Source organism: Molossus molossus, unplaced genomic scaffold, assembly GCF_014108415.1.
Source record: "Molossus molossus isolate mMolMol1 unplaced genomic scaffold, mMolMol1.p scaffold_m16_p_1, whole genome shotgun sequence".
Taxonomy (NCBI): Eukaryota; Metazoa; Chordata; class Mammalia; order Chiroptera; family Molossidae; genus Molossus; species Molossus molossus.
In genome coordinates this window covers 38,411,523-38,555,701 of record NW_023425344.1, presented here as the reverse complement: position 1 = coordinate 38,555,701, position 144,179 = coordinate 38,411,523, and the positions used below count along the sequence as shown (strand labels likewise).

Sequence of the window (144,179 nt, the reverse complement as noted above, 5' to 3'; positions counted from 1 at the left end):
GGTTGATGTTACTTCTGGCTCAGGGAGGGCTATGGTTGCTGTCTTGCAGAAGGTGTCTTCTGGAGGTGGCTGCTGACACTGGAGCCCATGTTTTATTAAAAGCGACATCAAAACACAGAAAATAGTCCCTTGCAAAAAGGAGCAGAGAGTCGTTTGTGCCACGACACTCGCCGAAAGGCGTATAAAAGCAGTGAAACATTTAAGACTCAGAAGGAAAACAGGAAGGACAAGAAATTCACTTTCAGGGAGAGCGGGGGGACTGGGAGGGACTTCCTCCGTAATCCTATCTTCTCTCCACGTGTTTGTGTAACTAATACCCTCCATCTGCGCAAACACATCAAGGGACATGCATCTTTTGGGGTGTTTCCCTGGGATGCATTTTCTGTCTCCGGGTTGAGGTGGAGAACTTGGGCACTAATTGATTCCACCTTAGAGAGCAGGGTGGATCATTAATGAGCACAGTTTCCTCAGCACATTTGAGAATGAGTCTGCACTAAGTTATGAGAAGAAAAAAAAAAAAGAGTTGAACGTTGGAGGTTTTCTAGTCTATTAACTTTCCAGCGGTTTAATGATTGACCAAATACTTATCAGCAAATTTAAAGCCCCGTGGCACCAGGCAGATAGACACAACTGGGCTTTTGGGTAACTCAGTGGGGTCCAGGAATGTCGGGAACTGATTTGAATATTCCACCTGGGGTGTTGACAGGACTAGAATAGGCATGTGTCACCCCTGGGCTGGGTCCAAAGAAAGGTAAACATAAGATTCTTAAGCTCTCTTCCCCCACTTTCTTATAATGCACTTAATCTTTTACTTGTATGTAATATAAATATTTAATTGTAACTACAATATATGTATATTTGGGCATCTGGGGTAAGGTAACATAGGTATTTGTGTTTCAAGAGCTCAAGTGTGGTTGGGGAATGAGCACACAAAAAACTAACAATACAATAGCATAACTTTTGGAATAATTCAGAGATGTAGAAAGTAATAAGTGCAACCACTTTGAAAGACTGTTTAGCAATGCATGCTCGAGTAAAACATATACATTTACCCTGTGACCTAGCAATTCCCCTTCTGAGTATATACACAACAGAAATGAGTGCGTATGTCCACAAAAAGATATGTAAAAGAATGTTCCCAGAACCTTTACTCATAATAGCCCCTGAATTGAAGCGATTCAAATGTCTATCCACAGAAGAAAAGACAAATTGTGTTACATTCATAGAACAGAATACTACAGAAAAGAGACCATACCGTTTGATTTCATTTATATAAAGTTTAAAAAATTAATCTATTATGATAGCAGTTAAAATAGTTACCTTTGGATGGCAAAGTATTGATTAGGATGGGGTACCAGAAAATTTGCTGAGCTACTGAAATGTTTGATATCTTGATTTGGGTGGTGGTTACAAATGTCCACATATGTAAAAATTAATCAAGCTGTATAGTTAAGATTTTGCCCTTACTGTATACAAGTTATACCTCAGTAAGATAATTTTATACAATGATTATACTAAAAATAAAAGACAGTGATATGGTAACATCGATGAGGAAACCATTATTTTTTCCTGGGGGAATAAGATGCACACACAATGGACATTTCACCTGTGTTGAGGGGGTTCGGGCCTTCTGATCAAGGTTTCAAGGATTCAACATGAGTCAAGAGGCAGTGTTAGTAGCCCAGAGAGAAAGTTGATTGGGGCCAAACGTAGGGCGGTAGGAATGGAAGGAGGCAGAGGTGAGGGCATTTCGGAAATAGAATGAGAAGGGTTCTCAGGCAAATGAAGTGGGGTGTGGGAAGGGTGGGTGGGGAGAGGGTAAAGGAGAGAGTAAAGATGAGAATGGCTCTAAGTACTGTCCTCCTGATGACTGGAGGTCACCTGCAGATGCCGCTGCTAATAGAGAAGTTTGGAGGAGGAACGCACTTGGAATCACCTTAAACCATTTGATCATTTGGCCTAACTTGGCAGCAGTCAGAACCAGCATTTAAAATAATGAACAGTACCTAATATATGACTTGAATTCTGCTCCTTTTTGTTCTACACACATGATCACAAAGCACAGATCCCTTATGCTATGTCTGTATAATGTGAGCTTATGTAGGGACTTCTAGTGCCCTGAAGAGAAGTTTTAAAATGTTGAATTGTGGTGATATTTATACGTTTACATAAATGACCCTCTTCTATTTCTAAACTCAGGTTCTTTCTGGAGTATTGTTAAATTTTGTGAAAAAATGCTAAAGAATTTTTCAGCTGTGGGTACACTACTATGCCCGGTCCAGGAGGCTAGGTATAGCTGTGTGTGCGCCTGTGTGTATGGAACCGTGGGCTAGCTTCTCGTGTTATTTGCTAGGGGGCACTGTAATTCATCTTACTGTTCATGCCCATTTTGAGTTCTTACAGTTGAGTACTATGGTGATTTAAGATGGTGTTCACTCAGAAGAGTTTTGGGCTCAACAAGATTTTTGGAGATGGAAAAGCTTGTCTCTGCTTGTGTATGGTTGCTTGACAAAACTATTATCTCCCTTTTTGTTTAAAACCAACTTAATGTGCCCAGCCCGTGTGGCTCAGTGGATTGAGCACCGTCCCAGGGACTGAGAGGTCCCGGTTTGATTCCCAATCAGGGCACATGCCTGGGTTGCAGGCTTGATCCCCAGCAGGGGGTGTAAAGGAGGCAGCCAATCAATATATCTCTCTCACATCAATGTTTCTATCTCCCTCCCTTTCTATGTCTCTAAAAAATCAATAAAAAAATATATTTTTTTAAAAAGACACAATATGACCAGTTCCCCTACCCTATATTTAAAATAATAATAATAATAATAATAATAATAATAATAAACCTACTTAATGTGTTTTTGGTAGACATCCCTTCTCATTTTCGCAGCTTTAACACTGAGTGGCTGTCATCTGGATGTTAGGGAGAGTTATGTGGGTTGCAGATGCTTTCTGCTACCTACCTGTCCAGGTCTGCAGAGAAACAAACCATTTCATTTCCTGGGACAGGTCAGAGTAACTCTATGGCTCCTCCTGCTGCTTTTCCTGCCCTGTGGCTGACAGAGAGCTTCCTGCTTCCTGTTTGCCGCTAGGAGAGCACAATTCTAAATGCCCCGTTTCTCTGCCTTTGCAAAAGCAATTGTCCTCTGCTCTTAATCAACCCCCCTGGGAAGTCACCTGCGGTTCTTTGGAGGGTCCAGCCTTCTAGAGATAACACTGTTGTTAAAAATTCCTCACTGTGCCGCTTGTTAGAGGAACAAAATGAAATGGTAAACCTGTTGATGACTTACAGCTCTTGTTATAGGAAAAAAGGAAGACTTTCTGAAATTAAAACTTCATTAACTAATTTTTTGAATATTTGCATAGTTTATTTATTTTTAGTATGTAACAAATTGTCTTAAATCTGAAAATCCTTTTAATTTACAAATAAACTTTTGATTTACATTTTTAAAAGTAAGAAAAATGATTTTTCTAGGTCAATCTGATAAAAAAAAATGTGAATTTGAGCAGATTAATTTTATGCCTCATGAACTCAATGAGGATTTTCAGTTAAGTGATTCATTTTGTGAAAAGCATTAAGAATGCCACCAGATTCATATTTGGAGATGGAAATGTACCTGTGATGTGAACCTGTCAGCTGAGATTCCAGGCTCTCTATGATTCCATCTGTGTATTCTCCGTGTTCTTATGAGCTAGAATCCCCTGTCCTTGTGAAATCCATCTAGTCACAGTCCTCTGAACCCGCTTGGCCTTTTTCTCAGCTCTAGGGCAATGACTCTCAAACTGGTTCAGTGTGCATTAGAATCACTCGGAGGGCATGTTACAACATACATTTCTGAGTCATACTAGTGTTTCTGATTCAGTAGGTCTGGGGTGAGGCCTGAGAATTTGCGTTTCTAACCAATTACCAGGTGATGCTGATACTGTGGGTTCAGGGACCACACTTTGAGGACCACTGCGTTAGACCTTTACTTGAAACATCAGTGGTAGAGTAAATAATGGACCTCCAAATATGTCTGCATTTCAATCCCCAGACCCTGTGAATATGTTATTTTACCTGGCAAAGGGACTTTGCAGGTATGATGAAAGACCTTGAGATGGGGCAATTACCCTACATTTCACAATGGTCCTTATAAGAGGGAGGCAAGAGATCAAAGGCAGACAAAGGAGATGTGATGACAGAAGCCGAAGTTCAAGTGATGCACTTTAAAGATGGAGGAAGAGGCCACCAACCAAGAATTTCAGGTGGCCTTTAGAAGATGGAACAGATAAGGAGACATTCTCTCCTGTAGCCTCTAGAAAGAACAACACTCTGCCAATACATTGATTTTAGCCCTGTAACACTCATTTCAGACTTCTGACCTCAGAACCGTAAGACAATACATTGTGTTTTTTTATTTTTATTTTTTGTTAATCCTTACCTGAGGATATTTATCCATTGATTTTTTAAACAGAGTGGAAGGGAGGGAGGGAGGGAGAGAGAGAGAACCATTGATGTGAGAGAGACACATTAATTGTTTGCCTCCTAAATGACCCTGACCATGGCTAGGGATCAAACCTGCAATCCAGATATGTACCCTTGACTGGGAATTGAACCTGAGATCCTCTGGTCCATGGGCTGATGCTCTAATTACTGATCCAAATCAACCAGGGCCATTGTGTTGTTTTAAGCTACTAGGTGTGCACTAATTTATTTAAGCTGCACTTGGGAACTAATACAATATCCTATCCCACATTGCAGGTTACCTAAATCCTATCCACGTTAGCGCAAATGCTAACAGCAGGTACCCCATCCTGCATCTTTATGATGTTTTTACTCAATGATATCAGTTCAAAATTTTCTCTCCTTCTGTGACTTCCTAGAATCTTTACTGTCTTGACCAACTATATAGATTTGTATAATCTCCTTCATTTAACATTTTGCTATGTTGTAGACCTCAAGCTGAGGCTGACAGTGAAAAGCTAGAATTCCTGTTCTTTTTTTTTTTTTTTTTTATCCTCACCTGAGGACATTTTTCCATTTTTTGGACAGATAGAGTGGGAGGGAGAGAGAGGAAAAGAGAGAGAAACATCGATGTGAAAGGGACACATAGAGTGGCTGCCACCCGCATGACCAACCAGGGCCAGGGACAAACCGCAACCGAGGTACGTGCCCTTAGCGGGAACCGAACCCGGGTCTCTCTGGACCACAGGCCGATGCTCTAACCACTGAGCCAAACCAGCCAGGGCTAGAATTCCTGTTCTTAAGGGGCTCCTAATCTATCAGGGGAGGCAGACATAACATGACCACCTTAATCATATATATCAGATACATGATTATGCTACATAACTACATGTGATTTATGTGTGTAGTATATATCATACACATAATGTAACATGCTGCATAGAGTATGACCATTCAGTTACATGTCTTTCTATGTAGAGACTGTATAGTTCTGGTGAAAAGGGACAATTTCCTATACTACTAATTTTCTGAAGACAGCAGTGGGTCTTCTTGTGGGCTATGCTCATTATTTTAAAAAGCCTTTTAGAAAAATTATGCTTTTCTTATATTAGGATTATATGAATTGTCATTTCAGAAATACGTACTTAGTAAAATCTTTCAAAAGTTCGAGTTCGTAGTGGAAGAAGGAGGCGAGATAGATAGGAAGTTCTGTTCTGAACCCACAACTAGCACTTCATCATGGAAAGAGCATTGGATGGGAGTTAAAAAGCCAAAGTTATTGTTTTGGAGCAAATACTTCTGTAAAACGTGTGAGTCTTACTAGATTATTGCTAAGGTTCTTTCAGATCTAACCTCCTGTGGTTCTGTAATATTTTCTCACAGCTACAGCACAATGCTTGTGCTGCTTTGGAAGAATCAGGCTGTTCTGTGTTCCACACATTGCTAAAGTATAAGCTGTCTGTTTGTGGAACAAAATGGGGTTCTCAGACACAAACTAAAATGACAGTTTAGACTTAGGATAAAGTTACTTATATGAAAATGAATTCAAGTAGGCTATTTTGCTGTAACCAGTTAGTATATATGCAACACCTCTTGTTCTCTAATAGCTAAAAAACAAAAATGTCTCAATGTCCTAAGCACCTTGCAACATAAGGAACAGGCTGTTTAAAGAACACGAAGTGAAACAGAGATCTGGCCATCAGTGGGTCAATTTGACAAAGGTAGGTTATGAGAGATTATGATTCACTTTCAAGCAATTTGTCAAAATCATTAGTCACGACAGTTCTGGTAATGCTGAGTTGCAGATGACTTCTTCAACTGACAATGATTAGAAATGGTAGATAAAATTTAAAAATACATATCTTTGAAGGTATCTGAAAGTTACCAAGACACAGAGAGGTTGAGGGGCCAAGATGCTGGAGAGAAGAAAAACACAAAAATGAATACAACTTTCTGTTGCCAATCTCTCTCTTCAGGCATTGGGTGACTCACAGGTGGAGGATGAAACATGAAGAAGCTGAATGGAAAATGTTGGCTTACAGTGATCTGTTCTTGATTGGATTATAGCGATCTATTCTTACTATGAATACCTGCTAAAAGCAAAAATAAATCATCTTCCCAGCCAGAAGGCTCAGTTGGTTGGACCGTCATCCTATACACCAAAAAGGCTGTGAATTTGATTTCCTGGTCAGGGCATATACTTAGGTTGCAGGTTTGATCCCTGGTTGGGGTTTGTATAGGAGACAACTGGTTGATGCTTTCCACCCCCCTCTCTCTCCCTTCCTCCCTCACTAAAATAAATACCTGTGTGTGTGTGTGTACAGCCTTTTTGGTGTATAGGATGACGGTCCAACCAACTGAGCCTTCTGGCTGGGAAGATGATTTACTTTTGCTTTTAGCAGGTATTCATAGTAAGAATAGATCACTATAACACACACACACACACACACACACACACACACACACACGTACATAAATCATCTCACAAAGCTTCAAGTGATCTCTCTAGCTTTTTAACCTCAATGTCTGACATGAAATAAAAAATTTCCAGGCATACTAGCAGACAAAACCAAATGCTCAAAAATCAAGGGGAAAAAAAGACAATAGATGCAGATGGACACAATATCCTGATATTTTTGAAGTAACAGATCAGGCTTCAACACAATATTTTGGAAAGGTTACATGACAGGATGGAAAGTTTCCACAGGGGCCTGGAAACCATGAAAACGAGCCGAACAGGAGTTTTTTTTAAATAGATTTTTAGAGAGAGGGAGGGAGAGAGAGAGAGAGAGAAAGAGATGTGAGAGAGAAACATCAATTGGGTGGTTGCTTCCTGCACGTGCCCCAGCTGGGAATCGAACCCACCACCTTTTGGTATATAGATGATGCTCCAACAAGCTGAACCACACTGGCCAGGGCTAAAGAGTAGTTTCATAACTGAAAATTTCAGTGATTGAAATTAAGAATTTAATAGATGGGTTTAAGAGCATATTAGAAAGAGCAAAGTACAAGTTAAGAACCTGGAAGCTGGATCAGAAGAAGATATCCAAACTGAAGAACTGAGAGAAGACAAAATGAAAACTACAAAATCAAATGTCAGAGGCCCTGGAACATCGTGCAAAGATCTAATGCGTGTGATTGCAGTGCCAGGAGGAGGAGAGAGTAGCGCAGACGCAGTACTTAAATCATGATCAGAGTTCCTGGAAACTGAGGGAAGATATCAAGTCACAGACACAAAATGTGCTCTGGACTTCAAGCAGAATAAATACAAAGAGTCACTCTGGAGCCTGGATGAATCTATGCCCAAACTGCTAGTTTACCCAACTAAAATACTACAATTTTCGGACTGTTGTGCAATGAGGGGGTGGCCACTGAGATGTAGCAGAATTTGTTGATTTGGTTTGTCAGGAAAATTCTTTAAGAAAAACAGACACTGTCATATGCCCTTTGCCCTTGCTCATTCCCCCCTTCCTGCTTCTTAGAATGAAGCATAACAGCTGAGTTTCAGTAGCCTTATCCGTTCATTATACCATTGTAGTGATTAACTTTATGTATCAACTTGTATAGGCCACAGTACCCAGATATTTGGTTAAACACTAGTCTAGATGATGCTTGTGAAAGTATTTTTTAGATAATATCAATATTTAAGTCAGTAGACTGAGTAAAGTAGCTTTCCCTCTATGATGTGGGTGGGCCTCATCCATTCTGTTGAAGGACTTAAGAAAAAAATCTGGCATCCCTCAAAGTAGAGGGAATTCTGCCTGCAGTCTGCCTTTGGACTCAAATTGAAACAATAACTTTTATCCTGGGTCTGCAGCCTGCTGGCCTACCCTACAGATTTTGGACTTGCCAGGCTCCACAATCATATGATTCCTTAAAACTGGCCCCCTCTCCCATAGATTATACATACATCCTGTTACTTCTGTTTCTCTGGAGAACCTACTACAGCCACGAAGGTCATGTGCCAAGGACAACGGAGCAGAACAGTATAAGGAATTGAGTACTCCCACTGCAACTCTAAATCGTCTCCCTGCGGACTTCTTTTGTGTGGAAAACCAGTAAACCTGTACTTGTTTATGTGTTTTTCACAAGTTTTTATTACATATGCATCCCAAAATAGCACTCACTGAGAAAATGGCATTTTAAAAAGTACCTGAATCATGACCAACTTTTCTTTTAACTCATAGAGCAGGTATGCAAGGCCAAAGTCCTAGTGGATTCCATTTTCATCACTTGTGTATTAGTTCCTATTTTAAAATATGTGAAGGGGCCCTGGCCGTGTTGGTTAAGTGTATTCCCTTTCACTGAAAGGTTGCTGGTTCAATTCCCGGTCAGAGCATGAGCCCTGGTTGCAGGCTCGTCCCCCAGTAGGGGGCGTGCAGGAGGCAGCCAATCGATGTTTTGCTCTCACATGAATGTTTTGTTTTCTCTCTCTCTCTCTCTCTCTAAAAATCAATAAAAAAATCTTTAAATAAAAAAATGTGAAGGGACAAGGAAGATGGATTCTCTGCTATGAGTTATTAATAGTGAATAGCCATGAATCAGGCCAACTGAATCTCTCAGGTTTATCTAGTCCTACCACATGAAGATAAATTTCTCTTGATTGATGTTAAATGTTCCACATGTGCAAAAAATCGAATCCAATTTCCATTACATTCATATATGACAAATAAATTAAGGTATTAAAGACACATACTATATAATAGATAGCATGTATGGAATGATTATTTTAAGACAATGACTTAGATATTAATTATTTAACGCCTTTAAAATAGAAAAAACAAACTAGTTGAACATCAAAAAATGAAGCAAAAGTACAATTCAGACCAAACCTAGAACCAAGAAAGATTGATTAATATTATTTGCTTTATTCAGAGGCCAAATTAAGGCTAGAAATTAAACTAGAAATTGTGCACTAGAATTTCTCATCTCTGCAGAGTCAAAATAATGTTACTGAAAATATATTTTCTTCTACCATTTGCCTTGTTTCCTACTGGGGCTGAATTCTTAACTCTATCAGTTATGACAGTGATTTTTTTTTTTCTTGCTTTGAAGGAAATATTTGGTTTTCCTTCAATGATATTTTTTTCCCATGAAGTCTATTGGAAGGAATTTATAGATGCTCTTGTTATGGGTTTTATCTGGATTCTGAGAGAAAATTCTATCACATAAATTTTTATATGAATGAATGCTGCACCATTGGCCTACAAGACATTGTGATAAACTTTAGCAAAGTCACAAATAAAAAAAATGCTTTGTGACTAATGATTAATGCACTATACACTATTTACAATAAGCTTTATCAGATATATCATATCTAAAATTGATGTAGCTGGGAAATAACATAGTTGGTGATTTTTTAAAAAGTCCAATAGTAATATTTTTCCAAGGATGACTATAAAAATTTTGAAACCTTTCTTTGAAAGCCACACATTTTCTGGACCTGAGAGAATATCTTACTTTTGTGTACCATAATCTTGAGACGTAATCAGGATGTTCACATTGCAAAACCACAACACCCAGAAAGTGTGCAGACCCAGAGTAGAAGGCTTTGAAAACCAAACACCAATCTGAAATTAGGTTCTTTATTCTCTCCATTTATTCTATTAATTAAAAATATTTGTTTTCTGTTCTTTTGTCTGTCATAAATATCTCCTGTAGGCCTTGTAGACTCACAGGCCAAATGTAATTAATTGGTTAAGTGATTAATCTTTATTGTCACTGGCTCCATGGTTTATTTTCTCACTTTTATCTACATCCTATTCTATAACTTTCAACTCTTTCCATGTTACAATTAACCAACTGGTCTGCAACCCCCTTCAAAAATTTCTTCTTACTGTGTCTTCTTGTTTATCCGGAAGAAAAGAGTTTTAGTAGTGTAAAACAAAAGGTTAAAACTATACTGTAATACAGTTAACAGAGATTACATTTAATCTGTTTTTGTTAACTTCCTCTGGTATTTTCCTTCAATGCTGTACCTTTTATTTTATTTATTAAAACATGTTTAAACTTCGTATTTTGAGATAACTGTGGACTCACATGTGTTGTAAGAAATAACACGAGCAACGTTGAATATTTTTTACCCAGTTCTTCCTGATGGTAGCACCTTACGAACTCTGGCATAATCAGGATATTGACATTGCTACAGTCAGCATACAGAAGACTTCTAGCACCACAAGGATCTCTCCTGTTGCTCCTTTGTAGCATAACTGCTTCCCTTCTGCTCCATTTCCTGCTTACTCCCTGGCAATCGTTAATCATTCTGCATTTCTATAATTTTGTCACTTCAAGAATGTTATATAAAGGGAAACATAGTGGTAACGTTTTGGATTTGGCTCCCCCTCAACCCACCCAAGGATATGTTTTATTGATTTTAGAGAGTGAGGAAGGGGGAGAGAGTGAGAGAGAGAAAGAGAGAGGGAGGGAGAGAGAGAGAGAGAATCAAATCTGCAACATAGATATGTGCCCTGACTGGGAATTGGACCTGCAACCTGTTGGTGTACAGGACAGTGCTCCAGCCAACTGGACCACCAGGCCAAGTCTGGGTTCGACTTTATTTTTCCACTCAGCATAATTCTCTGGACTTGAACATCTTTTCATTTACTGATTGCCATTTGTATATCGTCTTCAGTAAAGTATCTCTTCATGTGTTTTACCTATTTAATAATTTCCCATTTATCCATTTCTGTTTGTTTTTTAAACTGTTGAGTTTTGACAGTTCTTTATACATTGTAGATACTAGTATTTTTCAGAAATTGTGGTTTGCAAACATTTTTTCCTAGTTTGTGGCTTGTATTTTTATACTTTTGACAAGGGTTTTTACAAAGCAAAGGTTTTAAATTTTAATGAAGTCCTATTTATCAATTTTTCCTCTTTTGGCTCATGCCTTTGGTGTTAAATCTACAAACTCTTTGTATAAGCCCTCTATTCCAAAGATTTCTTCCCACACCTTTATCTAGTTTTTTGTTCTACATTTAAGTGATCAATTTTGAGTTAATTTTCATGTAAGTATGACACTTAGGTTAAGATATTCCTTCCTTTCCTTCCCTTCCTTCCTTTCTTCCTCCCTCCCTCCCTTTCTCTCCTTTCTTCTTCTTTCTTTCTTTCTTTCTTTCTTTCTTTCTTTCTTTCTTTCTTTCTTTCTTTCTTCTCTCTCTCTCTCTCTCTCTCTCTCTCTTCTCTTTCTTTCATTTTCTTTGTCTATAGATGTCCAATTTATCCAGCATCATTTTTTAAAAAACTGTCTTTTCTCCTTCGAATTGTTTTTTACCTTTTGATCAAATACCAATTGGATATGTTAGTGTGGGTCTATTTCTGGGTTCTCTATTCTGGTTTATTAATCTATATGTCTATCTCTCTACCAATACTTCATAATCTTTTTTTGTAACTGTATTGAAATTGGGTAGACTGAACCTCCCACTTTATTCTTTATTTTATTTTATATTTTCCATTACCATTTATCCCTTCCATGCCTCTTTCACCTGCACCTACCCTGGCATCACCACCCTGTTGTCCCTTTCTATGAGCTCGCTCTCTGCTTTTCTTTTTTGCTCAACCCCCCTGCCCTCCCCCGAGCTGTCAGCCTGCTCTCTATCTGTGAGTCTCTCTATTTCACTTGGTAGTTCAGTTTCTTCATTAAATTCCACCTGTGTGTGAAATCATATGGTACTTACTTGTCTTTCTCTGACCGGCTTATTTCACTTAGCATAATGTTCTCCAGGTCCATCCACGCTGTTGCAAAGGGTAAATCCCTCCCCCCCCTTTTTACAGCAGAGTAGTATCCATTGTGTAAATGAATCACATCCCCCCCACTCGTCTACTGATGGATACTGGACTACTGTAAATAATGCTGCAGTGAACATAGGGGTGCATATATTCCTTCAAATTAGTATTTCAGGTTTCTTCAGATAAATTCCCAGAAGTGGAATCCTGGGTCATAAGAGAGTTCCATTTTTAATTTTTTGAGGCCACTCCATACTGCTTTCCACAGTGGCTGAACCAATCTGCATCCCCACCCACAGTGCAGGAGGGTTCCCTTTCTCCACATCCTCACCAACATTTGTTGTTTGTTGACTTATTGATGATAGCCATTCTGACAGGTGTGAGGTGATACCTCATTGTGGTTTTAATTTGCATTTTTCTGATAACTAGTGTCATTAAACATCTTTTCATATGTCTATTGACCATCTGTATGTCCTCTTTGGAGAAGTGTCTATTCAAGTCTTTTGCCCATTTTTAAATTAGATTGCTTGGGGTTTTTTAGTGTTGAGTTTTATCAGTTCTTTATAAATTTTGGATATTAACCCCTTATCAGATGTATCATTGGCAAATATGTTTTCCTATTCAGTGGGTTGTTTTTTAATTTTGTTAATGGTTTCTTTTGCTGTGCAAAAACTTTTTAGTTTGACAGTCCCATTTCTTCATTTTTTCTTTTGTTTCTCTTGCCTGAGGAGATATATCAGAAAAAATATTGCTACAAGAAATGTCCAAGATTTCACTGCCTACGTTTTCTTCTAGGTTTTTAGTGGTTTTGAGTCTAACATTTAAGTCTTTAATCCATTTTGAGTTTATTCTTATATGTGGTATAAGAAGATGGTCTAGTTTCATTTTTTTGCATGTATCTGTCTAATTCTACCAACACCATTAACCACTTTATTCATATTCAAAACGATTTTAGCTATTTTAGTTTCTTTGCCTTTTCATCTAAATGTAAAAATAATCATGTATCTACAAATCAATCTTGCTGGGATTTGCTGGTAATTTTATTAAGCCAGTGTATCAGTTTGGGGACAATTGACTTCTTGACCATGTTGGGTCTTCTGATCCATGAGCATTTTTTTTCATTAGCATTGTGTAGTTTGCATTATACAAGTTTTATTAGACTTTCATGCAAGCATTTCATTTTGTTAGAGTGATTTTAAATGGACTCTATTTTTAATTTTTGTTCATGTGTTCACTACTAGTATACAGAAATATGACTGAGATAAGTTTGCTTATTTTGTATCCTGTGACCTTGCTGAACTGACTTATTAGGTCTGAGATTTTTTTTAATACTTCTTGAGATTTTACTATGTTGACAATTATGTCATTTGAAAATAAGAACAATTTTATTTTTTCCTTTATGACTTTCATTTCCTTTTCATGCATTACTGTCCCGGCTAACACTTCTAACACTATGTTGAATAAGAGTGGTATTAGTGGACATCTTGCTTTGTTCCTTATCTTAGAGGACAAGTGTTTTGTTTCATTATTAAGTACAATGTTAGTTGCAAGTTTTGGTAAATGATTTTTATCAAATTAAGGAAGTTTGTTTCTTCTTTTTTTTTTTTTTTGTCAGTGACTGTTTAACATGAATGTATTGAACATTGTCAGATACTTTTTTGGGGGTATTGATTGATATCATGTGATTTTTCTTTCTCCGCCTATTAATAATAAATTACTAGAATTAACTTGATTTTCAAATACTAAATCATCCTTTATCACTGAAATCCCACTTGGACATACTATATAATTCTTTTTCTATATTGCTAAATTCTATATTTGCTAATATTTTGTGAAGGATTTTTTAATTTATACATGGCAGATATTGGCTTGGGTTTTCTTTTTTTTTTGTCCTCACCTGAGGACACTTTTCCATATTTTGTTCAGATAGAGTGGGAGGGAGAGAGAGAGAGAGAAACATCAACATGAAAGGGACACATCGAGTAGTTGCCACCCGCACGACCCAACCAGGGCCGGGGACAGACTGCAACCGAAGTACATGCCCTTAGCGCGAACCGAACCCGGGTCTCTCTGGACTGCAGGCCGATCCTCTAACCGCTGAGCCAAACCGGCCAGGGCCTGCGGTTTTCTTTTATTGTACTGTCTTTTTCTCATTTTGACATTAGAGTAATGCTAGCTTTAGAAAATGAATTGGGAAGCATTCTTTTCTGTGTGTTGGAAGAGATTATATAGAATTGGTATTAATTCTTTAAATGTTTGCTATAACCCAGAGACATAGAGGTAGGGTACAGACTGACAAACCCCAGAAGAGGGGTGGGGTTGGGGGGAAGAGATAAACCACAGAATTTATATGCATGTATGCATACCCAATGGACATAGACAACAAAGCTGGAGAAGAGGTGCCGGGGATGAGGAGGAGGGTGTCATTGGGGGATAAAGAAGAAACATCTGTAACAAAAACAAATTAATGAAAATAATAAAAAAATAAATATTTGCTATAATTCTTCAGTGAAACCACTTGGGCCTAGAAATTTCTTTGTTCGGAATTTTTAAATTGTGAACTCAATTTTCTTAACAGTTATATGCTATTTAAATGATCTCTTTCATACTGTTTGAGTTGTGGTAGTTTGTGTTTTTCGAAGAATTGGTCCATTTTGTATTTGTTAAACACACGTGCAGAGTTTTTTGTGATATCCCTTTATTTACCTTTTAATGTGTGCAGGCTCTGTAGTGATATCCCTTTCTTATTTCTGATACTTATGTTGGCAATTTGCGTCTTCTGTTTGTTTCCTGTGTCAGTCTTCCTAGACTGACACTTTTATCAGTCTTTTCAAAGTACCAGCTCTTTGTTTTGTTCATTTTCTCTACTGTTTTTTTTTTTTTTTTCATTTTTCAAGTTTATTGATTTCATCTTTTATCTTTATTATTTCCTTTATTCTTCTCTCAGTCTGTCTTCTTCTCTCTACCTTTCAGAGTCTTTTTATTTTTTTTATATATAATTTCTGGGGGTTTAGTTGTAGCTGATGGGAGGTATAGGGAAGAGTACGTCTACTTCATCTTTCCAGTCTGTACATCTTGTTTGTATATGTGGGTAATGTCCTTGCATTTTACTACTGGGGCACAGGTTGAGTTCAACCTTATCTTTTGCTGTGTTAAGGGAAATCTATGGAAATACCGGGTGTATTGAGAAATAACTTTTTATGATTTTTTTCTTTCTTGTGATGGGTGTTCAGTAAGTAATTATTAGAGGTGGACAAGACATACAGCTTAAGACCAGGCACCTAATTCAGTGAATGTTTAAAACTGCTGGACGCCTGCTGCTGACAGGACAGGGCGGCCCCCAGTCACTTGACTTCTTGGTGGACAGCGGAAGGAGCAGCCGGTTCGGAGAGCGAGTTGTCAACCTCCCTCTCCCCTTCTTTGGTTCCCTTTCCCTTGCTTCAAAATGATCTCAAATATGGAAAGGGAAAAGTAATACATTTTCATGATAGAGAGAACCAAAATCATGCTTGGGTTTACAGTATGGATAGATATGCTTCAACAAACAGTTCGATTATATTCATTTAAGGTTTCATATTAATTGTGCAGTTTTGTACCGCAACGGTTCCCACATTTTCGTTACCCTTTATCATTCTGATGTGAAACTCATGTTGCAGGGGAAATTATTTTTGCATGTAATGAGTATAACTTGCATCCTAGGGGCCTTGAAATGCAGTTTACTAAACTAAATACACAAAAACAACAGTCTAAACATAGATTTCTTCATAGTCAAGCTCTTCCTGTGAAGGCTTAAAAAAAAAATCTGGGGAATTGTCACACTTCCCATTGTTTTTCACAGGCTTGTTTGGAAATCTGATGGAGGCAGCTGCCAGAGACCTGACATGTCAGCAGCGAGGAGCAGGGCAAGAGCTGAGAGTCTCTGGATCTAAATAGCACTCTGAGGCAGGCACCCTTGGGCTTTCTTTTTTTTCTTTTTTTATCCTCACCCGAGGACATTTTTCCATTTTTTGCTCAGGTAGAGTGGGAGGGAGAGAGAGGAACAGAGAGAGAGAGAAACATCGACGTGAAGGGACACATCGAGTGGCTGCCACCCGCACGACCAACCAGGGCCGGGGACAAACTGCAACCGAGGTACGTGCCCTTAGCGGGAACCGAACCCGGGTCTCTCCGGACCGCAGGCCAACACTCTAACCGCTGAGCCAAACTGGCCAGGGCACCGTTGGGCTTTCTTAAACGATGGTAATGGTTGTAGAATTTGAATAGAGGATTCCTGTAGTCAAACCAATACAATCAGCAAACAACCTGTATGAACACTGCAGAATGCGGAATTACAGTACAGTACCACCAAATCCTATAAGTTGTTTTAAACTCTGCTTCTTCAGTGGCTTGCCATCCAAGTACACAGATAATTATTAAGAAATGACCATGTGTTAGGCACTATAATAGGGGCTGTTGGGGATACAAAGATGAATAATTTAAGGAATAAACAAACAATCTAAAGGAGAAATAAACATGCATACAAATAACTGCTGTACAACGTTCCTGAAATGAGGCTTCACGAAGCAGCGACCATTTGAACTGAATTTTGATGAATTGTTTCGTGGCTTCAAGCAGCAGAGATGGACTCTGGCTAATTGAATGGGGGGCAGGGGAAAGAACAGAGGAAACCGATACAGAATTGTGGGTATAGGTCTTGAACTGAAATAAAAACTGAACCTTGGTCTAAGGGAACAAGCTGTGTGGTTTGATGTAGCAGGACTGGTGGCAGATTTTTCTTCAGAGCATGGTCTACAGGATGGGTCAACTCTAACACAACTGGGTTGGGTCACTCCTCTCACTACATTTCAAGGTGAGAGGGCGTGGCAGGCAAGACCTGGATCACGTGTCCACCTCTTGGCCAATGCAATGCCGGGGCAGTCATTCCTGAAAGGAAGAGCACAAGCTCTGAACAGAATCCAGTGGCTCTGGTGTTGTGCAGCACAAAGTACAGACAGACAGGTGGAGGGAATAGTTGAGTAAAGACAGAGAAATAAGGAAATAAGGAAAATGTCTGAGCATAGCGAAGAATCTAGCCTGGCTGGCGCACAAGGGGAAGGAGGGGCTGAGTTGGGAGAGATGAGGAGGAAGAGGCAGATTGGAAGTGGGCAGTGGAAGACCTTGGCCACCATGTTTGGAATTGGTTTTGGAATCAGTGGCTGGGAATGGGAGGAGCAAGACTGGCAGGTCTATGCTGTAGGAACAGTTCTCTGGAAACAGCCTTGGGTTGTAAACAACAGAAAGTCTGTGGCAGGAAGGTTAAAGAGAGGGTTGCTTAGGGGAAGACAGGGAGAAAAGGCATATAATAATGTTATATTTTATCTAGCATTAAATAGCAGCAATAAACACTGTTACATGCTTTATTTTCACCCAGTAAAAAGGACAGGGCTTGTATTTCTTACCTCTTTTAACAGGTATAGTACCAGGAGCTTGAGAAACTAAGGACTTGCTTTAGATCCCATGATGGGTAAGTAGGAGCCAGGACTCCCCCTGAGGTTACCTGGGTGGGGCTCTTTCTGACACGTGAGACCTTGCAGCCAGATCTAGGTGACTTTGCTTCACGGCACCACAGGTTGTGTCCCATTTTTCACCACTAGGATAATAGGGTTGTGCCTTTGAGTCAATAACTCCAGTATATCTGAATCTTGGCTTGTGCTTGACTTGCTTACATGTCTGAATGGGGTTTTTCTTTCTCCCCTGTGAGAGAGGATTCTCTGAAAGGAATTTCAAAAATAGTCTGTGGTCATATTGAACCTGTGCTCAGCAGGTAAGTGTAAGGATGATGATAAGGTAGGAGCAAATAGAACAGTGAAACAGTTAAGAACATTAGGCTGTGGAGAGTCAGGTTGCCTAGTTAAAAATCCCTGCTCTGCCTCTTACTAGTGTGACCTTGGTCAAGATACTTGACTTTCTAAAGGTCAGTTTCTTCATCTGTAAAATGGAGAGAGTAAAGGATCTACCCTAAAGAGTTGTTGTGAAGTTAGATGAGATAATGCTTGTAGAGCGCTTGGGAGAGTACTTGGCACACTGTTTATAATGCTGTTATTATGGTTATTGTTATTATATTTATTTATCTTTTATCCTCACCCAAGGACATTTTTCCATTTTTTGTTCAGATAGAGTGGGAGGGAGAGAGAGAGAGAGAAACATCTATGTGAAAGGGACACATGGAGTGGTTGCCACCCGCACGACCCAACCAGGGCCAGGGACAAACTGCAACCGAGGCACATGCCCTTAGCAGAAACTGAACCTAGGTCTTTCTGGACCACAGGCCGACACTCCAACCGCTGAGCCAAACCGGCCAGGGTTGCTATTATTTTCTTAACAATAATCAAAATAATATGGCGGAGAAGTGCTCCAAATGGTTTTGTGACATTTGAGCTTCGGTGCCATCTAGTGGCCAGGACATTTCCGAATGTGCTTTCAGTCCAGGTATTGTATCCACAGGTGATGGACCCAAGGGCCTGTTATTCTATAGCTGAATGAATTGCTGCTAACTCATTTCAAAGGTGAGTCTTGGGCGTGCAGGCCAAGACCAGGAATGTTGTGTGACCTCATTACTGGCCCGAGTTGCATAACTTTGTTGCTATAGACAGAAAAGGAAGTGGAGCATCTAGTGCCTCCTTCCCTTGGACTGGCCACACAACGGAAATCTCTGTGTTTCCAATGGGTGTAGCAACCTCTTGGAGCGATGCAGACTATAGACTGAGTTATCAGTGTAGTGGTTAGGAAAGTGAGCGTGGTGGCCCTGAGATTTATGACTCATCAGCATAATTACTTCGGTAAATTACTTAAGCTCTTTAAGCCTCTGGAGGCATGAACAGTAATAATACCTGCCTCACAAGGCTTTCAGGGGAATGTACATATATGCTTAGCATAAGGCCTGATGCACAGAAGGTGCTCAGTTAACAGCCATATTTATTTTTCACTTTTGCAGTAGATTCTTGTGTTAAAGGAGGACCTTTTATTGATTCATTCATTCATCCAATCAATCACTCAACTGATAGCTGTTGAGAACATATTGAGCTAGATGGCAAAGCATAAAACAGATACTGCTCCTCCTGGTTGGGTGATGGGCGTCAAACAAACAATTCCCAGGGACGCTGAGTGTCATTGAGCTTGATTTGTAGATTGGACCAAGGCCCTTCTGTGGAGCATCATTCACATCATAGACATTGTAGACTTGGACAATTTTACATGACACTGCTCAGTTTCTTGTTCTTAAAAACAAAATCAGTATATTACAATGATTTTTTCAGAAGATGAAAATAAAGTGCCTTCAAGAATGGATTCCTTTTCCTAATTTGCCTAAAAGCACTGTGTGAGCTGGTGGTGGACCAGGTGATTGCATTAAATGATATTTGGATTCATGTAGTGTTACTGTTCTGGTGGCTCAGGTGGCCACTTTCCCTTGGTTGAGGTTTAAAGACCACAGTATTTTTTACTTGTCTATATAATCAATCTAATCCTCTTCCTCCTCCAATTTTTCTCCATATTAGCCTTACGTTCCTGTATATTTTCTTTTTTAAATTTATTTTTATTTTATTATTATTCTAATCCTCACCCAAGGATATTTTTTCTATAGATTGTTTCTTAGAGAGAATGGAAGGGAGGGACGGGAGGGAGGGAGAGCGAAAAAGAGAGAGAAAAACATCAACGTGAGAAACACACATTGATTGGATGCCTCCTACACGACCCCAACCAGGGCTGGGGACTGAACCTGCAAACCAGGCACATGCCCCTGACAAGGAATCGAACCCATGACCCTTTGGTCCACGGGCCGATTTTCTAACCACTGAACCAAATTGGCCAGGGCCTGAATGTTTTCTTACTTCAGTGCACAAGAATTCAGCAGGTTCCCGAAGTTCCACTTCTTTAGAAAACCACCCTGCAATTTATATCAGAGATGAAATAATTCTCCTAGGCTAAGTTCTAAAGCAGTGATTTTTATGAAGGGCTTGGTGAGGGATTAGGGAGAGGAGAAAGTAGTTTGTGTATGTTTGGGGAAAACATATCAATGTGATAATATATAAAGCAATATCATACAATGTATATGAAATATTCTGTATTATACTGAACCATAAAAAAGATGTACTCTTTTGTTAATATAATAAGCAAAAGGTAAAGCTCAATAAATTCTTCCTGGCTGGTGAATCAACACAGGAGATAAACTCTTTAGGGATTCTTATGGTTATTCCCATACTAAAATCTAACTGAGACACTGGCGTGAGAATCCCCACCCCCCCACCCCCCATTTTTCAAAATGGAACATGGCTTAAAACAAAATTGGCCAAGAAATCTGAAGGCTGGGAATGTTTGGTTTTGAATATCTCCTAAATGAACTTTGCTTGGGAATTCCCAAACAACAGCAATAACCATGATGGTGACGGCCCTGAGTTCATGCCAGGCTGTGTGCTAGGTCCATGTCACATGGCACCTCATTGACTCTTCACCACACTGAGGAGCTAGGTGGGTAAGACGAGTTTTGGTGGCGAGGCCGCTGCTGTTGCACCACTGATTTCCTGTGGTCCGTCCACTGCTCTCTGGGCCCTGCGTCCCTGTTTCCGTGCTGTTTGCTCCCTGACCAGCAAGCACCTTCCTGGATCCGACTTGGCAGTCTCTTCCATGAATTAGTTTCCCTTCATTTAGGTGCTTTCTGCAGCCCATAGGGAATAATTTTTAAAAGTCAACTTTATAATAGTTAATATCAGTGCAGATCTCCAGGGTCAGGATCTTTTACCCATATCCCATCTTTTACATTTCCTTTCACCCTCCATTGTGGAGAGGTTCCGCAAAACACTTCTGTTTACACTCCACTGGCAGAGAGAGAGTCTTTCCTGCATACCTGCTTTTTCACTTTAAAAATGTCACTTAAAAATGTGTTTTTGCCTCATGAAAGCAGGATCTTCTTTTCCATGTTGTTCTGTAGGAGTGGTGTATCGCTACAGATCGGGTTTTGCCCGAGTTACTATAATTGAATGTGTTTCCAGTTGATCCTAGGCTGAGATGGCATACCTCTCCGAATTCCCTTTCAGGCAGTTCAGTTAGGGAAGAAATATCCACGCGATTAGAAGGAAGCTGTTTAAGTGTTGGCCCTTAGCTCGTGTTCTCCGAAGCATTACAGTTGTCTGATGTCCTGCTCCCGTTTATGCTCTAAGTGGACACCATCATTGTATCAGATGCCATGTCCATCTATCTTGAACTGTAACTCTTGTTTCTTGATATTGTACTATGTCACCTCTGTTCTGTGAAGGCTGGAGTTTTAAAGGACTGTACTTGAATCTATTTTTTGGTGGTGGTGCTGGTGGTTCCTACCTCCCCTTATGACTTACACAGGAAACTTAAGGTGCAATCAGACTCTAAAATCCCAACCAGAGAGGAGGCCGTAATTTCAGCTGCAGACTAAGCAGATAACAGACGTCGGCTAGTCACTAGTCAGAAAGATAAGGGAATGAGTTTGATTCCTCATTACAAGCTTCATGGTTTAAGTCTTTAAAAAAAAAAAAAAAAGCTTCGAGTCTTGGCTTATTAAGTTACATAAACAAGGTGAAGTGCCATGGGGGAGAATGGAAACTCTTGGTGTGACCTATAATTAGAAAATTTCCACACAGAGAATAAAAACAGAGACCGTATGCCACTTCCTGACCCCAGTAACCCATAGAGGCTCAGCCATCAGTGGGAGACAGATAAGAAAACACCCAGGAAAGGAAACCTGAGTAGTCAGTCTGCCTGTTTGCTCTGATGGGACTCAGCCTGAGAGCCGTACGTGGAAGGTGCCCTTATAGGTTAAATCACCTACAAGGCAACAGTAAGAAAGAAAGGCTCCCAGTGCCCAGCTCTACGCTAGGGAAGAACAGCCTGTGGTGTGATTCCTGGGAGTAAGGCAGAGTCAGAATCCTGCTTTCCCACTTAATTGTTATGTGACTTTGGGAAAATATTTCACTTTTCAGAGCCTCCATTTCTTCCTATGGATATACAGTAAGTCCTCACTTAATGCCGTTGACAGGTTCTGCAACTTGAAACAAAATGACGTATACGGAAACCAGTTCTACCATCGGCTAATCGATATAAACAAGAGTTAAGTTCCTATGGCATCTCATCAATATTATTACGAAAGGTCATTGAACAAAATGACATTAATTGAGAACCTGCTGTATTTTCCGCCTATGTATCCCCATACACCCTAAAAGGAGATACGAATATTGACTCTTGTGGTTTGTTGGTAGGTTCCGTGAGTCAATAGATTTTAACTGTTTGAGGACAGGGGTTGCCTCCCAAGCACATAGCACAGTGATTGGCATGTAGTAGAGGCTCAATTAATATTAAATGGATAAAAATGTTTTTAAAATCCTAACATGGTGACTGGCACATAGCTGCTCCTCAGAACTGTGCTTCCCTCGCGCACTGCTCGTGGAAAGCAGACTGGTGCAGCCACTGTGGAAAACAGTATGGAGGCTCCTCAAAAAATTAAAAATGGAACTGCCAGCGACTCCTCTTCTGGGTATATATCTAAAGAAACCCAAAACACTAATTTGAAAGAATATATGCACTCCTGTGTTCATTGCAGCATTATTTACAATAGCCAAGATATGGAAGCAACCCAGGTGCCCATCAATAGACGAGGTGGTTACTTAAAATATAGATGAGATGACTTTGTAAAGTATATGACTGTCTAACCGATATGCTATACACCGCAAACTAATACAAAATAACTTTGAATATAAACTGTAATTTTAAAAATTAAAAAAAAATAATTGTGGTTCCATTTCCCCAATTCTTTTTCTTAAAAAAGATATCACTGATTAACTGAGTGACCTTAAAAATTCCCTTTACCTCTCTAGGCCTAGTTCTTCATCCATAAAAGAAGTTAGTTAGTCCCTCAAGTCTGTTCTATCTGATAAATATTTGCTCTTTTCAAAAATCTATCCTGCCTTACCCCCCGTGGAGGCCAGTCTGTCTCTAATGAATAAACTGTATCTTTGGAGCTTGGTTTAAAAGCAGTTGGTATAAACAAGAAGAGACTTAACATTTTAACTGACTTCAATTTTCACCTGAAAAACTCTGTTACGCCTTGAACTGTCCTGGTTTCTCCATATCCCATCCAGTTAGTGTACTTTCCACTTTGAGAAGGGTCAGGGTGGGAAGATAAGTGATGTGGTCAGCGGATATGAACGCGGAGGACTGCCGCCTGGCCCGGGAGCACTGCAGCTCCCGCTGGAAAGCAGGGATCTTTGATGTTGTATTTTACAACCTTTTATAATACTTTACATTACAAACTGCTGTGTTTTTAAATTATCATGGCTTTTTAAAAGAATAAATGAGCCCAGCCAGTGTGGCTCAGTGGTTGAGTGTCATCCCATGCACCAAGAGGTCGCTGGTTCGATTCCCAGTCAGGGCACATGCCCAGGTTGTGGGCCTGATCCTCAGTGGGGGCACGCAGGAGGCAGCCAATCGATGTTCTCGCTCATCGATGTTTCTCTCTCTCTCTCTCTCTCTCTCTCCCCCTCTCCCTTCCTCTCTCTAAAATCAGTAAAGACAAATAAATGAATGAGAAAACATTGTGATGAGAGAATGTGAGGAAGGGAATGTAAGGAAGAGAATTTGAACAGCAGTACTCAAAAGAAAAAGGTCAGTCGCCTTTGGAAGTAATGAGTTCCCCTTCTCTGGAGATATCCAAGGTTGGAGAATGACTGGTCATTGCCGTCAGGAGATATTAAGGTTTGATGGAGTATTGAGTTAGTGATCTGTGACCCCTGCAATTATACTACATTTTGAGATTCAATGAGATTAAACCATTCTATGGTTGTACTTATAGCCATAATCCTGGGCCAAAAAGCAAGAATTAGGCTATTATAATTATTCTCTGTTTAATGGTGTCCTTATTCTTTTTAATTGTATTATTATCATGGGGTATTTCCCGCGTGGCTGCTGTTTTGCAGACATTTTGCTTTACATATGCGGTTTTATTTAATTTTCACTATAGTGCACGATAACATTTTTATTATTTCCATTTAATGGATGAGGAAAATGAGACAAAGAGAGGTAATGCAACTTGCCTAATGTCATGGATCTAGTAGTATGGTAGAGATTTGGGGTGTCAACCTTTTACATCCATTTCCCCCTCTCCAATTATATAAAAAAAAGTGACCTTAGGAATTATTTCCTCTCTCAAGGTGGTTTCTGATTAGTCTAAGCCAACAATTGTAATGAAAAATTTTAAAGTTAACATTTTCCCTCATTGTATAATGATTTGGAACTTGTTCATGTGCTTTTTCAGGTTAATGTTTCTGAGGCAAGGACCTTGGCCCTGGCGGGACTAGGGCATCCATCTGCTAGGGTGGGTGGGGTGGGAAAACGCGGGAGGGTGTGGAGATTCGCAATCTTACGTGTAGAATGCAAAGACAAAGGTGCTAGGAACAGTCCCTCCGGTGTTGAAAGCAAATTGCATTCTGCCGGAAAACAGCTATTGTTCTGAGGAGGGATTTCCTAAATTCCTTAGTTTCCCCCTAAAATTCACTGAGGAAAAGTTCTTGCTTTCCCAGCTAAGGGTGAGATAGACTGGTTACCAGGACTGTTGCACTGCCATGTAGCACGGGCACTCAATAAATATCCCACCGCTTTCCAGCCCCGAGAAGTGCTGGGAAGAGAAGTGGGCAGGAGAGAAAAGGGAGTGAGGGGAGAGGTGAGAAGCAGGCAATAATAATTAAAAAAAAACAAAAAAAAACAAAATTTAGCTAAAATGAAAAAGAAATGCAATCTCTCACTGTCACTAGCTACATTTCAATGTTTAATAGCCACACATGGCTACTAAATCGGATGCTTAGAACACCGCGTAATTGCAGAATGTCCTGCCGGACTGGGCCTTTTTCCAGGTAGCTCTCAACCTCGGATTTCTCAGCCATTCAGCCCCTGCCTGCCTGGTGGGGATGGGTTGCCTCTCTGGGTTGAAACTTCTGAGGGAGGATATGTGGTAAAGCAGCCAGAGAAGTTATGGGGGTCTGAGGGCTGGGGCCTTGCCCCTACTTCTCAGGCACGGCCTAGAACAACAGTCTCTCTGGAAAGGCCCTCAAACACATCAGACCTGGAAAGGCTGGCGGCCTGCAGTCTTAAGATCAGAGATGGCTGGAGGAGGAAGAGAGTCCCAGTCTCCTGAGCGGCTGAGGCCGGAGTGACAGGAGGTCAGAAGAGCCCTGTGGCCTGGAGTAGATCACAGAAGGTACTAGATGAGGGAGGCTGGCTGGCTTCCCCCACCCCGTCAGGCCTGCTTGTGAACTGGGGAAGTATGTCAAAGGAATGAATAGAGACTCGGCCTCTGCAAAACCCTTGAAGTCAAGAAAGTTGAAGGAGGGATGTTTTATGGGTACCCAAAGGCCACCGAAGAGCCCAAAGGTCTGGGAAGCCTGAGCTCACTGAAGACCAGCACTAGGTCACACATGTGCTGCCTGCCCAAGTCAGGAGGAAGGGAAGCCACGCTCCTTTCTCCACCCGACCAGGTCCGTGCCAGACCTCACCCAGACCCCACCAGCCAAGGAGGGGCCAGATGGCTGAGGAATCTGAGACGAAGTGTTACCTGGAGAGGCACTGTCCAACTGTACATTTACAGCAATGCAGACATTCTAAGTATCCAATATGCTAGTTAGAGTCTTGTGTGGCTACTAAACACTTGAAATGTGGCCAGCGATACTGAGGAATTGACATTTTATTTTAAATTTTAAGAGTTATTTTTTATTATAAAAATATATATAACATCATTAAAGGAAAATTTAGAACAGAAAACAGTATCACTCATAATTCTTACACCCTAACACAGCAATGTTCAACCTTTCTTATCTCATGGCACCATAACTAATTACTAAAATTCTGTGGCACACCAAAAAATATATTATACTTTGGTCAATCTGAAAAAAAGTAGCTATAATTTTGATTGATTTACAAAATAATAATAAGTGTAATCATCTACCCTTTTTGCTTTAAAGTGATTTAAAAAAAAAAAATCAGATACCTCTTCTTATATGTAAGGATTTCTGGTACCAGGAATTAACCAATCAGACACAACATTATTGTGTGACCAGACCAATTACATGCAACTCTATTATATAATCTATATATTTATGATTCAAGACAGGGCATTCACACCAGAAAGGTATTGTTGTGTTAGATGTTGTCATTTTTTTTTTTTGGTATGTGCCCCTAGTGGGACCCAAACCCGGGACTCTCTGGTCCGCAGGCTGACACTCCAACCACTGAGCCAAACCAGCCAGGGAAGATGTTGTCATTTTTTAAATTTGATAATCTAAAGGGAAAAGGGTCAGTACTCCTGACTAAATAGTCAGGTGTTGCATGTTTTAAAAATTCTTGCAGCACACAGGTTAAAAGTTGCTGCCTTAATATAAAATTATTTGTGTATTCTCTTTGAGTCTTAATATATATTTTGCATTTGTAAATTCATAGAACACATACAAGATAAACAAACTTTTAATTTAATTTACCTCTAAGGATGTCTAGGAAGATAGCTAAAATATTTCTGAGTACAAGACAGTGAAAATAAACTTCTGTTTTGTATATTTTTGAGAATGAATTTATTTTTAAAAAAATTTTATTGATTGATTGATTGATTTGAGAGAGAGATTTATTGTTCCACTATATGCATTCATTGGTTGATTCTAGTACGTACTCTCACTGGTGATCAAACATGCAACCTTGGTATATCGGGAAAATGCTCTAACCAACTGAGCTACCCGGCCAGGGCCTTGAGAAGGATTTTAAAGAATCAACAGGGAAATCAAGTAATGTAGATGTGTGGGGTATTTAATTTTAAATATTAATTAATTAACATTTCAAATCAAATAGCCACAAGTAGCTAGTGGCTACCATACTCTATAGAGCAATATGGACAGAGCATATTCTATAGGAACTACTTAATGTACTAGATTGAACTATGTTTTAAAGTAGAAAAAAAAAAATAAAGCAGAGAGGATGAAAACTTAATGCTTCCCCTCTAACAAGTGAGCATTGCAAAGAAGAATGGGTTAATTACACATCAAATAAGGAAACTATCTCTTCTTTGTATATCCAGTGGTTGTGAGATAAATGGGTGATTCCCTATATGTTACTGCTAATGAATATATGCTAATTGTTGAAAACCGAAAAGTACAGATGAACTAAAAGGAGAAAACGAACATCTGTAGTCCCACTTCCCTTTTTACTTTAATAAATATCCACCCAGTTACATGTGTGTAGGTTGTGTGTGTGTTTATGATCATTTTTAAAAGTGGAATTATAGTATTCTATTGTTTTGTAATTTGCTTTCCTCCTGAATTATATCACAAACAATCCCCCAGTGAAAACATTGAGGCTGTCTCCAGCGTGCCTGGATCATGAACATTGCTTTGCTAAACGTCCTAGAGGCTAAATCTTGTACATGGTCACAACCCATTTCTTGCCCACTGCTCTCCTCCATCCCATGTGCCCCGGCTTCTGTGAAATTTTCTCCCTGGCACATGCAATGTCCCCTTCCCTTCAGCCAAACCACCCACCCTGCTTTCCTCCCCTCCCCCCAGGAATCCCAGCTTGCCCCAGTGAAGTGATTAGAGGAAGATCATTTATCTCACTTTGGTTCAGTTGAGTATCTACCAGGATAAAGCCTGGTTGGGAGTGGGGTTCCCTGCTTGTCTCTACATAAGATTTAAGAGGTGAAGAGGCCATATGGTTGTTTCCTGTTTATGGAAACCTCATCTTTCTTCACCTGTCCTTCCTGTTCTCTTCTTCCTGTCTTTGCCTTCATGTTCCCCCCCCCCCCCCCCCGTGATTTCCTGCTCTGTGTCCTGCATGGAGGGCTCTCTGAGCTCATGGTGGGAACGTTGGGAGGCTCCCCAGTGGGTAGCATCACTGTGCATTCCACTTCCTCAGCCATAAGTCAGTTTAAAAAAACCTCATTTCTAATTTGACTGATTATCACAGTTCAGAACTATTTTCCCAGCCTGACTGCATTCTCTAGTGGCAAACCACTGCTCTACGGTTGCTTTTCTGAGACATTCTTTAAGGTATTAAATGATAACAAGAGTAAAAGGCATCAGAAAGAGTCATTCATTGCTGATAATTCTCTTCACATTGTATGAATCATCTGTTCCTATTTGTCTGCTAGAGTGAATAAGAAGTTACTGTAAAGAATCATAAAAATTATTTTATTCATTATATTTGGAAAAGGTGATACATGCACAAGGCAAGAAATTAAGAAAGCACAAAAAGGTATAGAGTGAAAAGTAACTCTTCCTTTTACCCTCATCCCCTTCTTTGCAAAGGCAACTGCCAGTTTCCTGTGGAGATAACTATACTTGTGATGTCCGGTGAGGTGGCTGCCTGCCAGGTGTGCTGGTGTGTGGAGCCGCGTGCAGCACGCGGAGTGCAGTTGCTCCTAACTGAGATGAGCTGTAAATGTAAAACACACCCTTTCTAATGACCTGGGAAAGAAAGCACGTGAAATAGCTCATACATAATTTTCGTATGGTCTGTTGAAGTGATATTCTGGATATTCTTAAATACATTTTACATGTTCCTTTTTACTTTTTTTGTAGCTACTAAAATTTAAAGTTACATGTGTGGCTCACCTATGGAGCCTGCACTGTATTTCTGTTGGACTGTATGTACAGAGATGAGTACACACATGTACATATTTTCATGTGTGTGTGTCCTTGTGCACAGCCATGTACAATGTAGCATAATATAAACTTTGTTCTGCACCTTTCTCCTTCCACCTAGCAATATGTCTTGGAAATTAATCACTACATAAAGAGATTAAAATTAATTATGGTTCTGTTGTATAAAACTCCCTTTATATAACCAGCCCCTTTTCTTGGACCTTTAGGTTGATTCCACTTTTTCTCATTTTTTTTTTTTTACAGATGATGCTTAATAAATGGCCTTGTAGATTTCACACTTTTGCAGTTGGAAAAACTAGATCAAAGAATATTTATTTACACTTTTGACAAATTTATAATTTTGATCAATACCAAGTTTTTCTCCTTAGAGGATGTGACAGTTTACACACCCACAAGCAATGCATGAGCAAGCACATGTCTCTTAACTTCTTCCACACAGTGTAACACCAACATGCTGACTTTTGCCCATCTGATAATTGGCAAATTACATGGTTACTTCAGACTGCCTGGTGATGTATATGGTTTAAAATATATCTTAAAATTATAATGATGACTTTCATGTAGCAAATTATGGTTTCCAAAGCATTTTTTTTGTGTGTGTTCTCTGATTTAATCTTTACACTAACCCAGTTATGTAAGCATTTTACCTGGAAGCAAACCAAAGCTGAGGTAGGGAGGAGAAACATGTGCAGTAAATACTTAATATACATACGTTCACTTAATTCTCAACATAATATGAAAGCAGATTTTATAGGTTTTATTTTTCCCATTTTACAGTTAAGAATGCTGATGTTCAGCATGGTTAGGTGACTCACAGAAGTCCCATGTCTAGCAAACAGAGGGGTTAATGGTTCAGTGTTGCTATCAGACAAATGTGAATGAACAGCTTTACCAGCTGTGTGAACTTGAACTAGTACATTAACATATAAAATGGGGAAAATAAAAGTACCTACCCCATAGGAGATGTCAAAGTTAATCAAGACAGTGTATGTAAATACTTAGCATGGTGCCTGGAACACAGTAAGCCCTTAAATGTGTGTGTGTGTGTGTGTGTGTGTGTGTGTGTGTGTGTGTGTATGCCAAGATCTAAACCCAGGTTCTTAGTTTCCTGAGCTCCACTTCTTCATTTCCCCGCTCTTGGTGACTCGGTCACTTCTGGGCAGCCGGATTGTCTGACCAAGTTATCTTTGTGTAGCTGGGGGCAGGGCAGGAGCAGAAAGGAGGCATCTCTGGTTGTCTTGTACCTGCCACATCCTCTCCAGCTAGGGAAGGTGCTGACCCTCTCTGACCTCAGCATCTTCTTCATCAAGTGGGTCAGGGGGTAGTAGTGAAAAAGTGGAGACTCTTACAAACTTTCTTTGACATTTTGGAGCAAAATAAATTATAAGCCACATAGACTTGTAAATGAAAGCAAGTTGACCCTCATACTGAGACGCCTGTGGAAATTGTCCATGGCTCGGGGACACCACTGATTAGGGTAGACAAATCATGGTGTATTGAGATGGTTCCCAAATCAAGTAAATTACTATAATACAGCAAACTACAATTGTGAGATTGAGCAGAATCCACTGTGATTTTAGAAGAGTCTTTACTCTTTTCCTTTTGGAAAAAAAAAAAAAAAGACAGGAAGTAAGTGATCAGGAAATGCAGGAACAATAGCTGTTTCCTGGAAGAGTGGCTCTGAAGTGCTGACTAACCAGCCAGACACGCAGGGCTCAGCTGGCAGAGGCTGAGGCCACCGCCGGCGGACAGAGGGGCCTAGGTCACTTAGGAGGGCTGACGAGTCACCGCGGAGCTGAGTGCATTATTTACTACTCCATGTCTGGTGAGAATAACCCAGAGATACGACGAGGTTAGATTGGACCCGGAGACAACCAAGTTGTTAATTGGCAAAAACTGCTACCTGACCTGAGGTCTTTAAAAAGTTCTTAGCATCAGGCGTGAGTAGCTGAGAGGGACGGCCTTCACTTGCTTCAATAAAGGACACACCCTAGAGGTATTTTTTTTTTTTTAATCCTCACCTGAGGAGATTTTTCCATTTTTTGTTCAGATAGAGTAGGAGGGAGAGAGAGGAAGAGAGAGAAACATCGACGTGAAAGGGACACATGGAGTGGCTGCCACCCACACGACCAACCAGGGCCGGGGACAAACTGCAACTAAGGTATGTGCCCTTAGCGGGAACCGAACCTGGGACTCTCTGGTCCTCAGGCCGATGCTCCAACCACTGAGCCAGATCGGCCAGGGCCACATCCTAGAGGTTTTTGAAGGCGTAACAATGGTAGATCCACCAGCAGACAACTGAGGTTTGTTGGCTTGTTGGTCTTCAGTTTTTCAATCCACCGAATTCTGAGTTTTGAAAGCCTTTGTATGACTCACAGCATTTAGTAAGCCAAGAGTTGTTTTCTCTCTTTAAAACCTGTTAATCATAATGTGTAAAAAATACAACTACCCTTCTGAATGTCTTATCAGCCTTAGGATATCAGAGTTAATCACACGGAATTAATGTAATTCTGGGAAGGAGCAGAAACACAGGTCGCTTTAGCTCTGCTAAGCAGCCTTGTTCCCAGCAAATGCATGGTTTCTGCTAGGCTTTGTGAAATGTTGGGAAACCCTTCTGGAGTCCCTCTTTTTATCTCCGCAGACCCTGTAGGGGCCCAGGCAACACAGCTCCTGTTTTGCAGAGGTTCCTGGAAAAGGAGGAAGTCTCTCTCCAATGTAGCATCATATTCAAGTGCCATTAATGTTTTCATTTTTTTGAAAAAAAATTTTCAAGATGCGAAATTAAAAAAAACATTATTCATACTCCCACCACTTGGATGAATTATGTAAGAAAAGTCTCTTCTTCAGCCTTTCTCATGCGTACCCCAGAGGCAACGCTGTAAACAATGTGTGCATATTCCTCCATTTCTTTTCCAGCTGTGCAATTTTGTGTATACTTACTTTCTTAAACAATATGGCATGCAACTGGCTGCTTTTTACTTAGATTTTCCACACCAGTATCTGGAATTCTTCCTTTGAAAAATGGTTACAAAATTGTTGACATTTAGCAAAGTTTAGTATGTGCTGTTTACTCTTCTAAGCACTTTACAAGTATTAACTCACTTTAATCCTCACCATGAGCCAGGAGGTAACCACTTTTCTCATTCCCATTTTATAGAGGGAAGAGACCGAGGCCTCGGGAGGTTAAAGATTTGACCAGGATCATACAACATGAATGCAGCCAGGATGCCAACTCAGGCAGTGTGACTCTGTCACCTCCACAATGTGGTTCCATTGCTCACATTCACAGCTGCCAGGGCGTGGATGGGCCACAGTCCAATCAGCCATGGCAATTACTATTTTTCCTTTGTTATTTCGATGCGTAATAAGCAACCTTCGACATACATCTTTATACGGTTGTGCTTTTCTTTTTGAGGGGTTATCTGCTAGAATTGGGATTGCTGGGTCAAAGAGTAGGTGCACTGAAAATTTCAATTAAATTTCCTTTTGAGCATCTGCGAGGTACAAACCATATTTTCTTGGTTACCATCAGATTTAACCTTCATGTCAATCTGTTTGTTTGTTTTACGATCATCCTCATAACCCACAGAGGGTAAGAGATTTGTCTTGACTCCCACAGCTAATCAGTACCTACAATCCCAACCCTGGTATCTTGGCTCCACATCCTGTGTGGAGTCCATTGTGTGCCAGTCTTTAGTGCTGTAATTGCAAAGGCTTTTTATTTTTACCCCCAATTTATCTTGGGAGCAAGAATTTAAGCCTAAACCACCAAGCCAGTCACTGCCGTGGGGTGTCAGTTAAGAGAGGGATTTGTTCTTCTAGAAAAATCAGATATTTCTTTGGAGCTCAGTGTTACTAGAATATGTTGGTCTTGAAAAATGATGTGTATAGTTTCAATTATTCCTAACGTTTTAACATGCCTCCCATTAAAGAATACAGTCTACACACCTTTTATCAAGGGTTTGCTTAGTAGACATACTAAAAATAGAAGCATAGCATTATTTAAAAGTGAAACACAGTCTGATCAGGGAATAATTAATCAAGCCATGTGTGGATTTTCTAGGTTTCTTCTTTCTCTCCTCCAGTTTTAAAATATGTCACTGCCCTGCTACTTACTAATGCGTTAACCTCGGGCAAGTTATTTGATCATTTTAAACCAAATGTCCTCGACTGTAAAGTGGGGAGAACCAAAGTATCCCATTCTGAGTTATTGTGCGGATTGAGCCAGGTAATTCATGCCCAGCATTTGACACTGTGCCTTGCACACAGGAGGCAGGAGCACAAACCACCACCAAGACTGGACAGCTGGTTAGCAAGCAAACTGGGTACACAACGCAGTCCATGTGAAAACTTCCAGAAGAGGGTGTGGAGAAGGCTTCTGGCTACTCAAATAAGGTTACTGGGCAGTTGTAGTGAATGCGGTGAGAAGAGTATAAACATCAAATAGAACTGACCGCTAAGCCCGAAACCACTGGCCAGCCCCTTCTAAATCAGCCTCCCTTGCAAAAGCTTCTCATGTCCCCGCCAGCTTCTCTGCCCACTCTTTGATGCAGCGGAACCTCCTGCCTTCAAGTTTCTCTCTTCAGCCTTTTCCATTTCTCATCTACAGCCTCTCCATGGTGATCTGTTTAGGCTTAGGTCATTACAGAAACTTACAGAATAATGAAGGGTACAGAAGAAAGAAGTTGTGTGTTACGGAGACGGTAGGGAAAATGGCTAGGAACCTTGGCTACCTTGGAGATGGGTCTAAAGCAGGAATTCAGTTTAGAGTGTCACCTTTTGTACTTGATTTTCACCATTAGCGTTTTGAGTTTTTGTGTAACTAAATCTTTTTGCCAAGAGGATAAAATGCTCCCCTTCTGCATTGGGGGCAAGTTGATATGAAGTAATCAGACTCTGTGAAGTGTGTTGAGGAGTGTATGACCTATGTAGGTATGTGTGGGAGAGCAGTTCCACCAGATGTGAAAGTCAAGTTAGTTAGTGTTACTGCTCCCTGCAGCTGGGGTGAAGGTTTATCTGGGAAAGAGGCTGAATCCGTTGGCTAAAACAAGACTTTGGGTTTTTCATCCACTGTTTTTCATATTCCGTGTCCTTTAATAATTAAGAGTTGGCTTGCTATCAGTAATGTGGGAGCCTCAAAACTAATATGTGGGAGTTGGGGTGAATAACATTTTAATGCTTAATATTACCTGGAGATGACTATTGGGTCTGTAAAACTAGCCAGGAAATCTCATGAAAAAAAGTTCCTGTGTTGATATATTGGCTCCTGTTTTATTGTATTTGGTGCAGTGATCCAATGAAAATAATAATTTTTACTTTTCTGTTTTATTTGTGGGTTGAACCCAGAAAAGGACCGGGAGAAAAAAAAATGAATTAATGAAGCCTCCCCGAAGCTCTGAATGCAGAATGCCGTAAGTGACCACCTGCGGTCTGGCCTCCCAGTGCCCTCTTACACACAGTCCCTCTCTTTCTTCTGGAGAGCTCCGTCTCTGTGAAACGTATCTTTCTGTTTAGATAGAGATGGCACTACTCCCTGGCTGTAGTGGGGGCTCAACCTCAACCAGCGAGAACACCACATCCGTCTGGGCGTGGTAACTAATCCTGGGGTGGGCCCTTGACCAACACCAGATCACACAGACAGTCTTGAGCTTCTTGCTCACATTGTTGGGCGAGAGATCATTTCTTTCCGTTGGACTGCGACACTGCAGAATGTATACCTAGAGCTGCCGGAGGCCATCTTGCTGCCACAGAGGGGGCCTGCCCGAGGAGGAAGCCAGCAGAAAGGACAGCAGGGCCAGGGGTGGAGAATTCCTGATGACACCACGTGAGTATCTGGATCCGGCCACCCTTGAAGCCAGAACTACTTGGATGTTTGTTAAATGAACAAATAAAGCCTTTTTTGTTGTCGTTGTTCAAAAGGGTTTGAGCTTTTTACATCTCCAATGATTTAAAATCCAAGAATTCTATCCCCAGAAAGAAAGAATTTATCAATATGTAAAATTTTAGCCTAGAGAAATAGAATGTCAGACTATCCTGTTAATTTTCCTGATGTTTAAAACAGAAAGAAAACAAAAAATAAAATCTCAGTGATGAGACTGTTTTCCTATTGGCTGGTTTCCAAAATATGTCAGGATGACAAATCATGTTATTCTTTCTCTTTCTCCCTATGTGTTTCTGACAAACCACATGGTGTTCAGATAGCCGGCGTCATGTACAAATCCTGTCTGTCCAATTTTGTCGTGTCCAGTGTATCTCTGTTTTGCAAAGACTAGTATCCCTTCTCCTTCTTTTGTCTTTGCTCTACTCATCCTATTTCTTTTTCTTTTTTCTTTTTTGGTACGTGCCCCTTGCGGGAACCAAACCCAGGACTCTCTGGTCCCCAGGCCAATACTCCAACCGCTGAGCCAAACCGGGCAGGGCACCATCCTATTTCTTATCTGAAGCTCTGCGGCAGTCAAGTTTCTCTTTTCAGGTGAGATCTCCCCACATTAATACACAAATCACACTAATCTCACAGATTGTTCTTACCCTCCGGTCCCGAGGCAAAAAAAAGGATTGGAAGGCTCATGTAGATGTGTGGTGGAATCTACAGGAGAAACGAGGCTGCAGACCACAGCTGCAAACGGAGGTTGACTTTAGCCTTGTGTTAGTGGGATCATTTCCCCCAGAGAGCACATAGTGCCACCCACCTGTTACCAAGAATCATTTCTCAGACCCTTGCCGTGGGCTTCTAGAGTTGACCTAATGCCAAGAGGGCACTGACACTGGAACTTCCCAACTCCATATGTCTAGATTTATGCTGTAAGAAAACCATGCTCACTTGGCAAGAATATATTTCATATTCTGACCTGCTTGCAATGGTCAGATGAGACCCAGCACTGGCCTGAGCATTCCTAGATTAGGGATTGAAAACTTAAATGTCCAGCGGGGCCAGGCGGCTGGCAGAGTTGGGTGAAGTGGCGCGGGCGGGCCCTGGGCTCTTACTCGCATGAGTAGTGGGAGCTGCCACTGTTCAGCCCAAATCCGAAGGTGTGTGCACCTGCAGCGTGGGTCCTGGCTGCGGGATCTTCAAGGCTTCACAGAGCAGCTGGAAAACCAGGAGTCATCAGTTTGCAAACTCTGACTCGATAATAGCATCAGTGATTGTGCCAGGTGGCTGGATTTTGGGTTGTGTTTAAACCTAATTTAGTTCACTTTGAATGGAACCCAAGTGTCATGGTTTATAGCACGGACTCTGGTGTCAAGCCGACCTGGGTTTGTATGTGGCCTGGCTTACGGATGACTAATGTCATGAACTCAGCCAAAGAACTCAATGTCTTGAAGACGAAGCCTCCACATTTGTAAACCATGGCTGCAGTTTCCACATCTGGCTCACATGGGGTCGGGATGGCAGAGTTTGAGGTTAAAGGACACGGTGTGCTCGGATCTCTTTCACAGCGGTGGTGGAAGAGTGTGCAGCCTGAATGCATGCTGGTAAGTCTATGGCCGGAGCTGGCAGAAACCAATGTAAGACATAGTTTTTGCGTTCTCCAGAAGCCGCCAGAGAGACACTGCATAGTGGTTAAGAGTGGTCAAATCTGGAGTCAAAGCTTGCTCTCTTTCTAGCCATGAGTCTTTGACCTCAGTGTTTTCATCTGTAGAATGAAGATTTAAGGTTGCCTATCCCACAAGATTCTGAGGAGGAGCACAGGAGTTAACACATATAATTGAGCTAACATTTCCGAAACATTTAGAACACAGCCTGGCACACAGTAAAGACTCTAGGAGTGAAAGGTGATCATACTATTATTGCAATATAATTCTAACAGCTCTTGGGACTTGTCACTTGAGTAAGACTGTATACATACCCTGGGGCTTGGGCTGTACATTATGCTACCTTTAATAACACCTAATGCAATTATTTTTTAACTTAAAAAGTTGGAAAAGTTTACTATCATAAGGGCCACTTCAAATCTAGAGCGAAAGGTATAAAAAGGTATAAAAAGGAATGCAATTATGTCAGGTTCTTTAAAAAAAAAGAAGAGCAGATTTTACAAAACTGACCTAGAAAAATGTCAGGTAGATTAGAAAAAAAATAACAATTTGCTGAGAGTCTCTTTTGTGCAACGCACATTGCCAGGCCTAGAAGCACAGCTGAAACAATGAGCGGCGAAGATAAGCACCTCTACCTCAAGCTAGCGTTCATGTTCACACGTGCCGGCTATGGTAATGTGGGGCATTTTCTGAGGTTTCTCTGCTCTCATAGGGGACCTGGTAATGCAGTTGTGCAGGGGATAAAGATCAGTATTGAGCTCAGAAGCAATACAGATGTGGATAACCAGGCTACTGTGGGGAGCGCAGCTGGGACCCCTCAGGGTCCATGGTGGTGGGGAAGGGGACCCAGCAGCGGATACCAAGCCTGGGGAGTGAGACTTAGTTTCCACAAGATTTCCATCTGAGTTTCGTGGGCACTTGATGCTTTCCGCCCGAGCTGGAGTGTGCATGTGAGGACGTGCAGCTCCTGGAGCGCATGTAGATCTCAGGGAGAAAGAGAGTGAAGGGACTGCGGGAGGGAGGAGAGAGGTGTTTCCATCCTGGCGAGAGCCACAGGCTGCGGGACAGGCCTGTTTCCAGCCCACAGTAACACTGAGGTCGGATGTGGCTGGGGGTAGGAAGGGGCACCCACTCAGGGTTGCTGGGGCAAAGCCAAGCTGTGGCAAAGCATGTCGAGGCCTCCACAAGGTCTCAACCCACAACCCTGAAGGCCCATGTAAGGAGACCTCCGTCTTGCCTTGCACCAACGGAGATACTTCATCCCCACCCTCTTCTGCATCAGAGTCAAAGCTCAGGGCCACCCTGGGGTTGCCTGCTCCGGGAAGGAAGGGAGCTAACTGAAATGAGACTGCTTTATAACCAAAAAGTGACGGGAAGTTATGGAACCAGGCTGAGGTAAGGGGGCACTTTCCAGCTGGAAAAGTGGAAGGGAGGTTGTCCACAAGGCAGTCGGTGGCAGTTATTTGAAAGAGTAAAAACATTTCATATAGTACATGCACTTCTGATGAATTAAGAGTCTTCACTCAACAGTCACATGTGCACAGGGTGTGAAACTTGAGGTCTGCTTTTGCAAATCAGCCAGCGTGGAAGGTGTCAGAGAGTAGGGTTCACTTGTGGGGTGACTTCAGGAGAGTATAATCATCGAACTTCTTAGACACTCTTTTAAAAAAATTATTATTATTAATGTGAGGATTACAGTAACATCTTAGCTACCTCCCAGAGTTCTGTTTTGAGGCAAATGAGGCCATTTCTTTGAGCGAAAAAAAGTTATTTATGAGCATGTACTGTATAAATATGAGCTATTATTAAATGAATTTAAAATTCATTGCTCTATGCGATGCCTGATTCTTTTCATGACGTAAGGTATAACTGCTTAAAATGGAGAGTTGAATACTTACTTGGCTTAATTTGATAACTATTTAGTGAATGACTCACTGTAAGCAGCTGTCTGTTTGATTTGATCAGTGTGACAGCTGGTCTGAATAACATGAACTCCCTACATGGTTATGTCAATGGTGTTTGGGAGGTTTGGGAATATATTATTGACTCATTGTCTTCAACTGTTCACTTCATTTTTTCCATGATTGCCTGCTGACCTTCCTTTTTTTTATTTTACTTTGGAAAACACCTGTGTTATAATAAATAATTGGTTTTGTTTTCGTGTTATTTTCTATACCCAATTGATTCATATTTGAAACTGTAATTAAACACTAGTAAATGGTTTAATGTGGGGTTTCATAGTTCAAGCAAAGACTAACTTTATTTGCAGGGGGAATATAATCTTATTATTTATTTTATTTCAGGTCAAATTGTTTTCAAATAGTTGAATAAAGTTAAATAGATTAAATGTGTACATAAACTTAAGAATTTTAAAGAGAGAAAAATCCTTCCCTAAACAACTATATAAATGAGTTTGGAGGAGGAAAAAGTCCAAAGTTGTATTTTAAAAAGAAGAAGTATACATTAGAGTAATTTATAATGTAAAGACCTGACCCTCTAGCTTGAGTTCTATAATATAATCTCATTGTTGTCAGTGATGAGAACTGCACCCAGTTGTTAGACCAGTGGTGGCAGACTGGACATGAGTTCAGCAGCCTTGGTCCTTGAGTTCCAATAGGAAAGAATTCAAAGTCAAGAAGACTCCAACTATAAGAGAACATTATTTGGAAAATCACAGAGATAGAAGTAATTCAAAGAAGACATGGGTTTTGGAAACCAGTTGTGGAGGTAAAAGAAATACCCTTGGAGCTTAGAAGTGAAGAAGGTAAAGGTGACATGCCTAGGGGCAGGAGCTGGGGAGAGGGAGGAGGAAGGGAAAGGCACAGGCATGCTGGTGGGAGGGAGAGCATTCTGGATCCTCCATCCTAAGGGTTTTAAGAGTGGAGATTTAGGGGAGGTCCCAGGGGAATATCACATTAGAATATTCCAGGTGTGTCCTTTCAGGGTGGGGGTCTGCACTGATTGACTGGCCCAAGCCAGGGCAGGGGGTCATTAGTCGATGCAGCTGGTGCTGAGGTCAGCCATGGGGTTGCTTGTCTGGTTTGGCTGCTTTTCTGGACCTGGAGCTGAAATACAACTGAGATCTGGATCTTTTCTCTAGGGAGGAAAAGTCAGGGGTCGAAACCGCATAACCAGCTATATGCTAGGGGAGGAAAGGTCACCCTGGGAATGAGGTCCCACCCTACAATTGTCTTTGCTAGGCACCCAGGGCTTTCCACACTGGTGACCTTCTGTACCTGGCCCATTGCGCTTGCTCTGCTCATGTCTACCACATCACCCCTCAAGAATCTTGGCTTTGAATTCTTCAGAGAAATGGGGCTGTTCTGTAGCTGCTTCCTGCTGAAGAGGGATGAAGTTTTCCTTCAGAGTCAAGAGACCCTTGCTCTCTGTCAGAGGGACAGTGAGGCCTGGGCATGGAAGGAGGTGGTGATGGTGTCTCGAGGTGGTCTTCCTTGAGTACAAGTAGGGCTGGTAACCTGGTGGAGACAAACTGTGTTACAAATCTTAGTGTTATTGGGGCAAAAAGTAGAATGACAAGAATTATAACAAATGGTCTGATGGAAGGAAAAAATATTTTCGTTCTTACTAATTTCAAATGAAAGGATGGGAGAAAAATGAAACATTAGTTTGGAGGGTTGTAGTCAAATATTTAAGAAAATTAGAAAAGTTCAGGATCCAGTTCAGCTTCTAGGTGAGAAATATAAAGCTTTTAATTGAAGATAGAGTCTAATATTTACAACTGTATATTATAGAGTCTACTGAAACACAATTTACCCCCTACAATCACCTTTATTTTATTAAAGAGCCAAATTAAGGCCAATTTATTTACTGTATTAAATCTAGTATCAATTTAGCCTGAATATTTGCATGAACAATAAGAATAGCAATTGATTGTATAGGTTCTTTTAAATCTGCTCTGCTGGAATCCCATGATTGAGCTTTAATTAGCCCCTCAGGGCAAAGAAGCCAGCTACCTAGTTACCATCAGGTTTGCCTGAAATATGTATAGACTTGGGCAAATTCCTTGTTTTTGAGGTTCCCAAAACGTCTTGAGGTCCCTTCCTTGCCATCTCTCAGCAAAACAACATTTGTTTCTTACCTGGAAAGACTGCCCTGAACCATATGGCCAGGCAAAGTACCAGGCCATTTCTCCAAGGGCTTCGAAGTCAATCATCATTCCTTAAGGGTTTCTGGTGACATCCGGAGTCCAGGCATGTCTCGCTCAGACATGACATTCCAGTCAAAGTCTTGGGTAGTGAAACCACAATTGGAAATTGGTTTTATGTGTCCTATTATAAAGCAATCAGATTATTATTGTATTCATGCAAATAAATATGCTGCCATAAAAATAACAATACTCACTCAAGTTCCAAATTCTGGAGGGATTAGGTAGGGAGAAAAATATAATTTACCAAATTGCTTTAAAAAAAAATGTCTCCTGGTATCTGGAAAGCAGGAGGAATATCCTTGTTCTTTTAAAAGTGAAAAAGAATTAAATTCTGTACCAGCTTACTTTTGGTCTTTAAATTAATTTACTTAATTACATTAATTATTTGGCTTTCTTATATTTTCCTTTCAAGATTTCTCTTCACAAACCTTCTATACTTTCACAAACCTTACCCATTCAGAAATAACCAGCTTTAGAACAACTCACTTTCTTTTTTCCTTCAAAATGTATCTTCATACTTTATACCTTCTGTCACCAAAACCATACAAATTATTTCAATTAATTAGAATTCCTCACTCTTAGAAACTTTGATTTTTTTAGTGACAAAAAATAAGCAATTAGTATCCTTTAAATTGGAAAGTACATTTCATAACTTCTGGAAACGTAGGCTCCTTTATTGGCAAACACACTCACAATTTTAAGAGACATACTACTAATAAAGTATAAGACATTTATTAACAGCCCCAAATCTATTTTCTAGCTTTTTTTTTTTTTTTAATAAAAGGCCAAAAATAGGCGAATTTAAGACTTGTCTAGCAATCAATGTTTACCAGCTGAAATGAGTTAATTTGATCTGCTCAGATGACTAAGGTTTTTTTCCTTTTAATGAACATTACCTCCAAGAAACTTGCATTGTAAGAGATAGCCCAGATAAGAGTTCTTGAAGACCAGGTATTTGTATCTTGAAGATAAAAGGAAAGAAATGCAAGCTTCTCTTAGGACATTGGTTTCATAAGGCCAATTATCTACAAACATTTTGAGTCAAACAGGAGAAGTGTTTTGGAAGGTAATAGGATTTAGTGGGCTTTGATGCTCTCGAGCCATACCTCTGGTTCTGTAAAGACTCAATGTGTAATCTGGTCCATGTGGCTCAGTGATTGAGCATTGACCCATGCACCAAGAGGTCACCAGTTTGATTTCTGGTCAGGACACATGCCCAGGTTGTGGGCCCAATCCCCAGTGGGGGGCATGCAGGCGGCAGCCAGTTGATGTTCTCTCTCATCAATGTTTCTCTCTCTCTCTAAAAATAAATAAAGAAAAAATATTTTTTAAAAAAGACTTCATTTGTAAAGTAAGAATAGTCATTTTTAATACCTCAAGGATTGGCAAATGTTGGCCAAGGACTGACAAATTCATTCATCATTCTTTGGAATGTTTCTTTCCATTTGGGTATATTTTTCTTTCAGGCTCTGTAGCAATTACAAAGAGATCTAGTTTACAGGTAATACATAGCTGAGGGTCATTTCTGAGAGCCATGAAGGGTTGCATGTATGGAAAAGACACATAGATCTAAGAAAGTCTCATCCTCCATTCACTTTCCTTGGAAACAACAAAACAGGTCTAGTTGCAAGATATTATTAAAAATCAATGATGCCATTAGCTGGCCAAACCTCTCTATTGCCCACTTTGTAGTGGAGTCAGGCTTTGTTACAAAAGAAGCTTGAGAGACTCAGGGTCAAATTTCCCCCAGTTGGTGAGTATGAATCCCAAAGGGTTATCTTGAGGCACTGTAGACTTTTTTCCCATCTGTGGAGAGACAGATAAATTAGAGGCTTCCTACTAGTCTCTGGGCAGTCCTGGGAACCACGGTATGATCTGAGAACCACAGTATGGCAGGTTCCCTATTGCCCAGGAGCTACCTGGGGTATGGAGTGCATACCCATGTACAAAGGGAAGACTTACCAACAATTCCCATGATGGCCAGTCACAGGGAGGATGGACTTATTCCACTCAGACAGGTGGACTCCACCCCATAGGAATATCATGCAATCTGGGTGCCACCTGGGTATAGAGTGTTACCCCATGCTCTGAGGGCAGACTTACCAATGGCCACAATGATGGCTGGACACTGTAATGATGGACTTGCTCAGACAGGTTGACTCTACTCTACACAAAGCCAATCCCAAGCAAATCATCCCTGCTTGTCTGCCTCTGGACTTAGCTGGCCTTGCCAGACAGCTGGCCTCTATCATGTCTTTTCGTACAAGGGATGTCTAGTATGTCCATGGCCGGGGATGAAAAACTCATCCTACAACTCTAGTATCCAGTTGTCATGTTAGTGACTGGTTGCCCTGCCTTTCATGTTCCCAAAAGCCCTGGTCCAGTGGGAGACCTAGGAGAGAGAAAGAGAGAGAGAGAAAGAGAGAGTGAGAGAGAGAGAGAGAGCGAGCAGCCCCTTGAAGGGAAGGGAGAATCCCTGTTAAATGACCCCTGAGGCTCTCAAAGAAGTTGGAAATAAAGAAAAGATGGTTAGAAGAGTATAGAATGAGTAGAGGGTGGTCCTGTTACCTGGTTTCAGAGACCTTAGGGAGTATGCAGAAAAGGTGTTTTAAAAGACAGGGATCAGAGATTTATGATGAACTACTGATGTTACCTAGGCTGGCCAGGCAGAGATATCACCTCAGGCCCTGAGGTCAGATCCTGACAGGCCTTCTTGAGGAAGATTAGAAACTGCCTGGGTGTCCCTTACCTTTGAAGTTGAATGAGTTTAGCTCTCATTTATCCAGCAAAAGGTTTTGTTCAGACCCTCAGAAAGCAATTCTAATTGAAAAATAGCCATTCATTTCCACCCCCCACCCTGTCCTTAGTTATCTTACCTATAGCCTAGGGTCTCTCAACCCTTAACCCTTAGCTTCACCTTGAGGATTTTTAAAAAAGCAGATCAGAGAAAGTCATCCTCTTACCTTAAAACAAAGAGGTTCAGAATTCAAAGAAACTCACCGAAGTCCACCCAACGCAAAGCGAGCAGCTGGTGGGGCATAGTGTCCCTGCTGGTATCTAGCACTGGTCTGGGTCTGCAAGGTGGTGCTGTGTGGGCTTCTCTGGAGTTCTGCTGCAGAATCCAAGTCCCAATTCAAGTCTCAGCACCATAATGTTGTGGGCGGCAGGAACAGCATCAGGTTTTAGACCAGTGGGGTCAGAGAGGATCTTGGTTCAGGAATCTCAGTACTTGGGTCTCACTTTACATATTTCACTTATAACCTGAACTAGATCCTGAACTTTTCTAATTTTCTTAAATATTTGACTACAATCCTCTAAATTAATGTTTCATTTTTCTCCCATCCTTTCATTTGAAATTAGTAAGAACGAAAATATTTTTTCCTTCCATCAGACCATTTATCATTAATTCTCGTCATTTTGGCTTTTGCCCCAATAACACTAAGATTTGTAACACAGTTTGTCTCCACCAGGTTACCAGCCCTACTTGTACTCAAGGAAGACCACCTCGAGACACCATCACCACCTCCTTCCATGCCCAGGCCTCACTGTCCCTCTGACAGAGAGCAAGGGTCTCTTGACTCTGAAGGAAAACTTCATCCCTCTTCAGCAGGAAGCAGCTACAGAACAGCCCCTTTTCTCTGAAAGAATTCAAAGCCAAGATTCTTGAGGGGTGATATGGTAGACATGAGCAGAGCAAGCGCAATGGGCCAGGTACAGAAGGTCACCAGTGTGGAAAGCCCTGGGTGCCTCACAAAGGACAATTGTCGGGTGGGACCTCATTCCCAGGGTGATGCGGTTTCAACCCCTGACTTTTCCTCCGTAGAGAAAAGATCCAGATCTCAGTTGTATTTCAGCTCCAGGTCCAGAAAAGCAGCCAAACCAGACAAGCAACCCCATGGCTGACCTCAGCACCAGCTGCATCAACTAATGACCCCCTGCCCTGGCTTGGGCCAGTCAATCAGTGCAGACCCCCACCCTGAAAGGACACACCTGGAATATTCTAATGTGATCTTCCCCTGGGACCTCCCCTAAATCTCCACTCTTAAAACCCTTAGGATGGAGGATCCAGAATGCTCTCCCTCCCACCAGCATGCCTGTGCCTTTCCCTTCCTCCTCCCTCTCCCCAGCTCCTGCCCCCAGGCATGTCACCTTTACCTTCTTCACTTCTAAGTTCCAACAGCCCTTCCTTTATCTCTGTAACTTATTTCCAAAGCCCATTTCTTCTTTGAATTATTTCTACCTTTGATTTTCCAAATAAATATTTTTTTATAATTGGAGTCTTGACTTTGAATTCTTTCCTAGCCAGAACTAAAGTACTAAGGTTGCTGAACCCATGTCCAGTCTGAACCCCACTGGTCTAGCATCTGGTGCTGTTCCCGCCACCCCCAGAATCATTACAATTAAATCCAAAGAAACATTTTCCCCCTTATTGGAAGTCTAATTACATGTATGATCTCTGCATAGTTTTAATAGCATAATCATATACTGCCCCTTATTACTTAAATTTATTGCCTAATTATGAGTCTAACAAAAAAGATAGTTTTTAGAGGGTTGAGGTTGTGTGGCACATTCTTATGTCCCTCCACTCAGTGTTTTTCCCTGAGCTGAGTTCAAAGTCATTGCATAATATACAGATGGTTTTGTTGTACTGTAATTTGTTTCTATTGGACCAGATACTGTTATCCCTAACTTAGCTAAATAGTCCATTGTCAACTTGTAGTTTTTGTAAATTTTTTTTTTTTTTACATTTATTTTCAGACACAGTGGGAGGAAGAGAGAGAGAAACATCGATGTGAGAGAGACACATCGACTGGCTGCCACCCGCATGACCCCAACCGGGACCGGGTACAAATCACAACCAAGGTATGTGCCCTTGGCCAGAATCAAACCCGGGACTCTTTGGTCCATAGGCTGACGCTCTAACTGTTGAGCCAAACCAGCCAGGGCCTTTTTGTAAATTTAAATCTCTTATAAGTTACCTTGGTTTTGAGGCTTCTGTAACAATTTCCATGGGGTTATCACTTCTTCTTTAATCTCTAGAATATTAAAAGAATAAAGTCTCTTGGAGATAGTTTTGAATGATACGCAGTGTGAGTGACTTTGAAGGAAAAAAGCTGAGGCAATGCCTTGCAGTTATGCCCAGCCAACATACCCAGAGTCATTTGCTTTGAGTTTTGGTTTGAGTTTCATAGAAAACCATCTCCTTAAAGAGAGCCATCTTGGATGATATTTAGCCTCTATTTTCAGTGTATGGAAGTGGCAGGGGTTAAGAATGATGCTTCCTTCATCACTGATCACTTCTGGTGACATCAAAGGGTTAAGGGAAGTGTTTTTTACTGGGCCTCTCACCTCCTTCGCTTGTCCCTTCCTCTTCACTCTCCATAAAGCTTATCTTGGAAGTCAGGCACCATTTGCCATATGACAGTAAGGTGTGTGTAATACATGCTCTGATAGGTTTGTGTTTATAACCCAAATACATGAATCACTGAGGCAGGAATTGCTTGCCATCAGGAGACGCATCCTGAATGGGGATTACCAAGGCTGGCCTGTGCTCAGTTTGTTTTCCTGACATACCTTCCTCTCCCACTTAATATCTGTATCTTCAATTATGCGATTTCCACTTTTTTTGTTGTTGTTCATTTTCTTTTATAATCTCAATCCATCTGTGCATAAACTTTTGTTTTATCCCGATTAAAAAAAAAAACGTCTTCCAATTTCCGGGGTGGGGAGGGGCGGGCAGAGGCGAAAACAAAATGAAACGGAAAGCTGTTCAGATAACCCAGGAGGATTTTAAGACCCCTTTGTTATAACAATCCTTTTATGTTTGAAATATTTATTGGGCCTCTTCCTGGTCACGATCGGAAGGGAAACCTGAATTGGTGCCCTCTAAGCTGCTTGGGCGGACAGAAGAGAACATGTTTATAGTCAAGTTGGTGCTTGATCTTGACATGACAGGAAATGATTTTGCAAATCCAGATAAAGTATTTTATCCTAGAAAGCATACATGCCAAACACAGTTTAAAGTAAACACACAAGAATCCTTATGTTATGTCCCATGGGTAGAGTGGTAGAAGAAGCTAACACTTTTCCATATTAAGGACAATTTGGTCCAATAATTGCCTTTTAGTGACTTGTTTTGCCTGTGTGTCTGTTCTCTTGCAGACATAAGCTTTTAGATGTTGATGATGGAGCAGTGCATGGTGAAATAGTAGAACTTGTCTGAATGAATGAACGACAGAATGAGTACATGGGAGAACTCTTCACCCACCCAACAGCTTCTGGAGTTTGCATCCTCATGCCAAAAGTTGGGAATGCCTTCAAGTGAATCACGCTAGTGTGATCTCCTCTTTTGTATTAGTTTGGTACTGATTCCTTCCAGGGAAGGTGGAGCTGGTATTTTAGTTCAATCCCTCCATCTAAAATTGTTTTAAAATTATTTAAAGTTTATATTGATGAATATCATGGGGCAAGATTGTCTTGAAGTTTATATATATATATATATGAATATTATAGGAAATTGCTAAACAAGGCATTTTTGATTGAAAAAAATGTTTAATAAGTGGTGGCAGGACTTTTTGACTAGATCAGTTAACATCTAGCATTTAGTGAGTATTTACTGTGTGCCAGATACTATTCTAAGAGCTTTTCACTTATGAACTCAATTCTCATAGCAATCCTTAGAGATAGAAACTATTATTATCCACATTTGAAAAAAACCTGAAACTCAGGGAGAGTTGGAAACTCATCCAAAGTCAAAGCTAATAAGTGATGGAGCCAGGATTTGAACCTGGGCAATAAAATTAGATCATTACCTGGTCTATAAATACAAATTCCAGATGGATCCCTTTAATTTTGTAAAACACAGTATTAAGAGCTTTAAATATGATCATTATGTTTATATTATATAAGTGTAAAAAGTATGAGAGATACAGAGCACGTGATTAACATAAGACATGCTTCATATACTTCGGTGACTCTGGGGCCGGGCTGAATGGCAGTGAAGCAGAGTGGGCTCGGGAACTGCAGGAGTCAGGGCTGTTGTCAGTGTTAGGATCCTAAGAAGGTGGTAGAGCCTGGGTCCCAAAGCACAGAAGAAGGAATTGGTTTTAGATGAGAAGAAATAAAAATAGGACAGGAGCAGATGTAGGTAGGTTCACATGTTAGATAATGGGAGATGAGATATTCCAAATGATGACTTTTCTCCTTTCCCCAGTGTTGGAATGAAGGGATAAAGGAAGCGAAGAAGGCTTGAGGAAGGTTCCCTGGAGAATCAGAAAGAAAAATAGTAGGATTGCTAGGGTCCATTTAAGGTTGGTGAGCATTTATTTAAGCGGAAGTTAGATATCATTCTTTTATGTTGGTATGAGCACAAGGAGGGGGAGCAGGGAGGAGGGGGTCATTGAGGGAAAAAAGGGGGACATCTGTACTACTTTCAACAATAAAGATAAATTTTTAAAAACGAGTAAAATTTTGTGGTAAGAAGTTAGGAGGTTTACATTTCTAGGAGATAATTTCTAAAGTCCAGTATTAGTAACTATCTCAAAAAATGAATGAAATTACTTGTTCTTTTACATTAGAAAATATATTTTTGATCATAGACTTTTTAAACAACTTATTGATGTATGATTTATATACCATAAAATTCAACCATATAGAGTGTAAAATTCAAAGGTTTTCAGTATATTCATAGATATATACAAGCCTTACCACCATCAATTTTAGGACATTTTTATCTCCTCCCAAAGAAATCCATACTCTTTAGCCATCATCCTGCACCCTGGCTTCCTCAGGACCCATCCCCTAGCCCTAGGCAACCATCAATCTATTTTCCGTCTCTACAGATTTGCATAGTGGGGACAGTTCATATAAATAGAATCATACAATATATGGTCCTTTGTGACTGTCTTCTCTCACTTAGCTTAATGTTTTCAAGTTTTGTTGTAGCGCACAAACCAGTACCTCATTCTTTCTTATTGCCGAATGATATTCCATCCTATGAATATACTACTTTTATTTATCCATTCATCAGTTGATGGACATTTGGGATGATTCCACATTTTGGCTATTAAGATTAATGCTGCTATTAGCATTGTTGTACACGTTTTTGTATGGACATATGATTTAATGTCCCTCGGGTAGGTATCCAGGAGCAGAACTGCTGGGTGATATGGCAGCTTGAGGCTTAGCCTTTTGAGGAATTGCCAGACTGTTTTCCAAAGTGACTGCAATCACAGAAATTCAGAAGTAGGTGGAACCAACATTAAAAAGCTATTTAGTGGGAGATAAGAATCTAGATTCTGATTTTTGTAATTTAATTTTTAATTTTTATTTCTTTAACTTTTTAATTTTAAATATTTTAAATTTCTTTACACGTGTACTGACACATATATATGAGTTTCTATTATGATTACCAACATGCCGTTGTTAATATACACTTTGGATTTTCCTTTCCCTTTGTTTGTGCTTGTCTTCTTTCTCCCTCCCATATTACCTTTATTCTCACCACAAGGTAATTCATACTAACAACCTAAAAACTGATCTCTTGTGTTTTCTCTATGGTAATATTTTTACACATTCCCAAAATGGAATTTTTGTCACTATTTTACAAAAATGGGATCATGTTATACTATTTTCTGCATGTTGCTTATGGAATTCCTTCCAAATCAACCAGCATAGCTTTATTTTATTATTTTAAATGCCTGCATAATTCTCAATGACGTGCATATTTTATAATTTATTGAGCTTATTGATGAGTGTTCATTCATTATTTATGGGCTTTAATTTAATTTTTTAATGGACAACACTACAATAAGCATCCTTGCTACTCAGGCGTGGTCCATGAGCCAGCAGCATTGGCATCACCTGGAGCTTTATAGACATGAAGACTTCGTGGCTGACTGAGTTAGAATCTGCATTTTAACAAGACCTCCAGAAGAGTCATGTTCGCATTGAAGACTGTGCACTGACCTAGTACATATAACCTTTCACATTAGTGCTAGCATTTCTTTAGTTAGATTCCAAGGAGTAGAATTCCGGGGCAAAAGGGTATACATACTATAAATTCTAACAGATGTTTTAATAGATTGCTTTCTTTAAAGATTGCAGCACATGGATTTCTACCAGTACGGTTTGAGAATACCCCTTTCCCTCTATGTTCTCATTAGCAGTGAGTATTAATGTTAAGATTTTGAAGGAAATTTGCTATAATAAGAGCATTTAGGTTTTATTAGTTTTTTTCCCCATGTAACTGAGAAAATTGTTCATAAGACGGTATTATTAAAATAATACCAATTTTGAATTTCCAAGTCAAATGATAGAAAGTACACAAAAGAAAAAAAAATAACAAGAATAAGAACATAATGGCTCTAATAGAATATTACTTTCTTCTCCAACCTTTCCTGTGTTAACATGAAATGGGTACCCCAAATAGTGATCACCTGACCAGCTGAGTATTGTACAGTGCCTTGTTCACACTGGCAACAATTTCAGATAAATATTTGTCAAGAAATGTAAAACAGAGTAAAGGTTTACACAAAGCTTGCTCAAGCTTAGAACTAATCAGGAATTTGGAAAAACGTTTTAAAGTACTATAATTTGCCTGTCAGATTGGCTGCTTTTAAAATATTAACAGTACCCAATGTTGGTAAAGGTGTGGAAAACCAGACAAGCTTATAAATTGTTGATGGGAGTAGAAGTTGATAATGTCCTTTTAGGGGATGGTTTGACAGTGTATAGAAGACATTTCAATGCACATAGCTTATGACTCAGTAAGACAGGAATCTGTCTTACAGAAATAGTCACACATGAGAATAGGAAATATTAAAAATATGTGCAGAGAGTCTGAATAGACACTTCTCCAAAAAAGACATACAAATGGCCAAGAGACATATGAAAAACTGCATAATGTCACTAATCATCAGAGAGATGCAAATTAAAACAACCATGAGGTATCACCTCACACCTGCCAGAATGGCTGCCATCAGTAGATCATTAAACAACAAATGCTGGCGAGGATGTGGAGATAAAGGAACCCTAGGACATTGCTGGTGGAAATGCAGACTGGTGCAGCCATTATAGAAAACAGCATAGAAATTCCTCAAAAAATTAAAAATTGAATATCATTTCACCCAGTGATCTCACTTCTAGGAACATATCCTAAGACTTCTGAAACACCTATCAGGAAGAATATATGCACCCCTATGTTCATAGAAGAATTATTTGCAATAACTAAGATCTGGAAACAGCCCAAATGTCCATCAGTAGATGAGTGGATAAAAAAACCATGGTACATTTACACAATGAAATACTATGCAGCTTTAAAAAAGAAGGATCTCTTACCCTTTAAGACAGCAAGGAGGGACCTAGAGAGTATTATGCTAAGTGAAATAAACCAGTCAGAGAAAGGAAAGCATCACATGACTAATTCCAGAGGTAAGAGGGAGGATGGTGGGAAGAGATTAACTGAAGAATTTATATGCATATATGCATTGCCCATGGACACAGACAATAGGGGTTGAAGGCCTGGGTGAGGTGGGAACCAGGAGGAGGGGATCAAAGAGGGAGAAAAGGTGGGACATCTGTAATACTTTCAACAATAAAAATTTAAAAAATACAAAAAAGAGATGCCCATTTAAATGTTCATCAGTAGGGACATAAATTAATATATTTTTTGGTGCTGATAATGTTTATATCTGATATGATTGCTAAGCAAAAAAGGCATATTGCTAAGCAAAAAAAATCAAGTTTCAAAATAATATGTTTTGTGCAACTCAAAACAATCTATTTTGTACAACCCACTTTTGGAAACAATAACACTAAGTGTGTATGTGTGTGTAATTGGAAAAAAAACACACACCAATTTTCTCACAATTGTGTATGTTTGTGTGAGTCAGGGTGTGTTTGTGTGAGTCAGGAGGATTGGTAATCAGAATGATGATGAAGGAGTGATATACATATTATTTCTTAAGTAATAATAATTATAATTGTTAACATTTATGGAATACTTATCAGATGTCTGACACTATTCTAAAAGCTTTACATGAATAATCTTACTTAATTCTGACAACCACCTTACTGAGGTATTATTGTTATTATCTGAATTTGCCAGTAAATTAACTGAGTCACAAATAAGTGAGGTAATTTACTAGAGGTGACGCACCTAGAAGTTGTTATGCTGTAATCTGAATCTAGGTAGTCTGACTCAAGACCATGCTCAGAACCTCAGCTCTATCTAGCTGCCCATCTATCCACATAACCATTTATTCATCTATCCATTACCCATCTACCTATCACATCATTATTTATCTATCTATTATCTATCTATTATCTATCTATTATCTATCTATCTATCTATCTATCTATCTATCTATCTATCTATCTATCTATCTCAGATCTCCATGAAGAAAATCAAACCCAGTTTTCCATTTATATTATTGACATATAATACAAATTCGGAAAATACACTATGATTTTTCAGCAGAATTGACAGGTGACATAATTGGTTCTGATTCTTTTCCAGTGTAAGGGAGGTTTGCCTCATTCCAGGACATTTGTGTGACAACCTGATTGTATATCTCTGAATGGAGTAGAAAACACCGCCAAGTGTAATCTATTTGCCTTGCCGGCCACTGATCCACAGAACTGAACATTTCATAACAAGGAAAAGATGATCCTCTCCCTCATTTTGCTAATGAAGAAACAGGCCCCGAGTATGTCAGTGGCAGAATTGGTATTGAAATCAGGTTTTCTGACTCTTGGTTCAGTGTTCTTTCCACTGTATTAAGATTGGGATTGTGTCAGTTATGACACACAGTTGTTTCCTGTAGGATGTAACCAGACAGATGGACACAAGTGCTGACCCATTCCTGTATATGGAGCTCCCCAAACTTGTACAGCTTTATCTAGAAGGAAAGAAAGGACTGAACAGCCAGTGTTGAACAGATGTTTCAATCATCAGCCTTAAAGATTTTGCCATTGTACTCTCCTTAAAAATTATACAGGTCAAACTAATTTCCTTGGCATTATGTTTAACTATGTAAATGAGCTAGTTTTTTTTGTTTGTTTGTTTGTTTGTTTTTTTTTCACAGAGACTCACTCCAACTCTCCATTTTAAAGGTTTCCATTTCCCTTAAATGAGAAATCCAGCCTGGCGGTATGGTAAAGCAATGGTGTGGTCAGACAATGGTGGCCGTGAAGCAAATCACCTGCAGGAGACATGGCAGGCTGATGAAACACAGTGATGGATCCAGGACATAGGGATGAGCAGGAAGTCATTGTCAGCTAAGCTCATGGGCAGGTGACAGAGAAAAGGTCAAGGGTCAGGAAACATGTGGACCCTGAGGAGAGGAGAGAAAGTACTGAGTCGAAACCACTTTTCCTGATTTTATTCAAGCCAAGCGGAAGGCAAAGGGCTGCGTCAACTAACTTTCCCTGAACTGGTGCATCAGCAGAACATGCTAAGCCTCTCCTACCTATCTTCAAACCCCAGACACAGAGTTCATGGCCAGCTGGCTGTTCTGCTCTGGGCTCCAGCAGGCGAAGGAGAAGAAAGGCCACTTGGACATCTAGAAATCCTCAGTCTTGCTCAAGGACGGCAGCTATCACAGAGTGTCACAGCCAATAGAGCATCATATCAACATGTTCTCCACTTCGTAAGCCTTAGCCTCTCACAATTTATGATCAATTCCATGAGCCATGTGTTGTTTCAGCTTTAAAATTCAAGCTTCTGAGGCTTTGGGCTATTTATTAGCACCAAAACGTCAAAATAGTCATCCATCTATTGCTTGAGGAAAATTTCATTTTCTAGGAGACAATAACCAATACTCTTAAATTTTAAAAAAATGTGTGTAATGACCATTCTTCATGACTAATGAATATCTCTAGATAATTTTTGGTAAAACAAAGTATCTGGAAAGAAAAAAATGTAAATATTACATACATATATTAATTAAACTATTTTAAAAATTACAAATGGAATATATTTTTAAAACTCTCCACCAGCACAGAAAATAATAAGATAAAAATTAAAGGCAGCTGCCAATCTCACAAATATTAACATTCTTACAATTTCTCACATTGCCTCCTGGAATTGGTTTGTGCATGAAGTGTATTTATGAACTACAGAAGTCCTTTGTTAGCTAAATGGGATCATAGGAGGCATACTTTCTTGGCAGTTTGTTCTTTTTCATTAGAAATATTTTTAACTCTTCCCTATTGGTAGATATTAAGGTTGTTTTCATTTTTAAACCTTTTTAATCATGTGATATTGCAATATCACATTATAGATATTGCAATAGATATTGAATATCATTGTTATAGACACCTTTGTAGACTTGTGCATGTGTATCTTCGAGTTACTATATTTTGGTATTTGTTACCAACTGTAGTAAAAGTTTTAAAAACTTGAAACAAAACCTGAAGGCAAAAATAAAGGACATGACATCTCCCTAGATTTATCCTCTTTGGTCTCTATCCTCAACTGCTATAGGTAATTGAAAGCTGACTATAGGAAAAGAAGAGAAGCAGAGAGAAATAAATTTAGGAAATTTGCACAAAGTTCAACTCTTAGGAGAGATGTGACTTAATAATTTTCATCCTTGTATACTATTTAAAAGAAAGTGATTTCATTTGTCACAAAATTAGTTACTTTTTTTTTTTTTAAGTCTCACCACCACTGAGGTTTTTCTATCAGTGCAACCCTTGGTTTTGCTCCTTCTAAATAATGCCTATGATTCTTATATTGCTTGCCCTGTAAATTTGACATGCTATGTATTTAGCCTTACATATTTATTTTCTAATGTACATATTCTGAGCTGCTAATTTCATGAGGTACTTTGTGGCAAGCTTTAGACCTCTCTATATCTTTTATAGCACCTCTGCAGCAATAGGCAATGGTTTGGAAATGAATACTTAATGACTTCATGAATGATTGCTCTAGACTAGAGTCCTACCTTATCTTCTATTCAACAGCAACAGATTAATAAGGAAAATATTTTTTTCCATAGCCCCTTGGTAGACTAACACTTGGCATCCCATTTGAGTTTCTCAATCTGTGTTTCCAGGGTCTGAGTAGTCCAAAACAAAACATTTTGGTAGACAATGACCATGAACCTTTGTTTTGTTTCCTTTCACAGGTCAGGTGGCCTTAACTGGCACATAAGTAGAAACAGATGTCAAGAATGGTAAGGAGGTACGTGGTGCCAATGTCTCAGTTCTGGGAAGAGGAAACACTTCACCAGGAATAGGTGCCACCTGTAGGGGTTGCAGTCTGCCAAGAGAAACCAGTTTGGCTTAAAGATAGTGAAAAGTAATTCCCAAGGGTATAGGTAATGTTTGTTTATACATGAAATTGAATGAGGGAGTGTATGTGTACGTGTCTGTGTCTGTGTGTGTACCTGATGCATGCTCCACTCCAGTGAAACCTATTGACTTCTTTATTAATCCCAATTGCTGAAAGAACATTTTTTATTTAATATTTGACCTGTTCAGAAGAACAGAGCTGTTAAATATATTTTAATGGGCATAAAAAAAAAAAAAAGAAATTTAAATTTCCTTCTGTTTTCAACTGTCTTACTGAGATTTGTTAAGCTCTCCAAGAAATATTTGAGGCTTTGAAGAATTATGTAACTCTACACAAAAATTAAATATTATTTACATTTTCTTCCTAGCAGGATTTGGTTACATTTGTATTAATTTTGCCCAAAGTCATTCAATTGAATTTAGTGTAAAAGCCATATTACTACTACTGTCTTACTACTATTACTAACACCTTTACTATGGCTACCACAACCCCTGTCCCATCCTTTCATATTTTTCTCTCCACCTTTCTTCTTTAATTCACAAAGCTCTTCAATAGTTTAATTTAATTGTGAAATTTCACTTAAATTTTTGGAATATTTCCTAGACATGAGAATCCATAATCTTCCTTGAAGTTGGAATTTAAGTCATGAGGCCTGACATCTAGGAAAGAACACTATACCATGAGTTGGGTTTAGTTGCAGTCCTGCCACTTACTAACTTAGTGACCCTGGGGGAAGTTGTGTTATTTTTTCTGGGCTTCTGTTTCCTCACTGTAGAATGGGAGTGGGTGGATGAATGAGATGATTTCTAAGGCCTCTTATGGGGGAAACTTGGGAGGATTTGGACTATGTTATAAAATCAAGATAAAGAAAAACACCATCATATTTTATACTACAAGATGAAGTCAACTGTTTTACAGAGCAAAGTTAAAAATAATACAATACAAATGAAACAGCTTAAATTGAAGAACATTTTTCTAAAATTAATACATAGGACTAAAGATAAGACCTTCAAACTATGAAATCTTCAGCATCAGGAACAATGCATTAATATGTACAATTGTACCTTTAGAAGCTAGCAGAGGGCCTGGTACATAGTAGATGTCCAAACAAGTTTGCTGAAATAAATTAAATATAATTTAGAGTCAATGTAGCATGTGAACTAAAGAATATTATATTTGGATTGAACCCAGGGTTTAAATTGTGAAAAGCTTGAAATTTCTAAAACCTGAGGCTTTATAGTAAAGCAAAAGTTCTCTTTGTGCTTGCTGGGCCAACATCATCATTATCACCTGGGAACTTGTTATAAATGCAGATTCTTGGGATTTACATCAAATCTACTACAAATTACACTTAAGCAAGTCCAAGATAATAATAGTACTTCACCTGTAAATATATATAGCTCAAAAAAATAAGAGAGAAGGGAACACTTCCCATTCAATTTTATGAAGCTAACATTACTGTGCTAACAAAACCAGAGAAAGATGTTACAAGGGAAGTAAACTATAGATCAATGTCCTTCCTGAACATGGATTAAAAAATCCTTGACAAAATATTATCAATTAAAATCTAGCCATATATAAAGAAGATAATAGTACTCATGTCCTAGTGGGATTTGATCCCAGGAATGCAAGGTTGGCTAAACGTTAAAAAAATCAATCCATGTAGTTTTCCAGAACAGCCATATGATTATCTCAATAGAGTGAGAAAAAGTATTTGAAAAAAAATCAATGTCTATTCATAACTTTCAATAAATTAGGAATAGAAGGGGACTTCTTCCTGATAAAAGAAATCTATGAAAAACTTACAGCGTTATACTTAAGATTATATGTTTTCTTTTAAAGCATGGATCTGAGACAAGGATGTCTGCTCTCATCACTTCTATTTGACATTATATTGGATATCTTAACCTATGTAATAAGCCAACAAATAAAAGCACAAAAACTGGAAAGGAAAAAATAAAACTATCTTCATTTACAGAAATATGATTATCTGTATAGAAAATCCCAAAGAATATACCAAAAAGCTACTAGAACTATTATGTGAATCTAGCAAGGGCACCGATTATAAAAACAATATAAAAAGTTAATTGTATTATTATGTAATAGTACAAAACAGTTGAAAATTAAAAATTAAAAAACAGTAACATTTGGAATGGCATCAAAAACATTAAAACATTAAATACTTTTGAATAAATGTGCAAAAATATGGTCAAGATTTAAATGCTGGAAATTATAAAACATTGATGAGAGAAATTATAGCCAAATCCATGATGTTTCCCAGTGACTACTGTCTGCTAGTATTCAAGCCCTGGTAGTAATATTCTCCCACTGTGAATTAGGCTGAGCTGTGTAACTAGTAGGATATTGTAGACATGACAGTGTCTGACCTCTAATTCCAGGTCATAAATGACATTGTGGCTTCCACCTTGGTATCTTGGATCACTTGTTCTAAGGAAGCCAACTTCCATGTCATGAAGACACTTCAGTAGTTCTGTGGAAACTTCCAACATTCAGCAAGAATCTGAATCCTCTGTCAAAAGTCATAAACAAAACATTTAGGATTAACAGAGAAACCAAATATATTGAATGTGATAAGTAATATATGTGCTCATTTAATGTATTAAATAGGACTTCTCAATGGTTCTAATATCTACCATATTATCAATCCAAGTATTATGGTATGTGAATGATTATTTTGAGATATCTCCAATAATAGTAATTAATATAAAATATCTATAAATTCTTTAGTAACATAGGTACTATTAATACTGCTGTTGTTTGTTGCCTATATTAAAAAATAAAGAAAATGCTGAGTTGGTGAAAATGAAAAAAAAAATTAAAAAGTCGTGTGAGTGAATCACACTAGAAATAAGTTCTTCAGCTGCAATCAAAGCTTCACACTACCAAATCTCCAGCCTACATCTTGACCCAGAACTAGAACAATCCGTAAACTGTCCCCAGCTCCTGAACCACACTCAGGAACTACAAAAACTCTGCAATAATAAATGCTTATTATTTGAAGACAATGGGTTTTAGAGTAATTTTTTATGCAGTAATAGAAAACTAACATAGGTTTTGGTACCTGAAAGTGAGGTGCTTTTTTGAACACTTAAAAAACATGGGAGTGGCTTTTGAATGGAGTGGTCAGAGGAGGCTGTCAGGACTTCAAGAAGCATGTTAATAAAATGCCAAAGAATGTTAAAGGGACGATCATGTGATTTTTATCCTTCATTCTGTTAATGTGGTATATCATATTAATTGATTTTTATATGTCAAACTATCCTTGCATCCCAGGGATAAATCCCACTTGGTCAAAGTGTATGAACCTTTTAATGTGCTGTTGAATTTTGTTTGCTAGTATGTTACTGAAGAATTGTGCCTTAATAGTCATCAGGAATAGTTTTCTTTTCTTGTGGTGTCTTTGTCAAGCTTTGTTATTAGGGTAATGCTATCTTTGTAAAATGAGTTTGGAAGTGTTTTCTCCTACTTAATTTTCGGAATAATTTGGGAAGGATTGGAGTTAATTCTTCTTAAATGTTTGGTAGAATTAAATTTCATTTATGCAAAAGTAATGCTTTCCAGAGATTTGTTGTATAATATTGTCCCTATAAGTAATAATGTTCTATTTTACATTTAAAAATCTATTAAAAGGATAGATCTCATGTTAAATATTCTTAATACAATAAAACAAAAAATAAAGTAAAATTAAATAAAAAAGAATATTGTGGTTCAGCATGGTTAAAAGTGTCCATGAAGCAGAGCTCAGATGCTAATTTTGGTTCACCTGACACCAAAGACCTTACCTCTCTACTACAGTCCTGTACTTCCCTTTCAAACAAATAAGAAGACAGGGAAGGGAAAACGTCTTTAGGACACTTCATGTGAAACTAAATACCACAGATTTCATTCCATAGGAATCCGATTTAAAAACAGTAATGGCAACCTATATATGTAAGCTAATGTAAATTTTCCAGATAGTCTGAGAATTTACCCCCTTTCACAGTTATGTGGAATATATTTTGAAGGACTCCCCCCCCCCACTTAAGTCATAGATATAGTCATTAAAGACCTCATTATGAAGAAAGTACCTATGCTAAAGAATTAAACAGGCATCAGTAAAAAATGCAATCAATCAATGTAAAATAAAAAATATATAGACCAAACCGTGTATATCAAAACTTCTCCACATAAAACTTTATTAAGTCATTAAAACATCTATGTGTAGGAGAAAATATATAAAAAAAGAATAGTGATGAAATTTAAGTATAATCTTAAAGGAAAATATTGGCCACTGGAGGCAGAAAGTTTAGCAGAAAGATCTAAGATGTCTCAGAGCTTATTTAGTGATACACTGGGCTTCCACAAAACCAAGGGTATTGTTTTTCAGCAGTTTCAGCAGCAGCCCAAGGTGGAGAAACACTTATTTCAGAGAGACTTGTGGATGTGGATTTTGACCAATAGAGTGAATATCAAGAAGAGTTGTAGGAAAACTACAAAGTTTTTAAGATAATTGTGTCAGTCCTGGCTGGGTAGTTTAGTTGGTTGAAGTGTCGTCCTGATACACCAAGGTTGTGGGTTTGATCTCCAGTTAGGGCACATACAGAAACAATCAATAGCATGGCCAGTGTGGCTCAGTGGATTAAGCATCATCCCATGGATTGAGAGGTCCCGGTTCCATTCCTGATCAGGGCACATGCCTGGGTTGTGGGCTCCATCACCGGAAGGGGACGTGCAGGAGGCAGCAGATCAATGTCTCTCTCTCATTGATGTTTTTATTTCTCTTTCCCTTCCTCTCTCTCTAAAGAATCAATAAAAACACATTTAAAAAAAAGAAGCAACCAATGAACGCGTAAATAAATGGAATAATAAAATGATCTCTCTCTCAAATCAGTCAATAAAATTTTTTTTTAAAGAGAATTATGTCAGAATAAATATTACAAACTTAGATTGGTATTTAGTTATTGTTCAAATTTCCTGATTGCTTCATAATTTTAATTTCTTTTTATGTTAGGACACTGATTTGTGAAGCTAGAAAGATAGATTTAATCCTGGCTCTTCCATTTTTTAGTGCTGTGGGCTGTCAAAGATGCTTAAATTTTATGAACCTAATGGGATTGTTTTGAAGAGAAAATTAGACAATACACAAGAAAAAAATTTGTACAGCAGAAGCTTAATATATTTTAGCTTTTAAAATGAATTATTAAAAACATATGACTATTCTGAGGTCAAGATCCTGTTGTGGCATTACCATAAAACACACGAGAAAGCAGGGAATGTTATAAGAGAACTACTCCATGCTCTCTAAGCCGGAGAGAAGCCACGCACTGCTGTTCACCTTCTCTTACCCACCTGGGCAAATAAGGTGTTGGGTGTGGCCTTTAATAGCTTTCTAAAAATTCCAAATGTATTATCATGTGTTTTTTAATATTTACAATATAAATTATTAATAAAAATACTAAAAAATATGAGTAGAGAGCAACAAATGAAATTCTATTCTCCCATCTCAGTCCTGATCCTCAGGGGTAATTATTTTTAAGATTCACGTGTGTCCTTCAAGAATTTTCTTCTCTGCCCTGGCCAGTTTGGCTCAGCGGTTAGAGCGTCGGACTGCGGTCCAGAGAGACCCGGGTTCGGTTCCCGCTAAGGGCACGTACTTCGGTTGCAGTTTGTCCCCGGCCCTGGTTGGTCGTGCGGGTGGCAGCCACTCGATGTGTCCCTTCACATCGATGTTTCTCTCTCTCTCTCCCTCCCACTCTATCTGTACAAAAAATGGAAAAATATCCTTGAGTGAGGATAAAAAAAAAAAAAAAAAAAAAGAATTTTCTTCTCTGCCTATATCTATAAAATGTATTATGTGACTCTTGCAGAAAACTTGTCATCCATATTTTTCTCATCAAGGAATAATCACTGTTAAATTCTGATGTGTGTATTTTTAGTCTATTTTCTGTACATAAGCACACACATACAGATATTTTTAAACTTCTAGCAACAGAGCTTATAAAGAATTTTAAGGATGGTTGTAGTTTTGGGGTCCTCATTTTATACTGTGAATAATTCTTCTAACTGGATTTAAGAGCTAGCTCTACATGTTACTCCAATTCATTGGAATTTGGCTTTTGACTTTGGGAGCTAGGAAGGGTGAAAGACGGCATCATATACTACCTTGATTTCATCAATGTCTCTAGATCAGAGAAACTAATTTAAATGCTGCATATTTTTTAAAACTCAATTTTGATGTCCTCCTTCCTCCCAAACTTCCCCAAGTGATTCTTTCATTCAGAACTGCATCTAACAAAAAGCATAACTCAGAAAAAATTGGAGAGTTGCTTCAATAAACATAAAAGCTTATCTTCTCTTTGAGGCTAAGACCTGGGAAGATATAAATCTTTCTATCAAAATGAATTGTTATTACCAAACTGTTGACTTTAGATTCTTTTATTTCTTTGACTTTTCTTCAGCAATAGATAGAAACATTTCATATTATAAATATTAAAATGTAATTTCAAATACTTGAGGATGCTGTAAGACCATTTCATTTATTTATTTTTAAATTTTATTGAATTTATTGGTTGATATTGGTTAATAAAATTATGTAGGTTTCAAGGGTACAATTCTATAATACATCATCTGTACATTGTATTTCATGTTCACCACCCAATGTCAAGTCTCCTTTTGTCGAGTCTCATTTATTCCCCCTTTACCCTCTTCTGTCTGCCTCCACCCCCTTTCCCTCTGGTTATAAGACCTTTTTATACTGTAGGTTCTATTTTGGAAGACTCACTCTGAATCATGGAAAATATATTAAAATGTACTCACATCTCAAATTAAATATATTTTTGGTTGAAGAATATTTGATACTATTTTTAATAATTTTGAGTTTGTTAATAAATTATTTTGTCATTATGAGTTATACTTTTTAAATTTCTCACATAGTTTTGGTATGCTTTAGAAAACTCGCAGTGAGTATAGTACACAATGGATAAAATTCTCCTGGAGCTATAATGAATGTTTTTATTTCTAAGTTTTGGGAGGAATTTTCTTATTCTCATGTACAAGAGTTTAACAAGAGTTTATGTGATTAGAATCACATTAGAACACACACACACACAATTTATTGGTCAGGTTTTCCTTCCAGAGATTCAGATTTAATTGGTGTAGGATGGTGCCAGGTACCAGTAGTTTTTTAAAACTCCCTAGACCCAGGAGATTCTAATGTGTAGCCAGGATTGAGAACCACTTGTTTAACATTAATAGATAGATTCTCTAATAAAAATAAAATAATAACATACATTTAAGAATAAAAATAAAATAATACATGTCTAATAAACTCTAATAAAAACAAAAACAGTACAGTACATCTAGTTTATGGGTAATACTTTTTAAACGTCTAAAATTCTGGTGTTTCCCTAGATATGTCACAATCACCCTGCTATTAAAAGGAAAATAAATAATTTACTGAATGAATAGGAATTGCTCAGCAATTTGCCACCTGTGCTTAAGGAGCAGACCTCTGGCACTACAGTAGGTTTCTGGACACAGAGTATGGGGCAAAACCTCACAGTGTTGATATTTTGGGAAAAGTCTGTCACAGTCACATGTTAGAAGAAATTCTATGTTGCCAAGTGTGGCTGTGGAGAATCTTTTCAATACTTTTTCTAGATGTAAATAATCAAGACCTGTCTTTAGTGGCTAATGACTTGTTAACTGAAGACAGGAGACAGGCTTGTATACTCTCTTGAGGACCCCTACAGTTCTAGAAGTTCCGTCTCAGGAAGAACAGCTTCAAGGAGTCAATTGATACGCTGTCCCATAAGAATTATTGTCAGGAACAACTGCAAACATGACCTAACATTTGTTTCTTATGGTTTTATTCTCTTATGATTATGAGCTGAAAGACATTAAGCATTGACATTGGAGATCAGGTCAGGAAGAAGAGTATTGGGGATAGGAGGATAGTTTTGGCTGAAGATATGAGATTGACTAATTCTCAAATATATGATTCTAGAAGTCTAGCCAAGAGATGGTTAGAATTTGGATGGTTGATTTAATTTAAGAACAAACTAGAAAGAACAGATGTTAGGAAGAATTGGCAAGATTGAGTGATGCTCTGAATGAGAGGGCTGAAAGACAAGAAGTAGCTTTTCAGAGACTGTTTTTACCTGGAAGTGTATTCATTGAGAGATAATCCAGTGTGAGAGTTTGCTTTAGAGTGTAGCTTTGGATTCATTCAGCATTGGCTCAAATCCTGACTCCACCCTACACAAGCTAGTTGGCTCTCTGAGCCTTAGTTTCCACATCTATCAAAAGTGAGGCTAATAATAGTACCTACTATATAGGTTGGTGGTGAAGATTAAAGGAGTCAACACATGTGAAATGCTTACAACAGGGCCAGACACATGGTAATTCAATAAATGTTAGTTATTGTTATGATCAAACCAGTGGATGAAGGGGAAGTATGTCAGAAGAAGAATGAAAACAAACAAACAAAAATCTTGTCTTCAATTAACTGGAAGTTTAGAGAAAACTATACTAAACCTGCTCTCCATCTTACAATATAATGAAAAAGATATACATATCTAAATAAATCTGATGTAAAGCAGGATATCATATACACTACAACAGATATTGAACAATGGGTTGTTGGAATATGGGGAATATAGTGGTCATTGGTTGGTTGTCTCCTTAACGTCAATTTTTCCTTGCTTTCTACAAAAACTTTCAGATTTTTCTTTGAGAAATAGTCCCTTCCTCATTTTAATGATGTGGTTTTGATGTTATCACCCACACTCGTAGTTTTAGAAGTGGACTCTGATTGGTATAAACGTATTTGCATCATTCCTGCCTGCTGTATGGTTTGAATGTTTGTGCGCATGTTTGTGTCTCCCCACCCCCCACCCAAATTTATATATTGAAATCAAAGGTGATGATCTTGGTAGGTGGAGCCTTTGGAAGATAATTAGGTCATGAGTATAAAGGTCTCATGAATGGGATGAGTGCTCTTATAAAGGAGACCCCACAGAGCCCCCAGCCCCTTCTGTCATGTAAGGATACAAGGAGAAGTCTGCAGAAGAGGGCCCTAACCTAACCATGCTAACATCCTGATCTCAGACTTCCAGGCTCCAGAACTGTAAGAAATACATGCCTGTTGGTTACCAGCCACTCAATGTGAGGTATCCCATTAAAGCAGCTGAAACAGACTAAGGCACCGCCTCCTGGAAATTGATGTAGGAATGAGATGAAAAATGTTTGCTGAAGACAGTCTTCCTCATTATTCCTCAAGAGCTACTGGCAAAGAATTTTCTCTTTCTGTGGACAGAGTGGTGTGAGGACGTACTGCCATTTGTTCTGTACTATGAGGAGAGCCCGAGGGCCGAACTGGGAAAATCACAGAGAAAAATAGCAGATGACATAACGAGACCCTGACAAAACTAGCTGAAGCCAGCCCATAACTTATAGCAACATAATCGTCTACATTTAAGCCAGCTTGAGTTGGTTTTTCCATTGCTTAAAACCCAAGGAATCCTGACGATTGTATCAGTGAGAGAGTAATTCGAAGAGGCAGGGCAAGAGGGATTGGGAGGCAGGAGATGTATTGGGTCCTAGTTTTATTATTATTTTTTAGTTTTTATCTTTATTGTTGAATGTATTACAGATGTTCCTCATTTTCCCCCATTGACCCCCTTCTTCCCACTGCCGCCCCCCTCCTGCCTTTTCCTATACTGTTGTTTGTGTCCATTGGTTATGCATATAAGTTCTTTGGTTTATTTCTTCCCACCCTATAACCTCCTTCCCTTTGAGGTTTGTCAGTCTAGCAACCAATTTGTTCTTCTTAATCCCTTCACCCTTTTCACCCATTCCCCCACCCCCTCACATCTGGCAACCAACAAAACGTTCTCTGTATCTATGAGAATGTTTCTGTTCTGCCTGTTCATTTTGTTTGTAGATTCCATTGTCCATAGATATGTGTTCATTGCCATTTTGTTTGTTCATATATTTTATCTTTTTCTTCAAAAAGCCCCTTCAACATTTCATATAATAATGGTTTGGTGGTGATGAACTCCTTTAACTTTTTCTTGTCTGGGAAACTCTTTATATGGCGATTGATTCTAAATGACAGCTTTGCAGGATAGAGTAATCTTGGTTGTAGATTCTTGCTTTTCATCACTCTGAATATTTCTTGCCACGCCCTTCAGGCCTGCAAAGTTTCTTTTGAGAAATCAGCTGACAGTCTTATGGGAACTCCCTTATAGGTAACTAACTGCTTTTCTCTTGCTGCTTTTAAGATTCTCTCTTTGTCTTGAACCTTTTGCATTTTGATGATGATGTGTCTTGGTGTGGGCCTCTTGGGGTTCATCTTGTTTGGGACTCTCTGTGCTTCCTGGACTTGTATGTCCGTTTCCTTCACCAAGTTGGGGAAGTTTTCTGCCATTATTGTTTTAATAAATTTTTGATTTCTTGTTCTCTCTCTTCTCCTCTGGCACCCCCAATATGTGAATGTTGGTATGCTTGAAGTTGTCCCAGAGGATCCTTACACTATCCTCATTTTTTTGGATTCTTTTTTCTTTTGGCTGTTCTGTTTGGGTGTTTTTTGCTTCCTTATATTCCAAATTGATGGTTTGCTTCTTGGCTTTACCTAATCTACTATTGAAGCTGTGTAAATTATTATTTATTTCAGTTAATGCCTCCTTCATTTCTGACTGTGCATTCATCATTTCTGACTGGTCCTTTTTTATACTCTTGAGGCCCTCACTAAGTTCACTGAGGTTCTCACTAAGTTCATTGAGCATCCTTATAAGCAGTATTTTGAACTCAGCATCTGTTAGGTTGCTCATCTCCATTTCACTTAGTGCTTTTCCTGGGGTTTTGTTCTGTTCTTTCATTTGGGACCTGTTTCTTTGTCTCCTCATTTTGGCTGCCTCCCTATGTTTGTTTCTGTGTATTACTGTACGAGAGGTATGGGGCTAGCTGAGACCAGATGCTGCTTGTTTGAAAGAATTTAGGAAAACCTGAAGCAGGATCAAAGACAGGCCAATCCTATGGTTAAGCAACTGGTAACAGCTTGGGTGGGCCTGAAAGTTGGGTGGGGCAGGGTCTCAGGGAATCACCAGGGTGGGGCAACCAGTATGAGCCAGGTTGCTGGAGTCCCTGATGTAGCAGCTGTCTGCCACCCCAGGGAAGGGCTCACCTAAGTAATAAAGGCCTCTGACAGCACGTTTGTCCTGGAGAAAGCCCCTTGTCCAGCCCTCACTCCAGTGCCAAACAGCTCAGTTCTCTCTGTATGTCTCTGGCACCCCTCGAGCTCTCTCCCCTCCAAGCTTAGAGGGAGTGAGTCCGATAAATCTGTGTGCAGGCCCTTTGAGAGGAGATGCCTGGGGCTCCAGCCTCCTCAGCCTCCCTGAGCCTCAGTTCCTGCTGGTTTTTCCAGCCAGAAGTTATGGGGACTTCTCTTCCTGGCACTGGAACCCTGAGTGGGGTGCCTGGTGTGGGACGGGGACCTCTCAGTCCTCAGGGAGGACCTTCCCAGCCGAGGTATCCTCCTGATTTTTATCCACCACACATGGGTGTGGGACCAGCCTGTCTGCCTCCGCCCCTCTTACCAGTCTCTATGTGGCTGCTTCTTTAATTCTGTAATTGTAGGACTTCCATTCAGCTTGATTTCAGGCGGTTTTGAATGATGATTGTTCTGTAGTTTAGTTGCAACTTTGATGTTGTTGTGGGAGGACGTGATACCGCGTTTACCTACACTGCCATCTTGACCGGAAGTCCCTTGGGTCCTAGTTTTAAAGAAGGCCAGCCTCCTATAAATATTGGAACAAAGTACACTTTAAACAAAAAAGAACATGTTGAACATAAGCCTGAGACAAGAGAATATAAAGCATTTTCTGTAAGTGGCCAGTGGACCCTAAATGGCTGGAATATTGAGTATGTATATGGCATACTGGAAGGTAAGCTGGAAAAAGAGGAAATGAGCAAAGAATGAAGCCTTTGAACACAGCCTTAGGATTTGGGGCTTTATGTTATGTGCAAATCCCAACTGTCAAAGATAAAAGACAGATGGACCTTGTGTTTTAGGAAGATAACTGGCAGCAGGGTGATAGATGGATTGGAATATTCTAGGACAGAGGCAAAATGGTCGTGAATCAGGGCAGATTAATCAATGAAAATAGGGAATCGATATGAGAAATAAAAATAATGTACACAAGATTGGATGTGGATGGAAGGGAAAAGCAGGGGAATAATATGGCTGCAAGGTATGGAAAAACAGCATCTAGCAAAACTCTGCTTGGGAAAGTGTAGGAATGAAGAGACAGAGTTCAGTTTTGGCCACTTTGAACTTAAGAAATTGGTGGACCATACATGATGTCCAGGAAGGGTTGGAGATTAGAGTCTAGAGCTATATTTGGAAATCAGAATTGGAAAGCACAATTTTTCAAGTTATACTGACTAAGAAGCTAGTTGAAGACACAAAGGGAAATGAGGTCCCTGAGAAAGGCATGGAAGAAGACCAAGGATGATGGCCAAGAATGGATTTGGAGCTTCTCTATGTTTAGGGTTGAGAAAAGGAGCTTAAGCCACTGAAGGGCATTGGCTGGATAGGTAGGCCTGCACAGTGTTATGAGCATCAAGCAGAGACTGAACTTCAAGTAGGGGTGGACAATGGGATAGATGATATGGAGATGCTGGACAGGGTCAAGATTGAGGAGAAGCTACTGTATTTGAGGAGACAAGGTGAGGGATGACTTCTCTTTTAAGAAATTTTCTGATAAAGGAAAGGTAAAAGTAACAGACAAAAAGTAGCTTCAGGGAGAAGCAGGGACAAGGCTTCTTATGATAAGGAAATGTGTTTTTGTGTATAATACAAAGACCAATTTTATTGTTTAATATTTTTGCTGTGTTGCTTTGTTACTGGACTCATTTTCTCCACATCTGGAACTTCTATTTATATTATGTGGTCAGATGCATGAAATGACTCCCTTCTGGCTTTTCATCTGCTTATAACTAGCCTGACCAATTTTTGGATGATTATCAGTTAGATCTGAAGTTGTATTTTTCATTTTATTTATAAATTTCTCTCTGTGTGAGGTGTTTCTTAGTGAGTTGTTTCATTTGGTTTTATTATGTGCACCAAGGTAGTGAAGTACTAGAAATGGACATTCAGAAACACTCCCAGAGAGAGTTTTTATTTGTGCCTCAGGGGCCTACTCACCAATGTTTTGGAAACTCTGGAGACTAAATTTATATACAAAAAAACATAAAACTTTTCTGCTGTCATTGACTAGCAATGCTGGTGAAGTAATATTACTGGGAAACACTACCTTTATTCTGTAAAACTGTGAACAACATTGCAAACTAGTACAACTGGACTGGAAGTATAAACATACACTTCTGTGAGAGATGAGTGACTTGTAACAATTTGCTTGAAAACAAGAGCGTTTTTCTATTTTCATTATTTGGTTCTGGGAAAACTTGATAAGCATTTAAGATGGGAGACATATTAATTCATTGGAAAATGGCTCCAATCTGCAAAAGGCAAAGACGTGAAGTTCAAGTCACACATGTATTATATAGCACACGCAGATCTTATAAATACTCTTTTTCTTTTTCTTCATTACTCAAAATCAAAAACAAAACTCCCATCCCCACTGCTTAATAAATTAAGAACTCTTCCACTTTGTTTGTGTCCATATTGCTGTTGTATAGTTCTATTTATTCCAGCAAATTGTTCTCTGTTAAGGTAATTGTGATGGATACCGGAGAGGCATGTGATTCTGAGGAGAAAAAAGTGAAGAAGGAAAGAGAAGAAGAAAGGGAAATAACAAAAATGATTTCAAATTCATCAATGTATTGAGAGGTGAGTATCCACAGAGTCTGTGTTAGGCACTGAGAATACACACACAAAAAAACTTGACCTAATTCCGGCTTTTGAGGAAAAATCATTCATATAAACATATGACTATATTATCATATGTCTGTCATCCATCATATCAAGTAAGTGCTTTGTGTATATAGAAAAATGAAAGTATTTTCTTAGCTATGTGAATAATATAATAGCCTATATTAATTTGTCTAGTATAAATTATAAATTCAGTACGGTTATGGATATATTTATTAAATGTAGGATTTTTATTTATTTATTTATTTTTCTTTATTGTTGAAAGTATTACAGATGTCCCTCTTTTTTCCCCCATTGACACTGTCCTACTCGCTCCCCCCAACCTTCACCGTACTGTTGTCTATGTCCATTGGTTGTGCATATATGCATATCAGTTCTTTGGTTTATCTCTTCCCACTTCCCCACCCCCTTCCCTCTCAGATTTGTCAGTCTGGTACTTACTTCCATGTCTCTGGCTCTATCTTGTTCCTCAGCTTATTTTGTTCATTATATTCCACAAATAAGTGAGATCATGTGATATTTGTCTTTCTCTGACTAGCTTATTTCACTTAGCATAATACTCTCCAGGTTCCTCCATGTTGTCTCAAATAATAAGAGATCTTTCTTTCTTATAGCTGCATAGTATTCCAGTGTGTAAATGTACCACGGCTTTTTTATCCACTCATCTACTGATAAACACTTGGGCTGTTTCCAGATCTTAGCTATTATAAATAGTGCTGCTATGAACACAGGGGTGCATATAATTCTTTCTGATTGATGTTTCAGGCTTCTTGAGATATATTCCTAGAAATAGGTTCACTGGGTGAAATGGCAGATCAATTTTTAATTTTTTGAGGAAAGACCATAGTGTTTTCCAAAGTGGCTGCACCAGTCTGCATTCCCACCAGCAGTGTACTAGAGTACCCTTTTCTCCACATCCTTGCCAGTACTTATTGTTTGATGATTTGGTGATGGCAACTATTCTGGCAGGTGTGAGGTGGTACCTCATAGTTGTTTTAATTTGCATCTGTGATAATTAGTGATGAGCAGTTTCTCATATGTTTCTTGGCCATTTGTATGTCCTTTTTGAAGAAGTGCCTACTCATGTCCTCTGCCCATTTTAATTGGATTCTTTGTCTTTTTTTTGTTGACTTGTATGAGCATTTTATATATTTTGAAATTAACCCCTTATCCAATGTATCATTCGCAAATATTTTCTCCCATACAGTGGGTTCCCTTTTCATTTTGATGCTGGTTTCTTTTGCTATGCAGAAACCTTTTAGTTTAATGTAGACCCATTTATTAATTTTTTTTTCTTTGTTTCTCTAGGGGATGTATCGGTGAAAATTCTGCTACATGTGATGTCTGAGATTTTGCTACCTACATTTTCTTCTAGGATTTTTGTGGTTTAATGACTTACATTTAAGTCTTTTATCCATTTTGAGTTTATTCTTATGTATGGTGTAAGTTGGTGATCTAGTTTCTTTCTTTCTTTCTTTTCTTTTCTTTTTTTTTTTTTTTGCATGTACCTGTCCAATTTTTCCAGCACCATTTATTGAAGAGACTGCCTTTAAACCATTGTATGCTCTTGCCTCCTTTGTCAAATATTGATTGAGCATAATGTCTTGGGTTGATTTCTTGTTCTCTGTTCTATTCCATTGATCTATATGCCTGTTCTTGTGCCAATAGCAGTCTGTTTTGATTACACTGGCTTTGTAGTATAACCTGATATCTGGAATTGTGATCCCTCCCACTTTGTTGTTCTTTTTTCAATATTGTTGTGACTATTCAGGGTCTTATTTTGGTTCCATATAAACTTTTGGAGTATTTGTTCTAGATCTGTGAAATATGCCATTGGTTTTTGTTTGTTTGTTTGTTTTTTGCGGCTTTTTTTGTGTGCAATTTTTATTAATTGATTTTTGTTACAGATGTTTCTCCCCCCCCCCCCCTGCAAACACCCTCCTCCTGATCCCCTCCCAGCATTGTTGTCTATGTCCACTGGTTACATATATATTCATATAAGTTCTTTGGTTTATCTCATCCCTTCCCCACACCCCCCTCTGAGGTTTGTCAGTCTGAACCATACTCCTTTCTATGTCCCTGGGTCTATTTTGTTCATCAGCTTATTTTGCTCATTATATTCCACAAATAAGTGAGATCATGAGGTATTTGTCTTTCTCTGATTGTATGTCATTGGTATTTTAATAAGGATTGTACTGAATCTATAGATTGCTTTGGGTAGTATGGACATTTTAATGATATTGAGTCTTCTAATCCATGAATATGGTATATGCTTTCACTTTTTAAAATCTTTCTCTATTTCTTTTCTTTTCTTTTTTTTTTTACATTGATGAGAGATCATTGATTGGCTACCTCCTACATGCCCAACACTGGGGATTTGGCCCACAACCCGAGCATGTGCCCTGACTGGGAATCAAACTGGCAACCTCTTGGTTCATGAGTTGATGCTCAACCACCGAACCACACTGGCCAGGCTCTATTTCTTTTTTCAATGTCCTGTAGTTTTCTGAGGACAGGTCTTTTACCTCTTTGGTTCAATTTATCCCCAGATATATTAATATTTTGTTGCAATTATAAATGGGATTTTAAAATTTTTTTAGTTTCTCTTTCTGAGTGTTCATTATTGGTGTATAAAAATTGCCATCAATTTCTGGATGTTAATTTTGTATTCTGCTACTTTGCTGAATTTATTTATTAAATCTCATAGTTTTTTGGTGGAATATTTAGAATTGTCTGTGTATAATATCACGTCATCTGTGAATAATGACTGTTTCATTTCCTTCTTTCCAATTTGGATAACTTTTATTTTTTCTTCTAGTCTGATCATTGTGGCTAAGTCTTCCAGTACTATGTTGAATTAGAGTGGCAGAAGTGGACACCCCTGTCTTGTTCCTGTTCTTAAGGGGGATGCTTTTAGTTTTTGCCCTTTGAGTATGATGTTGGCTTAGGTTTGTCATATATGGCCTTTATTATGTTGAGCTATGATTCTTCTATTCCCATTTACTCAGAGTTTTTATAAAAAATGGGTGCTGGATTTTGTCAAATGGTTTTTCAGCATCTATTGATATAATCACATGATTTTTATCTTTTCTTTTGTTTATGTGGTGTATCACATTTATTGATTTGCAAATAGTGTACCAGCCTTGCATCCCGGGGATAAATCCCACTTAGTTGTGGTATATAAATTTTTTTTTTTTATCTTCACCCGAGGACATTTTTCCATTTTTTGTACAGATAGAGTGGGAGGGAGAGAGAGGAAAAGAGAGAGAGGGAAACATCAATGTGAAAAGGACACATCGAGTGGCTGCCACCCACACGACCAACCAGGGCCAGGGACAAACTGCAACCGAGGTACATGCCCTTAGCGGGAACCGAACCCGGGTCTCTCCGGACCGCAGGTGGACACTCCAACCGCTGAGCCGAACTGGCCAGGGCTAATTTTTTTTTTTTTATCCTCACCCAAGTACACCTTTCCATTTTTATGTGGTATATAATTTTTAAAATGTATTGCTGGATTTAATTTGCCAAAATTTTGTTGAGGATTTTGGCCTCTATATTCATCAGGGATACTGGCCTGTAATTTTCTTTCTTTGTAGTGTCTTTATCTGTCTTTGGAGTTAGGATTCTGCTGGCTTCATAAAAAGAGCTTGAAATTCTTCCTTCCTCTTGAATTTTTTTGGAATAGTTTGAGGATAATAAGTGCTAGGATTTTTTTGAATGTTTGATAAAACTCCGCTGTGAAGCCATCCAGACCAAGGCTTTTGTTTGCCGGGAGTTTATTGATCACTGCTTCAATGTCCTTAGTTGTTATTGGTCTGTTCAGGTTTTCTGACTCTTCCCTGTTGAGTTTTGGAACACTGTATGATTCTAGGAATTTGTCCATTTTGCCTAGGTTGTCGAATTTGTTGGCATATATTGTTCATAGTATTTTCTTACAATCCTTTGTATTTCTGTGGTGTCAGTTGTTACTTCACTTCTTTTGTTTTTGATTTTAACTATTTGGGTCCTCTTTCTTTGTTTCTTGGTGAGTCTGGCTAAAGGTTGATCAATCTTGTTTATCTTTTCAAAGAACCAGCTCTTGGTTTCCTTGATCTTTTGTATTGTTTTTTTTAGTCTCCATGTCATTTATTTCTGCTCTAATCTTTATTATTTTCTTCCTTTTGATTACTCTGGGTTTTTATTTTTGTTCTCTTTCTAATTCTTTCAGTTGTAGGGTTAGACAGTTTATTAGAATATTTTATTGTTTCTTGAGGTAGGGCTGTAATGCTATGAACTTCCCTCTCGGGACCACGTTTGCTGTGTTCCATAGATTTTTGTGTTGTTTGTATGACTATTCTTTAAATGTCAATTTAAAAATGATTGTGTAAAGTACATGATACATAGCTAGTACATATATTTTTAACCCCCCAGTATCTTTGACAAGAGCTAGATTTAATTAGACATCATGATAAGTCTACAGCGTACAAAGTAGATTTTACTAAATAAGCATCATCAACATATATTTCACCACTCTTATTATAATTTAATAACTATCCTTCTAAACCCAACTATCTGCTCAGGTAAGAATTAATCTCTCCATATTTCTTCTGAAAGAGTCTCAATTAAGAAGTCAGCTGAGCCCTGGCTGGTTTGGCTCAGCGGTTAGAGCATCAGCCTGCCGTCCTGAGAGACCCGGGTTCGGTTCCCGCTAAGGGCACATACCTCGGTTGCAGTTTGTCCTCGGCCCTGGTCGGTTGTGCGGGTGGCAGCCATTCGATGTGTCCCTTTCACATCGATGTTTCTCTCTCTCTCTCTCTGTTCCTCTCTGTCCCTCCCACTCTACCTGAACAAAAAATGGAAAAATGTCCTCGGGTGAGGATAAAAAAAAAAAAAAAAAAGAAGTCAGCTGAATAAAAAGTTAAAACAAATCACTTTGGAATGTCATTGAGCTGGGTATTGAAAGATCAATACAAGTTTTTCAGGAGAATAAAGGACAAAAAATAATGCATGGCAGAAAAAAAAAATCTCCCAAATGCACAAGTAATTCTGTATATAGGAGCAACTGTTTTTATTCAGAGGAAAAGATCAGTGATTCTGGAGTTGGGTAGAAGGTGAAGATCTAGTTGGGTTGGGTTTCTTGGGGTAGGGGAAGGGAAGATCTAATTATCTGCCTTTCATTTTTCCTTAGGCATTTGTCCCAGAGTGATTCTTCTAAGTGACTTAGCCTTCCATCCACCTAGGAGAATAAAAGTGATTATCATGAGCCAGTGGCGTTAATTCTCTCAGCCTCATCCCTTGAAAGAGATCTGTCCTTAGCAAGAAACTGTATGTGCTGAGGAGATGGGGTCTCTTTTGGATGTTTTATACCTCTCTGCTATAAAATCTTGATTCCATCACTTACTTTCTAAATCCCATGAGAATAATTATAGTATATTCTCCTTTGAGTCACTATGAATATTAAAATAAGATAACCTTATTTACACAATGGAATACCATGCAGCTGTAAGAAAGAAAAATCTCTTATTCTTGAGACTGGAGAATATTATGCAGAGTAAAATAAGCCAATCAGAGAAATACAAGCACCACAAGATCTCACTTATTTATGGAATATCACAAACAAAATAAGCTGCCAATCAAAACAGACCCAGAGACATGGCAATAAGGAACAGATTGACAAACCTCAGAGGAAAAGGGGGTTGGGGGTTTGAAGAGCTAAACCAAAGAGTTTATATGCGCATATGCATAACCAATGGACACAGATAATAGTTTGGGGAAAGCAGGAGGTGGGTGGGAGTGGGGAGAAGGGGGTCAATGGGGAAAAGGGATGGGGGAAACATCTGTAATACCGTATTTTCAATTATAAGGATTAAAAAAAAAAAGTGACAAAAAAAAAAAATCTGCCCTGACCGAGTGGCTCAGTTGATTGGAATGCTGACCCATCCAGTACACCAAAAAGGATTCTAGTTTGATGCTTGGTCAGGGCACATACCAAGGTTGCAGGTTTGACCTGGCATGTACTAGAGCCAACCAATCAATGTTTCTCTCCACCCCGCCCCCCTTTCTCTCTCTCCTGGGGGTAATCCAAGGAAAATATCTGGCACATAAAATCTACTTTTTCTTATTCTTTTAAAAAGCAAAAAGTGTCTTAATTAGTATCATGTCATTAACTAACGGTGAGAAAATTATACATTAATTATTTGAAAAGAGATAAAACAACTTTTTTGGCAAGACTTTTAGAAAGGCAGAGGGACATTTACTTAAGAATAAATAATGTATTGCGCTTACTCTCTTTTTTAAGACATGCTTACTACCCTCACAGCATGCTGAAGGATGAAGGGAGGGATGGAGAGAAGCATTCAGAACAGTGTCTGCTCAAAGGATGTGCTCAGTGAGCACTGGCTACTTCCATTATTTCCTAACAACCTTTTCTGGTGCTGTGTGGATTTCCAGTTAATTATTTAAATTCCCTGCACGCTTTCCACATCTCAAACCTGTTCTATTTATCCTTATGTGAGATATAACAAGAAACTATTTGGGAGAGCACACATAGGCATACATATTTATACTAACTGAGGTTTTTTTCCTTTGTAGGTGGAAATAGTGAAGTTCGATCTCATCTGTTTCACAAAAAGGATGGGACGTTTGTTTTATATTTATTAAAATGTAAGTCTTATGAATAAAACCAAACACTGATAGATATATCCAAGGCAGGCCCGGTTTTGTGGTGACACAGTCTTCTTTTCTTTGAATATACAAATACATTCTAAATTTAAGTTAAAACTATAAATCACACAGAGAGTAAAACAAACGTGGGTGTGTAAGGAAGGATACGAGAGAGAAAAGGTATGCTCATAACCGCTTAATGCATGATAGCCATGAGTACACACCAGCTCTGAAATCTCGCTTACCGCCGGCCAGGCAGTCACAGGTTCTGGTAAGTTACATACAGCATAAATAAATATTGGAAACACATTAAATAAACATGAGAAACAAGAAAGTGTCATGCAAATATGTAAACAACAAATGGCAATATTTGAAAATATAACAGCCACTAGAAAACAGAGTTAATATTGATATATACCGTTTATTTATAAAAGTAACACTTTCTTATTTTGACAAAATGTTATAGAAATATATAAAATCAAAAGTGCAAGTTCCAACTTTTAGTTTCCTCCAATGGGCTCTTTGTTTGCAACTGTTCTTCTGAAGTCCATAGAAGAGCAATTCCCTCCTTTGTTTCTCTGGACTTGAATGTGTTTTAGAACCTGTGTCCCCAGCTACAATTCTTTATTTTCCCAAATAAACCCATTTTACTTGGGGGGAGAGGGGAGTGCAAGTTCCCATCCACCTGCCTGTCTACTTTAACCATTTCCCAGAGGTAATGTTAAGTCACTGACAGTGGAAAAGTCAGTGGTATTATTCTAGACCAAGCGTCACTTTGATTAGAGATTCTTAAAACACAATTTTTTTTTATCTTGAAAGAACACGTTAAAGTAGAGAGAATAGCAAATGAACCCTATGCCTATGTACTCTTCATCCAACTTCCACAATCATTAACCCTTTGCTCGTCTTCATATTTACTTTTTAAGATACGAAGTCCAAAATATTGGTGGCGATGGAACCAAATTACACAGAGTGTAGTTCATGCAATGTGCTTTGGTAACATGAACAATGTATATTCTGTGTGCATAAAGCCCAAAGAAGTAGCTGGAGACACAGGGTACTGCGTGAGTAAGTTAAATTTGCGCCTAGTACAGCTATTGTGAAGACTGCTCATTTATGCTCTTACTGCCTTTGTTTTCACCATTGTAACCTTAGTTCTGAGTGTAGTGTCTCAGGACTTTGAGCACAAAGTAGGTGTTCAAAGACTGTTTATATCATGGCAGTATGATGGAGACCGTGTATTGCAGTGTAACTAACTTTTGCAGAATACTTCCTAATGTGGATGGGGTGTTTACTATGTGCTAAGCACCAGATATTAGGTCTTAGTTTAAGTGCCTTATATACGGCAACTCTTTTAATTGTTGCAGAAAACCCTATGAAAAAGGTACTATCTATTATCATTTTGTGTTTTATAGACATTTAACTAGTAGGTTGCTCAAGACCACATGGATAGAAAGGGGGTAGATCTGAGAGTCCAGCCCAGTCAGTGGGGCCCCAGAACCTGTGAACCTAGCACCATTTGTTGTTTTACCCTCGAATGTGTCTGAATGCCATTTATGGAGCCCTGAACACACTTGGCCACTTTGATAGGTGGAGGTAGTACCTGTACTGACCGGTTAACTCAAAAAATCATTCCTTTGCAGCAGTGCCCGATAATGGAAGGGTGTTACACATAGAACAGACATTAAAATAAAAATACCTTGTCGTTTTTCATGAACACAAGGCACTTCTGAGTGTTGTGTGGGAGGGAATGTGGTAGACTGATTTCACTGAGATCCTGCCGAATTCTGGTCTTGTGGCCATCAAAGACGCATCATTTCCTCCTAAAGAGTGTTATTACCATGGCCTGCAGGTTCTGGTTTGCATTCAGAGGAGACACTATCTTCTTAAGTGAGACGGGGAAGAGGAAGTGTCATGCATTGTAAATAAGGCTGAGAGAGAAGAATTGTTTGGAGATAGAGATGGAGAAAAATTACCTTCTCCAAATAAGGTTTCATCTCCTCCCCCTTATCCACCTTTGCCAGAGCCTATCCTGTTTTCTTTGCTAAGAGTACTAGCAGGAAGCCAGGAGTTTCTTTAAGGATACTCCTGCCCCTGACAAATAAGTAACTTCTAGATTAAATATTGCTACATGTATACAGTGGGACATCAAGCCACTATTAAAAAGAACAAGATGGAGCCCTGAGGCTTGATGTAGAATAATCTCCAAGTTATATTTTAAAGTGAAAAAAGCCAACACTCAGACAGTATTTATACAAAGGCTACTCTTTGTGGACTGAGGAGGGTCATATCGCTATACTTACATGTGCATAGAATTTGCTTGGAAAAAAGGAAAAGGAAAGGTAGAAATGCTTGCCTCTGCCAAAGCAAGGGCTTTTCATTACAAATCTTTTCATATTCAAAACTTTTAACCATACATATGCATTACATTTTAGAGTTAAACTATTTCAATTGTTAACCTGGCAAAGTAGGAGAGTAAATACAGTAAAGTATTTTTTTAAATAGCAGACCAAAAGCAACAGTTTACATTAATTGTGTCTTTCAGGAGGAGGGGTTTGGACTAGATGTAGAAATAATAAGTCTACCTCTTTATCTCCCTGAAGGATGGTCCTGTTAGTTGTCATTCAAAAGCACCTAAGAAGTAGGAGACAGGGATCTGGAAGATCACTATTGAATGCAGTTAGGAGACATCTGACGTCATTCCTCGCAGGTAGGGAGAAACGGAGAGAAAAGAAGAAACAAATGTGGTCAGAAAAGAATCCAAGATCTCTTAACAGCGCCACAATGAGTCGAAACCCGCGGAGAGAATCGTGAGGTTTGGTAAAGCGTGTTCTGGGTGCCCAGGATCCGGGCGCTTTCGCTTCATTGCTTTTCCTGTGAAGCCGGCTTCTGGGCCTTCGCCCCTCTGCCTAAGGGTATCTTGGCTGGAAGCTGTGCTCTGAAAAGGGGCCCGACCTCAAGAAGAGTCACACCAGGGGCTCCTTATGGAGTAACACGGTGGACAAAAGTCCTTTCACAAGGACAGCCCCACAGGCGGGGCGAGAGACCCTCAAGCCCTCCGCGGGTTCGCCAGAGCCCCGGGTAGGTTTCTGGTGGAAGCTAGGTAGGAGGCGGGGGTCTCAAATTTTAAAGCCTTTGGGGGCTGGACCAGTAACTTAAAAACGCTGGAAGCCGCCAGGTAGAAGGGAAAATAGCGGGAACTTTGGAGAACTGGGCAAGTGCCTGTTGTGACTAAAGGCATTCAGATTCAGATTTTTAAACTACAACTATGCTGGCCAAGCAACACACCCATACTGGCTGGAGTCACGGCCAGTTTAGTTTGTGATCCCGCGTGCGATTCAGCTTAGTATCCGTTTCTCCCTGGCTGCGCCAATTGCTGCGGATCTTCAACCTGTCGCCTAGCCACCTGAGGCTCGCATGGCGCCGAAGACAGTTCCAAACTTTTGCGCGCATCATGAGGGCGCAGTGTCCTTCGTTGAGCTCCCAGTACTGCTCCCCAGTATCTCGGTGGTCCAGCAACCTACTGAACCTCGGAGTGGCTCAGAACCTGTTAGGGGCTACACTTTATTTTTGCCAGAAACAGGGTGGTTGCGCCCGAGACGTTCTCCGTCGGGCTACTCGGAGCCATGCGCGGTTCCGGGCCAAGTGGAGAGATAGGGAGGTGTAATGGGCGCTGGGCGCCTGGGATTCACGCTGGGAACCCGGTTGAGGGGCGGGGCCGACAACTGGGTGGGGGGAGCCCCGCCCCCGGTGCTGCCCCGCATTGCCCCGCCCCCGCGCTCTAGCGTCTCGGCCCCAGCTCTCACTCGGCACTGAGTCTCGGGACCCCGAAAGAGCAGGCGGTGTATGGTTGGGTTTCCTCTGCCCGCGCGGGACATCATCCGCGCGCTACAAAAAGTCCAGAACTGTCCCGCAGCCGGGATAGCCTCTCCTACCGGCCCCCGCAGAAACCGCTGCAGCCGCGGCCGGAGCCGGGCACTCTCGCCCTCCGCACCCAGGAGTGGTGCGCTGCCGCGCCCGTGCCACCTCCGCGCCTTCTTTGCGAGGCGGGCCAGGGGAGAGAGAACCGGCGCCCGAATTCTGGGCACTGCGCCCTGCGCGAGGTGCGGGATGGAGGGCAAGGCGTTGCTGGCCATCGCTCTGTGGCTCTGCGCGGAGACCCGGGCTGCCTACGAGGGTAAGGAGCCCGCTCCCTAGAAGGAAGGAGAGGTCGGGTGCGGGCGGAGACATGGGGATGCGGACTGGACCTGGAGGTCGGATTCTCTCGGAATCGTAGAGCCGGAGAGTTGAAAGCGACCTGACACTTTGTGGTCTTTCATTCACCAAGGAGGAAACTGAGGCCCAGTGACTGGCCCAGTGACTTAGCAAGTTGGTGGTCTCCCGAGCCCGGTTCCTTTCCCACGACACTGGTGTGGTCAGGGGCCTCGGCTGGAGCGTGTCGGGCGGATCCCACGCACCCTCGGGCTCTCGGGAGGCGGGGTGGGAAGGCCGGAGGTGCTCCCGCGGGCAGGCTCCCGCGGGCAGGAGCCCGCGGCGAAACGCCGTCGCGCTGCTCGCACCATCCCCGCTCCGGCGCCGGGAAGGAAGCCTTGCCGGGCGCATCGTGCAGTCAGCTCTGAGTCTGCTCTTTCCTTTTGGCTGGAATTCACAGACGCATCCACTGTATGAGGTGGGGTTCAAGGGGGAAACAGTTTTACCCCTTGGTGCACGACGCCGCTTTCCTTGCAGAGAGAAGGGGAAATTGGGGCTTGGACTTGGGACTTTGATGGCTTCCCAAAGTGTCTCCAAGTAACAGTCCCCTTCCCCTGAAAAACAACTTCACGTTATTTCAGAGCGCTTTGGTCCTTGCCGGAGCGCATGGTCAGAAGTTAGCGTTCTGAAAACTTACTCTGCAGGACTTGATACCCAGGTTTAGCACCACTCGGACTCTCCTCGCCACCAAATAGTTCTCTCCTTCAAGACTGGGAACACATATGCTCTTGATGCAATACATTCTCTTTCCCCCTTTTTCTTTCTTTCTCTCCGCAGCCCCTGCCCCTGTCTGTTTTCTGTAGCCACAGTTTGCTGATTTCCAGATTTGCACTCTTTGGAGGGTGAGAAAGAGGACAAGGAGGAGGAGGGAGGGGAATGTCCAATAATTCAGAGGAAAATTCCTTATTTCAAAAGAAAAGACTCAGGTCTTAAAAAAAGAGACACATATAAAGTAACAAAATCTGTCTATCGTTACTGAACATTTTAAAATGATTTGGTTCATCAGGGCCAGCTCCGCCATGGGCATTCATTTGTCCCTGACAAGTCCTCTCTCCCCCTCTTTATGGGGAGAGAATGAAGGTCTGGAACATGTGGTTGTTCCCTATCTCACAAAGAAGTGAGTTCTTTTTAAGCCTGGGTGTTTCACAGCGCAGCAGTAGTAAACTAATCGGGTTGCTCTGAATATAATGATGAACTTGCCCTTTTAGAGTGTGTGACTTGCTTAATTGGATTGGACCATAATTGGTGCCATCAAATTCTAGAGACAGAGGCACTGTTGTTTTTCCTTCCTGTCTTTGAAAGGGTAACAGTGCACAAATTAATTAATTTTGGTTATGAGATTTGAACATAGAAGGGCTTTTTATGGAGCAGTAGCATATGTACTTCTTATAGTTATTGCTTTGGAACTTTCTGATGAGTAGAACTCAAAGTCGCCAGTGAAAATGAATGAAGCTTAATGAAGAAAAAGAAATTAAGTGTTGGTCTACAGACACAAGTTGAAAGTTACCATTATTGGTAGCCTTATTGCACAGGTTTTTGTTGTTGATGTGTCCCTAGAATAGTATAGTGTTATTTTGGCTTCCTATGAAAATTACCTTAAAATTTTTTTAACTAGGGAAGTGTCTCTAGAGTGTGAAATAATCTGTTGCAATAATTTATGAAGATCTTCAGGAGTCTCTTATTTTGATGGTAGGGTGGGCAGAGCTTATTCTTTACCAGCATTTTTTCTCTCTCACATGAATGTGCCTAAATAATGGGTTCTTTCCCATTTGGATCATTATAAAAATTATATTAAGTTACTGTTTCTGACATGTTTCTCAACCTGGTGTTTACCCAAATAGATTATTTTCATTTTTCTTCTTCTTTTTTTTTTAAATCCTCACTTGAGGACATTTTTCCATTTTTTTATTCGGATAGAGCGGGAGGGAGAGAGAGGAAGAGAAAGAGAGAGAAACATCCATGTGAAAGGGACACATCAAGTGGCTGCCACCCGCACGACCCAACCAGGGCCAGGGACAAAATGCAACCGAGGTACATGCCCTTAGTGGGAACTGAACCCGGGTCTCTCTGGACCGCAGGCCGACGCTCTAACCACTGAGCCAAACCAGCCAGGGCCATTTTTCTTTTCTTATACAAAGTGGGACTCCATTATTAGAAGGATTTTCTTTTGCTTTTAAACATTTTGCTTTATTGTTTATATACTTTGGGGATAGTTGAAAAGTATTGTGCTAATTAACTGAACATGACTATCCAAGACCAATAGTTAGTTGTCCGTGAGTGGCCCATCCACCGTGTATGATTCAGCCACCTGAAATGCTTGTTAAAATGCAGACTGGGAGGCCCGGGGATATCCTGCCACATCCTAAAGTCTAAGAGCCATCGCCTGAAACACAAGTCAGTACCAGTGCCAATTCGGTTCTGAGATTTGTTAACATATGTTGATTTCCAGGTTTTAAAAGATTTTTTAAATTATTTTTTATTATGTTACTTATCAACAAATCTATGGTTATGTCAGCAACCTATTTTGCACAGCTGGGTGAGTGTATGAGAACATGTGTGATCAGTTGCTCATTTTGCCTGCAGCTGTTCACGTTCGAATCCACAGATTCAATGATTGGATATTTGCACTGAATATTTGCTATACTCTGTTTACTCATACCCTCTCATATTTGCCAATACCTTCTTATTTGCCCAGCAAGGTCAGTGCCAGTTTAGGCCTAGAGAGTCATTTGTACTTAGTTGATGTGAGTTAACAACCATATTAAGCTTGGGTGCTTACCAAGCATTAATCTCTTTTTTTTAAGGTGGTATTTTGAAGATATGTATATCAGTTAAGACCATAGCATCATGCACAGTTTTTCTTTCTCTGATGCTCTTTCAACACCTGGTGGCTGGTTGCATTTAGTTGACAGAGAACTCAAGTTTCCTGCTGTGCAGCAATTTAACCAGTGGTGAGGAATCTGTTCCATAGTATTTTAAATATGTTTTTATTTATTTATTTTTAGATAGAGAAAAAGGGAGAGAGAGAGATAGAAACATTGATGTGAGAGAGAAACTGGGGAGCGAGCCCACAACCCAGGCATGTGCTTTGACTGGGAATCTAACTGGGACCTCTCAATCCATGGGACAATGCTCAATTCACTGAGCCACATTGGCCGACTTGTCCCGTAGTATTTTAAAATAAAGTCGGATTTCTTGTGTTCCAAGTTTGGTCTCAAGTGGAACTCACAGCTTTGATTGTTAAGTTGAAATTCCCCACTTGTAATTTATTAGCATTATGTTTTTTCTAGTCCTATTCTCTGAGGAAAAGTATATTGATAGGCATATTTTATGATATTAGAAAATATTTTCTTTTACTCAGTTTCTCTCAAGTAGTTTTAATGTAGTTTTTTAACCTTGGCAGTTCAGTTATTAGAGGAAGTACACTAGAAATTTGATAAAGGAAAATGACCCAAGGTTGTGGATACTCCTACCCACTTCAGGGTGCATATGAACTACATAGAAATCTCTCTAAGTAGTATTCATTAATCAGCAATTTAGTAAAATGTGTGCATCCTATGTTTTTTAAGAAATGCCAGTGGGTCCTTTCCCAAGGGAGTGAGATCATCAGATGAAGGTTCATTCGGTTTTAATGTCCCATATCCTTTTGTAAGACCTTGAAGTTGGCAATGCAGGAAAACAGGAACTCCACCCTAGCTCCATGAATTGCAGAACTGTTGTGTTGGTTTATGACCATCTGCCCATTCTTCCTGTTATGACACAGCTTGTGAACTTTTACTGGGAATGGTGAAAAGTAAATTCACAGTTTTATACAATGAATTGCTGAAGAGGTCTTTTAAAGTTATGGAGTTAGCGTGTGCATTGTTTATGGAAGGTGTTTCCTACTGGGTCTGACTCAGGGGCAACTACATTCATTTATTTAATTTGTTTCTAGGTTTGCCTAGTGTTTCTCTTGATCCTCCCAGGCTCAGCATACAAAAAAATGTCCTTACAATTATGGCTAATACAACTCTTCAGATTACTTGCAGGTAAGGATTGATTTTAGACACATATTTCCCGTGTTAAGTAATTTGTTACTGAGTGAAAAATAATTTCCATACATCATAATTGTAATAGACTTATAGTAATTGTTTATAAGTAGTCAGCTTTCTAAGAAGTGATGTAATATTTAAAAAAATGAGAAAGGTGTTCTCCCAAAAATTCTGTATAATTTTGCTGGCATTTTTTCCTACTGCCTTCTACCAACACACACAGACATACACACACACACACACACACACACACACCCCTGTATAGCACCTGGCAGTATATAGTAGATACTCAATAAATATTGAGTGAATAAATAAAATTAGGACATACCATTAAGGGATAGGATTGAAGAAGTATTGGGCCATATTTATAATACTTAGTGTGGCTCTTGGGCATCTGTTTCACTCTTTTTAAGAACTTTATGTCATGTCTGACTGTAGCAGCAATTTAATATTCAGCCATTAATATTACTGAGTACCTGTTCTGCATAGGTAACGGACTTCATACTTTGGCTCCCTATTCTGGAATGTCTCTCTTCTCACTCGCTAGCAAGAAGTCATGCTATTGTTGACTTTTGTTAACTAGGGAAAAAGGCCTCTATGAAAAGAAGAAGAAGCCTTTAAATTTTGCCTTTGAGCCTCTAACCCAGGAGGAAAAGTAGAAGACCCTGGAGGTTAATGTAGTGATTATTCAGAAGCTTGTCAGGACCAGTGTGCTTTTGGCAGAATGATGAGTAGAGTCCGTGTTGCCCTCTAAGAAGAGTGCTGGAGTCCACCAAGAACCTTGGACAGCTTATTGCCATTGTTTATGATTGCTGAATACCAAGTATCCAACACAATGACCCAGATCTGTTTCAGATTGCAGAGTACAAAGGATACCCTAGTCCGTTATCAAGGCTAGGTCACCGACACCCAGCCCTCGTTGCGGGACAAGCACACTAGCGGAGCTGTCTCTCCAGCTTCGCTATTTGAAGACACATATCTCACTAGAGTTGCCTCTTACCCTCAACAACAAAGAAGATGTAAAGTCCTCAAAGATTTCAAACTCCCCTTTCAAACTCTGAATACACATTTCTTATGTTCTGAGAAAGTTAGGAAATTCCATGAATGTAGCTGCAACTTAACATTTCAAATTCTTTGAAAGATGCTCTCTCATTGACGGTGACTTTCTTCCTCGGGACTTCACAGAGAAATGCCGCAGTAAAAACAATCTGTGTTTTAACACACTCTCTACAAGGTCCTGTGAGGATTTTGCACAGTGGCAGCCCCTCCCTTCCTAAGCTCACCTCTTACGCCCCTGCTTGCTTGCTCTTTTCTGGTCGCTCTGGCCTCGCCATCCCCGTAACACTCCAGATACGTGCCCACCCCAAGGTCTTTGCATTTGTGTTCCCTTTGCCTGAAATACTCTTCCTTCTGATATTCATATGGTCCACTCCATCAAGTCCCCTCCCTCCAGAACTCTTCACTCTTTTCTTTGCATCATCTATATTTTGTCCATAGTACTTATCACCACTGTTTAAATAATACATTTTAATTACTTTTTAAAAAAAAGGTCTGCTTCATTGAGGTTGATTCACTTTTTTATTGCCTGTCTCTTCCGGTGACACTGAGATTCCATAAAAGCATTGATTTTTGTCCGATTTGTTCACTGCTGTATCTTTGGTCTTTAATAATGTTGGGTGCATAGCACAGAGTAAATACTTGCTGAATGAATGAGTAAATTAATTTTAAAAAACTCAGGAATCCCTGTATGAGTGAGTCTATGTTTTTTTGTCATTTGTCAATATAACCTGTCATTGTTGGCAGAAGTCTGTGTGACTGTGGAGGAGTCTATATAAGTTTGAAAGCCAAACTTTTTTTTTTTAAGAACAGACTCTTACTGTGACATTTCATATTAATACTTTCCTGGAATTACTTTTTCAGGGGACAGAGGGACTTGGACTGGCTCTGGCCCAACAATCAGAGTAGCTCTGAGAAAAGAGTGGAGGTGACCGACTGCAGTGACAGCCTCTTCTGTAAGACGCTCACAATTCCCAAAGTGATAGGAAATGACACTGGAGCCTACAAATGCTTCTACCAGGACACTGACTTGGCCTCAGTTGTGTATGTCCATGTTCAAGGTAAGTAGTTAGAAGAAGTTCATTTCCCACGTTGATTTTCCCGCTATAAAACACAATGGGCACAGGGAAGAACTGGAGTACAACAAAAGGCTCGCCCCAAAGGCTCTTGGCCAACAGGAACACACAAAAGTCCCACTCTGCCGAGGCGTCCTCTGAGAATAAGGCTCACAGATTTGTTCTGGAGCTTGGGCTCTTTTAACATCTGTTCTCCCCAATTACTTTCATTCTGATCTTTGTTTTAAGGAAGATCTGTGTTCACAATTGGCAATGAAGATTTATAAAAAGCCTTCTGATGTTTGAGAAAAAAACCCAGAAATACTTGAAAAGGAAGATTCAGAGTGAATTATGGAGAGGTTTCTGTGGAGAGATAGGTTATCTACAGTAGTATGAGATTTCCCCAAGAATGCACAGGGAAACAGCCAAGCAATCTGGAGTTTTTGTACATAGGAACTTTTCTTTTCCCTCTTAAACTTTATAATAAATTATTCCCATACTCTGGTGTAAATGAGGATGCTGCCTCAAAGGGCCTTTGAGGGCAGTGTTACTTTCCTTTGTGCGTCTGGGCTGAGGTCTTGGATGATCTTTCTAGAGTTTACAGTTTGGGATTGACACCATGGGGGTCAACATAACATCCGTGTAAGATATAATACAATGTTACACGTATTCAGTATTGGCAATATGAATTATTCTTTCTTTGGTGTTTCAAAACTCTTCTACTACCTGAATTTCCCTGTGAACACCTAATTTAACTAATGCGCTACCTAGCATATCATTGAGGAATGTAAGTGTTGTATAGTGTTTTGCTTGGATGTACTAAATATTTTTTTCAGTGAAGATGAGCTTTGTAGACATTTTATTTATACATTTATATACTTCTTTAAGTCCCAGAGGATATGAGGTAGGTGAAGATGGCTTCAATTTTTTCCAGAAGCATCACTTACAGAACTAGAATGTTGTCGGCTTTGGAAAACATACTTGCACATCTCCACTTACATTTTGATAATGCAATATGGTCAGAGCAATGGAAAAGTGGAGACCACATCAAAATAATGTAGGTTGCTCCTGGATTGCATACTATTTGAGAATTATTTTTGTCCAGGGTAAGCACAATCAAAGATAGAATTCTGTGCCCTCCTCCTCCCCTCTGCAGAATTTGAAAGAGACAAGGCTCAGCTCTTCGAGAATTCCTGGCTCCTTTTGATCTGGCAGTCTTGGGAGACCAGGCTTTCTCAGAAGATTGAAGGATTTCCTGCTTTCAGCCTGTCTGGAAATAGACTACAAGATGAACCTCTCCCATAATATCTACTTATTTCCTTCTCCCTGGAGTCAGGAAACCTGGAGACATGTGCAAATGCATTTCATGAGTTTCAATAAATATTTTATTTTGGGAGGATGGGTGGTTGTTTGGGTTTCTTTTGTTTATTTCCTTTTTCATGGGATTCTGAAATAGGATTGACTTACTGAATAGCTTTAGTCTTACATCAAGGGGTTAATTTAGTTTCCAAAGGCTTTTGTAAAGCAAGCCAAAGGCTTATTCTGTAAGCAAGCTATATAGCATTTCTTAGCATATGGATGAAAGGTAGGTCATGTTAATAAGTAGCAGGCCCTAGCTTTGTTTATTTGTACATTGCACATCTTTGGTATACCATCAAATTTGGCTTCCTGTCGAAGAGGTGAGCTGTTCAAGATTTTGGTCATGAAGCTTAACAATAAGAAAGAACACACTGAAGTATTCCCTATGGACAACCCTTTAATGTCCCCTGTGGGCCTCACCTTACTTCCTTAGTCATCTGACCCCATTCTCTCCAGCAATGGATGGAGCCAGGAAGTGGGACCTGGCCTTGCAAGATAATGGCTATGGCATGTGGTGGGCTGGATTGGCTGCCTTTCTGTGCTTTCCAGCTGGGAAGGAAATCAAACTTCTGCCGTTGTAGAGAATTAGTTGCCTTTGTCCCTTTTGGTTTAATTAACTCTTCCTTCACTTGGACCAACCATCTTGAAGAGCTCTGAAAAAGCTAAGTCAGGTGTATTGGGCATAGCAGCTTGAACCATTATCTCTCCGAGGTTTCAAGCATGACTTCACACCACATCGACTCTCTCTCTGGGGAATGGAGAAGTTTCTCAGCAGCGTATTAACATTGTAGGACCAATGTTTGAACAACATTAAAATCTCTTGTTTTCTTCTCACTCATTGCCATGGTGGCTCTTCGAGTTTTTGTCATCAAAGGTATTAATGACTGCTGAATCTTAAACTAAACACAATAACTATTAAACATTATTTTATAAAGAATCTCACACCTCATCTTCAATTTTAAAATACCCACATAAAACAATTAAAAAATTCTTAGTTATTTCTTGTTTATTTTAAAGGTCCTTTGAGATCTATTAATTTATTTTTATGGCGTTTACATTATTTGCCTGAAGAAAGAGAGCATGAAATTTTTTTAACATCAATAAAACAGTAGGTAAAGATTTAACTTTAAATTTACTTTAACATTTATATATGAAAAATGTAGTATGTATCAAAAATGTACATGTGTATATGAAAACATATATGAAGAATGAAGAAGTATGTTCCTTCATTTTGAAAACATTATAATGATCAATCTGTTTAAATGTAGAACCTATAAAATACACTGTACTTATTGATGATTCTTGTGAAAGGAGTCAATCCCATGCTGGGAGTTTTCTTTCAGATTTTTCACACACACACACACACACACACACACACACACACACACCCCTCCCGTAGGAAACCTTTGGAGCCCGATATCTACCAGCAGATTGACCTGTGGATTCCTTTGCCTGGTGTGAAGTGTCATTCTCAATCATTCACTGCTCAGGTCAGAGTTTATGAACCTGAAAGATAACCAACTTTTCTAGTAAATGCCATTAACTAAACAGAATTAAATTTTCTTTTAGATTACAGATCTCCATTTATTGCTTCTGTGAGTGACAAGCATGGAGTTGTGTACATCATGGAGGACAAAAACAAAACTGTGGTGATTCCTTGTCGGGGGTCCATTTCAAACCTCAATGTGTCACTATGTGCAGTAAGTTACATCTTCAACCATCTCTTCTGTTTTCAGAATTTTAAGCTACTATTAAGATGGATAGCTTGTTTATAATACAACATAGAGAATGAGATTTAAAAATCCTCGAGGGAGGGTCAGAATGACAATAAGTAAAACCCATTTGTATTCTTAAAAATGTCTACTTTTTAGTGCTTATTTTATTTACATGGTTTCACTTTGGGATAGCACTTGATTAAATATTTGGTATTTCTTTTCTACTCAGAGATATCCAGAAAAGAGGTTTGTTCCTGATGGGAACAGAATTTCCTGGGACAGCAAGAAAGGCTTCACTCTTCCCAGCTACATGATCAGCTATGCGGGCATGGTCTTCTGTGAAGCGAAAATTAGTGACGAGAGTTACCAGTCTATCATGTACATTGTTGTGGTTGTAGGTAAGAGGGCAGTTCCTTTCTCTATCGTTATTATCACATAAAAATATTGGCTTCTTATGTTAAGATTCTGGAGATTAAGGTATAGAGTGAAGAGCAAGGATTTGAAAAATATATTAACTGAAGATACGGCATTGGGCAACTCATTATATCTACTCTTTCTTTTTAAATCAAATAAACCTATGCGCAATCAAGGTTTTCTCTTTTCTTGCCAAGACAAAGGATGACAAAGAATACTATTAACTGAAGCATATTTTACAGAAAATTTAATGTTCAGAACATCGTTTGGCACTGATTATTTCAATTGTACCTATTTTGTGGAGTGTCCAGGAATTTACTAATCTTGGTCCCATTGGCGGCTATTCACTGCTCAAATTTTACTACTTTTCTATGCGCTGGGCTACAACATCTTTGAGATGTCTGCTTTGCAAATCTCTATATGCCGTTTTTCTGGGAGTTCCCAAGTCCTGGTGAAACCCTCAGGGAAAGGTGATGTGATACATTTTTAAATTGCATCATTTTTGGAAAATCTTGTGCCAAATCATAGATTTGTTTTCCCTCTCACTTTCTGTTTATTCCATTTATTTGCTCTAGGGTCAAAGATTTATGATGTGGTCCTGAGCCCTGCTCATGAAGTCGAGCTGTCTGTTGGAGAGAAGCTTGTTTTAAATTGTACAGCAACGACTGAACTAAATGTGGGGATTGACTTCAACTGGGAATACCCTTCTTTGGAGGTAACACTAACAGTTTAAAGCCAGATCTCTAAATACGTTGATAATCAGCTCTACTAGGGTTTGTTTGAGAGAGATAGGGACCTCTCTAGCCAGATAAAATGTAAATATGTCAGTGCTTGTGTGCACACGCACACATGTGCGCACACACACGCACACACTCACACACACACATTTTAAGAGAACTGCAGAGCAGACAGCATTAATGGAAAAGAAGATGCAATGCCAAGAACTCTGTCCCACTCTGCTACAATCAGGCTGTGAAGACGAGATTTCTCTGGGTGATTACATCTTCCCAGGTTACTTTATTTTTCTGTTCTGCAAAGTCCTTGATCTATTTTTCCTTTAAAAGAATATCTCTTCAAAAGGTGGCATGAGACACATTTCTCCTTAAACAGTCATCCTTTTTGACTGTGTTTCTGCAGTTTATAACCATTTCATTCCCACTATGTGAGGTTTGAAAAATCCTAATTCACTTAGTTCCATTTATTTCTCCTGACACCAAATATATTTGTTATCTAAATATGTTAAAAGTTCTGAAGTCTCTATTATTAGCATTAAATAGTGTCCACCAAGGGCCAAGACTTGAGTTCTGGGTATCTAGAAGCTACTGGGTAATGTTATGCTGGACTTTGAAAGTTCAGTAAACTGTTTTTCAGCATCAGCATAAGAAACTTGTAAACCGGGACCTAAAAACTCAGTCTGGGAGTGACGTGAAGAAATTCTTGAGCACCCTGACCATAGATGGTGTAACCCGGAGTGACCAAGGGTTGTACACCTGTAAGGCTTCCAGTGGGCTGATGACCAAGGAGAACAGCATATTCGTCAGGGTCCATGGTAAGCTAATATCTCCTTTGGAATTATGCTGTGCTTTGGAAAGTGAGATCATTTAAATAAATTCAGGTCAGCTAATGATTCTGATTTTGTTCATTCAGAAGATATTTTTTAAATCTTGCTGGGGAGACCACATGACCTAGAGGTCAAGAGCATAGCTTGGGTTCAAATCCTAACTTTAATGGAGAGATGTGCCAATGTATCACCTATGATCACTAAATAGTTCTTGTTGTAGTAGCTGTTGCTACTATTATAACTATAATAAGTAGAATGGTATTACCTAAGGTAGCTTTTAAATTTTCATTTTATTGCAAGGCTGAGAATCTTACTTGAGTTAGCATGAGCTTTGTAGTTGGAAAAACCTAGATTGAATTACTTTCTGTGGGGCTTTGAGCACATAACTTAATTTCTCAGTAATTCTCTTTCACTCACATAAATGTCTCAGTTTAGATTATAATTTATATGGCACCCAATTTATGATCCTTGGTAAGGATTTTGGATTTTACAATATGGGAATGTATAGAGGGGCTTTAAGAGAGAGAGAGAGAGAGAGAGAGAGAGAGAGAGAGAGAGAGAGAGAGAGATGAGATGTTCTGGCTTATGTGTCTATAAAATTACTATTTGTTTTAATGTAGAATACTTTAGGGAAATAAGGGCAGAATTAGGGAGACCAATTAGGGGGCTAATTGCAAGAATCCAGGTGGCAGATGGCTTGGACAAAAGTGGTAGAGGTAAAAGTGGTGAGAAGTGATCTGATTTTGGACGTATTTTTAAGTTAGTGCCAGTAGGATCTGCCTATTAATTCATTGGCTGAGGGGTGTAAGAGAAAAAGAATGAAGATGACCTTTGAGTTTTTATCGTGAGCAATTGAGTGAGTGGTGATTTGACTTGCTGAGATAGGGAAGGTGGAGAGAGGAGCAAGATTAGGGGAAACAGGATTGGGGGTGTTCATCTGGAGATGCCCATTAAACATCCAAAAGGAGATAAATAATATATAAACTTGGAACCCAGAGAAGTCAGGGCAGGAGACATACATTTAGGAGGAGGTAAATGGAACCTTGTGCCTGAGACTAGAGGAAGGTGTAGATAAGAGAAGATGTCCTCATACCCCACCCTAGGCATTCCTAGGGCACAGGGTGGGGTATGTATAGGGTGTTGTGGAAGCAGAGAAGAAGGAGCACCCAAGTGTCTTTGGGGGACTTAGAGAAAGCTTCACAGAGGAAAAACTGCTTGAATTGAGACTTGAGCAGTCGGTAGACTTGCAGAGGGCACTTGGGGAGAGAGAAAAGCAAACACAAAGCCTGGAGGTGTGGGAGGACCTGGAATGTGACCTATAGCAAGATAGTGTGGGGAATCTCTGAACTTAGACCTCCAAGGCCTTTGACTCTTCAGTTGAAATGAAATGATAAACCAAACAACCACTTACAATAAGTTGACATTTATGAGAATAAGTAATTTTAATTTTCTTTCAGAAAAACCTTTTGTGGCTTTTGACAGTGGCATGGAATCTCTGGTGGAAGCCACAGTAGGAGACAGTGTCCGGGTCCCTGTGAAGTTCCTTGGTTACCCTGCACCAGAAATAAAATGGTAACTCTTGGAAATAAATGCAAAGCATTGTTCCACATAAAGCAAACCCTTAGATGGTATAATTCCTGTTTTACCCCCATAGGTATAAAAATGGAAGACTCATTGAGACCAACCACACAATTCAAGTGGGGCAGGCACTGACTATTATGGAAGTGAGTGAAAAGGACACAGGAAATTACACTGTCATCCTCACCAATCCCATTTCAAAGGAGAAACAGAGCCACATGGTATCTCTGGTTGTGAATGGTGAGTCCATGCAGTTTTCCTTCTCTGTTCAAAATTTATGATAAAGAGTATGGTTATATTTTTCTAAACAGCCAAACCACCATTCCTTTGTCGCCTGCTGCCTCTCTCACATCATGAGTGGGCTCCCGTGTATAAAAATAGTCCAGAGCAGTAGAGTTGAAAAGAGGTGTAGGAGACTGTGCTCTGGACATGTTTGCTTAAGAGGCCTGCAGATGTACTGTTTGGTGGTCAAATGCAAAGTTAAAGTAGATGGTACCCTTGATGGCTAAATGCTGAGCGTGCCTGTGGGGACAGTGGACAGGCCTCAGCTGCATCCCCTTTGAACCTGTCTCGTGGGATTGCACACCTGGCATTGCCAACATGGAAGACTTCTTGAAGTTTGTGGGAAGCTTCCAGTTTGACTCTGTGGTTGATGTATGAGTGATGCCCAAGCAGGTGGATGCTGTTCGCTGGTTGGAAGCTTTTCAATTTTTTTAAAACAGGAGTCTAGGATCTGACTGAGGCTGTAAAAGGCAGATATTAAATTTTTTATTTAAGGATGATTTGAACTTTGTATTTTTTAAACTGGAAGATGTAAATAAGTTCTCTGGGTGGAGGGAAAATGGGTGTCATGGTTAAGTAAGTGTGGGAGATGCTAAGATCATGTAAAACAGGTGTCTTTATTGTAGGACTTCTCAGGGCCTTTAATATGTGAATGTATATTGCCATTCTCCAAGGGGAGAGCCATAGAGTCTTCAAGGTTTAACAAACTCATTTGACCAAAATATCCCTCCCCTAGTAAATACATTAATATCTTGCTCCAAACACAGTTTGGGAAATGCTTTTATGTTGGAATTCTTTGTTCTCCCTCCTGGCATGTGCATTAAAACTTCAGGATCTTCTTGTGTGACACTAAAGTACTTCCCCATACAATTGGCTTTATTTCTGTGCTGGGACATTAGCCTCGGGGAGGATGTTAAAGGTAACAGCTTCCAGAAATGTCCCTTAGGCGTCACTAAGGAGTAAGGGATTGAGAAATGGATAGAAGTTGGAAAGGTGATAAGTAAGCCATGGAGAAGAAAATGAACAAGTGAAAAAAGATGTAAAAATGGACAGTGAGCCCTGGCTGGTTTGGTTCAGCGGTTAGAGCATCGGCCTGCGGTCCTGAGAGACCCGGGTTCGGTTCCCGCTAAGGGCATGTACCTCGGTTGCAGTTTGTCCCCAGCCCTGGTTGGTTGTGCGGGTGGCAGCCACTCGATGTGTCCCTTTCACATCGATGTTTCTCTCTCTCTCTGTTCCTCTCTCTCCCTCCCACTCTACCTGAACAAAAAAATGGAAAAATGTCCTCAGGTGAGGATTAAAAAAAAAAAAAAAAAAATGGACAGTGAATAATCCCATCTCATTAATTCATGAAGTCACAGAACATTTGACTCTCCCTAGCATTTACCCTGCTATATGAAATCAACATAAAAAAATAAGTCAAGTTTTGAGAGTATAATCTAAGGCTTTAAGTTGCATGTGACTAGAAAATTGTTTCACATTAATGACTTTGGAGACAAAAAAGAAAAAAGAGAGAAGGAGGGAGAAAGAGGAAGGAAAGCAGGGAGGGAGGGAAGAAGGAAAGGGAGACAGAGTAGGAGGAGAGGTGAATGACTTTGGGCAAGTCATTTACCTTGTTTATGTTTCATTTTCCTCATGTGTAAAATGGAGAACAGCAATAGTGGTTGTCGGGATTAAATGAATTAATCAATGTAAATCACTAAGAATAATATTTGTTGCATAGTAAATATATTTACTATATTATTTACAACTATTTTTTTTTCTATTTGGAAAGGCAGTAATATAACCTAGATGAGAAAAAACTGAGGTACAGGGTAGTGAGATTTGTACAGCCAGCCATTCAACTTATTTGATTATTGTTGTTAGTGACAGTAGAGTTGTAGCAGTAGTATTATCACTAGAAGTTAGGTCTTCTGTGTCCAAGTCTAGATAATCTTTGAAAAACCAAATGGGGGCAAAATCATCTCCTTAGAAAAATATAGGCTCTATTTGCTGAAAACTTTTACTTTCCATCCCACAAAGCTGATTGAAAATTCAAAAGTGGTTTTTCCTTTCTCTAGTCCCACCCCAGATCGGTGAGAAATCTTTGCTCTCTCCAGTGGACTCTTACAAGTATGGCACCACCCAAACGTTGACTTGCACGGTCTACGCGGTTCCTCCCCCGAGTAACATCCTCTGGTATTGGCAGCTGGAGAAGGAGTGCACCTACAACCCTCGGTGAGTAGGGCCACACCCTCTTTTCTCCAGCCTTCTTGAATTTCTTACAGCCAAGCTCTGCTATGACTCCATTCGAGCCCAGAAGGCTGTCTCTAATAAGAAAGTCATCCCTGAGGTGGTGTTCTTAATCTCCTTCCATCTTTCTCTGTCTTATGTTTTAGACGTCTTTCCATGGGGTCTCCTGCTTTGAGATTAGCTAGCGGGCTCTTCATCGGTTAGCCCTGATGTTCACCTCTCCAAATGCAGGCTTTTGGCTCACTTTGCTAATTGCCAGACTTTGGTTTTTCTCCTTATACCAATTAACTGGTGAACCACTTATCTGTGAGAAGGTTCATCTCGAGGAAGTGCTGCTGGATTTCAGGGAGCAATAGACCTATTGCAGCCACCTCTCCGAGGCTCAGCCCAGCTTATCAGGTTCTAACACAAGTCCAGACATCCTTAGGAAAAATAAACCACCAACAACAACAAGCCACCGACCACCACCCTAAGCAGTTCACTTCCTGTTGTTGTTTTTGAGATGGCCACTACTAGGTTCTTCCTCAGATGCTGACTGTTTCCTACACAAAGGCCACAGTCCCACAGAGATTACTTTAAGAAGCCCAATGGTTTCTTAATTTCCTTACCTTCCTTTGAACTAAATTAACTTGAATTGTCTTGTCGATCCAATTTATGAATGGAGGTTTGTTCCCAGAATAGCTGCTTCCCTCCTGTATCCTGAATGGATCTACCTAGAACCTCTTCCCTCATTGCTGAGGCCTATTTTTAATCACCACCAAGTCTTGTAACAGGGTTGGGTGCATTGAAAGTTATTTCTAAGAACACAATAACCACAGTCCGACTCCTTTTCTTACTCTTGATCTGTGTTAGAGAAAAATTTAATCGTAGTATGATCTGTTATCTCTTTCTTATAGTCAAGCTGCCTTAATGACAAACCCATATACCTGTAATGAGTGGAGAAAGGTGGATGACTTCCAGGGGGGAAATAAAATCGAAGTCAACAAAAATCAATTTGCCCTAATTGAAGGAAAAAACAAAGTGAGTTTGAAGTTCTTTAATTTGAAAATCTCTCTCTCTCTCTTTCTTTTATGGAAGGATGGAAGGAAGGCATGGAAGCAGGGTATAGTAATACATGAAGAATATTGGAGATTGATAATCAAATAAATTGGATGATAAAATACTAGCATATTAAGCCAGTTTGCAAACACCATTGACTTTGAGAAGCACCCTCAACTTATTAACAGCTTAGAGTAAGATAAAACAGGAACGCCTTTAAATCTATACAGTCGTTGTAAGGTGATTCTGATTTTACAAGTATGAAAATGAGAAAATACATCATATTAAAGCACATGGTTTCCAAAGCCCATTTTGTGTAATGTGTGTGCTAAACCAGCATAATTATATTTGCACGAATTTGAGAGCGGTCAGTGTGTAGTAGTATGAATGCAGTATGCAGGTCACAGCGCTTATGGGAGTGACTGAATTTTAGTCCGATGCTTGTGCCTCAACACAGCCTCCATTGTTTATGGCTGGGATTTTTTTTTTTCCACAGACTGTCAGTACCCTTGTTATCCAGGCGGCAAATGTGTCAGCTTTGTACAAATGTGAAGCAGTCAACAAAGCTGGGAGTGGAGAGAGAGTTATCTCCTTTCACGTGACCAGTAAGTGCTGCTCTCCAACGGGTGGGCTGGATCTCTCGCCAACCGGGCGCTAAGCTGTCTGATACTCTGTAGCCCTTGCTATTCCTAGAAAGAGGACTTGGCTTGATAATCGATGTTTTGGTTTACAAATTGAAACCTCTCAGGTAGCTCCTGGGCTATGTGAAGTAGGTACATCCGACTTCACTGGAGAGAAAATGGTTTCAAACAGGCTTTAAATCACAAGACCTGCATCATATTTATGTCTCTATCATCCAAGTCTAGAACAGTGCTTGGCTTATTGTGGTTCAGTCCATACTGGTGGGCTTGCTGCCTGACAAGGTTAGGTTTTCTGGTGGCAATTGTAATGACAGGAGCAGTGCCCTCCAAATGCTGCTGATTCTGTGTTTTTATCTTGGTTTTATGGCTAAACTTTATCTATTTGATAAATATTTGTAAAAATATTTAATTACATTTCCAAATAATATATTTTGGTAAAATAATATTTTGGGGACATGAATTGTCCAGTCGGGTGGTCTCCTTGTATCACGTTGTCTGGGATTGCTAGGGCTCTTCTTTCGGTGCTTTGTAGCAGTCTGCAGGCAACAGGAAGACAGCATTGCTGCTCCAGTTGAGTCACTATCTTCTAACCATGGTTTTACATTTCAGAGGGTCCTGAAATCACTCTGCAACCCGACTCTCAGCCAACCGAACAGGAGAGCGTGTCTTTGTGGTGCAGTGTAGACAAAACTACGTTTGAGAACCTCACGTGGTACAAACTTGGCCCACAGGCTCTGCCCACACCTGTTTGCAAGAACTTGGATGCTCTTTGGAAAATGAATGCCACCATGTTCTCTAATGGCACAAATGACATTTTGATCATGGAGCTCCAGAATGCATCCTTGCAGGATCAAGGAGACTACATCTGCTTTGCTCAGGACAGGAAGACCAAGAAAAAACATTGCGTGGTCAGGCAGCTCACAGTCCTAGGTAGGAAGACAACTCTGGACCATCCAGAGGCTGTTGTTATGCTGTAAATGTAGTGTTTTCCAAGCTGAGTGGAGATTACTGCCCTCTATGAGCTTATAAAGTCAACTGGTGCACACTTACCTTATTCACTGAAAGTCCCTGAGGCAGAAAGAAGCTAACAATGGTGAAGTGATGGATTAGAAGGAGAAAATAGCTTGGTTCTTTCCAACCCTGGTGGTGGAATAACTCACTGGTATCTACAAGGCATTCACCTGAACCAGGGACATTTCTGCCTCGTTCTTGGGCATGCATTTATTTAAACAGGCATCGATTTGTGAAATGTCTAATATGAGGTAGGGGAGTGCCGAAGTTCCCAGTGGTGAATTGGCGAACAGGATGAAAACACAGCCAACCACTGGCAGCCACAGTCCAGCGAGGTCTCTGCGTCTGTGAGGACAGGACTTGTTTTCTGTTTCACTCCTTGCTACGCTTCAGTCATTGAACACAGTGACACATACTAGGTGCTCAATAAGATATCTGCCACATGAACAGTGTGGTGCTGGGGTTGTTCAGGACCTATGGGAGCCTATGGGCTGGTGCTGCACTCAGTGCCTGTACCCCTGTGCCATCCCATGTGGTCCAAGTAGTTCAAGGTCCCTGAGATGATAATTTTAGTGAGCTGATAGCTTTGTGAGCTCCTTGTAAAGACCAGACCCTCTCTATACCTCATCTGACCTTGGGCTCTGCACAAAATCTGGGCAGCCATGGCTCTGTCTCTAGGAAGATCAGGCAAATTTGGTGAGTTTCCCTTTGTGCTGTCTCCCTCCATTTTCTCCCCCCTCCCGCCCTAGTGTCCCTTCTCTGTTTCTAAGATGCATGTGTTGTTGTTTTTTTTAATTGTTAGGAAAGGGAACTTCCCAGGTAAACTAATCTATACCAAAGTTTTAGAGGAATAATATCTTCAGAGGCCTTGGCATATTTTAAGAGGTATCTTTAGACAGACACAAAGATGGGTTTTGCTAGTCTTAAAACTCAGGTGTCAAAAGAAGAGATATTTTTATGTGACGTCATCCCAGGGCCCTTCAGAACCACCACGTATCACGTTTCTGTTCGCCTTGGTGACTGGTTTGATTTTAAGGTACTGGAAGAATTCAGAGGAGCTGCGGAACACCCAGAAAATACATGCTCACAAGGGGCGGGGCTCCCAAGTTGTTTCCCAAAAAGTATTTTTCGAAATTGACAGGAGTCCAGGACATTGGCTTAAATCCCAGTGTATTTCCCTGCTGATAATCTCATTTTGCTAAATGTTGAAATAGAGTATTTCATCAAGATTCCTTTTGATGTTTAATTGGTGTGGACAAGATATTTCCATAACAGTTTGGTGATTTATAGGAAAAGGGTAAATCTAAATTTTGCTGTACATGTAAACAGATACCCATGGGCATACTTTTCTCTAAATGTTTGCCTTTCTTTAGAGTATTTGTTGCCTTGTGTTTTAGTGGAAATAGCATTGGACTAGACTTTTAGGTTCACCAGATCCTATTAGTTCGCCTGTTTACTTAGTTATAAGGACTTGGAGTGTCCTGGCTGGTATGGCTCAGCGGTTAGAGCGTCGGCCCGCAGACCAGAGAGTCCCGGGTTCGGTTCCCACTAAGGGCACGTACCTCGGTTGCAGTTTGTCCCTGGCTCCAGTTGGGGTCGTATGGGTGGCAAATAGTCGATGTGTCTCTCTCTTCCTCCTTCTCTCCCTTCCAATCTATCTGAAGATAAATCCAAAAATGTCCTCGGGTGAGGGAGGAAAAAAAAAAAAAAGTCTTGGGCAAGCTGTTTAACCCCTTGAATTGCAGTTATTTCACCTGTAAAATAAGGCTAACACTCCTGTCCTGCCCATCATTGGACTGATAGTGAACAACAGAAATAATGTAAATGAGTTTTATAAAAAGCACAAAATAAGCATAAGGCATTCTTTGTTTGTTGAATTACACTGAAGCTTTGCACTTTCCAAGAGAAAAGATGGCAGAATTCTAGGGTGTCACTGGCTAGAACTTTCCTGGGAAGGAAGCCATATCTGATTAGAGGAAAAATCCATAAAGGTGACAACCTTTATTCTGTAATGTGATTACCAGCTTGAATCACCAATATGAATATTCAGAGAGATGCAGTAACCTATTTGAACTGTCCTGACTTATTGATTTCATTTCACTTTACTCAGTGTTATCAACCTCTGTGTGTATTCAGCTTAGTAAATCAACAGTGTACTACTGTTTACTAAGTTTAAATGGTTTAATAGTTTACCGGTATTCAAACCATTTGAAAACTTGTATCTAAATGTTCTATTTTCTTTCTGTGTACATAGAGCGAATGGCGCCCATGATGACAGCGAACCTGGAGAATCAGACGGCGAGTATTGGAGAAACCATCGAAGTTTCGTGCACGGTGTCTGGGAATCCCCCTCCACAGATTTCCTGGTTTAAAGACAATGAGACACTCGTGGAAGACTCAGGTGAATAGATCACGTCTATCTCTCTTTGGTTGCAGACTTTTCCTGGAGATGTTGTCGATTATTTTTTAATTTGTTTGAGGTAAAAAGAATAGAACAATCTAAGTGTCCGTGGTCTGGCTCATTTCATAGACTCGGAGTCCGAGTATTCAGAGCCTTGTTGAATTCTCATGGAAGCCAGGAGCGAGTTAGCAGCTGATTCTACAAGACTCTTTAGAGTTAGATAAGAGCCAAGATAAAGGGTGACATATTTTAATTTTTTTTTCCTGAAAAACTCCACCAGCTCACATCATAAGTAAAATTCATTTTCTTCCTCTCGTAGGCATCGTACTGAAAGGTGGGAACCGGAACCTAACTATCGGCAGGGTGAGGAAGGAGGATGAAGGCCTCTACACCTGCCAGGCGTGCAATGTTCTTGGCTGTGCAAAAGTGGAGGCATTTTTTGTAGTAGAAGGTCAGTGGGACTTCACAGACTCGTCAGATGGTTTTAAGAAATTAGCTTGTGTCTTACATATACTCATATACTTTGGGTAGAAAGATTATAGGTGATTTTTAAAATATTCTTTGTACTTTACAAATTTTCTGTTATTAGTATATATTATTTTAGCTGGAGGACATAATTACTGTTATTTCAATCTTGTTTGCATCACATTTGTATCCTTGCTGTTCTCATTGTGGAAAATTCCTAGCCAGCCAGGCAGAATAGCTGCCTTTCCCTGATTCTTTCTCTGAACGGCTCAGTGACCTTGTTATGGAATTATACCTCTATATTTATTTGGAAAATCGTTAGAATTACTGCCTACTCATGAAATTCAATGCTATCCAGATCGTCACAAATATTCATAGTTCTCATTAGACTACAGATAATTGAGATTCATTTGTGAACAATAGGCCATTGCTTCTTTGAAACAAACAAACAAAAAAATCGGGCTCTTATCTAAACGTGAAAGGAAACTTGTGTGTGTGCAGGAATGAAGTGAAATCTGGCATTTTTTCAGTTGGGGACGGTAATTTGTGACAGAATATTTTATCTTCAGGAGTGTATTTCTGTGTCTTTTTTGTTAATAACCCATCAGGGGGACAATGACAGTGTATTATGCGGGTGAAGGAATGGTATGCAAGGGGAAGAAAGAAGGATGCTGACAGATGGAGGAACTGATGATTTTTATGAACTCATCCTGACTTGTCTCTCAAAATCTAGGTTGTAGTCCCTTTAATCTGTCAAATCTCTGTTGCCAAGTATTGCATCTCGATACCTTGGCTTGTTTTCAAATCTGTAGGCTTATTACCATTTCATAAGCTGCATTTGCAAGTAAAGATTGCAAGTGCATGAAATAAAAAAAGATTTCAAGTGACATGATGGTTTTGTCACTTCCTAAATGCTTCACGTTTGGGGGAAGTTCTATGAGAGAGATGTCCATTTCTCTCCTCTGCTCTGCCTCACCTCCGTTATCTGTCTGCAGCTGGTTACCAATAGCTAACTAGGTAACATTGGCACAGGGATTCGAGTTACTTCTCACCCAAGGAAAATACTAAGAAAGGAAGCGGTAAATGTTTAATTTTCCTGCTAGCTTCCCAAATGTTATGGGAATAGTAAAGTACAAACTTATATAAACAATTGAAGCTTTGAACTTTTTACCATGTATTAATGGACGTATAAATCTCTATGTTTAAATAGAGAATTACTTCAGTACATCCACCAGAGAAACAAAATCTACTTCCAAGCATCCTTGGTGCTTGTCTCTCAACTGTTGACTCTTATTTTGCTAACTAATTAATTACTTGTCTCTCTGCCTTCTTGAGGCTGCCATGGGCCGATCATAGCTTGTGGCCAGTTTGACTCACACTGTCTTTGTCCACTGGGGACCCTAAGTGATAATTGCTTCCTTATCACCTCTCTGCTAATCACTGCCAGTGGAAAGCATCCTTTGGGCTTGATTTCTTCTCCTCAGAGGTCCTCTGGAGCCCTGGGCTTCTGTAGCTTTCCTTGTCTACCTCTAGCTTCTCTTTCCTTTCCTGAGTTTAAAAAATAATAATAATTAAAAAATTTTTTTCAGTTACAGTTGACATACAATATTGTATTAGTTTCAGATGTGTAGCATAGTGATTACACATTGATATAACTTATGAAGTGGTCACCTCAATAAGGGTAGTACCCATCTGACACCATTCCTAGTTATTACAGCATTATTCACTATATTCCCTATGTTGTACTTTACATCCTGTGACTGTTTTTATAACTGGCCATTTGTATGTCTTAATCCCTTCCCCCTTTCCACCCATTTTCACCACCCCCCTCCCATCTGGCAAACATAAAATGTTCTCTATGAGTTTGTTTCTGTTTTGTTTGTTCGTTGTTAGTCTTTCTCAAACACTAGACAAATCAAAACATAGATTATCAGGGTAAAAGCACATGTTTATTTTCCCCCATTAGAGATACTTTTCTTCTCTATAGAACATGATCTGTTTTGTTTACATCAAAGTCTTCTCTTCTTTCAAACACTTTCTATGGTTGTCTTTGAAGACAGTGTTATTTCTATCCTTAATTACTTTAGAATTTTATTGTCGGAAATTTTCATGAGCAAATTTTGCAAACTTTAAATTTTCCAAATTAGAGGCGTGTGACTTTTTATTTAGGATTTTTCCATGTTGGTAAGCTTGAGATCTTGTTTTAGTGTTGAACTTTGTTATCATATATCAAAAGGTATGCGTTTCCAACTGTTGATGCTCATTCAATTGTGTCTTTCCAGGTGCCCAGGAAAAGACAAACTTGGAAGTCATTATTCTAGTAGGCACTGCAGTGATTGCCATGTTCTTCTGGTTACTTCTTGTCATTGTTCTACGGACCATTAAGCGGGTAACAAAATAATTTCTCTTCCATCCCATGCACGTTGGTTTTCATGATTAATGAAAGCTGACTAGGGCCCTCTTGAGTTGCTTCTTCCCATTGTGATTGGCTCAATGGGCATAGTTTATTTCAATACAATAACATCTTACCCACTTTCATTTGGCTGGACCACTGGGCTTTAATTGATAGAAGCAACTAGAGGAGAAAAGGGCTTGGCCTGTCTGGTGCAATTAAGACTTAAGAACTTAATTCTGAGCTCATTTGGGAGTTGAAGGGACACTGGAAAGAGGATTATAATAGGACTACTCTCAAACTCTATGAGTTTTATTTAAAAATGAGACATCAGAAATGGGGCTTCTATCAAAACAATAACATGCACACAAAACAGCAGAGCGTGTGTGACTTAAAGGAGTAATATTTTCCAGGCCAATGGAGGGGAACTGAAGACAGGCTACTTGTCCATCGTCATGGATCCAGATGAACTCCCCTTGGATGAACACTGTGAGCGCCTGCCTTATGATGCCAGCAAATGGGAATTCCCCAGAGACCGGCTGAAACTAGGTGTGCTCTCAAGTGATACTAATTCGATGTTGGGTTTATTAGGCCATCTCTTCTATCTTCAGTATGCTGACAAATGTAGTCTATGCAAAGGTTGGATTCTAGTTCAGAAAGATTTCATCTCTTGAATTTGAATAATCATCCTTTTAGTTCCTTAGAAGTAGGATCCCTTATAATTATCCAAAGCAGGACATTTGGAGAGTGAAGGGGGTAGATACTAAACAATTAAGCCAGGACAAGGAATAAACTGGACTGTTCATGTCAAACTGGGTGTGCGGATGCCATACCTAGGCGGAATCTCTGCATGTCACTTGGGTGGTGCAATAGCTCAAGTCTGATTTTTGTTGCTGTTATTGTTGACTGTAGGTAAGCCTCTCGGCCGTGGTGCCTTTGGCCAAGTGATTGAAGCCGATGCCTTTGGAATCGACAAGACAGCAACTTGCAAGACAGTGGCCGTCAAAATGTTGAAAGGTAAAAGCAAAATTATATGGCGATGTAACCTTCTATCTGTTTAGTTGGTTTTTACACACGATGAAAAGCTTGCATCAGTGGCTCTGTGATTAGGTAAGCCCACTAGGCAAGCATGCAGGCAACCTATATACCTTTGTGGAAATTGAAGGAAAAGTTCCTCTTTTAAAACCTCATGCCAGGGTGCATGGTCAGGCTGGCAAAGTTAGGGATGGGTGTCAGCTACCCTACCTCCTTTCCCACCTTGCCTGGGAGTCCTGGTGCAGGACACAACTTGCACAGCTGTATGGAGTGGCCTGGCTATAGGAAAAAACAAACAAAAACACTTTGGTTACATAAAAATGATTTCTTACTATATTATGATGCATCAGTAAGATAATAGACACCATCCAGAAACATAAAAAGAAATTTGACATAACAAGTAAAAATAGTAGAGTACAAAAACAGCATGTTCCCCACAATGGGACTATGTTAGATTTCACATATAAAAGATAATATAGCCCTGGCTGGTTTGGCTCAGCGGTTGGAATGTCAGCCCACAGACCAGAGACCTGGGTTCAGTTCCCACTAAAGGCACGTACCTTGGTTGCAGTTTGTCCCTGGCCCTGGTTGGGGTTGTTTGGGTGGCAGCCAGTTGATGTGTCTCTCTGATGTTGCTGTTTCTCTCTCTCTGTCTCTTTCTCCCTCTTTCTCTCCTGCTCTATCTGAAGATAAATGCAAAAAATGTCCTCGAGTAAGGATTAAAAATAATAATAATAAAATTATTATTAACATCTTACCCACTTTCTTTTGGCTGGACCACTGGGCTTTAATGGATTATGGATGATATTTAAAAAATTAAAAGCTTTGTGAACAATCCATCCTAATAGTAATGGAATTCTGGTCTTGCCATTTTAATTTGGGGAGGGGATGCCTACAAAACCCCTTGCTCCGTTGTGATGTGCTTTTATTGATGGAGATGATGCTACCTACCCTTTGCCAATAGGTCTTGTGCATTTCAAAGCCATCTCTCTCCTTTTGACTGTCCTCTCTCGTGGCCAAGCGGGTATGTAAATTTGAGGTGGCTCATCAGGACCTGAGGTGTGGACCATGTCTGTGAATTATAGGGAAATGTGCCAGTTGGTGCTGGATCCAACACAGTTTTAGCCTCGTCAGCCTCATATGCCAAGTGGCCTTGCCAGCTGGCCCTTGTTAAGTTTCCCGCGTGGCACAGATGGGCGGGAACTTCAGTATAGCCCTGAATACTGAGGGTATTGCTCCCGTATGAGGAAGCACTGAAATGATCAGGCCCCAAGAAGCACAGTAGACCTGGTACCTGAAAATCCAGCTTCGTAAAAGAAGAAAACCTGGGCATGATTCCATTGCAGATGCATTCTTCACTTGGCAAAAGACTTCACAGCGGATTTCTTCAAATATTAAACATTCTGAGTGAACTTAAAGGAAGAATTTGATATGGCATTAGAAAATCTAATTCATCCTTGACTTTCAGGGGAACATACCTAGTCTGTAAATTGGACTACAGATGTTTTATCCCTGGAGGGGAAGTTGCCGAGATGCATCAGTCTTCCTAAGGTCATCGTCATGCCTATATTTACGATTTCCCTCTTTGCCCTGCATTTGTAGAAGGAGCAACACACAGTGAACACCGAGCTCTCATGTCTGAACTCAAGATCCTAATTCATATTGGCCATCATCTCAATGTGGTCAATCTGCTAGGCGCCTGTACCAAGCCGGGAGGTGAGTATCTGTGGGTGGTTCTGGTTGCCTGGTTTGGGCGTATGCATCTCTGCTGGTATTTGAGGGAAACCACTCAACTCCTATGGCCTTGATATCTTTAACTTAGGATATTTTACCAGATTTTCAGCTACATATAAATATATTTCATGGAGGTTAAATGGGCATTGTAAATTATTCTAGATCTTCCTGTGAATTAGAAAAATGTCACAGCACTGTAATACAGTTTACTACTTGTGTAATAGGTGTTCAGAAGAGAAAAGTAAACTTCCCCCCAAAACTTAAAAACAGAGAATCTTACCAGTAGTTCCCTCTAAAATGGAGTCACCTGAGGTGATTATGCTGAAAAGCGAATGGGTGCGTTTCCTTTTTAAATTGTTGTCAATGTGTGGACCTTTGTCCACGTGTGGAAAAGGCCAAGCTACAGTATGAGGGGCTCTGACCAGCTGATTTCTATGATCCTGTCCCCAGTGGACGGTTGTAGTCTTTCTGTGATATTTTCTGGTTCAAAGCGTATTAAACACTTTCTGAGAAACACGAGCAAAACAGTGTTTCCTTTCTTGACATGCTGTACTGTCCACAGGCCCCCTCATGGTGATTGTGGAATTCTGCAAGTTTGGCAACCTATCAACTTACTTAAGGAGCAAGAGAAATGAATTTGTCCCCTACAAGGTATGTCGGTTTCTAACTCAACTCTGGCTACATTGTAAAATGGAGGAAAATTCAAAGTAGTACATTTTTTTGTTAAAATTCTGTGAAAAACTTGCGAGGGATCTTCTCACATTACCTCTTGGGTGTCATAACCTCCTCTTTTACCTTCTGGGGGACATAGGCTTCTCATGTTTTATTTTTGTGACTTTAGTCTACTGACCCATCGTAGCTGGTGCCGGAGGAGGGGGGAGGGGAGGAGTGGGCGTGGTTAAGGAAAGGAAGGACAGGTCTGGATTAGCCTCTCCCCTGGCCAGTCCCTCTGTTGAGAGCACCCTAATGTAGGAAGTGTGTCTGAGTGAAACTTGAAACAAGGCATTTAGCTCTGTGAGCTAAAAAGAAGGAGCTAGTCTCTGTGGTAGAAAACCTATTATGTGGAACACTTGTCCCAAATTTTAGCCTGGAGACTTCATAATCCTGACACGGATGTCCTTCTGGTCTGTTTTTGAACAGTTATAATAGTTTCCACTACATTTTGAAGATCCATTTTGTAGTCAAGGGGTTGGTTTGTTCATGTGCTTTGTTTACAGACCAAAGGGGCACGATTCCGTCAAGGGAAAGAATACGTTGGGGAAATCACCGTGGATCCCAAACGCCGCTTGGACAGTATCACCAGTAGCCAGAGCTCAGCCAGCTCCGGATTTGTCGAGGAGAAATCCCTCAGCGATGTGGAGGAGGAGGAAGGTACCTGCCATTGCTTTCTCCATATCTCACCCATGCTCTCGTAGGAACAGACCAGGTGACAGGGTGTTACGAGATTTTGCCAAGGGAAAAGTCCAGTACTGCTGAATATTTGAAAGAGACCTGAATTTCTAGACTGGCTCCGTTTGGTCTCCCTAAAGGTGACGTGGGGAAGCTCTAAATGAGCTGGGGGCCAGGCTGCAAGACAAAGCTTGGCTAGCCTGAGAAATCTCGAACCCCAGGAGAGCTAAGTAGCTGGCAACCATCAAACCAATGCTCTTAAAATACTGGTTCAGCATTTATGAGCAGGAGGAGCTCAGCGCTGTGTTCCAGAGGGCAAGGGAGGCTCCCTGGGGGCTGACTGGCCTCCCCGTTGCCAAAGCAGTCCCGCCTCACACCGCACAAGAAGCCGTCCAGCCAATCATACCCAAGCTTCTCCAAGGCAGTGTAGGGGCATCTGTTGTTTCTTCCCCACCCTAAGTGGCTTATCAAGTCTTCCTTCCAACCATGCTTCCTCAGAGGAGTCTTGGTAAATACACTTTTCTTTATCCAGGTATGCTTCCATTGATATTTTAGGGTTCTTTCTGAGTGGTGCTATGTTCCCAGCATAACTACCAGGACTTCTTCCCACTCCAGGGTGCACGATCTGCTTCCCTCAGAAAGAGCAGAGAGAGCCCCGTGGGTGTAGACATAAGGCTCCTTGGCATCTGGGCCTCTTGAGGCATGAGCTCAGAAGAATTTAATCATGAAATAGTGGAAGACACTCGCTGTTTCCCTTGACATGAGGCCATACATAGTACTGAAATCTGACTTCTTTCACTTAGAAGCTGAGCAGGTAGTGTGAGGCTGGAATTGCCCTAGATGAGTGTGGGGAGGTTGCTAGACCTCAGGTAACTGCCCCACACCGAGGGAGCGCCCTGTGCTTGCCTTGCTGTCTCACACAGTGGCCAGCGAGCTGGAAACCCAAGCGGTTGAGGTAGTAAGTTGGAGCAAAAGAGTGTGGGCCTAGAATTTTGCCTCCATTTCTTCATTGGCAAAATAAAGATATTTCACGAATTATTCATTGAGAGCCCTCTAGCCCTAAACATAAGTCATTGAGATAATAGTTCTAAGCCATTTTGATATAAGATTATTACAATGGAGGTTTCATTTACTTTGGTATTTGTCTCCAGGAAAGAAGCCATGTCTTATCTGACTAAAGCTAAGCAATCATGTTGAAATACCCATAAGTGTCTTAGTGTTTATTTGTACCAGTTGCACGGAAGTAAATACCACCAATTTATGTACATTTATCATTTCCCTTCAGGTTCCTCTCATCTCTCATTCATATCCTTGAAAGAAAAAAAGCATCCTCATAGGTCAAATTTATTGTGTTTACAGCACTTTCTCATCTTGAAAGTGAGAGAAATAATGTATCCCTGGTATTTTTAGTTATCCGTTGTAGATTATAATTTGACCTTTGTCCCAGGACAAAGCCTGGAGAGAAGATTCAGTGACCCTGAATATTGTTGTTTTATTTTTAGAGTTCTTGATATGAAACTATTGTTTATCCCTCTGGGTTCATAAAAACACAGAAGTTAGAGCAGGACATTTGAAAAGGTCCTCTTTCACCCTGTTATCTGTGCCAATTTTACCTCTATTCTGTCTCCTGGACTTGCTGGTTCAATTTGGCTGAAATGGAAAAACTAATATTTTTGCTAAGAAGTATGATGAAAGCTAATAATACTAGTATTCAGCAAATTTACAGAAGATAGAGGCATTTTCTTTCTGCTTGTATTTCCCAAAATTTAACTCCCAAGTTACAACATAAAGATTACTGTAATAAACCTATAAACAAATAGTTTCTGGTGGAAATACTGATTTCTGTGCCCCTGTACCTTCTGACAGTTTCTGAAGATCTGTACAAGAACTGCCTGACCTTGGAGCACCTCATCTGCTATAGCTTTCAAGTGGCTAAGGGCATGGAGTTTTTGGCATCTCGGAAGGTAAGACGGCTCAAGGGGAAACAAAGTACCTCTTCAGATCACAGATTTGGAAATAAGATCTCCAATGCCAGGCACTGGTGTGAGTTTTGGACTGTAATTCATTCACCACTCCTATGACTATTAAAAGAACTGTATCGGGGAGATCCCCATTTTGGCTCTTTAATTGGAGTATAGAGATTTTGTGAAATTAATTTATGTGATTTTTGAGCCTTTGATTATTGACCATCTAGGAAGCACAGGCAGTCTTCCAAGCACTAAAGATACTGTGTGAACAAGCAGGAAAATCTCTAGCTTCATGGAGTTTACATTCTAGTGGGTGGAGCAAATAGTAAATATCAACAAGTAAAATACGTAGTAGGTTAGATGGGAGTAAGTGCTATGGGGAAGAATAAACAGGAAAGGTTATGGAGTACATCGGAGTGGTGTCTGTGTGTGCACCTGCTCTTATGTTTGTATACATCAATTTTAAACAAAGTGGACAAGGAAGGCTTTATAAGAATATGACATTTGAGCAATGACCTGGAAGAGGTGAGGGACTGAGCCTTGCAGATATGTTGGTATAAGCCTATTTTTAATTTATTTTACATTCATCACCGTCCACCAAAAATTATTTGTTAGTGGTATAATTAGAAACCAGGAAGGACAAGCTTCAGATGTGAGAGATTAAAAGAGCTAAAATTAGAAAAGTAGGCCAAACAAAGACTGAGGTGGGGACGTGACAAGTTACAAACACTCCAAAAGTTGTAAACACCAGGGAGGGAGCAAGATTGAAGTCACCTCTCTGGAAAAAGGTACAACGGATGGCTTGACATCGGACAGGAAGAAATCCAATTCAGTTTCAAGGAAAATTGTTTGCTGACAAAATGCGTTTGCTGCCGCAGCCGAATGGGGGAAGAAAGACCAAGTGTCGGGGTGGTTTATTTGTTTGTTTTTTTCTAAATTAGAATGAAATTCCTAATCCTCTAACTTTTCTGAAGTTTAAAGCTCATCACAGCTTTCAGAGCGTCAGGCTCTCGGGTATTTCTGCTGGGGGCGCTCGTCTTCTCTCTCCGCCAGGGAAGGGAGAGGAGCGGCTCCCAGGGTCGCCCAAGGCCCTTCGCCCTTACTGGAGATTCTGATTTTTTTTTTTTTTTTTTAATTAGTTTTTGAAGGCCAGACCTGTCCTTTAGTCAGGGTTTCTTTCAGTGCCTGGGAAGGGAATGGGGACGAGGGAGATCTTCTAGCTTCCTTGCACCACCTATTGATTTATGGAATACCACCAATTGTCCTGAAAAGGAGGCTCTTAGGTTGGAAAGAAAGAGCGGGCCGTCTGTGTTTTGGAATCTCCTGTTGCTCAGTCATGCTAAACAGTGTGCTTTTTTTTTTTTGATATTTTGTTCAGATAGAGTGGGAGGGAGAGAGAGAGAGAGAAACATCGACGTGAAAGGGACACATCGAGTGGCTGCCACCCACACGACCCAATCAGGGCCGGGGACAAACTGCAACTGAGGTACATGCCCTTAGTGGGAACCGAACCCGGGTCTCTCCAGACCGCAGGTCGACGCTCTAACCACTGAGCCAAACCGGCCAGGGCTAAACAGTGTGCTTTTAAATACGCCTCATTCAGAGGAAAGTGCTACCCAGATGGGAGGAGTAGGGTGCTCAGGAAGGCTCGGCTCACGTGATCACTTCTGCACTGACCTAAGCATTCTTATGTAAGCCTTCATTCATTTAAGCATGTTCCCCTTGACTCTTATTCTCTCGCAGATCTCCCAGGTGGAGCTAAAGCTGAGTAGTAGTAGGAAGTGAGATGAAGTGGGGGATGTAGAGAAGGGAGAGACGGGAGTGGAAAAGAATGGAAGGAAAGCCGAGGAGAGTTGGTTTTCCTTTCCAGTGCACCAGAGAGTCACCCTGAATAGTGAGAAGCTGAAATTGCTTTAATGGACCTTTATGATAACCCTACACTTTGAAAACAGGATGAGCCCCACTGGGAACTGTTTATCAGAGCCGGTCCAGCTTCAGTTACATATGGAATGGGGAAGCCAACAAAGGCACCAAACCAGTGAGAGGCCCTTGATTCTGGTTTCCGTGCATTCATTCAAAATAAATCCCGTTCTGGGGCGTCCCTTAGAATAACATCTTTCAACCGTATATGGAGCCGGGCAAAAGGGATGTGTGGATGTGACCAGAAACACATTCTTAATTGTGTCCAAGAGAAGTCTATTTATGACTCTCTCATTATACTATAACTTAATTATTTAACTCCCCAAATCTGGGGCTGTTTATGGAATAAACAGATGTGCATCTCAACGAAATTCAGACTTTTCCCCTGAAGTGTTGATAAAAGATATTAACCCGGTGCTTGTTAATCAGTTGCTTTTCTGATGTGGGTTTTTTTATTTTTTATTTTTTTTAAAGCATGAGGTCACAACAGATGTAGAAAAGATCAGCTGTGCTGAGACCTAACGCACATACGGTTCTTTTTGCAGTGTATCCACAGGGACCTGGCGGCACGAAACATCCTCTTGTCGGAGAAGAATGTGGTTAAAATCTGTGACTTTGGCTTGGCCCGGGATATTTATAAAGACCCAGATTATGTCAGAAAAGGAGATGTAAGTTTCAAGGACAAACCCCGTGACCTGTTAATTTGCCAAATTCAAGTCCTCTTAGCAAACTTCAGGACCTGTGTTCAGGACTAAAGGAAGTGTTTTTCTTCAGAAACTTGCTAAATTGGAATCTGATGCCTTGTCTCTTACCCTCTCAGGCACGCCTCCCTTTGAAATGGATGGCCCCAGAAACCATTTTTGACCGCGTGTACACAATTCAGAGCGACGTATGGTCTTTTGGTGTCTTGCTCTGGGAAATATTTTCCTTAGGTAAGTTACTTCTCTTGGTCCTTCCATCTGGACTCCAAACAGAGTGGTGAAAGTCAGTGGTCCCCCACACCCTTCCCTGTCTTGTATTCTACCGTCATCAGGTGAAACGTGCTTGCAAGCTTTGTATTGTAAAACCTTAAAAAAAAAGAAAAAAGAAAAAAATATATATGGGTGATTAGCATGTTCAAGAATTGGATTCAGGGCTTTCTATAAGAGAAAATCAATCGAACAACAAACATCCCATTTCTGTTTTATTCTAGGTGCTTCTCCATACCCTGGGGTAAAGATTGATGAGGAATTTTGTAGGCGATTGAAAGAAGGAACTAGAATGAGGTCCCCTGATTATACCACACCAGAAATGTAAGACTTTAAAAGTATCCTTTTATTCTCTTTCTTTGCTCACCAATTTTCAGCATCAGATCAGGAGGAAAGAGGCAGTTTATAACATTAGTGTTTTCCTTCTCTAGGTACCAGACCATGCTTGACTGTTGGCATGGGGAGCCCAGTCAGAGACCCACGTTTTCAGAGCTGGTGGAACATTTGGGAAATCTGTTACAAGCTAATGCTCAGCAGGTTTGTGACCTTCATCCAAGAAGCTTCTTTGAAGAGTACTTGGGTGTCAAGGACTTCTCTACTGCCTAGACTTTGTCCTGGCCACCATGCTATACCCTTAGCCACTGAATAAGAAGCTATATTCTTCCAGATTTGAGCTGTAGTGATGTTCTATAGCTTTAATTACCCTTTTAGACAGATGAGATCCTAATTCATACCCTGGGAGCAGACCACTCTTAATCCTACCATTGTATCTTTTTAAGCCTTCAGATGCTCTTCTGAAGTAAAAACAACAACAAACTAGTTGATCTAAAGAATATCAACAATCTCCCAGCCAGTGTGGCTCAGTGGATTGAGTGTTGTCCCATGGACTGAGAGGTCCTGGTTCGATTTCCGATCAGGGCACATGCCTAGGTTGGGGGCTCAATCCCCAGTAGGGACCATGCAAGAGACAGCTGATTGATGTAACTCTCTGACATTGATGTTTCTATCTCTCTCTAAAAAAATTAATAGAAACATATTTTTAAAAATATCAACAATGAATGAAATTTCAAGGAATTTTTAATATATTCTGCAGGCAAAACCACATCTGAACCCTACAAAATAGATGGCTTTAACTTTCCCTAGTAAATCCCAGGCCCCTATAACTTCCATAGGAGGACTTTAGACTTATAGCCTTTACCACTAGAAAGTTATTTCACCTCCAGTTAACACCTCTTACCACAGTGAATGGAAGCCAATTCCCTCCTGATTTTCTTTTGAACAGCTGGGGGACCATGGGTCAAATCTGTTTTATCATAAACCTTCCAAACATCTTGCCCTTTATTTCTTTCTTTTGATGAAATAATGTTACATTGTGTGACCTTTTTTTTAGAAGACTCATTTTCCTGCACATTTATTGCTTTACTCTAGATTGTGATCAGTTGATCAGTTTTTCCGTTGCCTTGAAATGCAGAGGCTAAAACCGGATGCCATGCCCTTCAGAAGACCTGGCTGGTATGGATAGGGCTTTGCGAACAAACGGCTTCTCGGCTCTGCAGAACTCTGTGTGCTCTGTGAGCACAGCTTGGTCTTTGCAGTGGTCACAGTGCTCTGTGTCCCCTTAGCCATCTTCCTGTTCGTGAGCTTTAATACGCTTTCATGGGCCCATCCCTTTCATGTGCCCTTTTGTTTTTTGACAATCACGTTTAATGTTGTCTTTAAGTTTTACATTTCCGATTTGAAGGCGACCTACCCCAGAACCAAGAAAGCTCCTTGGCCTTTGTTTTTTCATGAAAAGGCCCTTGAAGGACTGAAGCCATAACAATAGCACTCTGTGTTTATTGTTTCAGGATGGCAAAGACTACATCGTCCTTCCGATATCAGAGACTTTGAGCATGGAAGAGGATTCTGGACTCTCTCTGCCCACCTCACCTGTTTCCTGTATGGAGGAAGAGGAAGTGTGTGACCCCAAATTCCATTATGACAACACAGCAGGAATCAGGTACTGTATATGGCCAACATCCCCTGGGGGGCGCTTCAAGGTCATCTTGGGGTAGGGGAAGGAAGACCTGTTATAAAGCTGCTGCTTCTCACTCCCACATTTAACCGTGGCCCTGAGACCAATATAAAGAGAAGTGCTCCTTGAACAGGGCCTGGGTAGGTGTGTTTCCTTCCATCTGTGGCCCATATTGCTGCCGTAGGTCTTCCTTCAGAATTTTCAGCCCTGCAGCTGCAAATAGCTGGAATGCCACAGTTTGTTAATCTCCAGAAAAAGAGACCAATTTTACAAAGACATCTGTATTTAAATTATCCCCATGTACTCTTTTATTAATGTGAATTAAGTGGCTTAGAAAAGATCCAGGAAGGAGGAGTTCTGTGCATTTATGAAAGCACACTCCTGCCTCGGGGCTGGGACACAGCGTGCCTCGGGCACTGCCCTGCATGAGGCTGGACAGCACATCTCCCGAAGCCCCTCCCAGGTCTGATTTTCAGGATTTTATTTGCATAATGAGACTTCTGGGTTTATTTGAAACACATGCACCGCTGTCCTTCCCTGATTTGTAAAGGGGTCTAAAGGCAGCTTGCTTTTGTCTCTCTCCCAGCACCTGGGCATAAGGAAAAAGTTGATATGGTTTTTCTGTGTTATGATATGAAAATTGCCTTTTACTAAGCCTGGGACTAATTCCCGTTGCTCTGTTTCTTTTTGCACCCCTTTGGGTGTTTTCCTCCTGTAACTGGACCCCCTGACAGCATGGGCCCCAGTGCCCTCTCCAATGTTCTGTGGCTACAGGGAGGGTTAAGCAGTTGGCCAGATTGCCACCTAACAGGTGAGGAGGCACCTGGACGGTTTGTGCCAGGGAATCGCACAGGGGAGCAGAAACTCTGCTATGAGAGAGAGGAAATCTCAGAGTGCTTGGAGGCCAGCGAGGGAACTGCCCGTTCCATTTTTTCAGGAACTTCTGGCATGTTTCTGCCCACATGATAATCTCCGCATTCGGGAGGGCGAAAGCATGATCTTTTTGATGCAGATGTCGAGGCTCAGACATCCGTGGAATGCAATCTTGTGATTCAAGATCCAGGTTTTGAGTGAGAGAGAATGGCTTGGACTCCCAGGTCAGCCTCTCAGCAGCTGTGTGACCTGGGGCGGATCTTCCCTGCGACCTAGGCGAGGTCGCTGGTGTGCAAGGTGATTGCTTTGAGAATCACTGGTATAATGTATTTTCCCATGCCTGGCCTGTGGGGAGCCCTCCACAAACGTCAGTTCTACGTGAACTGCTTAAAATCACATCCCCAGAATGAACCTCGTTTCTCCGATATCAAACTCAGTGCCGTTGTCTCCCCCACCAAGGAGGGGGTCGCAGGGAGAAAGAGCGATGGAATGAAAGCCGACAGTTCCACTTCTGTGCTAAACAGTCCTGGTTCAAGTTCAGCTGGCCTTCAGGTGTGGTAATTACTCCTGCAACACGAGTGTCTCCTCGTTTATCAGAAAGCCATTTGATCATGAAGTCGATTCCTTGGGGTGTCTATGACCAGGTGGAATGAGCACCCAAGTCGGCAGCGTCTTGGCTCGCTCGGGCGCTTTGCATATGGTGCTGAGAGTGGATGAAGTCATGTTTGTGTCATGGAAGCGCCAACCGCGATGCTGGATCTAAGACAGGGCTGCTAACATTTATCCCCAGAAGCATGGACAAATGTGACACCACACTCTGAACACAGGCCTGGCTTCTATTTTCTGCCTGTGATTTTTGAATTGGTCTTTCCAGTTCAGTTTCTCTTTTATCCAGCCATAATTTGAAAAATAAAATGGAAATTGGAATCTTTTGTCTGCATCCCCTCCCAACCGCTTCTACCTTCTCTCCTTTTATAAAAATAAGACTCCGTGGTCACATTTTAATCATCTGGGTTAAAGGAAAGGCGGACTCGAGGCGTCTGCACACGGCACACTTCACTTTGTGGTTCTGCTTCCCTGGGGAGAGCGAGACGAGGCCGGGGGCTCGCTGTGGACTTGTTTTCTTCTCTCCCACGTTTCTAGTCGAGTAGAAAAGCTGAGGAGCCTTTCTCGCTCGCTTCCTCCTTCTAATTTTCAATTCCATTGCATTATAAATAGAGCTGGACAGAGACATCACTGTGGGAGCCAACCTCACGATTTGTTGCCCGGTTAAAAAATATGTGTTCAGCATTTATTTAGAGAGAGGCTGAGAGGTGCGTGGGGGAAGGGTGGGGAGGGGGAGGACCACCGGTGTCTAGACTTAGCTTTGTCTCTCATTTCCCCTGCCGGTCAGCCCTGGCCCCAAGTTTGCATGCTTCCTGCAAGAAAACACATATTAATTGCACTCATCTTTCTTTGAAGGCAGTTTGGGGACCCTCTGTGGTTGCTCCATCATTTCCCCTGGTAGTTTCATGTCCCACTCCAAGCAGCTTATCAAAGATTTCTTTTCAGCTCTCTCCCAGAGAGAGGTTTTGGCACGTAGCATTTTCTTCATTTTGGTTAATTGTTGGTGATGACTACATGTTCCTTGTAGATTGATGCTCGGGACAGTCTGCTTGCTAGAAGTTCCTGAATTTGGCTCTGATATCAGACAGCTTGAAGTGAAACTGTCTTTTTTTCTATCTTTTGTCTGTCTGACACCCCACATGGCCCCTTCTCCCCGCCACCTCTCATCACACAGTCAGGTCACACATGGGAGAGAGCAGTGCTGGGCACATATTTAATAAAAACGTGAACAATCAGACCCACTGCTCTCTTCTTCTTTTTCCTTCTTGATACTTTTCCAAGGGAGTCAATGTAGAGCAGGGTAAAGCAAAACCAAAAACCCAACAGCGAATCACCTGCATGGGTTTTAGTGTCTAAGACCAAAGTTTGAGTCCCAGTTCTAGCCATTTCCATGAGGCTTAACTACCTCATCTCCAAATGGGAAATAAAACACACACACACATGCACACACACACACACGCGCGCGCGCACACACACACACACACACACACACACTATTTTGTAGTTTTGGGAAGAGCAGAGGCAGCAATATCCATGAAAATGCTTTTTTAACTGTGAAGGGCCATCAGCTTTTGGAGTTATTGGGCTCAGAAGTCAAGGAGCCTCTCTGAGGTAGCTGCATTATTGCCCAAGGTCACCAACTTCAGCTGATTCTATATCCTGAAGCCCTCTTAAGTCTGTCCACTTCTCCAAACCCTGTGAGCATCACCTTTCTTTAGTCAGGCTGCCCTTCTTTTTCCCCGACAGTGAAATTGCCCCCCCCCCCATTGGTCTCCCTGGCTCTGGTCTTACCCTCTACAACCCAGAGTCATCTTTCTAAAGGACATATCTGAGCTGGTCAATCTCATGCTTAAAATTCATCAGTGGTTGTTCATTACTTTCAAAATTATAACCCAAAGATTGCGGGTCTGTGATTTTGGGCAAGGTCCTTAACCTTTCTGTGCCTCAGTTTGTCATGTGAGGTTGGGATGACAATACCCTCCCCCGGAGGTATTGCTGTGAGGGTGCCACTAGACAGTGGTCGAAGCGCATTAGCTCAGTGCCTGGCACATGGAAGGGATTCCTGAATGAGTGAGTGAATGACGACTGACTACGCTACCAATAGTTTTTAGCAACTGCCACTTTTAGGGAATGAACTTAGGAGAAGGGGGATTTTTCTGTCTGTGTGTGTGTATCATGTTTTGTTTCTTGTGGAGTTTCCTGAGTGAGAATGTCACTGGTGAACTTCATTGGCTCCTCTCTTTAGGAAGAGGGACCAGCCTCCTGGGGCAGGAGAAAACTCAGTTTCTATTTTCTTCCTTTGGCCCAAGTGAGGCCTCACTCCACTCATTTATGGAAAACACAAGGAAGCACAAGTGAGCATGTCAGAAGGCTGCCTATGGTGGGAAGCACACTGGAGAAAGAGTGAAGAATGAATTTGCTGTCCCTTCCTGTGAAAAGGACTTTCCTGCTCTCCACTCGGGCTGTCAGTGATTTTAACCAGATCACTCAGACTCACCCAAAGTCACAGGGCAGGGAAGGAGCACCCCCTGGACATAGGAATTGTGTTGTCTGACAAATCCTCTTCCTTGGGCTCCTGAAAGAAACTGGCACCCTTCTGAATACAAAGGAGGAAAACAAGCTTTGGTTGATAGAACACCATTCTTTCTAAGAACACTTACCACCTACCATTTATTTACCACTTTATTCATCCTCCTCACTCATCCTTCTGATTGAAGGAGGGAGAGCCATGCCCAAATCATTTAAATGATGAAGCAACAGAGGCGTAGAGAAATGTATGACTTCCCAATGTTTGTGTAGAGTTTGAAATAGACAAAATATCTCATGACTCTTGAACCACTGCCCTTTCCTAAGACCAGCAACTCTATGGGCTGAAAATAAGGGACAGTGAGACTCAGCTCCACTCCTGTCTGCACACTAAGCTGCTATTACATGCAGACGAAGGTGATTGTCTTCAGATCCTGCTGGGTTCAGCATCCTATAGTGAGATTGAGTGAGGTCTGCAGGTGTTTCTCTTACCCATCTTCCATTGGATGTTTGCTCTGTGGACATTATCTAGAAACACTTCCCTAGGAGATGGCCAGGAAGATGTGAAACACTTGGTGATGGACAAGAACTCAGTGGAGCAGTTGCTTGCAATGAGGAAGCCAGGCAGGAGGCAGGCGATCACTTAATTTGCTGTTGTTGTCTTTAGTCCAGCCCTGGACCTCAGAAGTACGATTCAAAGGAACAGGGGCTCATCTAGGCCCCTCAGTTATATTATACTTTTAAATGGACTTTTACAGGAAATTAAGCCTTCAATGTGTGCTGGCAGAGAAAGATGTTGTTTTGTTTTTCTTTTTTCAAAGGATGTTTTGAAGGTCACCATTAAACTTGTGGTTGAAAGATAATGAACTTAGGTATCACTTGTGGTATCTGTCGCCAAATATATCACCACTAAAATATAAATATTTGTTCTTTTGCAGTCAGTATCTGCAGAACAGTAAGCGAAAGAGCCGGCCTGTGAGTGTGAAAACATTTGAAGATATCCCGTTGGAAGAACCAGAAGTAAAAGTAATTCCAGATGTAAGTACATCTTTAAAAAATAGTCTTAGAAATAATACAAAGGGCGAAACATTTGCTGGATAAATATTAGCCTAAGCATTAGAATCTTGGAGGCTCATTATAAGGCTTTCCTTGAGGGTCTGCGTCAAGGGGTCGCTATTGAAATGAAACTTATCAGACCTCCTTGCTTTTTCCATAAGTAAAGCCCCTGGCCTGGTTCAATGTTCAAGATACTCTGCCTTCATGCCCAATTGCACTCACGTGTAAATAATACCACTGGGAAAAGAGGGATGGAAATGGGTCCCTCAGCTTCTTCCTCCTAAACTCCTCTCTTCTTCCCAGCCTCAGTCTACTTCTAGGAAGCAGCTGCTCCCCCTTAGCTTGCACGGTTTCTGGCTATGGCACGCTTACCTCCCTCTGCAGGACATTGGAACATGTTGTCTGATAAATGGGTTCAGAAATCAGTTTAATCAAGTAGTTGGTCAGTGTACACACTCAGTCAACTGTGCCATCTCTTTGTCTCTTAAAAAGGACAACCAAACGGACAGTGGTATGGTTCTTGCATCAGAAGAGCTGAAAACCTTGGAAGACAGAACCAAATTAGCTCCGTCTTTTAGGTAAGGCTCAGCCGAATAGAAAAGACAAATTTCAACAGGAATTTTTGGAAGGAGCTTAGAATTTTCAACATAGGTGCAGAGTTTTCACTTTTTGGGTCTTTGTTGGTTGGGCAAATTTGCATCAACCTAACTAATAAAGAACTTAAACAAATCAAATGGTAAGTCTAAAAAATAATTTGATATAAACTAGGGGATTTTTATGAGATTTGTCTGGTACTGGCTAAATAGCAGGTCACTGGATGTGATCTCTGAAACTATTGAGATAATTAAAATCTTTGTGGACTCTGAAGAATTTTCAAACCTACACATAAATGGTGTATCTGTCCTTAAGAAGTATGATATATAAAAAAGCCAATATTTATTTCTTTAAGATATTAAATATTATTGGCTGCGTTCGTCTTACTTGTGGGAAAAATACTAAATTCGGTTTCGAATATCATTTTCTCCATGTGGTTCCATAGGAACATGTAATTGTTTTGAATAGATGTACCTGCTTTTGACCTAACAAATAAATGAAAATCTGTATTTATAAAAATAACAGGATACAGAGTAACTATTTATTTGCTAGTGGGTTCACTCTAGGTAAGAATAGAGAAGATTTTGCTCTACTTATAATTTAACTCTTGTATAAAATGAGAACACCCAGGGGTTACTGAGTGATGTTCATGTTGAAAAAAACAACAAAAAACATTAAAATGTGCAGTTGTGTTATTTTGTTTGCCATAGGCCCAAGGTAAGAAATTGAGACTCAATCATGTTTTATTCACTGCTTGAAAACATATTCACTCAGCAATGACTGTGTGCCAGTCACCACGCCATTGCTTGAGACACTAAACTTATTTTATTGGGGTTGGCTTGAAAGAAAAAAATGCATTTCTAGGTATTTGAAATAACTTTTAAACCATATATAAGCACAGAGTTAATAAAATCCTTTTTGCAGTTTTTAATGTGAGTAATTTGGTAGAACACTTATTAAGGGGAAAAAACCCACATCTCAGAATGGCTTGAGAAATGTAAATCTTGAAGTTTTAGATCAACACAACCTACACGTCTAAGCTTTGATTTGATTACCATCTGTCTTGATTCCACACCATTGAAAACATTCTCTTCTTGCTGCTGAGTGATCCAGGTCCTCAGTCCTTCCAAGGAATGTGATTTTGATGAGTAAAAAAGCAGTTTCTGACATGTCTGGCTTGATTGCACACATACCCTTCAATTTATTAAAGTTTAAAGTTGCTCAAGAAATCTATTGACACCACACACATGCCTTGTAATCCCTAATTGACAGTGTGGGGGAGCACAAGTGGACGCTCAGAACATCCCAATTTTCTTTCATATCATGAAAGAGTCCCTTTGGCTCCTATCATTGTATACAAACTTGTCAATCCACAAAGCCATAAAAATGTTCCATTGGTTGGAGCCTTTGCATAACTGAGAAGAACTGCCTTTCATCTCATCTCAGGCTTGAAAGACTCAGACCTGAATAAGCGGACTTATCTGAAAGGACAAATTCATGCTATTACCTGAAAATAGACACTGTCTGAGTAAACCTGATATGTTGATTAACAAGTGGGAGAGATAGGGGTTGGTGTCTCCAGGGAGATTACAGCCCACATGGGGTTGGGCATGGGGATCGGGAAAGAAGCAAAAAAACTGCCTCCTTGCCTGGCCGGTGTGGCTCAGTGGTTGAGCGCCGACCCATGCACCAAAAGGTCGCTGGTTCGATTCCCGGTCAGGGCACATGCCCAGGTTGTGGGCCTGATCCCCAGTGGGAACATACAGGAGGCGGCCAATTTTTATTCTCTCTCATTGATGCTTCTATCTCTCTCCCTCTCCCTTCCTCTCTAAAAATCAATAAAGAAAAAAAGAGAACTGGCTTTTTTTCGCCAATTCATGTGGTTTCCATTTTTTCCACAGTGGACTGATGCCCAGCAAAAGCAAGGAGTCTGTGGCATCTGAAGGCTCCAACCAGACCAGTGGCTACCAGTCCGGGTATCACTCCGATGACACGGACACCACTGTGTACTCCAGTGAGGAGGCAGAACTGTTAAAGCTGATGGAGATTGGACCGCAAGCTGGCGGGGCAGCCCAGATCCTCCAGCCCGACTCTGGGACCGCACTGAGCGCTCCTCCTGTTTAAAAGGAGGCACCCCAGTCCCCCACTCCTGGAAATCACACGAGAGGTGCTGCTCAGATTTTCAAGTGTCGTTCTTTCCACCACCAGGAAGTAGCCACATTTGATTTTCATTTCAAAAAATAAAAGGACCTCAGACTGCAGGGAGCCAGTCCCCTAGGCATTTCGCGACAAGATGCTTGTGACCCAAGAATGTGTTTGTGTCTTCTCCCAGTGTTGACCTTATTCTCTTTTTCATTCATTTAAAAAACTCGTATGATGCTCCCTTTGGGGGGCTCTCCCCATAGGTTTTAACAAAAAAGTTCAAGAAATGGCTTCGTCCTCCCAGAAATAGCAATACCTGGGGAGGTGACACCTCTGTGAAACTGGAAGATAATCCGGGCAATGGAAGTGCTTTGGGTGTTGAAGACGGGAAAGACCTTTAGGACTGAGTCCACCTAAGAAGCTTTGTGTAGGACGTGGGTCCTGAGCCAAGTCTGCCTGTGGGCTTTGGACGGACAAAGGAAGATGCCGGCTGGCTTGAGAGCGTGCTGGAGGCTGCAAAGGCCTTGTGTGGGCTCTGGAGGTGGGCATGGGTCTGTGAGGGCGTGTAGAGGCTTCAGATGAGGTTACTGGCTTCAGAAGGTTTCGTGCCCTTCCCGGTTGGGCTAAATGAGAGTTCCTTGTGCTCTTTCCGACTCCTAATGAGAGTTCCTTCCGGACTCTTACGTGTCTCCTGGCCGAGCCCCAGGAAGGAAATGATGCAGCTCTGGCTCCGGGTCTCCCAGGCTGATCCTTTATTCAGACACCACAAAGAGAGGACGCTCAGAGGAGGCTCCCTGGCGCGGTGAAGAATTCTGACTGTACAAACCAGCTTCTGGTTTCTTCTGGATGAATACCCACATGTCTGTTCCGACCTGAGACGCCACGCCTGAGTGCCCCCGCGCGGTGTCCAGCTGCGGTGCCAAGGCCTCGGGAAGGGGCTTCCTCTTTTGTTCCTTCTCTGTCCCCAGCTGGTCAGTGTGCTAGGAATTTGGCCTCGACACCCTAATAAAAGCTGATTTGGTTTGTTCACTCTCTGAATAATTACTAGTCAGATTTCAAAATTATTTTATAGCCAAAGTGATAATAACATCTATTGTATTGTGTAGACTTTTAACATGTAAAGCTTTTTCTACTGGTTTCTGCCCTTGTTTCCTTTTTTTTTTAAAAAAAAAAAATGTTATTTTCGTTTGGTACCATAGTGTGAGAAGCTGGGAACCATGATTCTAGAACATGCTATGGCACATCTATTTATAGTCTGTTTATGTAGAAACAAATGTAATATATTAAAACCTTATATTATATATAATGAACTTTGTACTATTCACATTTTGTATCAGTATATGTAGCATAACAAAGGTCATACTGTTTTCAGCAATTGATGCCATTTTATTAAAAAAAAAAAAACGGAAAAACTTGAAGGAGTCCATTTGCAAGGTTACAAGACTATATCTATCATTTCTCTCACTTCCTAAATGGAGAGGAATCAGACATAATTTCTATGTAGTGGTTTTTCATTTTTACTTGTTCCCTTATTCTTCTCGTAAAGGATATTTTCATAAAATGTTTATATGCTTTATAAACCAATAAATGTATTCTTAGTAAAAACAATACAATGGTATAATATTATCATAACTATTTTCAGGGTACATACGTCTGGCTTGAGGCAGAATTGCTTCTCCCCTTCCTCTTCCTCGGGACACAAATAATTTGTGCACACGTGTACTTTCATTATATTCCAAGCCCTTTTGGGAGTCTGAAAACATGGACTGAGAGATATGCGAGAAGTTCTCGAAAGTATTTGTGGCTCTCCAGTAAACCCCGTTCCTGTTAGAACTGCCAGCCACGGCAGTCAGAGTGTGAGAGACCTGAGCTAGGTGGCCAGGTCCAGGCAGAGCAGAGAAGCATGGAGCACATCGATCGTTCTCCATATTTTATCTATACTTGCAGAGTCAGGACAGCAGATCCAATGATGCCATTTCCAGTGATTACTTTTGCCTGAATTCGGTGAGTGGAATTATCTAACAAATCACTGACACCATCGAGTGGCTCTACTCTGTGATATTTTTATATAAGACTTTGAATTGTTTATACAGTCAAATATACTTTTTTTTTATATGGTTTCTAGGTTTTTTAATCTTATTGAGGAAGGTCTTCCCAATTCTAGAATAACCCCAAATTCTAAATTTTCTTCTTTCTTTACATTTAAATCCACTTAGGATTCGTTTTTATGTATGGAGTGAGGTAGGAGGTCTAGCTTAGTTTTCTTCAAGCAGTTGTCAATAATGGCAGCACCATTTATTAAATATACCTCTTCTTCCCTCCCTCCCCTTAGGGCTGGGAAAATGCACACTGTGTAATTTTTAAAACCCAATCATCTCCCTGAGGCATTCTGCACAGCTTTACGGTGAAGGGGGTAACTATGGGTGTGTGTGGTTCTGGGGACAGCATCTACACATCGGGCCATTGTCTGGGATTAGTGGCTTGGGGTCTTCTGGCAGATGCTGTGAACCTATAGGTCAGGCTTAGCCTCGTCTTTCCTGTTATTACAGTGTTGACCAGTAAATGCATAGGAGAAGAGTCTAGGTTATTCAACATAGAGACGTCCTCATAGAAACACAGAGTTTTCTTCATTTTAGGAAAAAGAGATTTTGTTTCCCAGGAGCAGCCCCTGGCATTGTTTCCAATGCCAGAAATTTGGATTCAGTTGAAACCTCACACTTTATAAAGAAATGCTTCCAGCACCCCGGGCAGGATGATTAGGAGGTGAGGTTTGGCTCTCTCCTTCCTCTCTTTTCGGTCTTCCACACCCTTCGTGCTTAGCTCCTTGTCTCTCCTCATTCTCCCCTGTACTGAAGAGAACTTTGTGGCTTTTTAAAGTGTTTCCTGCATGGTCTTATTTTCAAAGCTTTAATTGGAGGCATTTGTTGTGTTTTTGATGAGGCCACGCTGTCTCTCCTCAGTTCCTGCCTTCCCTCCCCCCTCCCTTTGCTTGCTTTGTTTCTCTTCCCTCCTCAAAACTCCTCTGTCCCTTCACCTTCTGTTTCTCTCTGTGCACGGTTCTACTCTTCTGTGCCCCCATCCCCACCTCCACCCCCAGCAGCTCTTGTCCCCAACCACACCAACGGGGACGATGAGTTGTGGGAGGTTTAAGTTCATTACCCCTGGACTAGGTTTTTCTACTAATGCACATGTCTCTGTCTTCATCATTGAAAAGAAAAAAGAAAAGCAAAAATCTCAAAGCCACAACTTTGTAGTTCATGCAATCCAGTTCTCCTGTCTTGTCTAGCATGTCTTTCTTTCTGCCTCTTACTCAGGTATGTTTCACCAAGATGATAAAATATAGCTCAACCCAGAAAGCTAAAGCCTTTAAGAGAGTTGCTTTCCACACACACCTTTCCGCCTTGGTGTGCCCTTTTCCCCTGGCGACAGCAGAAGCCACGTTCGTGCCTTCCTGGGTCTGCAGTGAGCGTGGCTCAAAGGCGGTGGCAGTGTTTGTATAACATCGCACTTGCTACATGAATCTCTTCTATGTAAAGGCTTAGACATAAATGAAAATCTGAGCAGTCTTTGTGAAAGCTATTTTAAGTCCATTTGGGGATGGGGGGATGGGAGCAGTTACAGATTGATCTTAGGTGATAAAGAGATTAAAAAGATAAAGTAATTTACTCTGTTTTCAATGGAGAGAAGTATAGAAATCTGGGAAGACCAACCCAAAGAGAAATTTAACAGCTGAGTTGGCCTGACATTCTGGAGTAAAAGTCTTAGAACATATCAGCCCAGCAGAGGTCTGACGCAGAGATAAGAACTTGATCAGAAAAAAGTTTCCTAAGAAAAAGGAAGACTACTGATAAAACAAGGGTTACAGTAAAACTGTGGTTGATATCAAGTGAATGTCAGTGAGAAGACCTCTAATCGTACCTTTCTTCACAACACAACAGAGGACCTGAATATAGCTTCTAGACACCTGTAAAATGACAAATTCAGCAGCTTCCCTCTTTTTTGTTGTTGTTCAAAAATGAAAGAATGAAAATATATGGTTCAGTTGTTTATGTTAGCTTCACCTGTCATTTCTTCTAGTACTTTAGAACCTGTCCGTGGTGTATTCACCAATGGGCTCCATTCGATGCTCTCAGCTTTTAAGTACATTGCAATAGAAAAATGATGGGAAATGAGAAATCTGAACTTGGCTCTAGTTTTGATCAATCCTTTGCTCTGCTTGTGCTGTCCCTCTTTCAGGAGGTAACATTTAGGGGAATAAATTCGGGAAAGTGGGTTGTGTTCTTCAGTGTTGAAGGTACCCTCATCGCCTGGCTCTCAGACCCTGCACGACTCACCGGATACGGGGCGTGGAATGACTCACCGAGAGCGCTCTGGACTGCTGCTGCCAGGAGAGGTTCGATGGGAGCCCGGTGCTGTGCTGGGTGGGCGATCTCTTTAAGCTGAAATGACTTATTCTGACCAAAGGGATGAAAAACATTCCATCCATTGCCACAAAGAACATAAATGGAAATGAAAACCCAGAGACAAAGGAGAGAATTCAAGCTAGATATATGGTGACCAAAAACATTCCTCAGGTTGACAAGAAGATTAACAGATAGTATCCTGCAGCCCATATTGGGGAAAAGCAAGGCCTTCCATAGGATCAAATATCAGAGATTCAGCCCTCAACAGTAAACTTTAAGTGAGTAAAATTTTATTTATTTGGTTTTTTATATTTAATTGTACTTATAAAATGCTTACAATGTGTCAGATACTCTTTTTAAAATTGACTAATATTAACTCAGTTAATTAATAAAGACCCTAAAGCAAGATGTAGGCAGCACAGTATAGACCAGACGGTAAGCCATAGTAAGATACGTAAAAGGATCCTCATTGGTGTTTTTCACAAGTGTTTGTTAGGCATTCACTATGTGCCAGGCACCTTTAGAAGGCAGTGGTCAAACTATTTCCTTAGCAGCATGGGTTAAGGGTTAGCAACAGAACTCCAGGGAGAGGGAACTCTAATCTTATTTGAGGACTCTCTACCTATTATTCTGGTCTCACCTTAATGATCGAGCGTAGTTCTCATTGTTGACTCATTCTTTATCTAGTCATTCTTGAATAAAGGTCTGAGTTCAACCCTTCTAGGCATTGGAATATGTAGATTCTACCATGGGGGGACCTAATCTAACTTCAGAGTCAGGATGTTCGTGGGAACAACCAAGTAAGAAGCCATCTTACACAAGGTTGAGGAAATGAGCTTCTTTTTGTCTGGCTTGCCTCATGTTGCAAATTTGCCTTTCACTTGTGAAGTAAGATGAGATTCTGATAGTGCTCCAGGAGAATTCCATGTTGGCAGGCGTTGTATGGCAGCACAGAAGGAATCCTTGGTTTTATAAATAAATCATAAGTAACATAGTGTTGTCCTTTATCATAAATAACATAGTGCTGTCCTTTACTTACTCTTCTACATTATAAACTTTTCCAGTGGCTGCAAATCCAAAGCCCAGAAAGAATAAATTCCAGCACTGTCATTGGTTTTATGAGGAATTCTTCAGTAGGGATTGGTTTACATAATGACTTCTCCTTGGTCATTTGAAAATATTATCATGGATCATGCAACATTTCTGCAATACATCAGTTTTACAAATCAAAGTGTGATCCTGTATAAATCACCTTGAGAATCTTTTAAGCAGCCTGTGCTTCAAATCAATAGAAATAAATTTTCTTTTAGTTCAATTGCCATGGATAACTTATGATATATTTCTGTGCCTTTCCCCCTCCCTTGTCTGATATGGTTGGCCAATTGCCGTAGGACTTGTCATAAAGAGAGAAAAAGACCCTATTCTTCTCTTATCACCTTACTCATCAGTGAACTTCAGTGCTCCCCCCAGCTTTCATTCTTGTGGTCTTTTGCCCTGAAAGAAAGCTTATTGGTTCTTTAACTGAGAAGCAAGACAAGAGGATGTCATGCCAGAACCCATCCCTGAGTCAGATCTTATAGAATTAGTTAATAACTCTCACTTAAAAAAAGCAACAGTGAGTATTCATTTTGGATGACATATATTAGAGCAGGCTTAATCACAATAATAGTTTCTAGGTAAATACATATCATGAATTTAACTTTCATTATGTTTCTGTATTTCATGATGATAGACATTGCATGTAGCTATGTAGTCACTGAAACCTGAGCTGCTTGAAGGGCAGAGAAATAATGATGATCTACCATATGCCAGGCATTGAGCTATGCACTCCTCACACATTATCTCGTTAAATTGGAGATATTATATGAGGACTTCATAATTCAATCGTAAACTTACTGCTCTCCCCAGTCCATTGCATAAGGATTCTCTCAGCGTGGCGAACAAAGTGCTGTATGGCATGTGCCTGGAAAGACTGCAGTGTGATAGAGTCAGGATTCAGAACGAGCTCACTTGTGCATGGCTGCTGGGACTGCAGACTGGTGCAGCCACTATGAAAAACATTATGGAGTATCTCCAAAAAGCTAAAAATAGAACTACCATATGACTCAGCAGTCTCTCTTCTGGGTATGCATCTGAAGAAAACAAAAACACGAATTTGAAAAGATATATATATATCCCTATATTTATTGCAATATACTCACAATAGCCAAGTGACCCGTGTCCATAGACAGATAACTGGATAAAGAATATGTCTCTCTCTCTCTCTCTCTCTCTCTCTCTCTCTCTCTCTCTCACACACACACACACACACACACACACTGAGAGGAATACTACTTAGCCACACACACACACACACACACACACACACACACAATCTTGCATCTGTAACAGTATGGGTGGACCTAGAGGGTGTAATGCTAGGTGAAATAAGTTAGATAGAAAAGGATAAATACTGTATTATTTCACTTATATATGAAATCTAAAAAACAAAACAGAACAGAAAGATACTCGTAGATACAGAGAATAAACTGATGGTTGCCAGAGAGGAGGTTAGAAGGTGGGGTGAGAGGATGGGCGAAAAAGGTAAAGCAGAATAAGAAGTAGAGACTTCTGCCCTGGCCGGTTTGGCTCAGCGGTTGGAGCGTCAGCCTGCGGTACAGAGAGACCCGGGTTCGGTTCCACTAAGGGCATGTACCTCGGTTGCAGTTTGTCCCCGGCCCTGGTTGGTCATGCGGGTGGCAGCCCCTCGATGTGTCCTTTCACATCGATGTTTCTCTCTCTCTCTTCCTCTCTCTCCCTCCCGCTCTATCTGAACAAAAAATGGAAAAATGTCCTCGGGTGAGGATTAAAAAAAAAAAAAAAGGAAGTAGAGACTTCCAGCTATAAAATAACGTAAGTCACAGGGATGGAATATGCAGCACAGGGAATGTAGTCAATAGATTTGTAGTAACTTTTCATGGTGACAGATGATTACTAGATATCTTATGGTGATCACTTTGCAAGGTACATACATGTTAAACCACTATGTTGTACACCTGAAACCCATATAATATTGTATGCCCATATAATATGTTAATAAAAAAAAAGAAAGCTCACTGGTCAGGATTGAAAGGTTGACTCAAATTAATTTGATTTCTCTGCACAAATTTTGGGATGGGGCACCATGGCTCAGCAATGGCTTTAAGTGAACACATATCAATTTGCCAAAATCAATTAGAAAATGACCAATTTGCAAAAAGTAAGTTGGTCAGATAATCAGTTTCTTCCATGATTAACTCCTCAAGTTAAATTAATCAATAAACCCAAATCTTTAAGAATTATTTATAAACTTTACGACAATTTATATTGGACTTTTCTGTGATATTGTAATGAACTGTTTATTTGTCTTCCAAGCAGAATTTTATGGAACGTCCAATTTTCAAAAGGCTTAAATTTTCCATGAATGTATTTAATCACTGTCAATGATTCATTCAAATTAATCAATTTCAGCATAAGATTATATTATATATTTGCCATTAATACGAAAATTCTGCAAAAGGATCCAAACTAATCACATCAATATGAAATGCTGAATTTTTCTTACCAATTGCTAGAAGTGTAAAATTAATGCCATTTGAGGCATTATTAAAATGACATTCAAAGGAATCAACTCAGAAGTGTCTGGAGCAATTTCATTATACTAAGAATGCTAGCTCCATCCAGACAGAATTTTTTGCCTATTTTGTTTGCCCTTAATCTTCAGTGCCTAGAACAGTGCCTGACAATATTAGGCACTCAGCATCTGTGGAACGCAACAATAAAATCACTTGGCAAATAGAATTTCAGCCAATTGGCTCTCAGCAAATAGATTTTTGGCATTTTAGCCTGCTCTCCTAGGTACCAATAAGAGCACAAAAACTCAGGGCTTTCGTTGACTATGTTTCCAGGGTATTGTGGTGCTTTCCAAAGAGGTGAGGGAAATTTTAAGCTGTGTAACTAGATAAATATGTAGAGATCAAGGGGAAGGGAGATGTCACATGGTCTCCAAGCTGGTCAGACCCACTTGGATTCTGTCATTCCATTTTTGTAACCACATTTAAGAGCTAACTTGACAAACTGTGGCATACCCAGAGGAGGGTGACCAGATGGTCTTTCGTAAAGAATGGCTGGGAAACTGAAAATAGACTAGAGAAGATTTAAGGCGTATTCAAAAGCTCTCTTTTAATAAATGAAGAGGCTTCCATGGAAGGTACTCTGACTCTCTTGTCTTCCCAAAGGGCAAATTAAGTCAATGAATAGAAACCATGAGAGTGGCAGACCCTGGATCATCTGAATTCTAATCACTGCTCTTTCCTTTGTGATTTATGGATTCCGCCTTCCATACAGTAAGTAGAGAGTGTTCTGTAAGGTTGGTGGGGGAAGAGTTAAGAAGTTGTAATGAGTTAAGAAATCAGAGCACCAGTTGGACCAGGTGGTCCTTAGGTTGCCTTTCAACCCAGCATATTAGAGATCAAGAAGCCAGCTCTTGAGTAAGACATACCCATGTCTGGATCCATGTTTGGAGCTGTGTGATCATGTATAAGTTACCTGACTTCTCTGAGCCTTAGTTTCTTTTTTTTCATAAAATGGAGATAATAATAATACATACCTCATAAGGTTGTTGTAAGGATTAAATAAAGTAATGGATGTAAATTGCTTAGTACAGTGCCTGGGACAGTGCACTCAACAAATGTCTTACCTATTATTATTACGAATCAACAAAAAGGAATGTACTATGTTTTCTTTTTTCAAGAGTGATAACCAATGTTTCCATCTCAGATGGTTAAAGTAGGCGCTTATAAGAGCTCACCAAGTTCTTCTGAGGGAAGGGAAGTTATTTTTTTGTTTTTAAAATAGCTGCTTCCACAGATGACGCCCAAATGTACACATGACACTTCATCCTTGCCGTGGACGCCAGACTCTGCTTTGTTCAGGGGTCCGGGCGGAATGGAGACAGGAAGAGGCGCTGAGACATGGTGGCCCAGGAGCTGGGGTCCAGGCTCGGATCAGCAGGGACGTTTCTCCGTGAGTCACAGGCTGGCAGCTCCGGCAGGGCCGCTCGGACTGGACTCCTCGCTCTGGGAGACATTTCCTGCTCTTGGCACTGCACGGCCCCTCCCCCGAGTTCCTTAAGACAAGGTCTCTCTCTGAATGTTTGCAACCCTGGGGAAGGAGCGTTTGCAGCGTCTGCCAAAGCCGGGAATCTCCAAGCCTTGAGGAAACTGTGTGAGGCAGGCAGGTCTCCCGCTGAGGCCCACCTACTTTGCCAACTTGGCAAAAGGAAGCCAGTAGCTTGTTTCCTAGAGGGTTGGAGGGCGTAGCTAGCTTGCAAGTTAAAAAGCCAAGTGTCACTACCGCAATGGTCCTTGTCGGCACCTCTGGAAAGGGCAAAGCGTTCGCTTTGACTTAGAATAAGGTGCCCCATGATCCCTTGGGATTTTCACACTCCAGCTCCATGTCGAGTGGGGGTCAGCACAGGAAGTCCTGTCACCTGGGAGGAGGAGATGACGTGGGTCGCCCTGTCCAGACTCAGCCTTTGGCAGGTTTATGGAGGATGGAAAGCAGGGAGAAATCTCCTCCCTTGGCTTTGGCCTCTTGGTGGGATCAGGTTGGCTTCAGGGCCCTGCTCCAGCCTGCAGACTGATTAGGCCCCAGACTGTCCTGGGGTAATTTGGAAACTGCACAGGCCCTCTAACATATGGCCCTGATAAAGATCTCCCTCTCAGAGATAAGGAGCTGTTTAAGGGAATCTGAGGAAGCCTGATTTTGTTTCCATTAAGCTGGACAATGTAAAGTGTAATCCCTGCACAGATGTAATTAGCTGTTAAACATAATAGGTCATGAGGAAGGGGTGCTCTGCCAGTTCATAAATTACTGTGAATTTGCCCCAGGGGAACTGAGAGCAGGTATCTCTTCCTGTCAGATCATTAGAACGGCCACTGATGATGGATCGAGAGGCTGAGCTTATGGTAGTTTCTGCAACCCCTGAGCTCCAAAGGAAGGAGGACCTTTAGGGGACTCACAGCCATAAATGACCAAAGGCTCTTGGCCCTTTTGTTTCCCTAACATAAAGGAGGAGGCAACAGAATTGTCCCTGAGAAAGGCTTTGAAGAAGTCACATCAGGGTTCAGCATGGCAGCCAGCTCACTCAGTGTTCTTGGCTAACACAGGGTTTGACGCTGCGGCAGTTGCCAGGTGGTCTTGGTGAAGGCCGAGGGCTCCTCCAAAACCGCCCGGTGGAGGCCTGGCAAGGCCATCAAAGCTGCAGTCTGTCAGAAGGAAGGGGACTGAGTCTCATTTCTGGCCCCCTAACTACTAAATGGCCCTCACCTTATGTGCCAGTGGCATCTCCATATTCCTGTCCTTGATTTAATATAAATAATAAAAACATCAGTAATAGTAATGTATACTTACTAAGAGCTGTGCTTGACAGAGTACTACAGTTCTGTATCTGTTATCTAATGTATGTCTATGAGCTGGGTACTAATATTATCACCAATTTACAGATGAGAAAACTAAAGTTTAGGTAGGTTAGTTTAGGTAGGTTAACTTGTTTGTACAAAATTGCACAGTTAATAAGTAGTGAATCCAGATTTTATTCCCAGGAACTAATTCAAGAGATTAAGCTCACAACAAATACGTTAGGGCTAATTAGAAACATCTTTCTATAGGTCTTGTGGAGGAATCTGCCATTCCTGACTCCAGTGGTATCAAGATCAACCCAAAAGAAAATGTATTCGATGAATATGTTGGTAGAGCCTATAACACTATGCTCTTCACATCCTCTCTTGTTGTCTGCCTGGGATAGTCTGATCTTCAGAAATTTATCTGGGGTTTTTCTGTTATGGCTGATTTTATGTGCTTTGGGAACTTTTTGAGATGGTGAAAGAACAAAGCCTCCGATGAACGGCATTTGTGATCATGCTTTTGAATGTCTGCAAATTTTACAGAGATGGGGCTTTTGGGGCAAAGAACCAACAGTTGGGGTGGGATGCTGGGGAAACTGCTGCAAATTAAAATTTGGGTTTTTTAGGGACTTTAGCCGGTTCCCCTCCCCCCCTTTTTATTCTTTAATTAGAGTTGAAATTTAATATTAGTTTCAGGTGTATAGCATTGTGGTTAGACATTTATATAATTTATGAAGTGATCTCTCCCACTAAGTCTAGTGCCCACTGGGCACCATACACAGTTATTACAATATTATTGACTATATTCCCTATGCTGTCCTCTAAATCCTCATGATTACTTACCAATTTGTACCTCTTTTTAAAAAACATGTTTTTATTGATTTTAGAGAGAGAGGAAGGGAGAGGGAGAGAGAGAAAAACATCTATGTGAGAGAAAAACATCAATTGGTTGCTTCCCATACGCACTCCAACTGGAAATTGAACCCACAACCTGGGCATGTGAATCAAACCCGCGATCTTTCAGAGCATGGGACAAAGCTCAACCAGATGAGCCACACTGGCCAAGACCCAGTTTGTACTTCTTAATCCCTTCAACTTTTTCACTTAGTTTCCCCAACCCCCGTCCCATCTGGCAACCATCAATTTGTTCTCTGTATCTATGACTCTGTTTATGTTTTGGTTGTTAATTTACTTTCTTCTTTAGATTTCATGTGTAAGTACAATCACATGATATTTGTCTTTCCCTGTCTGACTTACTTCAATTAGCATAATACCCTCTAGGTCCATGTATGTTGTCACAAATGGCAAGATTTTATTCTTTCATATGGCCAAGTAATATTCCATTATATATATGTACCACTTTTTATTTATCCAATCATCTATCGATGGTCACTTAGTTGCTTCCATGTCTTGCCTATTGTAATGAACATGTAAAGAACTCATACAACTTAACACCAAAAGAAAAAAACAAACAATCCAATTAAAAGAATGGACAGAGGACATGAATAAACATTTCTCCAAAGAGGATAGACAGATGGCCAGTAGATGTATGAAAAGGTGCTCAGCTGTCACCAATCATCGGAGACATGCAAATTAAAATCACGATGAGCTATCACTTCACACCTGTGTGTTGGTGAGGCCGTGGAGAAAAGGGACCCCTCATGCACTGTTGGTGGGACTGCAAATTGGCGCAGCCACTACGGAAAAGTATGGAGGTCTCTCAAAAAATTAAAACTAGGACGACCTTATGACTCAGCAATTCCATGCCTGGTATTTATCTGAAGAAATACAAAACACTAATTTGAAGAGATATGTGCACTCCTGTGTTCAAATTTGGGGTTTGTCAGCAAAATCTAGAGAAAGTCTCTTTCCTTTGAATTGGCCGGTTAGCACTCCAATAGGCAGGCCCTCCGGAGTTTGTGTGCCCCGGCAGGATAAGATGCTGAAGGGTGGGTGGCTGGCATACCCCCTTTGCAGGAGTTGCCATTCTCTTTTTCTTCCGCTCTCCTCTATGCATCTTCCAATGCGAAACATTTGAACACGGAAAATGTCTGATCTGAGATTCCAGTTCGTGTGCCCTGCAGAGGCGATCGTGATGTGACTGTTCTCTTTCAGGTGCCAGTGGGATCCTGGATCCACTGAATTTGGTGGAAAATTTCTAGTGAATGAATCACTCTAAGGGGAAGCTTTAATGGTTCCTCTGAAATGACAAGAGATTTTCCCACCAGGCACTTAATTAAAAGTTAGTCTCAGGCTACCTCTGACCTTGGCAACCTGCTGGGGTTCTTATTCTACAGCCCTCCTGGGGCCCTGCACTGCAAAGTGTTGAAGGGAACAGTGTGACTGTCATGAGCATTTAGTGCACCAGATGACAGAGTTTCTGAATAGACTCAGGATGGCAAGAAAGTAAGTGGCTTTGTGGCCAGCAAGGACCAGGTGCAACGGGAGTAAAGAGTGACCAGGTTAGCCAGGCTACGCTGAGACAAAAACACAGCTTACTCTGTATCTTATCAATTGCCATTGTGTGATTTAAGACAGCCCTGTATTAAGTCAGTGCGTGTGGGTGGAGGGGGGCAGGCATGGATGGAATGGAAATGCTGTGGTGCTCACTTCCAGAGTCTCCAGGAGATAACGTCCCACCAGCGGCTGTGTGGGGGCACTTAGGGTAGCCTTGCCCTAAGACAAAATAATAATCACAAGGCAATCTTTACATTTTCTGATAAAGCTCTCCCTCGTGCTTACTGGCAGGAGCTGATGAACATCCCATTTGAGTTAAGGGCTAAAAGCAGCAGGGAGTCTCGAGATAAACCACTGCAATTATTAACTTGCTCCCTGTTTAACGGCACGAAAATGATCAGTAGTGCGGCGGGCCTGAGCGGTTCCCACAGTGACCCTGGCATCTTGCGGGCCTGGCTTATTATGTTTCAATGGCAGCCAGCCGCTTGAGCAAACTGTACAGCGATCTCCATGAAAGGTGCAAAGTTGTCTCTCAGACCCGTTTGCTTCCTAGCACCAGGTTAGATGAGTGTTGGGTCAGTCTGGAAGTTGTCATTCTTATGTGTGGCTCTCTGACTTTTTTTCACCATTTGTCCCATGAGATTTGTGTGTCAACCCCCCCTTCTCCATTGTACCCAGCTGCTCAGACATGGTGCTTTTGAAGTCTGTATTGAGGATGGGTGCTGTGGCAGATTTCATTTCTGAGAGCTTGTTGAACTCTGTTAAGCAGGTACTACTTATAACAGCCTCCTTGCTAAGAGTGATTTCACAAATATACTTGCGCGAACATAACTCTTCAAAGCTTGTTGGCAACTTATAAAAGTGGAATGCATGAAGATTCTAGAGCCCTGGACCTTCCCCAATGTACCAACCAAACACATAAGGTATACAAGTATCTTATTCACTTGGTACTCATACCTAAAGTCAACATTTGCTAAAATACAGTACAACTGTTAAGTTAATGGTAACTCTTCACAGAATACTTTTTGAAAACATAAAATAAACTTGTATGAAGTGATCGAGCAGATTCATTCACATCCTCGATCCTTATGTATTATTACTATGCCAAGTCACATGGAACAGGCTTTGGGTGGGTTTTGTTAGGGCCCCAAGAAACAGCCATCAGTAATGGTGAACTTCAGACGCAAAAGCCTCAGTCTCAGGTGGGACCCCTGTGGGAAAACCCCAGAGCCAACGCCTGCCAGGAAGGATTAAGAAAAACAGTGGTGGGAATGGCCACCAATGTGTCTCTGTCAGTCAAAATACTTTCAGGTGGCTCTGGCCGGTTTGGCTCATTGATTAGAGCACTGGCCCGTGGTCCAGGGGACCCGGGATCAGTTCCCGCTAAGGGCACGTACCTTGGTTGCAGTTTGTTCCTGGCCCTGGTTGGGGTGGTGTGGGTGGCAGCGAGTCGATGTGTCTCTCTCACATTGATGTTTCTCTCTCTCTCTTCCTCCCTCTCGCTCTATCTGAAGATGAATGCAAAAGTGTCCTCGGGTGAGGATAAACAAAACCTAAAAACTACTTTCAGGTGTGCCTAACAGAAAACCCTGGCTCAGATGACTTTGTTCCTGAAGACCCTGACTTTGTCTTAAACTAAGCTGGGGATTGGTTTTTAAAATCTCCCTAGAAGTTCTGACATACAGTGAAAGTTAAGAACCACTGCTTTAAACAGCAAAAACATTTATAGTTTCACAAAGCAGGACGCCTAGAGGCAGAGTGAGCTTTGGCAGGTCGTTTCCATCTCGCTGCTTTTCCGGAGAGGGCACATACCTGGTACGGGAGGCACCCAATCGATGTGTCTCTCTCACGTTGGTATTTCTCTTTCTTCCTCTCTCTCTCCCTCCCCCTTCCGCTCTTTCTAAAAACCAATGGAAAAAAATATCCTTGGGTGAGGCTTAACAACAACAAAATAATAAAATCCACAAATAAGTGAAATCATGTGGTATTTGTCTTTCTCTGACTGACTTATTTCACTTATAATAACTTCTACGTTCAACCATGCTGTCCCAAATAGTAAGATTTCTTTTTTTTTTTTTAATGGCTGAGTAATATTCCATTGTATATATGTACCCGGCTTTCTTATCCACTTGTCTATTGATGGGCACTTGGGCTGCTTCCATATCTTGGCTACTGCAAATAACACTGCAGTGAACACAGGGTGCATATATTCTTTCAAATTAGTGTTTTGGGTTCCTTTGGATATATACCTAGAAGTGGAATCGCTGGGTCATAGTTCCATTATTAATTCTGAGGAATCTCCATACTGTTTTCCACAGTGGCTGAACCAATTTGTATTCTTAGTAACAGTGCAAAAGGGTTTCCTTTGCTTCATGTCCTCTCTAACATTTGCAACACAGGAATTTAAAAAGCTTTTGCTTTAAGCTGTTCCTGTCTCCATCTTCCATGTTGACTGGAATTAAAATCCTCTAAAATAAGTATTATTGTTCAAAAAGTGAATTCTTATTTAGATTTAATAACATGTTTACCACTTTTTGGTTCACTATAATTTATGCATTCATTTCTTTGTTTTAGTTTCTTCTTGCATACATTCCTTTCAATGAGGATTTATGCATTAAAAACACCCTCAGCCTTTGTTAGTCTAAAGATGCCTTTATTTCACCTTCATTCATGAATGATAGTTTAGCCAGTTATACAATTCCTTTTTAACAGTTTCTTTTACAACTATGAACATATTATTCCATTATCTTTTGGTACTTGTTGATGAGAAGTTTGCTGTCTATCTATTTGCTACTTCTATGGAGACAGTGGGTTTTTCTCTTTTGCAGCTTTAAGATTTTTCTTTCTGAATTTAATGTTTATAGTTTAATTACAATGAACCTATGTGTAGATTTATTATTATTTACACTGCTCAGGACCTTGTGTGCTCCTTCAACCTGAGGTGTCATTTATTTCTTCATTTCCAGAAACTTTTCGGCTGTAATATCTTTAAATATTGCTTCTCTTCTTTCTCGATTATCTCTGGAATTTCCGTTACATGGATTGGAAGTCGGAGATTTCATTCTGATGTCCAGGTTTCCTTGATTTTTCGTTCACATCTCTCACCTTTTGGTTTTCTGTATTGCATCAAGATAAAGAACATTTCTGTGCTTTCCGTGTCTCATCTGTGACTGTGGGCCAAATCGTCCTCACCTATCACGGGTTTATGCAAGGGTGAACTGACGTGTTAGGCAGCCTCAGAAATGGTCTCTACTGATCTTTAGGGAGGAAGGAAGGAAAAAGAAATGAGGGGTAAAAAATAGAAGAAAAAGGAGCACAAAGAAGAGAAGGTGAAGTATCATCCCCAACATTTTCTTTTTTATATATATTCCTGTAAGTCAAAAGTGCCACAAAATTTTTTAAGACAGCATGTAGCATGAAGAATATTTATGCTAATTACTTGGAGATTTACCCAGAAGGAAGACGAGGTCTTTAGTCCATCGATTCCAATACATAAGGAAATATTCATAAAGGTGAACTTTATAAAGCAGTTCAAAATCAATGTTTTAAAGTACTACTTGAGCAACAGCTAGAGACATTATGTTGAGAGACAGATGCCAGTGACAAAATACCAATGGTTAGAATTCTTATAGTTGAAGTCATTTACACGAACTTAAAAAATAAACACACCCAATTTGTTTTGTTTTGAGAAATATATGTAAGTATATATAGATATGTATGCACAGATATAGGTATTAAATGACCACCAGAACTTTTCATCACTAAAGACTGAATAGTGATTACTTCGGATGAAGAAGCAGGAATGTATGTGATTGGGGAGTATCATGAGGGTGTTTCTGGGATGCTGGCTCTATTCAATTTTTTGAATTATGTAATTTTTCCCAGAAGTGGATCTCTTTTGGGATTTCAGTATTAAGACGAGCATTAACGTTGTAATGATTATTTTAACTATATATTCTGGATTATGATATATATGATATTAAAAAATAAATGTATAGAAATTTTATTTTATTTTTATTTTGATCAATTTTTATATGTCGTGATATGTGTTTCCAGAAGTAGAACTGTGATTTATAATAGTAAACCTAGATAACATGAGAGTCTACTTGTAACAGCTTGACATTTTGACTATGGCCCAGAAATCACTTGTCCTAACTCAGGTCCACGTATTAGTAGGTATTTATTTTGAAACAAGGGGCCAGCTGGGTAGGAAGGTTTTCAGCATGAAGAGGGACACTAACAGCTAGTGTGTATCGCGTGAAAGACACATTTTAGGTATTTCCTGATTCTCTGCAGGATGACCTTCTTCCTCAGGTCTCTGGTGCCTGCATCCCCACATGGGTACTATTCTTCTGCTTGTCTATGGATGGTCATGATAGGGCAGAACATTTACACATGTTCAGTGTTCAAGCAGACCTTCAGTTCGGATAGAAACAGGGCTCTGGAGTGTCCACAAAGGACATGGAGAAACCACAAACCCCAGGAGCAGTCGTCTCCTGAGAACAGATGTTAAAACACGAAAAACCACCAACAACAAACTATGCTGGGGCAACTATTTCTATGAGTTAGGTCGAGTTTTCTGGCTTGGACAGGCTTGTATTTGCTGGAGGGTGAGGAAGAGAGAGGCCAAAGGCCAGAGAGGATGTGCTTCCTTCCTCCTTTTAATTATTTAGGCAGTTACTACACACACACACACACACACATACACACACACGCACACACATGCACACCATGGTCTACAGTAGATATTTCCCAAGCATAAAGTCCCCCTAGATGCATACAGGGAAAAGCAACATAATTAGATTCTAGCCTTTCTAAATTTATTTTTGTGTTCTATTGCACAGAACACTTTTGCCTTTTACTGTGTTAGGTATTATAGTTCATAAGTTAACAAGTTTTGGAGTCAGGCAGCTTATATTTGAATACTTTGTGTCTTACTAGCAGTATATCCTTTGGTAAATTATCTTAGCTAAGCACTGGTTTTCTCATTTCATTCTTACCATTCAGGATCATTGCAAAGATTGGCAACAAGGTAAGGAGCTTAACATCATCCCTAGCTTCATAGTACTCGCTCAATAAATGGTAGCAGCAGTAGTAATTGTTGATTTTGTTGTTCTCTTGCTGGGAAAACATATTTAACATTTAGGCAAAGATATAAATTTGTATATTTAATCAAGACCTTGCTGGGAGTTGTTTCTCCTCCTGCTAAGTAGACAGGGCAGTTGAAATATGTGAATCATTTATTTTGAAAGTTATCCTAAGATTTCCAATAGGAAGATCCTAATGTATTCATTTATTTGTTCACCAAATATTTAACAGATCTCCACTTTGTGCTAGACATTGTACTAAGTGCTGGAAATAAAATGGTGTGCAAGACAGATATGTTCCTGCATGTATGCATGACCAATGGACATGGACAACTAAGCCGGGGACAGGGTGGAGTGGGGGGTGGGGTGGGGGGTGCCAATGGGGTAAAAAGGTAAAATATCTGTAACAAAAAAATAAATAAAAATTCGTAAAAAAAAAAGACAGATATGTTCCTACTTCCATGGAGTTTATACTACGGGGAAATTTTTTCCCCTTGTGTTCTTTTTAGGGCCATTAGGAAACATTCTTTGGGCTCTATGAGAATAACAAGATCCTTTGAGATGTCCGTTTGTGTACTAACCTTCTCAGTAGAATTCTGTCTTAGTGTTTGGGGAAGCAAATGCTTTCTACATTTGGGGTTCCCTAGCTCAATCCCAAACTGGCCACCAGCCATGAACAGACCATGGCAAATTCAGGCAAGGAAATCTTCTCTAACTTCAGGAGCCTGGACATTTCCGACCTATTCTGGAAGGATTTGAAAACCACTTAATATAGATATCCTGTGAAATTCCATGCTACTGGGATTTCTCTGCAGTCAGTTTTTATAGAAGCATTTTTTTCTGCCTATAAAGCAAGAATCACAGCAAAGAAGAAGGAGCAACTCCCTAACTACTCATTCCCTGCTTGCCAGCCCCTTTCTCCTTTACTAAATAACTTTTTGGCTTCTCTTCTTTAAATTTCCAGCATTTTACTATGAAATTTTTTAAGCTACAACATAGTTGAGAGAATTGGATGGTGAACACCTGTCTATCCTCCACCTAGAGTCCTCTATTAACTTTGACTATAGTTGCTTTATTATATATCTATTTATCTACTTATTCCTTTCTCCATCCATTAATTTATCTTTTCTTTATTGCATTGCAGAGTGAATTGCAGACATCAGTATGCTTCTCCCTATATATTTCAGCAGAATAACATTAAGTAGAGTTTAGTATTTGTTTGCAGTGTTTCTTTTGATGTAAAATAGACAGACAAAAATAAATCTGAAGTATGTATTTGCTGATTATGACAATGCATGAACCTGTGTAACCCATGCCTCTTTCAGGATAATGGACAGCACCATCAGGCCCAGGAAGTTGCTTTATGCTCTTACCAATTAAGCTCTGCAAACCCCACCCCAACCAAAGTCAACCATAGTTCTGATTTGTTTCCACCGTATTAGGTTTCCCTGTTCTCTGAATTTTGTATAAATGGAGTCATATAGTATACACGCTTTGTGTAAGGCTTTTCCCACTCAGCATAATATTTTTAAGATTCAGTCATATTGTTGCATGTATCAATAGTTCATTCCTTTACATTACTGAGTAGTATTCCATTTTAAGAATATGCCACAATTTGTTTATCTGTTTTGATTGATGAGTACCTGGACTATGTCCAGTTTTTGGCTATTATAAACAAAGCCAAGCATTCTGTACAGGTCCTTGGTGAATGTACATTTTTATTTATTTTGGGTAAATACTTAGGAATAAAATTTCTGGGTTAAGGATAGATGTATTTTTAACTTTATGAGATACTGCCAAACTGTTTTCCAAATATGGACATTCCATTTTACATTTCTTTAAAAAGTGCATAAGAGTTGTTTTACATTGTGGGTTGGTAAACTTTTTCTGTTAGGGGCCAGAGAGTAAATATTTTAGGCTTTGCAAGCTAGATGGTCTCTGTTGCAACTCGGCTGTTGCAATGTGAAAGCCATAGACGATTTATAAACATAAGAGTGTGCTTGTGTTCCAATAAAACTTTATTTACAAAAACAGGTGCTGAGCTGACTTTGGCCTGCCAGCGGTAGTTTGCCAATACACCCTGTCCTTGCCAGCATTGGGTGTCAGTCTTTTTAATTTTAGCCATTCTAGTTAGTGGGAAATAGTATCTCTTGTGGTTTTAATTTGCATTTTTCTGTTGACTAATGATACATTTTATGAAGTGTCTGTCTCAGTATTTTGCCCATTTTTAAAAAAAAGGAAATCCAGGCTACTCTATTGGAGACAGAGACCATGGGAATGGTGGGTGGAATCAGACATGAGTGGGAAGAGGTCAACTTGGAGTCCTGCTTAGTCTAGCCTTCCGATGATTCTGGACTAGCCCAGCCATTATTCGATTGTAATCCAATAAGGGACCCCCAAAATAACCACCCTGCTTAAGAGCCCAGTCAGTTCACAGACTGTGAGAGATCAATTATTTTAAGCCACTAACTTTTGGATTAGTGTGCGACCGCATAGTAGGTAACCATAGGGACTAACACACTCTCTTCTCAAGTGTTCTAGAACAGAAGACTTCAAAATAATTAAACTGCTGAACACCATCATTAAAAGTTTTGCATGTCTGTCTTATTTTTATCATTTTGTTATAAACAATATTTTAGAGCAGTTTTAGGTTCACATCATAATTGAGAGGAAGACACAGAGATTTCCCATATACACTCTGCCCCTACCCACATGGTAGATTTGTTACCAAGGAGAAACCTAAATGGACACATAATAATCACTCAAAGTCTATTGTTTACTTTAGGGTTCACTCTTGGTTGCATGCATTCTGGGGAATTGGGAAAATGAATGATGAAATCCATCATCATGGTATCATACAGAGTATTTTTATTGCCCTAAAAAACTTCTGTGCTTTGCCTATTCATTTACCCCACCACCTCAGGCAACTGCTGATCTTTTTACTGTCTCTATAGTTTTGCCATTTCCAGAATGTCATATAATTGGAATCATACAGTATGTAGCCTTCTCAAATTGGCTTCTTTCACTTAGTAATGTGCATTTAAGTTTCCTCCAATGTATTTTTATGGCTGATAGTTCATTTCTTTTTAGAGCTAAATAATATTACATTGTTAGGATATACCACAGTTTATTTGTTCATTCATCTACTACAGGACATCTTGCTTGCTTCCAAGTTTTGGCTATTATGAATCAAGTTACTATAAATATCTATGTGAAAGTTTCTGTGGGGACATAATTTTTTAACTTCTTTGAGTAAATACCAAGGAGTATGATTGCTGGATTGTTTGGCAAGAGTATGTTTCATTTTGTAAGAAACTGCCAAACTATTTTCCAAAGTGACTTTACCATTTTGAATTTCTACCAGCAATGCATGTGAGTTTCTGTTACTCCACAGCCTTACCTGCATTTGGTGTTGACAGTATTCTGAATTTTGGCCATTCTAATAGGTGTGTGGTAGTATCACACTGATATTTTAATTTGCATTTCCCTGATAACATGATGTGGAGCTTCCTTTCATGAGCTTATTTGCCATCTGTGTATCTTCTTTGGTGAGGTGTCTGTTAAGGTCTTTGGCCCATTTTCTAATCATATTGTTTGTTTTCTTATTGTTGAGTTTTAAGAGTTCTTCACTTATTTTGGATAAGAGTCCATTATCAGATGTATCATTTGCAAATATTTTCTCACAGTCTGTGACTTGTCTTCTCATGCTCTTGACATCTTTCACAAGGTAAGAGTTTTTAATTTTAATAAAGTCCAGCTTATTAATTTATTTCATGAATTTTGCCTTTGCTTTTGTATCTAAAAAGTCATTGCTCTTTCCCAGACCATCTAGGTTTTCCCCTATGTCGTATAGGAGTTTTACAGTTTTGTATTTCATGTTTAGGTGTGTGGTCCATTTTGAGTTAATTTTTGTGAAGTGTGTGAGGTCTGTGTCTAGGTTAAATTTTTTGCATCTGGATGCCTGTTTATCCTGCACCAGTTGTTGAAGAGATGATCTTTGCTCCTTCTATTGCTTTGCTCCTTTGTTAAAAATCAGTTGATTATATGTATTGGGGTTTGCTCTGGGGTCTGTATTCTGTTACATTGGTCTATTTATCTGTTTTCTTGTCAG

General features: G+C 40.3%; 1 protein-coding gene across 1 annotated transcript; it reads left to right on the top strand.

The window, feature by feature from the left end:
• Positions 1-79,210: 79,210 nt before the first annotated feature.
• Positions 79,211-123,114, top strand: KDR (kinase insert domain receptor). The gene is made up of 30 exons (XM_036276133.1): positions 79,211-79,570; positions 83,579-83,672; positions 85,596-85,792; positions 88,715-88,845; positions 89,090-89,258; positions 89,850-89,989; positions 90,646-90,823; positions 92,293-92,407; positions 92,490-92,653; positions 94,753-94,909; positions 95,821-95,944; positions 96,459-96,567; positions 97,213-97,533; positions 99,869-100,015; positions 100,335-100,466; positions 102,763-102,869; positions 103,286-103,421; positions 103,785-103,889; positions 105,510-105,623; positions 106,204-106,292; positions 106,859-107,012; positions 108,897-108,994; positions 111,463-111,585; positions 111,738-111,849; positions 112,110-112,209; positions 112,317-112,422; positions 113,733-113,884; positions 118,843-118,942; positions 119,453-119,538; positions 121,456-123,114. The coding sequence occupies exons 1-30, from the start codon at positions 79,240-79,242 to the stop codon at positions 121,676-121,678; spliced, it is 4,314 nt and encodes a 1,437-aa protein (XP_036132026.1). The 5' UTR covers positions 79,211-79,239; the 3' UTR covers positions 121,679-123,114.
• The last annotated feature ends 21,065 nt before the right edge of the window (positions 123,115-144,179 follow it).

Excerpts from the sequence above, each read along its gene's own strand:
- KDR (XM_036276133.1), top strand. The coding sequence starts at position 79,240 with ATGGTTGGGTTTCCTCTGCCCGCGCGGGACATCATCCGCGCGCTACAA. Across the intron at positions 103,890-105,509 it reads GGCCGTCAAAATGTTGAAAG|AAGGAGCAACACACAGTGAA; the intron begins GTAAAAGCAAAA and ends CTGCATTTGTAG. Across the intron at positions 112,210-112,316 it reads GATTATACCACACCAGAAAT|GTACCAGACCATGCTTGACT; the intron begins GTAAGACTTTAA and ends TTCCTTCTCTAG.